General features: G+C 49.9%; 2 protein-coding genes and 1 long non-coding RNA gene across 10 annotated transcripts; 1 reads left to right on the top strand and 2 right to left on the bottom strand.

Annotated features, from left to right (window-relative positions):
- Positions 1-842: 842 nt before the first annotated feature.
- PLD1 (phospholipase D1) lies at positions 843-59,168 on the bottom strand. 8 transcript variants are annotated; one of them, XM_084529978.1, is made up of 28 exons: positions 59,027-59,168; positions 50,903-51,034; positions 38,537-38,722; positions 38,305-38,432; positions 37,930-38,075; positions 37,077-37,185; positions 35,655-35,720; positions 30,910-30,968; positions 30,511-30,603; positions 28,510-28,662; positions 27,689-27,838; positions 27,287-27,370; positions 25,495-25,576; positions 22,662-22,772; positions 21,232-21,438; positions 20,301-20,517; positions 19,212-19,325; positions 17,468-17,596; positions 17,091-17,209; positions 16,838-16,951; positions 12,957-13,067; positions 12,221-12,309; positions 10,540-10,653; positions 10,099-10,148; positions 8,826-8,960; positions 6,844-6,997; positions 6,125-6,239; positions 843-5,728 (listed from the first exon to the last, which is right to left on the bottom strand). In XM_084529978.1, the coding sequence occupies exons 3-28, from the start codon at positions 38,688-38,690 to the stop codon at positions 5,504-5,506; spliced, it is 3,228 nt and encodes a 1,075-aa protein (XP_084386104.1). In that variant the 5' UTR covers positions 38,691-38,722; positions 50,903-51,034; positions 59,027-59,168; the 3' UTR covers positions 843-5,503. The 8 variants fall into 8 exon arrangements, with proteins under 8 accessions (XP_084386104.1, XP_084386105.1, XP_084386106.1 ...); XM_084529979.1 differs by lacking the exon at positions 59,027-59,168 and adding an exon at positions 57,962-58,108; XM_084529980.1 differs by lacking the exon at positions 59,027-59,168 and adding an exon at positions 51,648-52,355.
- Positions 59,169-67,738: 8,570 nt separating this feature from the next.
- TMEM212 (transmembrane protein 212) lies at positions 67,739-73,963 on the top strand. Its single transcript, XM_084529277.1, is given in 3 exon segments — positions 67,739-68,115; positions 68,118-68,282; positions 73,559-73,963. Coding segments are annotated over 3 exon segments (708 nt in total). The 5' UTR covers positions 67,739-67,941; the 3' UTR covers positions 73,928-73,963.
- Positions 73,964-82,598: 8,635 nt separating this feature from the next.
- On the bottom strand, positions 82,599-88,124 carry LOC311441635. Its single transcript, XR_014696103.1, has 4 exons — positions 87,983-88,124; positions 87,680-87,756; positions 83,086-83,159; positions 82,599-82,818 (listed from the first exon to the last, which is right to left on the bottom strand). It is a non-coding gene; the product is annotated as an uncharacterized lncRNA (long non-coding RNA).
- Between the last annotated feature and the right edge of the window lie 29,552 nt (positions 88,125-117,676).

Genomic DNA, 117,676 nt, shown 5'->3' with positions numbered 1-117,676 from the left:
ATGCCCAGTGAAAACATGGCATGCCTGCGTGTGAGAGAGAAAACAGCAAAAGCAGCAGTGGTGCCCAATTTCAGCTCTCCTTCACACCTCTGGGGCCCCAACATCACACTGAATCCTTGCCATAAAGCTGTACAAGGTCCTAAACCCTCTCACTTCAAAGCTACACCTGGTTGTATGCCAACTTCACACTGAGATAAGAACGGAGACAACACGGCTTTTTGGTGGCTACTGCTAGCAGCGACTGCCGGGCCCAGCCCTGTGCCAGGTGCCCTGTGGCATCTGAAGAGGGAGAAGAAACCTAAGAAACAGAGAAGTGAATATGTTTTCAGTTTGCAGGAGAGCTTGGAAATGCCACTGATGCTTTATTCATCTCTTTCCCCCCTGGAGGTCAACAGTAATCTGCTTTTTCCTCTCTCAATGTTGAATTTCCTTTACTGAAAGTTAAAAGGGACAGTGGCAAGTTAATTCTATTTTGGAGACGGACTGTTTCTGTCTGGGCCTTTCATAATGCCTCTGGATTATTAAAACAGGATTATTTATTTACTTATTTCAAGAAGTCCAATTTTATTTCCGTGCTGTTCTACTTCAGCGATTTCTCTCTTCTGGAAAAACCCCATTGACTCTTGCCCAGCCCTCTTTTTATTTTATTTTATTTTATTTTATTTTATTTTATTTTATTTTATTTTATTTTTCTGGGGATGCTGGGCCCTTTTCCCATCAGCTCTTGCTGCTCACCAGAGCTGGGGCAGCGCCGCCAGTGCCAGGCAAGGACAGAACCTGCCCCCCCAGCCAGATGTGGCCGCATTCCCCAAACAAGCAGGAACGAGACTGCAGCCGAGTGCTTTGACACATGATGGTCTGTTGTATTTTCAGTCCGCTGATACACATTCATTTACCAAATACAAACCAAGTGGAAAGGAAAGCAATCATCAGCAGAAACAAGGGTACAAAACTCAATTCCAGCAGCCTTCACAGAAGGGATAGTCAGTGTTCACAACGGCACCATTGGAAGGCAGAGACGCACGGAGACCTGCACTCACACCTGAAGTGGAAGCTCTCATTTTGGTGATTAGTTTTGCTAGAGACACGATTTAGAAAATAAACAACAATCCCAGAACTGTGACTTCTGTCACTGTTTTTCTCTTTTCCCGAGTGTCAGGAAAAAGTCAGGCAAGTTAATTATTTACATCTAGGACATTTTATGAAAACACAATTGGAGACTAAAACCAGAATAATCATAAAGGTTTGAAAATACAACAAGAGAGCAGGCAGGAAAAGAAAAAAAAAAGAAACCCAAAGAGGACAGTTGCATTCAGTGGTCTGATACACAGTTTCAGTGTGTGTTCCACTTGGATTTACCTTAATTCTGCACATTTAACTTGATTCACCACCACGGCATTACACTCCTGGTTTAAACCCCAGTTTTGCAAAGCTCCTGGTTTCAGCAGGATCTCAGCTGTGCAACAGGGATTGCCCACTTGAGCACCCCAAAACGTGTGTGTGCATTCAAGTCCTGCAGCCACCCAAGAGGTGCCAGCCTCGACCACCTGCCTGCTTCGGAGGCTCTTGCTCTCCTCGCCTCGGCCTCCAGCACATCCTGCAGACCACGTCCCTCGCGCTGGGCAGGCAGAGGAGCAGCTCGGCAGCTGGCGGCCTCAAATTTGGGTCCTCCCAGTGGGCAGGAGGAGAAGGCAGAGATGTTCAGCTACAGGCCTGTTTGGACGGCTTTCCATGGTCCGTAAATGCGGCTGCTGTGCACGGATTGCAAACCCAGGGTGTCCTAGCTATGGGTGCACAGAGCAACTGCTACACTGAAATAACAGCAAAACAAGTCAGCGTTTGATTGTGCGTGGCTGTTTCCTTGGAAGGAACAAAGGTACTGGAACTTATCACCGTGAACGAGGCAAAACCCACACTGAGGTCTCCCCCGGGGACAGCACCAGGATTGCAAAATTGTTCGGTGAAACCTGATCAGAAGAACCGAAAACGGAGTGTTTGGGGTTTAATCCAGCAAAGGTGATACCAGGTCGGGTGAACTTGGTGGTGGCTGCCCTGGGTGGGAGGCAGGGTGGCTGAGCAGCACCGGCCGGCTTGGGCTGCTCGTCTTCTGGTTGCGCTGAGCACTTCCACTGGGAACAGTGATGTCCTGCTGTAATGCCACCAGGCACGCCCTGTGCTCGTGCTAGCCAAAACGTAGCTGCTTGGGATAAGAGCTGACAAACGCACTCGCTAGCTTGGGGACTCTGTTAGCACATCAGTCAGCTGCAAATAAGGTCGGGCCACAGACGTCCACGCACATCCAGCAGCAGCACGCCGAGGCTGAGACCAGGAGCTGAAGCACTTGAGTTGCCTGACAAATTATTTTTAGTAAAATTCTTAACATATGATGACGTTTATCCCTCAGTTTTAAACCATGCATCAAGTCCACAGTGAAACATTTATCCAGTCCAACATTTATACAACAGCATCTACATTTTAAAATATGAGAATATTTAAAAACATTAAAAACGAAGGTACGATACCGAGTGTGAGTTCTCAAGTGGCATATATTAAGGAATAAATTAAAAAAAAAAAAGAAGTGTTGTACTCAGGTTCAACTACAAAATAAAGCCGAAGCCTGGGAAAACATCTCTCATTTCGTACAGTTCTAAGGAATAAACGCCTCAAGAAACACGTCGTGTTTCCAGGCTTGCTAGTGCTTGAACCCACATCGCTCCTTACAGTACTGTGTGGCTGCGAGCCACCCTCTGCAGTCGGAAGGTATGAAAAGCAAAACCCCTCTGGCATTAAGGACTGACAAGTAGTGATTGTTCAGGTGCAGAAATCAACTCTCTCAAGGTGTTAAAACTCACAGGCTTCTTAATATAAGAAACAGAGCTCTTCTGGCTCTCCGAGGAGGGCTGCAGAGGACAGACGGGGTGCTGCCAGCTCTGAGCACGAGGACATGGAGCTGAGCATCCACTGGACATGGACGCAGTGCCATCAGCTGCCCAGGGCACGCAGAGCTGCACTCCGGTACCACCACCGGAGTGACGAAGCCCCAGTAGCTTGCTGCCACCTTAAAAGACAATCTAAGTATAATTTAACAATTATAAGGAACTTTGCTGATATGGGGACGGGACAATAAGAGCACTTAGAAGCTGACAGGAGCCTCATACTGCAAGGTTCACGTGTACGGGTGGGGGGGTTGAATGCTTCCTTTTCAACTATGACTACAGACCTGTGTGACTTACGATGCTTCTGACAGGCTATAATTGTTTGAAGTTAGCAGCTTTGTTCAAACTAAACCAGCTAAAAACACATCAAGAGACAAAAGCTCTGAACAAGCGCTGATGTGAAATAACAAGACACCTTTGATCTCCGCTGATTGCAAATGGTCCAGGCACGGCATATTGCTCTGGCTCTGCAGGGCGTAACCCCAGGTTGATTTTTTTTAAGGGAAAAAAAAATCAAGGGAATGTACTTATCTGCTAGCAGCATGCGGGCCAAAAGCATCAGTCCCTCGGATCAAAGATTATCACACAAACTGCTGCCCATGCACTCCCACCAGGCTAACCAGGCCACAGATTCACCAAACAGAAAGGAATCATTCGCAATTGCATCTACAAAACACAAGCATAAAAAAGTGGGAACTGGAGGAAGTGGCTAAAACTTGGGCTGCCTGGAGGAACACTGCTGTTTGTTGCTTACACAGGCAATGCAGCATGCAGAATTACTCGGTGCCTATTTAGGTTTCTGAAGGTAGAAGAGACAATCAGCTAAAATGTGGTGCCAGCTGCTTTTTGAGGACAGCTGGATGACCAGAGTGATTCTTCTCCAGTTAAAAACAGGTGAGACTGATGGCAGAATCAAAATAGAAAAAAAGAAAGTTGATTATGAACTGAACTAAATGGCAGATCAGCTGGGCTTTTGGCTAAGGAGGGCTGGGCACCTGGAGGAACACAGGTCAGACCTCACCCGAGGCCCTCTAGCGAAGGCAGTCCTTGGCTGCACACACAGCAGAGGAGCTCAGCTCCCACTTCTGCAGGTCAGGCTCCCGTTAGGCATTCCTAGCAGCCTGCTCTCGTAGTGTTTGACGTGGTGCCACTGGGGAGCGCCTCTCCCAGCACTGAACATGAAGCTGGGAGGCAGAGCTCACTGTGGGACCCAGGACAGCGCCAAGGCCCAGGGTGGCACCCACCAAGCCACGTCCTGGCCCAAGACTGTAGTGTTTTGCCCGGGGATGCCTAATGAAATTGCTGCTTCGCTACACTGTGAGGTGCAAAAAAGCTTGGAAACCGAGTTCCACCTGTATTGAGAAGACATCCTGCATGACTGGGCTCCAGATCGTGGCTGGGGTAATAACAAAGTAGATCAGAGATGAGGTTTTGCCAAATGCTCCCTTCCCCTTGTGTTCACCAGTCTAGAAGTGATGTGTCAGCTCAGGGTGAGCACAGCTGGCCTGAGGCTTCACCCCTAGCTCCGTGGCCTTTCCCTCCTTGTGAACGGGGAGGGAAAGGAATGGAAAGAAAAGCCTACCTGTGGAATGGCAAACAAATGCATGAGGAAAGGGCCCAGAGCACAGAGCCCAGCACGGCCCGTGCTGGCTTCTGAGTCTCTGTTCCCTACCGCACTCAGCGCCTCGTCCTCCTTCAGCTCCAGAGATCTACAACTTTACTTTAAACCTCGGTTCCCTCCTGAAGAAAGCCTTCAGGCACAGTTTAAACAAACCAACCTGCTGCCTTGCTGTAAAGGCCAGAAAATGCCACTGACTCCCAGCACCTTCAGCTCGCTCCACCGAGGCTGCCCTTTGCCAAGGCCCACACGGTGCCACGCGACGTGTAAGACATGCTGATTGCTCTAGCGGTGCTAAAAAACAGTATTTCCTCCCCACCTGGAGGGGAGGAGAGACCAAAATACTGATTCTGATAAAAGATTGCTCGCGAGTTTCCATCTAAGACGTGAAATGTCTACGCTTGGCAAGCTGAGATGGTCGGACAGCCCACGGCAGCACCAGCAGCACTTGGTGGAGAGCTGCACGAGGGCTCTGGCAGCGCACGAGGCGAGGTGCGGGGCTCCGGCGAGCCGATGCACGGGTACCTGACAGCCTGGGGAAGCAGACGCAGCCCACGACTCCTGCGCAGCCACAGCACGATCACGGGACTTACGCAACCACAGCACACAGCTGGCAGTGGTAACAACAGCAGTTGGGATGGGGTTCCTATCCCAGGAAGTGGCCTGCATCCTTAAGGTGCTCAGAATGTGTCTTAGAAGTAACTCCTACAGACAAGAAACTTCTTTTTTTTTTTTTTTTTGCCATAATTTCCAAGTCCTTCCTCTCCTCTCCTTTGCTAGTGTTGATTTGCTTGCAGTTCCTCCACCAAAATCCTTCAGAAAGGCACAGAGCTTGGTGGAGGTCTTTTTTTGCCGCCCTTCGCAACGAACAGCTTTCAGAAATCACGTATTGTTCATCAGCTTGTCTCTAAAGAACCAGACTCGAAAATGCAAAGCAGTCTGCATCTTCTTAAGTCCACACCTCCATGGGTACCATGGACTCCTTTGTTCCGACGGAGGGCAGCAGGTACTCTTCCTCCAGGAAGCGGAAGGGGAACTGCACCAGAAACCCACGGATCTTCTTCAATTCTTCTGCTGCTTTTGCAGGATCATCACTCGCTAGTTTGGGTTTGTTGATGAAGTCACGCAGCTGGGCTAAATTATTCACCTGGTCACTGGGCAGGCATCGAAACACCTGAGCGAAACAGAAAGAAGGGACAGGTCAGTGCAGGGCACACAGATGAGAGCAACTAAAATAACAGCCTGGAGAGCGAGGAGGGACGAGGTGCCTCTGTGGTACGGCTGCCATCTGTGGCATGGTTGGAGCATGCAGAGAGGAAAGCTCAGGGCTTTCTCTGTTCACTGCAAAAGGTCATTAAAAACCAGCAGTAAAATTTGGTTTTCCTCCTGTTACGCTCTGGCCAGCTAGAAGTAAGGAAGTACAGCTGGGTGATGCAAGGATGCACACAGTCCGGTTTTTTGTTCCCAGCTACAGCATTTCATTTCACCGACCCTGCTTGTTCATTTGACCGACCCCAGGAGCTGGACCTGCTGCCCTGGCCCTCCCGGCCACGAGGGGACAAGGCGTCACCTTATCGAAGATGGTGGCGTTGCGAGCTGCTGTGGAGATCCACACCTCCTTGAAGAATCGCTCACAGACAGGATCCTGGTGGTCTGGATTGAGATCAGAGCCGCCGAGGACAACCCTGAGAAGAGAAGAGGGAGGGACTGATGCCTGCCCAAGCCAAAGCTCCGGGCACTCCCTGTCTTGAGACATGCCCAGAAAGGAAAAGCGTCCTCGGGACTTGCCAAAAGGCAGCCCCGCGTGCTCCTGGCACACCTTCCTGCTGCCACGGCCTCTCAGCCTTAACGCTGCCTGATTTTTCTCCTCTCTTTCTGTGCAGTATCTGTCCAGATGGGAAACAGGGGAAGGGGGGGAGGAGGAAAAGGTCTTAATGAAAAACCGGCCGTGTTGTCAGCCAGATGGTTGCTCCGAGCGAACAAACTTCCATTAGGAGGAGACGCCACCACCCAAAACCGAGGCAGTGTGAAAACAGGATCTGGAGGCAAAACATCACTGTCTTGTTTATGAGCCCTCCCAGAGAAATCCCTGAGCAAAACGATGTGTAAGTCAAACTGCCGAGCCGAGGACAGAACGGCAGGAGAAAGCCCAACTCCAGAACGCAGCAGCAGAACCCCAGGCTAGATCCCAGCCTGGCGAGGCTGCAGCAGAGGCAGCAGCTCCCTTGGCTTTAAAGGCTTCGGCCAGGCGTGAGCCTGAGCACGCCCTGCCTGGTGCTCATGCCCCACCTGAAGCAGCGCAGGCGCAGGGACTGGGCGAACTTCCCGGCGCTGTACTGCTCCCCGTCCATCACCGAGGGCACGGTCTCGGTGTCCTGCACGATGATGGCCATCTCGCTGTCCCGCTTGCCCAGCATGCTGCGGTCGTTGATGTTGGCAGAGCCTGGGGGTGGGGAACAACCGATGGTGACGCCTCAGTGCCGTGTGAGACCCTCCTGCACACTCCCCATCGCCCCCCAGCACCCGCAGCCTTCGTCTCCATGGGGGCACGGCTGTGGCTTCATTAGATACTGCCTAATTGTTAGCTAATTTTTGAGAGCAAAGAAAAGTCAGCACAACTGTTTCATGAGTATCACCTACATCACGCTGCTCAGCGCCACGGTTCAGGCTGCACAGGGCAGGAGCTCTGGCAGTAAGGGACGCCAGAGCTCACCCCGACCCGAGGGTTTCCTTGCTGGAACAGGACGTGGGGAAAGGCAAGACCACATTTTTGCAGGCATCAGGCTTGGAAGAAGGTTAAATCACAGCCAAGACAAAGCCAACGTTTTCAAAAGCTGAGTTTCTCTGTAACTTCCCAGACACTTTTGCTGAAGGATATCACAGCTTGCAAAGGCCTGGGTTTGGATGACAAGCTCACTGATGCACAACGGGCTCTCTGCGTAAGTCCCCTGGTCTTTCGTGATGTAAGGAGGGGAAGTTTCCTATTTGCATTTGGAAGGCAGGAATTTGGGGGGATTTGAGAGCTTACTCACTGACAAGGCAGTAAAGCACCGGCAGTCAGGGGGCTGGAAGCCTCTCTGCCTCTCTAGGCAGGAGCCAGCAGGTCAGTCACCCACGGAAATGACCGAACAACAAAAAATGTCCGGACACGGCCTTGAACTCCGCAAGAGACCCCCAGACACCAGTCAGCCATTTGGCCTTCCCTGTGACTGAGTGTTCTCACGGGGAGTTAACACTGCCAGAAGAAACGCCAGCCAAGCTCCCTCAGTGCTCTAACCTCCCGACAGCCTCTCCTCAGCTTTCTTTCCCTGCACCTCCATCTCTTTTTTAGGTGGAAATGCAGTCGCACTGGCTCCCCATCACCTCACCAGATGGCACAGATATACGTGCGGTAAAAAAATTCAGCCCGCAGGCCTGGAGAACAGAAGAAAGGAGCTGTCTCAGGCCCCTGGGCCATCATACTCACAGCAGCATTGCTCCTGCTCCAGTAATAAACCCACCCGCAGGATGCTGGGCGTACCAGAGGTGTGAGCTGACCCCTGGGAGGGTAACAGAGGAGCAAACCTCACCACGGGGCATCCGAGACAAGGGCTGAGCTGCTGCTTTGAACAAGGGGAGTATCTCAACTCTTTCAAAGTCTGCTGTGGGATTGTTCTCTGGCATGTTCTCAGTGCCGAGATAACAGATCGGAAAGGGTTCTGTTAAAGAAACAGACTCCAATTCTGCCTTTCTACTGCAATGTGCAATTCGGAGCCCAAGGTCTCCTGTCTTTGCTTCATGGTCTCATAATAAATATGGTAACAGAGCCACGAGGCGATAGCTAGTACTTGCTAGAACCTATTTCCCCATTCTTAGGAAAGGGAGCTGATAAATGACACATGTTGTCCAAACCGTCCAAATTTCACGGCACATTCTGTTCTTTAAGGAACAGATGACAAGTCTCACAAGTCCTCCTGCTAGAGCAGGGTTTGATACAAGACAGATGGACAATATTCCCTGCGCTGGGATTCTCTGAACTGCTACGCGGGGATTTAAAGCCAGTCTAGAAAAACAAATTAAACGACAGCTTTCCAAATCCTTTTCTCCCTCCTACCTACCACCCTCCTGATGAATTTATGAGTTTGTTTTTTAACAGTTAGATGTTTCACAAGGAAGAACTCACAACACAGGAAAGCACACGGCATCGCAGCCCACACCGGGCACGTGGCTGAGGGAAAAACCCCAGAGGACAGAGCGGTGCAAGGCCCTCCCGCAGGTGCCCCCCCGCTCACCGATGATGACCGTGTTGTCATCAGCAATAAGCAGCTTGCTGTGAACATAGATGAGCTCGGTGACCAGTTTTCCTTCCAACTCTGCGTATGTTCGGAGTCCACAGAATGAAATGTAGTTGATCCACTTATCTCCAACTGAGAACGAGAGAGAACAACACCAGCGGGACGTGAGGGGGGGAAGGAGAGCAGAAAAAGATCCTCGTGGTGTAAAGCCCTGTTTGAACAGGGCATAGTACTTTTAGCAACTTGTGTTACAAAAGCATGTAAGCAGGTATTGGAAGTATGTTTGTTTAAAAACAGACTTTCAAAAACACCTGTGGGCTCTCTGATCTGCTGCCCACTCCGATACACCCCTTCGGTGAGAAGTAACCCAAGTCTCCCTCGTGCAGTGTGCAAGTTCTCCCAGTTGATACGAGCACCTTCAAATAACTGGACTCTGCGACTGGTTTTCTGCAGGGTCTGCAGGAAGGAGGTTCTAAGCAGGTGTTTTGCCCACGCACAGTATGGAAAACATGTCCTGGTGTAATTGTCTGCAGTGCGGATTTACACAGAGCCCCACAACTAACGAGCATTACGGATGCCTCTTGCATTTGCGATCCCCATTTTTCACGGTGCTGCTTCCCTGCAGAGCACAATCCAGGCGGGTGCCCACGTGGGGAGGAAGCAGCCAGGAAGCAGAGCTGCCATCAGGCAGCTCTGTCCTCAGCAAAACCAGGCCGGGATGTGCTGGGGCAGGGTACAGCTGCGGGCTCACTGCTCCCAGCAGTGTGGCCCAGCTTGGGCCATTTTCCAACTAACAGCATCCTGAGCAGCTGCAACTGCGCCGTGCTCCTCCCTGGGGTCATTCCCTCCTCCGGCTCGGGGCTGCATCCAAATCCAAGGTCTGTAAGCCAGCCAAGGCTCACACGACCTCAGGAACCTCTGCGCTGGGGTGCTGCAGAGGCTGAGACTCACCAGCCCATCACGTGCAGTGCTGCCCACCGGCGCGATGCCTCAACCCAAACCTGACCCCTCGGCTACACCAGCGTGCACCAGGACGAACAACAAGCTGTGCCCGGCCAGGAGCTGCAGCTAGGGCCTCGCTGCCCCATTTATGTTTTGCAGGAGGCAGCGAGGTTTTCAGTGTGCCTCTCCCCGTCACTTGGGGTTGCAGTGCTCCCGGCTGCTGCAGGTTACCCAATTCTGTAACGGGAGGATCTCAGCTACAGGCTCCGGATGCCTCTATCCAACAGCAGCAGCCTGTGAGCACACCAGAGAGGATCACAGCTCTTACCCTCTGCTTTCAGCTGGCCCAGGATCGAGTTTTCTCCTCGGCACATGGTCCTGGAAAGAAGGTAGGCAGCCGTGAGCGCCACTGTGCCTCGAGGCAACGGCATATGCTGAAGCAGAACCCAGGGAGGTAAATTGCAAACACAGATGCTTTTAAAATACCCCATGCAAGCAGAAGAAACATGGTGCTCACAGAGCGCACGCTCCTTCCACACAAATGGTAACGTATCAAGGACTGCTTGCTTCCTAAAGGAGTTGGTACCATCAGCATAGGAACTGGGAAGCATTGCTGCCTTCTGAAGCAGGGCTGCTACAGGTAATGGGTCAGGAATTGGGGTTTTGTGTAGGGGTAGAGGGCAGCCTGCGATGCTGGGATGAGCAACGTGCTGTCCACATCACGGGGAAGGGACAGGGGTGTCCCCGGTGTGCCCGGCAGCGTGTGTACCTGTAGTTGAAGTGCATGATGGCCTGCAGCGCGTTGCCCCCTCCCGTCGAGATGTCGCCTTCAAAGCCAGGCAGCAGCGGGATCACCACGTACACTCGGAAGCGCTTGTTTTCCCTGAAGGGACAGGTTGGGGAAAATATTAGCCTACAACTGGTACCGCCTGGTCTCACTTTCTCTGTGTGGACTGGCTTGGTTTCTGTCCGAGGCCACTGGAGAAGCTGTAAGGGAGCAGGAAGCCAACACCTGACCCAAGGTGCCCGCTCCATGCTGGTGTTTCGGTGCCAGAAACACCGTCAGGTGTCAGGAACACCAGGGGGGTGCCGCTGGGTGCTGGCAGCGGGGCTGCACCCACAGAGGCCCCGTGGAGGCCGCCAGGTGGCGAGCAGGGCCCGCCGGGCGCTCACGCAGCCTCCAGGCCTCCGGCCCGACAACACGAGGGGAATTTTATTGCATTTCCCCAGCACTTCCCCGCAGCTGGGTGTCCCACAGGCAGGGCTTCGTTCGGCGGTGCTCCTGGGCCCAGGCAAGGTGGCTTTCCCCACACAAACGGCTGTGGGACCGTGGCTGTCTGCAGCCTTCCCCACAAAGTCTGTCTAAGCCCGGGGTTTGTTAGAGAAATTAAAGATCCACCCATTAAAAAAAAAAAGAGGAAGCCCAGAAAAGAACGTTATTAATTGCATCATTACAAAATATTTAGTCTAGAAGAGGAAGAAAAGTATAAGCTTGACTAAAAAAATCTTACTGCAGCATTAAACATCTTTTACCCAGGTGGGACTCTCCAAGCACAAGCACCAAAGAGTGCAACCTCTGAGACTCCAGAGAGCAGCTCCGAGAAAGCAGGCCCCACAGAGCCCTGCACAGCTACCACATGGAAAAAATGCTCATTGCACGGCACAGCAGCACGTGAGAGGTAAAAGAAAGGAGTTTAGGCAGCTTTTTGTGCATCAGCCCAGCAAGACCAGGACACAGTTTTAGACTACAACCTAAACATATCTTAAAGACAGGCTCCAGAGGAGCAACCTTAAGCAAGGCTGCCCAGGATCAAAGCGAAGACAAGCTGCTATCTGTGGTATTCACTTCAGCACGGGGTTAGGCATTCTCATGCACCAGGAGTGCCTAACACGCGGCTGGGTTTGGTCCATCCAGGAACAAGCTGCAGTCCCCTTGCAGTGGCTGCAGGTTGTAAATATCCTCCAGCACTTACCAAAAAATAAGGTTCCAACAACAGCTGAACCCTGCAGTAAAACCCTCGACATGTGTTTGCTTCCCCAGTTTAAAAGCAATCCTCTCTACAGATAACTTAAAGAAGTGGCACATCCCACACGTCCCCGTTCAACCTCCTCACCCACTAACTTGCCCTACCATGCAATCCACGGCCGGTTTGCTCTGCAGCAAGGTGTGACCTTTGCAGAGCACGAAGGCCTTGCTTTTCAAACAAGTTACATCGCTCAAAACACATGTATGTGCATCAGGGTAAGGCAAAACCCAAAAGCTTCCTGGTAGCACGGTAGCACAGAAACCACCGAAGAATCTCTCTGCTGCAAAAGCAAGTCAATGTCTGCCCACACGGGTTGTGTGTTGGAAAAATGATCGTAGTGTGGTGTCCATTACGATGTTATTTTGAACCACACTGCAGAAATGCATCCGGCAGGCTTCCACTGTGTTGTTAAGAAGAGGTTACCTGTGTGCTTTAAGAATCCTCTGAGCAATCGCATCGCCAACCTTGTTCCAGACAACTTTGTCATCAGCACAGCTAATAAAGAACTGGTTCTGCAGGAAAAGCAAGCAAAACTACTGTCAGATAATGCCAGTGATGCACAAAATAAATATTTGCATACTTTCAGACAAAGAGCAAGCAAAGATAGCCGTGTGTTGTCTGAACAGATGATATTTTTTTTAATTAGATGATGTGTGTGTCTGTGCTTGCTTGGGGAATGAATTGGTCCTTATTGATCACTCTGTTCAGAGAGTTCATATAAAGAGCAACCTAACGATAGCTTAATAAAAAAATAAGAAAAGAGGACAATCAGTGTCTCTGGTCAGCCAAGGCTGAGAGTCTCTCCAGCACAGGAGGCTTCTGCAGCTGCAGGGATGCAGGAGCAGCCCCATGCGTGGGGGCTTGGGCATGCACAGGGGCCATGGAGGAGGCAGGACGACTGCTGCACAGGCGACAGAAGTTGCTGGCAGCTTTGCGAAGAGGTTTGTGAAGGAGAGGTGTGCTGCCAGGGTACGTATGCATCAGCTTTGTCTGAACTTGGTGGAAACACTCCCCAAAATTCAGAGCACATTCTGTATTACTATCCACAGGGCTCACAATTCAGAGAAGACCAACCCTCAGAAGAAGTACCACCCTCCTGGTGCCTGCAAGCCCTGCTCAGCGCATCAGGCTGCTGCTGCTTTCCCCCCTTTCCACTCACCTCTATGTAGATGTAGTGCTTGCTGTTCTCGATCACGCTGATGTAAGCGTTGTGGATGGACTCCTCGTGGTATTTAATGCCAGCCGACCAGTCAGCAGCAGAGCGGATCACCTGCAAAGCAAGAGACCAACACCTTCGCCTCAGCCCCAGCCAGGACAGGGCAGCATTGCAACTGAATTACATCAGAGGCACTGCTGCCTCTCAGGATCTCACTAAATAAAGCAATACGTGCGACATTGACCATTTTTACTGCATTTGTAATACGTGAAAAGGAAGCTTAAAAATAGAATTAATGCTTAATAATGTTTTGATAGAAACAGAGGTGCCCTGTCATGTTGCTGCTTTACTCCCCTCTCCCAACAAAGCAGCTCTGCATGAATTAGAACTAGCCCAGAAGACCTGCTCCTGCTTTAGGTCTTACAATAAGCTCTTTTTAAAACCATCTGAATTTCCAGGTTTAGGGGTGACATCCACTCGGTGACCTCTCTTCTTCAGCTGGTTTTAAAACTGAGGTCTCCAGCCGGGTCAATGCCTTTTCCTACCATAATAATTCCTAATAATACTGCACACAATTATTCAGCCAGCCTGATCATGCCGACCACATCTTTGTTGTGTGCACCTGAGGCCATTTATTTCTCCTACCAAATTCTTGCAACACTTGGCGACGATACGACTCTGACCACTCATTGTCCAGCTGCCCAAACTCATTTATTTATTCGTGCTGGAAATCCACTTCGAAAGCGGATGCTGCAAGGTCCCAGGGCACGTTCTCCTCCTGCAATAGCACCAACCCAACGTGTGCCAGCTCGCTTGCTCGTGCCCTCAGCCACGTTCAGCCCCTGCCCCACAGCTGCCTCCTGCTCAGCCCGACCAGCAGCAGCGAGGGCATGCCCTGAGCCACGGTCTCCAAGATGAAAGCGTAGTTTTTAATTACATGTCGGTAGTGTTCAGGGAAAATAATTAGTCTTGATTAGCCTCAGTCTTTAAATGTTGTCAAGATAAAAGCATGGGAACAATAGCCTTAAAATACCGTGGAACAGCCATTAGGGCAGCCCAGCAGCTCAGTCATACGCCGGACAAGATCCGAACAGTGAGGACCTGTGAAATGTGTGTCAGTATGTGAACAAACTGTTCTTGTTTGGGGCTCAGCCTCATTTTTTCCTGGAAATCCCTCCAGTGGATTTCTTTTCCTTCCCCATGTCCAGCTCCAGCTTTGGGTTTGCTCTGTTTGACACCTTTGCCTGGAGCCCTGCTGTTACTTTGTGGTCTCCCTCCACCACCACAGGTGTGTTGCTGGCTGGAGCCCAGCTGAAGGTAATTCATTTCCCTAACAGCTGGGGCAGTGACCCAGCGGGGAAGGCTGGGCACGGCAGAGTCAGTGCATCTCTCACTCCTGGAGACCCATCCTTTCCTAAGGGAGAGCTTTAAATGAACTGCTTTAAACCTGCACTGCTTTGCTCAGGAGAAAGCATCGTGAGCTGCTCACAGCCCCGGCACCGAGAGCTCCATTCCCCTTCTCCTCTCACCGACATCTCGCACAGCAGTGCCAAGTGCTGTGCTGGATTTGTCATCTCCAGCTCCTCTAACTGACACAAGAGCAATAAATTTTCAGCTTGCTCTGGGCTAATGCATAAATCCTGGACAGTGCAAGACTTCAAAGAGGTGTGGTGGGCTTTGGTCACGGACAGAGCACTAAATCTGCACTGCATTTACATCACAAGCTGGATATTGCCTCACCAGTCTTTGCAGCGCTATCTTTGGCTGATAACTGCAAGGGCTGGAATGGAAATCGAGAAGGGAACAAACCGGCACTGCCTTTGGCAGCTGGCTTCTTGAGTCTTGCAAAACCCGTGTGCAATCGCGGCGCTATTGTGAGCAAAGCCCCAAAGTTCAGACACGAGGGGATGAGGTGCTCAGCCCCTCTGCCCACACGGGAGCCCTGCCAGCACCGATCCTGCTCGCCCTGCCTTCTGAAAACCCTCCCTAAAATGTCCTTTTCTGCTCCTCTCTGCAAAGGAGAGCAAAGCCAGATGGCACAAGGAGGTCAGAGCCTGTCGATGACAGGTCGGTGGCGCAGCCCAGCAGTACCAGTGCAATCCCCACAGATCCTTTGTGTTCCCTCTGCCTCTGATCTGCCCACAATTGAAGACAGATTTGCAGACAGGCTCAGAAACAAGAAAACCCTCAGCCAGATATTCCACAGACGCCCCACACCCAGGGACACTGCGGGCAGTAACTTCTGGTCTGACACTTGCCTGTACAGCCCCTACCCAGCACCAAGGCAGAGAGAACGTGGGCTTGGCTGGCGTCTGAACAAAGGATTCAATATCAGGACCCTGAGGGGCCTCTAAAAGCTGCAACGGGGCATAAATTAGAAATGAGCAAGGTAGTTTCAAATTAATAATTCACAAGACAAACCCGCTCTCTTTTCTCTATTTGCAGCATCACCGAGAGCAGCCCGTAATTTCCTGGAACTGCCAGTCACTCGCCGTGCCCCAAAACGTCGCGGCGAGGATGTGCAGTGCCAGGCAGCACCCAGGGCAGGCAGCAGTCCCCATGTCAGCACCGGGGGCTCGATGCACGTCTCCTCCTCCTCCACCACGGGCTGATGCACTCAGCCAGCAGCCCTGCGGCACGGGGCCCAAGGAAAGGCAGACCTGGGGCTGTGCTCAGGGTGGGTTCTCCTCTGGGAACTGCTTTGCAATCAGTAGGGCCCAACTTTGGGGCCCATCGTTTAAACGTTGAGGCTTATCTTGAGGTTCAAGTGTGTTCTCTGGGGAAATGAGCCCCCTTGCTTCCATGAGAGCCAAGTTCCCAAAGAAGCTGGTGTCACGGACACAGCCGGGGAGGTACTGCAGCCACATGATGATGCCCGGAGCGAGACCATTTCCCAACAAGCTGCAAACATTGCTTTGGCATCTGATGTAAAACGCTCAAACCCGTTTGCATGAGACAAGGCTGACACACTCCCGTGCTGGCCACCCCTCACACCACGTGGCGAGGCACAGACAATGCCCTGGCAGCCCACAGCCTCGGAAAAATGCGTCTTGTTCCACCAAGCTTCCCCAAGCGCTGCTGTCATCTGGGTGGACCACTCCTTACGAACAGCAGAGGCATGTGTTTTTCCTGGTTTTGGTCTGAGCCGTTTTATTTCATGCAGAGGCACCCCACTGCCTTGCTGCTTCAGTATAACTGTTTTGGCTTTCTGTCCCTCAATGAGTTTCTGTTGGTTAACGCTTGTATTCAATATTTGCACCAAAACACAGCTAATAGCTCTTAAATATAGCTCTTTGCTCCTGACTAAGGAACTGTCAGAAACGAGGCTGGACTGAGTGTGCAGAGGACCCACAGGACTTAGGGGCTACATAACAGAATGCAAATGAAGTTCAACACAGAAAGCAACGGCCATGAGACTCCTCTTAATCCTGGGCTTTAACTGACCACCAGCCACCAGGACAAGGCATTGGGGGCCTGGCAGATATATCTGAGAAAATTTAGGACAAATACTCAGTGGCCAGCCCGACCCACCAGCCCACCCAGAACACAAAACCAAACGTGGCCATTAGAAGAAGAGCAGCAGAAAACAAACCAGAAAACTACACAGCTCTAAAAGTCATGGTGCTTCCAAAACTTGAGTACCACATGCTGTTTGGCCCTCTTATCCCCAAAGACAGAGGCATGAATTAATGCCTCTCTTTTTAAAGAGTCGCGTTATTTTATCATAACTGAGGATGTGACCACCTATGCTGCGAGCTAAATTAAGCAGGAGTTTTTCATTTTATAATTGTAAGTTCGTTTTATAATTTTAAGTGGTGACACCTTCTGGAAAGACGGATAGAGCTCTCCTAGGGGGAGATGAGCAGGAGACCATCAGCACCCACCTGGACGGTGGCATGAACGGCCTCAGGCACCTGGTACTTCAACTCGTTGGCAGTTTGCTGAGTCTTTGGCAACAGGAACGGGTAGGACAGGGATCGGTATTTGGGCTTCATGATCTGCCGGGGGGGGAAAAGAAAAGAAAAACTCCTTGAAGAGATCGAAGCACAGCAGAGTAACGCACAAGACAAAGCAAGCATGCCTGTGGAGGTGGACAAGGCACGTGCCGTGCTGCCAGCAGCGATGCCCCCTCCCCACCTTGGTGAAGTTCCAGCGCTGGATGAAGTGCCGGGCCACGTCGCGCGCCGCTTTGCCGTGCACCACGGAGGAGATGTCGTGCCAGGGCATCCTGGGGGTGGTGTATCTGTCAATGAAGTCTGCGGGACAGGAAAACGCATCGGGATCTCTTCAGACAAAGGGCATGAACAGGGAAAACTGCAGCATCTCCTTCCTCAGACTCAAGCCCTCTGGGATGGGACACCAGGGGCTGTGCAGATTGATCTGGAGGCACCGTGCAGTCACCCACAGGCACGTCCAGGGACCATAAGAGCAGAGCTGGCCCTTTCCATGGGAGCTTTGCTGCTGCTTCCCAGCAGCCAAACCCAAACGGTCTCATCTCTTCCAGAGGCACTTACCAGCAAAAGGTTTGTCAAGCTGAACCCAGTCTTTAAAGACGAAGTTGCAGTAGTCTTTGCCGTGCCAGAACCTGGTTTCCCCAAGCAGCTCGCCAACGCCCGTCTTCAAGCTGCGGATGGATCCTTTATCTGCCACGGGCAAACAAAACAGAAACACACGCTCCAAAGTCATGGCTGTCCCTCGCCCAGCACTGGTGACAGACCCACAGAAAAGCACTGGTGGGACCCAGTCAGCTGAGGCCATTTTCTCCCTAGCCTTTCTGTTGCTTTTAGAGATGCATTTTAGTGTTTCTTCTTCCATTTAAATATTTGTTATACGATCAGGACAGGCTGTATATATCTGAGTTTGCTATGGAACCAAAATGCTGAATTCTCTCTACACTGGACCTAAAAATTACCCCGTAATTATTTGTCTTTCCACCTAAATGTTACCGTGGGGGAGTCCACGCACAGCTGTGACTGACCTTAGTGGCTCTGTGTACAATAATGTCATGAATATCAACTACCTAATCTGTTTTACAATGTTAACTCCAACTTTTCTGCTAGATGGTTTATGAGTTTGACTCCACAGTGGGGTGTAGCCGTCACCTAATGCATCAGACACTGCTGCCACAATTCCACAGTACCATGCCCATCGCAGAAGTCTTCTCCCCACCCACCCCCATCACCAGTAACCACAGCAAACCCCTTTCGGCATGCAGCAAGCCCGGGGTGCACAAAGCGAGCCCTGCCAGCGCTGTCACAACTGCTGGCAAGCCGAGCGGAGCCATGCCAGGAAGGCCATGCAGCAGGCAAGCACCACGGCCGCCGTGGGAAGCATGAGTGCAGTGAGAGTCCAGGTGGAGCTGGGGAATCGCTGCCCCTGCACGCTCCGATGGGATGGATGGGGCATGCTGCCGAGGCAAGGTGTGCTTCACGTCCTGAGCTTCGCTGACTGCTCTTCGACTCGTGAATGAGCATGAGGTGACCGCAGTGGGGACTGCACTCCGCTTCCAGGGGAAGCAAAGGCGTCTGTTCCTTGCTACGTGCCGCTGCCTTGTGATAACCATTTGATAATTGGCAGCTCAGGCCGTACAGGGAGATATTAAGAGGAAAACGTTGAAGAGCTGCTCCTCATTCTGTACTGAAACTCAACAGTGTCTGGATGGGGTACTGCATTTGGAAAGCCCTTTAACAGCACCTTTTGTCATCAGTCCAGAGACCAGAGATCAGAACAGCTCAGTGTTCCTGACTACACAACTCCTTTCTCAACCAAGGATGCTTTCACCGGCTTCAGTAAGAGCCAGAACAGGGGCTCAAGTCTTCTTCATCCAAGCATAGGTCTGGCAGCTGCCACCTTGCTGCTTCCTCTCTCTGGGTTTGCCCTCCTGCATTAGGCTCACGTGGAAATATCCAGTGCAGAAGTTCCCAATTCCAGTAACAAGCCCCTTCCTTTATGGGAAGAGAGCTGATGAAAAAATCATATTCCAGAATCAGAGCTAATTTCTCAGCTGTTCTCTGATATTATTGCAACCTTTAAAAATATTTATTTTAAATTATTTTTTTTTTTGTATTATGCTGCAGGTTTTTAAGCACCTGGAGAAGACGTTTCTGTGAGGATGTCCTTGGAGGGGTGATGAGGACGAGAACATCAAGTAGCACAGCCTGATCCTGGCACCCAACCTAACTCTCACCGTAGCTACAATGCAGAAACATCAGCAGCTAAAGCCTGAAGGGGGCTGCACCTCTGCCTTCCTCCACTTACCCTCCTGAGGCTCAGTGAGCCCCTGTTTGGACTCAGTGTGGTGATGGAACATTCTCAGGTGGGGCTTTAAACTCTGGATTAAATTCGGTTGACTCCTAGGGGGGTTACAGTAACCTGCAGAAAGTCAAGATGCTCTATTTATGGCATAAATGCACATCCACTTCTGCTACACCGCGTCCTGCTCCTGCCTTATGACACCTTGCATGACAGAAGTCCAAATGAGCTGTCAGTTTGCTGAAAGTACAAGTGACAACATGCAAAGAACCAAGTTCAAGACCCAGCTGGTTTTACACCGAACACACAGCAATGACTTTGCTACCTCGGTATACATCCTGAGCAACCAAACAACCCTGTGACCAACCCAAACTGGGCTCCAGCAAAGCCTCCTCCAGCCAGGGGAAGGAGAAAGCACTGCTGGGAGTGACGAAAACTCAGCTGAGTTCCCACCTGGAGCATTTACAGCTTCAAGAGCGAAGGACTTCCAGCAACAGATTTCAGGAAGAACTCCATGAGGGAATGAACGTCACTCTGACCCTTCTCATTTTAGCTTTGAAATGACATCCACTTTTTATGTGGGGAATTAAAAGCTGCATTCAAACATTCAATGGTTGAATAGTCTCTCGTCTCTATCAAGTGGGTAAATTGGGAATAATTTAAGTGAATGATTTAAACCTAAGTAACCCTAGCCAACGAGAGGGGATAATCATACTCAGAAAATCCTTCAGTTTTCAAAATAAATACAAACTGGAAAACAAAAGACTCAGTTCTCCCTTGCAGGGACAAAAATCTTCCAGCATTACAAACGTTAGGTATCACGCACACTGCATCCCGTCACCTGGCAGCTCATGACAACTGCTAGATGCAAATCCACCTAAAACTTTTTTTGTATATTTTGCAGTGACACGAATTTACATATTGACTAAACACAGTTATTATTCTGATAGCTAAAGAATTCACCAGCTTTTCTTCTTAACAAAGCACATATTACCCTAGAAATTATGTGAGTCTGCACGTACGCCCACCCACCCACCTCCGCACACGCTTTATATATGTCGTTTGGGTAAAGCTGAGATGAAAAACAGCACTTACTTGATTCACTGTCTATGCTGCTGACGCTATCAGCGTGGTGCATGCCATGCTTGTGGAGATGCTTGTAAATACTGAACCTTGAAAACTTCTTGGATTTTCCTATCCCTTTCATTCTTGACGAGTCTGGGACATCATCAGCATTCCTCGGGAACAAACGGCTTTCTGGGGACGGGGCTTGGGACTGCAGGGCGATGTGTTCAGACGACTCCGCTGTGGACTTAAAAGACACAGGACGTTGCTGCAGGTGATGCACAAGCACATTCCCTTTAAGTGCAGGTCATCATTCATAGAAATGCTCAGAAACAGCCATCAGCCAAATTTTGCTCTGTGGCAAAATCTGCTGTGGTGGGAGCTATGAATGCCTTTGGAGGAGAGGGTCTGTACAAGGAGCCACCGAGCAGGAAAACCCAGTGATACTGGCAGTGTATTCCTCAATCAATTACCCATAAACTTACTCAGGTTACTACTCCCTTTGTAATTCTCACACACTGAGACCTCTTTATTTATTTATGTTTTTTTTAGGAGAGATCTGGTTACATAAATACCCAGGTCAGCAGAAAAGCTCAACAAGTGAGGCAAATGCTGAGGGCCCCAGCGTCCCAAAGTTCAGAGCACTCTGAGTGCCTACAGTACATTTTTAGCAAGGCTTTACTAAAAGCACAGCCTCCAAATTGTGAGTGCTGCTCCAAGCTCCACAGGAAACCCAGCCCTAGCTGCATTTCCTATCTCCATGCCCTAGCAGGGGCCGGGCAGGACCTACCCCGAGGAGTCATTCGGTGCTCAGACACTCCCTTCTTCCCACAGCTACTCCTCCTTCATCCTCCCCAACCCAGCCGTGCTCTTTGAAGCAGACGCAGCGTGCTCATCCCCACCAGCAGCCCTTTGTCAGGCAGGTGTCAGCACAGCCTCGGGCTGGAGGCAGCTCACTTACTGCCAGGTTGGCCGTCGACACCGACTTCACCGCCCCCATCCTCTTGACGCTGCCCACGTCGGTCAGGCGGTGCTCGTCGTCGTCCCAGCGGCCGTACGCCAGGTCGATGCCACCCACGAATGCCACCGACTGGTCGACGATGACGAGCTTCTCGTGGTGGGCCCAGAGGTACACGGAGGAGGACACGTGGTCCGGGTGTCTCATCACCTGCAGACAGGAGCAGCACCCATGCTCAGCGCCACTGCCCAGCTGCACCTCCTGCCAGAGCACTGCCCTGTGTGTTCGGCTGCTCAGGGCAGCAGGAGAGCACTGGACATTTGAGAGGAGCATCCACACAGGCTGCTGGGAATCCTAAATGGGGTATCCCCCTGCAGCAACGCTTAGTGCTGTTGGGATAGGTCACATTTACAGCAGCATCGCTGCGTTCGTAAAAGCATCGTTGTCAAGAAATGTGTTTCTACAAGTAACAGAATGCTCTTGGCACAGCCGTAAGAGCTGAGCTTCCAAATACAGAACCTGATAGGAAAGAAAACAACATATTGGTGATCTGACTCACTTCTTTGGTTGTTGCTGCTACACAAGAGAAATGAGAAGTCGCTTTTTTTTTTTTTTTTTTTTAAATCAGCACGTTGTTTGACATTTGTTTATGACATTCTTTTGACATTTGTTTATGACAAAGCCACTTCTCTATCTAAGCACGCAGTACGTAGCTTTATTTTTAATGCCAGCAGAGAACCATCGGACTGACATCCTGCGGAAGGTGCTGCGTGGTTCACCTGCCTGCTCCAGGCAGCCAGCACTGCCCTCCCTGCAACATTTTCCTGTTTGGCTGTGAAGATGATGGCGAGTTAAAGCTTTGCTGTGACAACTGACCAAGTGATAATCAATCGATTATTTTAGCAGTTTGTTCATCACCCTTGTGCGTAATATATCTTATTACAACGTATATGTCTCTAATTTAAAGGCACGGGACCCAGCCTTAGCTGCTGGCTCATGTGCCAGTTTGTTTTCTGCTCGGTGGCAGAGCAGCAGCGTGACAGCACATAGCAGGGCAATGATGGGCATTTATGACAGCAGTGTAAACACCCCGTGTTGACTCTCGTCATCTATGCACAAACAGGAGTGCTGATGAGGCAACATTCTCACATCATCATTTTCCATTTGATGTAACCCCATAAACCCGTCCTATGAAATCAGTTTCTCACGAATTACGTGAACAGCTGCCTTGGCACTTGTAAACTAAGCAGTTTTATGTTCAATTATAACCCAAAGAAACGAAGTTGCCATGCTCAGACGTGGTAATCATGGTACGGGTATGTCTTGACAGCCTGTAACAGTGGGAACCTCTGCTCGTCCAATTCACACCCAAACTAGCTGCCAAGCGCAGTCGGACGCTGATGTCCCGCACACAGCGCCGGGCATGCAGTTACCTTGATGTTTGGGTGGAGATGCATGAGTGTCCGCTTGCTGTACTCGCTGTTGATCCCCAGGGCAAGCTCCACCTCCTTGTACAGCATGACAAAAATCTTCACTCCCTGTTGCTGTCGGAAATAAAGAACAAACACTGGCATGCAGATATTTCAGCGGCACAGCCCATTTCCCGGGTGAGGAAAGGCAGAGGCAGTAGGCACGCTGCTCCTGCAGGCAGCAAGGCAGGCCGAGGTCACTCACTGCTGCTTGCATTCCTGCAGATCCACCTCGAGAGCCCACGGCAGGCAGGGGCCTGCACAGCTCAGGAAAGGCGCTCAGCCTCCAGAGGAGGGCTCAGCACTGACTCATGTGCAGGGCTGAGCCACGCCAAAGCCTCCCAATCGCTTTTGCTTACAGCAGCTACTTTTAACCGCCCTTTGAGGCAAAATTTGGCAAACGTGATTCACGCCACGTATTGCAGGTACCCACTGACCTCCAATTTTCCGCTGCTTCGTGTTGCCCTGAGGTTTGCCCGCAGTTAGCAGCACACGCAGGGTGCCAGCAGCAGGGCATCCCACGGACATCACTCTCCCAAGGGAGATGCAGCCGAGGGGATGCCAGTGATTGAGCTCTTTCTGCTGGCAGGGCTGAGCAAGTTCCTGGAATACAGCAAGCAGGACTCAAAGGCTGGTGCTTTTTGTGACTCTGATGGGATCCGCGTGAGGGTTTCTAAGGATGCAGCTATGCTGAAGCACGGGCAGAGCTGCCAAGTACTTCCCAGCCCTCGGCAGATGGTGGTCACACGCTGGGACAACTTCACCTGCGATAAAGCAGGAGAGCTTCAAACCTTGAAGTCTGCCAGTTTGAACTAAGGGTCAAACCTTTCCACAGCCTTTTAAGTTCCTATTCCCACAAAGCTGCTCCTGAGAGCTTGGGCAGTCTCCAAAGTGCGGCTGATATTCTGCTGTCCCAGGGAGCACCACATATGCATAAAAGACAGACAGCCCCATCCCTGCCTAGACAGCAGCCTGCCGACCGCCCTGCTGAATCAAAAGGAGCAGGTAAGCATTTCCAGGAGCTAAGCTTGAGACACTCCTGACTCTTACAAGGTATTTATAGCCACAGGAAAAGCCACGTTGACACGACGAACAAAGCCAAATTCTTCCAGCGAGCATGCCCCGTGGCCACGTTTCATTTGCCAAAAAATAAGTCTACTTCCAAATCAGCTCATGTCAGGCACAAACCCCTCTGTTTTTCTAGGAACAGGGGGTGGGTGAGGCCTGGAAGGATGACTGGGTGGGGAGGGGAGGGAGTCAAGGACTATTTGAGCATGTCCACCTGGACTCCTGCCCTTTTACACAGCAACGTTCAAGAATCTTCCTGGCTCTGCCTCCCTTTCTGACTCACTGCTCTTGTGGGGCAAACTACCAGCTCCAGCAGCAGTCTGACCATGGGCTGGGTGAGCAGCAGAAATGCTGCCTGTGCTCACAGACACCTCACACTGATCTTTTCTGCCTGGCTCATTCGGCTCCATAAAACATGTTCTTTGCAGTCTCCATCCAGATGTGCTCTTTGAAAGCAGAGCACAGCCAACAACAAATAAGAGATGATAATGGGAGTTAAAAAAAATAAAGCAGTAAGCAACCACAGTTAAACCTGGTTTTATTTTTCTCCCCGTGTCTCCAAGTGCTCCACAAAAAAGGGGTGTGAGCACACAGAGCTTTGCACAGCAACCCTTAGAGGGAGTGCCAGGAAAGGCACCAGGTCAGCAGCAGGTCTGAACTGATCTACCCAGGAAGAACAGCAGAGGACAAATAAAAGCAGAGCAACAAAAAAAGAATTATTTGTCTTATCAAGAATTCCAGTTTATACAAGCCTTTGTTTACTGTACACAAGCATGCATTAAGTAGGATAACAGCAGTGCAAATAGCAGGCTCTGAGTCATTTTTATCACCTCCTCCCTTAGAAGCTCAACACCACCGTCCAGCTCTGGGGAGCGTGATGCCATTTGTGTCTGTACACTTCTTTGCAAAACAGCATTCATCCTAATCAAGCCATGCGCTTTGCTGAAGCCCTTTCCTGATGTCCCTTCTCCACAGCAATGCACCAAGACCCTCAGGGCCAGAGCTGCCACATGAGAAGGGGCAGGTAGGGCAGGCACAGCCAATCCTCCTCCTTGTAGCAGCCACAAGAGCGAGGAGAGTATCAAAAGGGGTGGGTAGGAACAAAGAAAAGCAGGAGAGACACTGGTTATATGGCAGCCAGTGTAAGGAAGCAGTGCTTTACTACAGCGAGGAGTGGTGGGAGAACAGTGATTATGTCTGTGCTTCAGTGTTTAGGTGTAGCAAGGACCTATGCAGCATATCAAGTAAGGAAACCAGACGAGAAGGCTGCAGGGAGTTAGCACGAGCTTCTGGACGTTACTGGGTGCCTTTGGCTAATGACACCCTCCTGTTCTTGGAAGGCTGCTGGGATCTCCCAGCTTCAGCTCGGAGAGCAGCAGCACACTCAGTAAATACCCTGTGTTGACACACAGGACCTGCACAGCTCTGCAAGGTGAAAACCACCTACCAAGAACCACCAGGAAGTCCTGAGACCTCCCCGTACCTCCAAGTTACGTGTGCCACAAGGAAAACACCGAGCACCAACAGCTCCAACCCTGCCAGCAGCTGGGGCAGCCGCAATGCAAAGCTGAAGCAACACAAGCTTGAGGGCAGGAAGGAGCAATGAGAGGATTTACCCTCCTGCCTCCGAGCTCTTCCGAACCCAAACAAATGGTGCAAACACTCCAGTCCCAGCAGGACCTTCCCCCAGGGGGGTGCAGGGGCTGAAATGGGGCTGGAGCTCACTTACTGCTTTGCGCTTGAGGATGCAGTCCAGCCGCCAGTGATTCCCTTCAACAACGGGCCGCTTCATGAAGATCTCTGGGCTCAGCCTAAGAAAATACAGGGGTGGAAAAACTCAGCGTGCGTAGTCTGCAAACAAAGGCCTGGCCTAGATGACCAGCTTGGGAAGTAAAGAAATCAGAAAGTTTATCTAAGGGGATGTGAAGGCTCATGTCCCAGAGTGATGCGTTCTCCAATACCAAGCTCTTTGTTTTTTAATAATGGAGCATTACAGGGACAGGGGACATGTCCAGCACATTCATCTTAGTATTCAGTAACCCAGGGGACCAAATTTTGCAGTGATGTGCCAACAGGGAAACTTGCACCCTATCTATGAAAGAAAAACACAAAGAAAAAAAAAAACACAGAAGTGAGATTAGAAATAAATGTCTAGATATAAAAAACAAATAAAAGTGTGATTTCAGCCCTCCTGATAACTTAGGCTATCTGAGTAGCATACATCTGTGCTGAATTTTCCTTTCTGCCTAAAGACAAAGCAATATGGTATTGCAACAAGACATTTTGGTGATTCATAGCTTTGAGGGTTACAAGGAAGAATTCAGCATTCCCGTCTAACTCCTGCAAAGGGAGGCAACAAAATTTCACCACTTCTGTGCGGAGCACAGGAACTTGTGCTTGATTAAAGCACGTTGCTACATCCTAAAAGCATTGCTCTGGCAACAGCATTTTTATCTTAACCTCCAAGTTTCAGGTCAGTTTTGCAGTTCCACGGTACGTTAACAACTGACTGCTGCTGAATAAAATGTTAAGAGACAAAAGGTCTGAAATGCAGTGCTCTTGCCTTGCTACACGGTGTTGCACAGGAGCAAGAGGAGCACTGGGTTTATCTGTGGTCATGTTAGGGAGGTTTAGCCCAGCCAACGCTGTGTTTGGTTTTCTCATGACTGCCACCTCAGAACTAATCCCCCACTTCCCACAGGCAGCAGATGAGAGGCAAGAGGGTCATCTTTCAGCTAGAGGAGGAGCACAGTGAGGTGCTCACGGCTGGGGATGCCCGAGCAGCTCCCCAGGGGCCGGGCTGGATCCCCTGACCCACCACAAAGGCAAGGCACAGGCAGCAGCAACTGGTGCTGGCCAAATGGCCCTACCCCGAGGCTGTGCAAGCACGCTTTTTCTGCCTCAAACAGGAACCAGAGCACTGCATAAACAGCCTGAATCACTAGGGAAGAAGTGGGCAGAGCCAGGTCCTCCAGCAGCCGCACAGCTCGGGGAAGGGACTATCAAGATCCCTCTCCGTTACCTGCCCAGCTAAGAGCAGAGCAAAACTGCACCCAGCCCAGTTGCTCTCACCCCTGGTGCAAAGCTGCCCAAAACAGCAAGGAGCAGAAAGGAGGGTCCTCTGCAGGATAACATGAGAGGAGCACTGCCCTCATCAGGGGTATCTGAGTGTCCGTGTTCCCTTACACCCTGAAAGCCATTCTTGACCCTCAGGTGTACAGCACCGTGCATTCCTGGTGAAGCCACAGGCACCACAACACTTGCACCTGGAGGTGCCTCCATGAAATTTCAGGCCCTTCCTTGCAAAGAGAGAACCAAGCTGTTGATTTCAAGCATGTGCTTTTGCTGCCAACCCTCCTGAAAAGGCCTTTGAATACAACCCGACGAGATGTTTGGGTGTGCTGCCAAACCATCTGGCCGCACGGCTAGCTGCCATACTGTAAGGCCTCCCAGCGCTGCAGCACTGCCGGGAGCGTCCCAAGGGAGACAGCTGGGCAAAATCCAAATATCTAAGTACGCACCACCAATCTGTGATGAAGATCTCTTCTTTAGCAGCTTCCATGGCATTTGCGACATCTTCGAAGTACCACTTGGCATTCACATACCTGTAAAAACATGCAAAGCACGGGGATTTATTTTCCTCTCCACCGTAATCAAACAGAAAGTTCACAGCTGAAGACCAACAGGGTTCTGTGCTAATGCCACTTACGTTCTCTTCCCAAAATCAAACACAAACCTAATATCAGGAATTAAGACAACATGCGGGGGGGAATTTCAGGCTGCTATTAGCTTAACGGAGCAGCACAATAGCAGATTATTAAGTGCCACTTGGTACTTCTGCCAACCACACAATTTTCCTTGGGTTTCACTCAGTGCACAAGCGGGCACCGCGATACGCTCAGCAGCTCGCCCCCACGTCTCACCACTTGGCCAGCGTGTTCTCCTGCACGGCCGCGTACGACCCGAACCGGTGCTCGGTGAGGAAGTCCTTGCCGTGCTTCCGAATGAATTCGTCTATTCCCTGCCTCCACCACTGGGCATGCCGGTAGCTGGTGCACTTCAGAATCAGCGACCTGTAAAACCAACGACATATGGGGCAGGTGCTGCAGCCACAGACATTTAACAGGGCAGCTTCTTGCTGTCCAAGCATGCTGCTAAGCACACCTGTATTGGTCACGTTTTATCAAGCTAAAAGGAGCAGCAAGAGACTTTGCTTTCATGTTTTGTTTGCAAAAAAATACATCGGCACTTATCTGCTCCGAGGGAATATCACAGCATCACGCTGACAATAATAGTAATAATAAAAAAACAGATTTAAATGAATAGCGCCAGCTTAACTTGTAGGGAAGTTGGACATGGCTAATTATGTATTTTTTCCATGATGAATTTATTCTGGATGCTACCATTAAAACATTAAATAGCTCTTTATCCCACCTAGCATATCTTTTGTACAATTCTCTAGCTGGGATATAATGCAATGCGTCTTTGCTTGGAGCATAAAGGAACAGAGGACCTAGAAAATTACCCTAAGTAATTGCTGAAAAACCAGACTGTGCTGCTCCACGTGCACCATGTCCTCAGGCCCGAGCAAAACCCGGGGACAGGCTGTGAAGCTGAGGCACCAATTCCCTCTTTAAGGCATGGAAACGACCAACAGGTACAAACCTTGCCAACCCCAGGAGAGGTGCCACCAACTCTTTGTTAAAACAGCAAAAGCAAAGCAAACAAGATCTGGACTTCTTACCTCGAGAGATTGTCGATCTGCAAGCCGTACTTGGTTTCTGTTTCCTTCTGGCCTATCTTGATGTTGAACTCCTTGTCCACCAGCAGCACGAAGGCAATGGCGCCCGAGTCCGGCTTCATGTAGAGCAGGAAGGAATCCTTCACCACCAGCCACCTGCAGGGCGGAGGGAGGTGAGCTTCTGGTCCCTCCTGCCGGACGTCAGGCACCAGCCACAAAAACCCAATGAAGGGATAAAGTATTTCTGGCCAAACGAGCACAAAGCATTCAGCAGGGAGAGGAAGGCATGTAAGTGAAGGGTAACATCTCTTATCGGGGCTCTGACCTCCTAAGGGAAGCTGTAAAGCCCAGTGCTCACGTTATGAACTCAGGTAACAAGTCTGGCTCCAATAAAGGATTTTTAGTGACTGCACAACTGCTTTGTGCAGAGGCCTTTGAAAACCCACAGCTAACACACCCAACGAGATCTCCCTGCTCACAGGTAGACTTCCCAGCGAGGAGCCCGGCAAGGTGAAAGGAGGGCTCCTTGCTTCCCAAATTCACATTCAGGCTGTAAGTCCCTCAAGGCAATGCAGGAACTATTTGACATTTCCAGTGTTACTTATGAAGCCAGGATCGCTCTCACTCCTATCAGAATACGTGAACGAGGCATTTTGGACAGCTTTTATTGCCAAGCAACAGGCCCCCCGCTAGAAGCATGTGACGGGAGATGACCGGCAGCTTTTACAGAAATACCGTTGCCTGAAGGCAGCTCTGGGAAAAACATATTTTTGTGGTGAGTGGCATTTCTAAATTTTTCTCTTCCTGCCGCGTAGCTGGGGTAACCGGCCCCCTCTGTCCCACACAGGTCTCCACCAGGAGACCCAGTTCTGTGCGCGCTCACAAACAGGCACAGCAACAGCCCCAACTGCAGAACGTGGGAGAGCTCCTACCTTTGAGAAGTCCCAGCTCCTCGGCTAATTCCAGACCCCATTATTTTCCTTTTCTCTCAGTGCCCTGAGTTGTCCCAGCACGACCTCACACCCAGTGCCAAAACGCCCTCCCTCCCTATTCCCTTGTGGCCCATAACTTCACTCCCAAACCCCTGCTGAGCACAGCTTCAGGCATTTCCCTTTCTGTGTTCCCTGGTATTTTTCACTACTTTCCTCCTCCTACCCAACAAAACGTAGAGGATGTATCTGAGGGTGTACTCTCTATTTGAGAAATCAGGAAATTACTTGTAGAAGTCAGACATAAAAGCAAGTTTTTCCTAAAGTTCTTCACTTCAATAACCCTGCCTTGGCAGTGTAACTGTCCCCTGTTTATTTATTGATGCCCCTGCTCTGCCAGCCCCCACAGGCTGCGGGAGAGGATTCGGTGCCCTCTTGTGTTACTCTGCGTACAGCCGAGGGACAGTCCTGCTCCAAACTGCCCTCGTCCCATTTGTAGGCTGTAAAGGAGAAACGAGATTCATGGCAAAATTTAATGTGCTACAGCTCCCCTGAATCGTGATCTCTGTATAACAGAACAAAGAGTTAACTGGAAAGGTTTGGTTTTTTCCCCGTAAAGGAGAGAAAAATGGAGCCAACTTAATGATTTGACCTGGAAGAAGGTCAAATCCTTATCTCCTTGTGAAATCACTACAGATAACTTCTGTAAAACTGCATGAAGAAATACTGGAAATACTGCCAAAAAATAAAAATAAAAAGGACCTTTTCTTCACAAGAATGCAGTAAGGTTTTGTTGGGAAAGATTTGGCGTTGTTTAAGATAAGCTAACCCCAGCCCATTGCGGTTCCACAATGCTGAAACCCAAAGGTAGGTGATGATGTGGGGAAGCTGACAAATCACTAAAAGGTGGGTGTGTACGCTTTGGGTTTTCAAGAAGCAAAGCACAGGAAAAGCTGTAGCTTTTCTAAAATGGCAAGAATCTCTCTCATGGTCTTTTGGTGAGAAAACCCCAGGCGGGTTCGTGTGCCAGAGGAGCACGCGGCACACCGCCCCTCAGGCCCGGCAGCAGCAGTACCTCTTGGACCAGCGGTAGCACATCCTTCCCTGGCCACAGCAGTTCAGGCCCGGTATGCGGTGGCCCCCGGAGCGCTTCATGACCATACCTTCCCTGCAGGGACAGGAGCACAGTCAGGAGGGGTGGCACAGGGGTCAATAGGTTACGGGAGGGCAGGAGAGAATCCCCAGGACCCAGCTGGGGAGCTGCAGCCCCTGCTGTGCGGAGCAGCTTGCTCCCAAGGCTGTTTCCCAAAGTTGTAGCGTTTCCATCAGAGCATTAATACATTTTTATATCCAGATGGTAAAATATTCCCCAGTTATTAGTGAGAAAGGAAAACTATCAGTGTGAAACACTATTTATTTATAAAGCTGTGCTCTTGGTGAACTGTAATTTGGAAAAAAATAGCTCACAACTCACATGCCCTTTGGTCCCAGGTCATGGATGAATGACAGCTGACTTACTCCAATGAACTCCATCTGGGGAAAGAAAAAAAGATTCCTTCATCTTTCGTACTCCAAAATCCACAAACAGTGTGCTTCATCACAGAGCCTTATCGCCAAGAGAGAACACAGGGCAGAGCCCAAGCAGGAGTTACCCTCTGTAACTTAAGCAGCTTCAGGGAGACGAAGAAAATTATTTGCTTGTTGTTTTTTGAATGTGCTTTGGAGAAGGCATTAAAGGCAACCAGGACAAGCAAGATCCCACTTGCCCTAGGGACCCAGTGGTATTTCTGGATGAAAAGAATCGAGTTTGATGCTGTTTGGGGTCTGTGTGAACTTAGCTATCGGCCTGAATCCTCTCCTTCCTCCTGCAAACCACACAGAAAACCACAAAGGGAACATGCACACATCTTGGGGGTGGGAGGCCTATTCCCTTCAAGTCCCATGTCCCACCACCAGGCACCACGGGGGCGTTCACCAGGTTCACCAGCACAACCCCAGATTCGGATTGCCTGTCTGCTCCCGGCTCCTCCTGCCTCAGCAGAGCTTGCAGAGGAACGTAAAGATAAGCAAAGCTGGACAGAAAGCACACCACGATTACATTCAGCTCTAAAAATAGGACACCAGGCGATTTCGGCCGAGCAGGCTTTTCTTGGCAGAGCAGGACATTCCTGTCGGCCTGCCCCTTGTTAGCCCTGGCCCTGCTAAGGGGGGTGGGTCGCCCCCAGGCACCCCACATTTACCGATATCCTCCTCCAATCTGCACGGCGGGGGCCTGCCTGCACCCCTGGGATTTTGTTTAATCCATTACTGTGTAAAATCATCCAAGGGCAGGGCAGGGCGAGGGCAGGAGCTGCTCTCCCCTTTGGCCAGGCGCCAGGCAGCAAGCCCATGGGAACCCTCTAACCGCATTTTTTGGCGACCAGGCCTGCCGGGAGCGAAGCCCAGCACCCGACCCATGGCCCTGACCCCAAGAGGGACGGGAGGTGGCTGCAGGGCAGCTCTGAGCCGTGCCCACCCGTGCCATGCAGCAGCTCAGACACCAACACCTCAGGAAGGGCTCCCCTCCTCTCCCTTCCTCTGCTACCCACCCAATGGTGGCAACCTCAGGGCCCTCGGCCTCAGCACCTGGTTGTGCACAGGAATGACACGGGTGGGCCCACAAGTCCTGGAGGGCTTTGAAAACACTAAGTCTAACAGAGAATATCAGATAATCTGGGATAAAGCCTGTCCTGCAGGCCCAGTCTATCCTGGCTCAGCCTCCCTTCCCTGCACGACCACCGCTGCCCCACGGAAGCAGCAGAAGGACAGAAAATCCCTCTTTCTCCTCATCCTCTGGTGCCCCCGGACCTTCCCATCCTTCCCACCACATCCACACGGGCACGGAGAAGGACCAAGGATCTGCTGTGCTCCTCCAAGCGGCTCAAGGACACCAGGTGATCTCTTCTCAGCAGAGCCAAATTCACACCTCACCCTCTGGTGCTTCAGGCCTGTTTCCAGACGGTGGCTACAAGAAGTCATTCTGTGGCTTCCCCACCAACCTCGCTGTCACCACTCTCCCCACATGTCCTGGGAAAGCACCAGGTGTGACCTGTGCAGGGCTCGTCCCTTTCTGCAGCAACACTCAGGAGAAAGGCAGCGTGTGGAAACACAGCGCATCCCACAGCCTCTTACAAGAGGTCTTAAGCAAAGTTTCAGGCCGGTTCCTTCCCTTGGATCTCATTTCCACTTCTTCAGAAAGCCACTGGCACTCGCCTTGAGACAAATCAGAAAACTGGACACCTCTCTCATACCGGGCACACAGAAACCAAAGCACACAAACATTAAATCCCTTTGAAAACACTGGCGGCGAGCAGAAAGCTGGCAGCAGCCCGAGGAGCACTGAAAGAGCAGCCCTTGCAGGAGCAGAAGAAGAGCCAGGAGGAGAAAGGACTTGCAGAAACAAAAGCACTGCCCCATGAAAAGGGAAGGAAGGTGGGCTGGCGGCACAGAAACCTGCTCTTCAGCCCATGAGACCTTGAAATGGCCATTAGGGGGACACCCTTAGGTGCCACGCTGGGCGAGGAACACCAAGCACCCCCTTCCATGGTCCTCCTGCACAGCCCCCTTCCTCCTGGTGTCCTCTATCCGTGCAGTTACCCGTGCTCCACGGTTATTTCTATGCAGAGCAGTATCAAGCAGGTCAGGCTTGGTTTGAAAAAAAAAAAAATAATCTCATCAGTCACAAGGAAAATTCCTCGGTGCAGTGGAAAATACCTGATGAGATGATTTCTTATGACCGCATCAGCTATTTTTACTGTTAAATTGAGGTGCTCGTAACTGACCGAAGAACCCCGAGGGGAAGGTAGAGCAGCGAGGCGCTCTCACCTCGCACACAGCTCAGTGCCAGCTGCAGCAGGGTATGCGAGGTATGAGGGCCCAAAGAACGCAGCTTCAATGGCATCGCTGCAGTAATACAATAAATAAACAAGTGATCAGCTGCAGAAAGATAGGCTGTGAAAGGTGGAGAGCCAGCTGCAAGGTGCAGCAGCCACAGCGTTCAGCCACCAACGTCAAGCACGTCTGATTTATTTAAGCTAAACTTTCGTGCAAGTGTCTGCTTTTCAGGCAGAATTCAGCAGCTCCAGGCCGTTTTTTTGAAAAATCCCTATGAGCCTGACCCATAGGCCAAAACTCCCCCAGGGTACGGCACATCCTTGGAGAAGCAGTTTATAAAGCAGTGAGGAATGAACCACAAACACAAAATAAAAGAAGCAAGAAGAGAATCAATTAAATTTGTGCATGCTGGATGTAAAAACGTCTCCGAGGAGATGTGATTAACCCAAGCGGGCTCTTTACTTGAGGTACACATCATGCTGCCCACAGCTTGCCATTGCAGCTCCACGTCTGAATTACAAAGAATTTAGGACTTTAAGAAAAGACGAGCTTCCAGGAGTCAAATTGTGCTCCAAGACCAAAACAGTGGCAGCATTTGTCAGCGGCCAGGCAAAAGACTCCTCTGACCACAGGGAGAGCAAAGTGCTCATTTTGTTCTAAGGAGGACAAGCACGGTTCCAAGGAAAATGCCAGAAATCTTCAGTTCAGGGTCGAGGCAGAGAACGGCGGGGTTTGTTCTCTTGGAAAGGAAACATTTTGCTCCCTGAGCTTTCTCCCAGTGCAGGACCCGCTGCTGTTAGCAGCAAAGTTCTCACTGAGCGCTCTGCTGCAGCCAAACCCAACAAAAGCCAACAATAAACGGGGAATTGATGTGCAAAGGGACATCTGGCTCCGGGGTGGGGACAGAAGGGCGATTCAGCACAGGAGAGGGGACGGCCCCGCAGCTGCCCAGGCGAGCACGGCTCATCCTCCCCGCGGCACGCCGCCTCCAGCCCCAGCCGGGGCAGCAGATCCCCCGTGTTTTTACACGAGCAGCCATTCGCAGAAATTCTGCAAAATATCCGTACAAGCGCCGCCTGCCTCATCCGCCAAGACGGCTAAATAGCGTAGAACAACTCTCCCCCGCTCCGCATATGCTGCTGATCCAAATTGCCAAGTTATCCCAACGTTGCCTCGAGAACAAAGGCTGACTATTTGCGGCGTGCGGAGCGAACAGCTCCTGGCTGCTCTGAGCTTAAACCCTGCTGCCTGTCCCCAGAGGAACCCCTCGGGAACCAGCAGCTCCTCTCAGCCCGCAGGCACAGACCTGCCCTGGCTGCACAGAGCACGCGGGATGGTGCTGGGCGAGCTCCTTGCCCCGGGTACCCAACGGTGCTCCGCTCTGCGACAGCAGCCACGCAGTGCTGGGCACAGCTCCCAGCTGCACCAGGTCCTGACACAACTCAAATCCTGCAAAAAAGCTCAAAGAGCAGAATTTCTGCCCAGCAGACACATAGAAATGGGAAGAACTGGTTGCTTCAGGTGTCCTAAATCTCATCTGTATTTCTGTCTTGTTTTACAACCAAGGGTTCTCAGTTTTCACCTCGCTCAGAAATGTCTCAGGCTTTGCTGGTGATGCAAAGGACGAGTGACACAGCCACTGTGCAGCCAAGAAAGGGGAAATAAATGGCCATCCCAGGGCAATGCTACAGCTGCAGCTGACAGGTGAGGACTACTGAAGAAACATTTGAGGACGAGACTTTCAAATGAAGTACTTTTGCTTATAATAGCCCATGAATTGGATCTGATATCTCCCATTTCAGAAAGACGACCATTCTGGGGCCGTAAGCCAGCTGCCATCTCTCTTTGGAAGGCACAAAACACCCGTGGAGGCGCATGAGTATCGCTCAGTACCACAGCATCAGGTCCACTGAAACCACACAGAACAGAAACCAGAGAGAAGCTTGCCCCCAGGGCCACACACACAGCTCAGACTTAAGAAATAACCACCCCTCCAGTTTGGACTTCTATTATTTATTTAAAACTTGAGCTTATCATCTTAAACTCTTCCCAGAATTAAACAGAAACCCTCTATATTTTACACATGCAATCAGCTTTCTGGCCTGAACTGCCTCCTGCCTTCAGGAGGTTTTGCCTGTGCTGTAAGTGACCTCTCAGTCACCTTTTCACTCTTTTCCTCTGGTTTTCATCATATTGCATGCACGTGGCAGAAATCAGCCGAGCCAAAACACTTGCACAATGGCCGTGGAGTGTTTCTGATAAAGCTGCAGGTGTTCTTTCAACCAGCTACATTTGAAAAGAAGGAGAATATTGTGTTGCCATTGAAGGAAACTAATTTCTACTTACTGTTCCGTGGTAGTTCCTGTACATTGGCATTTTCAGGATCTTTGTCAAGTAGTCTTCCAGCTGCTTCTGCAATTCAAACATCGAAGCATTAGGTGGAATGCAGGAATTTTTGAGATAAAAGAATCCAACTGTCTGGCATCAGGAAGCTATCAGGAAATCAGACCCACTTTTCAGCTTGAATAGATAAATAAATGCATTACCGTGTGCTCACTGAAGATCAGGGCTCAGCAGCATAAACAACTTGATTACAGGTTGTTTATTGTTCGCAGACACGGGCTCATACCTTCCACCAGCTGACCTGCTGCTTTGCACAGCAATTTCAGAGGTCAATTTTCTCGACTGAGCCCAAGTTTCAGAGCAATTTTGAACACAAAAACAGTCCCTGGTGTTTCTGGCCCGCAGGGATTAGCTTCATGGGAAAACACAGCCTCGGCTGCAACCGAGAGCACTTATTTAACCAAATGGGATGACGTGGGGGAGAGGAGAAACCATCACAGGAGAGAGACCTCGTGGGAGCTGGACAAAGAAGAGGTTATGCTGCATGGGCCTGGGAAGCCGGGCAGAGTCCTGTGGGGCATGAAACCAACCAGAAGGAAACACCAGTGGGGTTTCCAAGCTTCACAGCACCAGCATCACAGCACGCGACCTTCCCAGGCGTGCCGCAGTGGTGTGCGTGCCCTTGGAGAAAGGGAAAAGCACGATTAAAAATAAAAAATGAAAAAGAAAATCTAGAAAACCTTTTTCTTCCTCTTTTCAACCAGCATTTCTCTCCTAAAACTTCCTGCCCAGCAGCGATGCCAGCACACAAGGAGGGTTATCTGCACCACACAGCCACGAGACAAAACCTCTCGGGGCTGGAGATGGCAGTGGCAGAAAGCCCAGGGGGGAGCCGCCAGCAGGAAGGGGAACGATAAGCACAGGGTGAAGGAACACGTTTCTGCAGGCTCGCCTCTGCAAGCGGTGAAGCTGCAGTGAGGAGGTAGGAAGATATCCACCCTCGTCACAGAGGGGCCCATCTGTTAACATCTGATGGAGTTACACGGAACACGTGTGCCTCGGCTAAAATTACCCATTTCAGCGTCGAGAGCCTGAGCGGCATCTCCTCTTTCAGGGGGGGACGGGACTGAAATCACTCGGATTTTGATGGTGGAGGGGCTGCCTCCATCCATGCAACCCGATTCTATGAGCTGCCTCTTCTATCTTTAAATTGGAGCAGCTGGGAGCAGGGGAACCGGTGCTGTGGGCATCGTGGTGTTCCTCAACTGTGGAGGAGCCTTCACCCATGTTAACCCTGGGAGCATCCTCCTCCTCGTGGCATGGAGGAGGATTTGGGGTCAAAGCTGGGCTTGTCAAGGCCTAAGTTTGTCAAAATAAAGTCTTCAATGGTAATAAAAGTGTTTTTATTGGGCAGTGGGCACTTACCCTGCGGCTGGAGAAGTGCTCCTCGCGCACCGTGCTCTCCGCCGTGTGCGGCAGGCTCGGCATCTGCCTCGGCTCTCCCCGTTTGATGGATTGTCGTCTCACCGTGTGGCTGCAAGGAAGAACAAGCCCCAGTGTTGAGTCCAAGTGCTGCATCTGCACGCACACCACAGTACGCAACCCTTCCCGTGCAAAGCTTTTATTTTTCCCAGGCAACTATCAAAAAAAATGAAGAGATGAGTGGTCAAGAAAGCAAAAAAAGGAAGTGTGGTTTCGCTAAAGGCAGCAGCGTGCTCCAAGTGGCCCACAAATGAAAACCTAACACAGAAAAATCAGAGTTTGATTTTTCAGGGTCCTCTTTTGCCCTGCTTAGTAAAGGGAACCTAAATCCTCTTTTTAGCATGTGGTGTTCCCCCAGCCCACAACCCCTCATAGTTCTCGCTTCCCCTGCCTCCTCTCCCACATTTCCCTGCAGCAGGAGGCTCTTGCTGACCCACACCTCTCCCCACAGCTCTCCTTATACCTCCCTGAGCACCAGGGTTAGCCCATGCAGGGCTGACCACCCCATGCTGGGGGCCCTCCATGCCTGCTGTGTCCATCCCAAGCCAGCAGAAAGCCACATCCTGCCAACACTCTCCACCAGCATTAACATAACCCGTCCTCAATTTCAAGAAAAATTCAGCTCAAAAGCCAACGAGCTGGAGCCCAAGTCATCAAAAGATGCTTGCACCATGAGGTTACGGCTGTTAACCACGAACCTCTGCACTCTCTCCCTCGCAGCAGAGCGAATGGGTCTCATGAAGCCTCACCAATATCCTACTGGGAGAAAGGAAATGGCATTTTCTTTTGCGCTCACCTCCTGGTAGGGATGGGGATGCGCACGAAGGCTTTGTACCGCAGCAGCTCCCTGTGGAACTCCTGGAAGTGCTTGAACTTCCTTTTCACCTGCCATGTGAACTCCCCGTGGGTCAGCTCGATGGTGTACACGTTGGGGCTTGGCACCTGCATGGGCAAATGACACAATGCAGTCCCCCTCCTGCAGCTGCCTGTCTGAAGAGACCTCGTTAAGTTTTAGCTAAGCATCACTGTGTCTCACCACTTGTTAGGTTTTAAAACAGACGGGAAACCTTCCCTCCTGAGCGAGCGCACACAAAAGTTAAGCTACAAACAGCATTTCAGTTCAGCCCCATGGAAATGCCTCATGGAAAAAGACTTTTGGTTAAGTTCTGACCTTCTTCGTGGAGGTGAAGCGCTCCACCTCCAACACGCGCACCCGCACAGGGCATCCCGTCAGGTAGGTCTGCGTGCCCGGCTCCTTGAATCCGCAGGTGTGGTAGATGGCAGAGAAGGGGATGCAGGCTGCAAGGAGCACAGAGCGTTAGCACAGCGCCCCGACGGAGGGCAGCCCACGGCCAGCACCGCGGAGATGCTCCGATACCAAACCCACACAATTGGGAACTCACCAGCACCTTTCGGGTCGTTCAGCACCTCCGAGTCCACCTCCTCCCCCTCGAAGTGGAGCTCCCGGGTGTCCAGGCTCTCGATGATGTTGCTCATGTCTGCGGCGATCCTCTTCAGCGCCGAAGTAGCTGCATGGTTTTCGGGCCTCACGGACATCTCAGAGCGCCACGAGCCGGAGCCACGGGGGGCTGGGGAGGAAGAAGGGGCAGGGCTGTCAGCATCACCCTGATCATGGCACTGCGTCCACCCAAACCCTCCCCGTCCTGTCCACCCGTTGCACACCCCCAGCCCCACAGCCAAAAAGCAAAGGCATCTTTGGGCTACCGACAAATATTTCCTCCAGTGCCACTGACCATGGATACAGACACTTCACTTCTATTTTAAAGCGAAAAATCCATGATATTTCCCGTTCCCACTACAGAAACCTGCAGGGGGTGGTTGGGGGTGACAAGAACTTTCCCATGCTGACTTAAGGCTGAAAGCGAGAAATCTTCAGCACCACCTCCCCTGCGTGTTTCAGCCATCTCTGATAACGATGGCACACAGGGAGAAGCACAAACCACGTTCACGTCTGGCCACATCCCAGGCCCAATTCCCACAACGCTGCGTTTCCAGTTGCACAGAGGGGAAGCTCACTCAGAAAATCACTAAGCGTTTTTGTCAAGTGCTGTCCTCCTGAGATTGAGCTGCTGATACAAACTCCTCGCATTATTCAGATTTCCTCTATCCCTAGGCACCTTACGTGCTTGCCCCTGGCATCTTTGTGGCATCTCGTGCTTTCTGACAGCTTCTTCAGCTCAGGAGGCTCAACAGCCTGCGTGAAGCATGCCCACTAACGCTGGGGCCAGCTTGCAGTGCTTGTGAGTATTTGCAAAGCAGCTTCTTCCTCCTCCTCCTCCTCCTCCTGCAGGCTCTGCAGCCGGCCGTGGAGCTGCAGACCTGGCTGCCGGTCCCTGCACGAGGCCAAGCTCCAGCTCCTGGGCACCCAAGTGACAAAAAGTCCCTTTGGACTTTGCTCTGCTCAGCAATAAATGGCACAGCCTGACAGCGATGCTGAAAATACATGGATGGGACAGAGTGGCAGCGCTTTGCAGAAGCCAGTACGAGGGCAAGGGCACTCGTTTATGCTCAGGAAAGTTCTAGTTGTGTGGAAGAAGCCTGCACACAGGCTCAAACACAGACAGACCGTGCTGCAGGGATTCACCCCACAGGCTGCGGGGCCATGTGTAGCTGTAGGGCGAGGGCAAGTCAGGCAGCGTCTTGCTTCACACCTCTCCCACCTGCACTCACCTTTGGAAATGGAGCATATTTGATATTATTATCACGAAAAGAATTTGCTTTGAGGAAACTTAACGCACGCTCCCGAGGAGGAGAGCATCCCAAGCACTTTGTGGGTGCCGTGCCCACGTGGCCGGGTGCTCCCCCTCCCTCCCCGCTGTGCCAGGCACGGCCGGGCTCCTCTCACCGCATTAATTGACCCACGGAGTTAATGTGTAAACAATTAACCAGCGTGTGAAGTGGCTATTTGCTAAAGACCACAGCAGGGCTGCATAACTTCAGGATTTTTATTATTCCTTTTTTTTTTTTTTTTTTTATTAAGCTGAGGCTGTTTTCGCAGCTGGTCAGATAAGCCCTGGGTTAGAGCAGAGTCCAAGCGCAGTTGGAGCTGAGTCAGCCCCAGCAGCAAGGCTCTCCCGCGGGGATCACAGCCAGGTTACGGGCTCGAGAGGAAAAATGCCACTTGCCTGCAGCCCAGCCTAAAGCCCAGGAGCGGAGGTGGTGGCACAGGGCACCCCTGGGCATGGAGGGCAGCACAGGAAGGGTGCAAAGCTCCGGGTCCTGCAGAGCTGTTCTGGGCTGCAGCAACCAGCGCTGTCCGTCCTGTGCTGCTGATGGGCTGGAGAAACCACATCTAAAATTTGCCAGTCCTGCCAGCTTTGAGGCTGTAATCGTACGAAGGGCAGAGAGGGAACCCAAAGAATAGCAGAAAATTGCAGAAGGGTGGAGAAACAGGATGAGGTGCCCTGGAAACAAGGGCTATGCACGTGTTTGGCTGCTGCTGGCCGGGCTAGAAAACGGGCAGCAGTTTGTTAAGGAAAAAAAAAGAGTAAAAGGAAGCCCAAGGGTGTCAGGGGGTCAGGAACCATCCGTGTGACGCAGCAGCAGAGGGGCATGCCAAGAGGCAGTGCCTGGCAGCCAGCAGGGAGGTACGGTGCCGGGTTAGAGCACTTGACCTGTGCGATGTCGGTGTCAGGATGGGGACTTTACCCAAGAAGGAAAAGACCTTGGAAAAAACACGCCAGCGGGCTGCAAACGTGCAGCAGGCTGCTGCCAGCAGGACAGATGGAGCAGAGGCTGGTACGGAGCAGCTCCGAGGGGAGGCCCTGCAGCATCCCCACGGCCCGAGGCTGCAGCACAAGCTGGGGGAGCGAGGGGGAAAACCCAGAGCAAACAGGGGTAAAGGAAAGCTCTGGGGAGAATGAGCCAACAAGGGAACAACAGGGAGACGGCCCTGGGCTGACGTAGGGCATGGAAATGAGGGAAAAGGACTCGAGCCACACATTTCCTGCCACGAGCCCGGGTGCCATGCGGGCACCCAGAGCCCAGGCTGGATGCCAAGGAAATCCTGCGCACCATGCCCTCAGCAGCTCCTGCCTGGTGGTGAAAGGTTTTCCACGTAAACATTTCCCAATTTCTCGCATTTTAAAGCTAAAATTAGCTCTAATGGTGAAATAGTGCCAGGAGGAGCCAGGCTGGCCGGCAGCCCCAGCACAACCCCAGCGCCGCAGCCCAGCCCCATCCCGCTGGTTCCCTCCCTCCCGTCCCAGTTCCCTGGCAGGTGCCAGGCCCCGGCCTCGGGGTCCCTCCAGCACCAGCCACTGGGCTCACACAGACAAGCCCCGAACAGGAGCTGAGGCACTGCTGGGAAGATCTCCTGGAGCTGCAGAAGGACTCAGCTGGGGATCGGAATCGACAGCAAGCAGCGTGTTTGGGCACGGTCCCAACCCACACCACGTATCTCTGGCTCATTCCTGATAAAACCCCAAATATTTCCAAACACCGCTTCCAAACCAATTCCTCTCGGCAGGCAGAGCCCCTACGTTTACCAGCAGCCCCTCTGCAGGCAGGAGCCAGTCCGCATTTCCCGTTCGATGCCTGCAGCCCAGCCGTCTGCCTGCGAGTTATTGATCTCCGCCGGCCTTCTCCACGAGGGTTTCTGCCAAGTCCCGAGCCTGACAAAGGAACTACAGGGTGACGGAGACCTGCAGGGCTGGCAGCAGGAGGGGGATGTTTGGAGGGCCCATCAGGAGCACGGGCACCTGCATAAATCCCTGCTGCCTGGGCTGAGAGCCCCGAGCTGCCTCCTGCAGCACCCACGGCGCTTGTGCTGGGTGAAAGGCAACAGAAGAGCAGGGGGAGGTCAAGGGCAGTGGTGAGGTAAGGTAGTGGTCATCCCCGGCGTGACTAACCCTCTGCTGCAGTCCCAAACCCCTCTGTGCTGCAGTTTTCCCCACACCCAGGACCAGCCTAAGCGTCCGGCCCTTCCCAAGGACTGGTTTTTATTTGCTTTATTGCACGGCGACATGAAAGAGAGAGGGCAGCGCTCGCAGAGGAGCAGGAGCTGATGAGCTCACGCTGATGCACCACCCCACGTACCCCAACCCCAAACCCGCAGCGAGTTTTGCAACCCCTGGTCTCACCATTGGGGCCACGCTGGGGCTTTCGGTCCCGCTGGGTCAATTTTTGCTGGCGGTGATGGGGACGGGCATCCTGTGCCATGTCCGGGGGCTCCCACCCAGCCCCACCTCAGGCAGTGCCACCTCCGTGGGAAGCCGGCCATGGGATGTGCCCCATCCCATGGGATCTGTCCCTGTCACCCCAAGCCCAGCAGCACAGGGTTGGGGAGAGGGGATCAGTGTGCAGCTCCTTCCCAGGGCGGCCAGGCTGGGAGAAAAGGGGCGAAGATAAAATACCTGCTCCGGAGAGCGGAACCGGGAGGGCAAAGGATGCAGAGCACTGGCTCCTGGCACGAGGACGGGACCAGAACAGCTTTACAAAAATCCTGACACCGAGGCGCTTGCCAGGGCGGCAGCATCACGCAGAGGCCTCTCGGAGTGACAATAAGCAGAGGTGAGGACAGCTGCAGCCAGGCCGCTGAGCATTTCTGCCGCTCCGATATATATAGCCGGGCACGCCACGCGCATGCAGGACATACTCGCATTACCTAAACGTTTACATCCCCGCGGCTGACGTCCCATACAGCCCTCACGGCTATTCTGGTTGCCTCCTTGCCCAGCAACCACCACCTGCCAGAGCGCGTTTCCACGGGGAATTTCGGGGGCTCGGAGCCGGCCCCCCAACCCCGGGCAGGCTCGGGTCACTGCTGATAAATGCGAGCACGCAGAGCCCTTCGCACAGCTCCTCTGCGACGAGCCAAACCCGGGCAGAACGCAGCAGTCTGAGCTTGGGGCTTGGTGCAGTGAAAATTGCACACACAAGTACACAAAGGTGCTTGTTTGGGGAGTTTTTGGGTTTTTTTGACCCTTCCAGTGGCTTGCCCAAAGGAACGAGAGGTTTCCACGGGCAGCACAACACAAGGTACCCCCAGCAGCCGCACAGCTCGTGGGGCATTTTGGAGCAAAGTTTTTGAAGAAGCTGTAGGCACCACGACTGTCATATCCGACAGCAAGCTGAGGCCCCCAGCCTCGGTGACTTTCATTCATTACCCCTGAAGCTACAGAGCTCAGCAGCCTCAGCTCTCACCCAGCACCACGTGCCCAGACACCCCATGAGGCCAGGTGCTGGGGAGGCAGTGATGGAGGCACTCCTGCTCCTGGTTTGCATTTCCCAAGCAGCTGCTTGCCAAAAGCCACAGCCAGCCTCGAGCACCGGCACAGGGGAAACATCAGCGCTCGGCCTCCCTTCCCCAGCCGCACGTCTCCTCCCGTGCATCAACAGCTCCATGTGCAGGCCTGGGCTCACGCTAACGCCTCCCAAGAACGGCATTTCCCCTCGCCCTGGACAGCTAAAACAAATATTTGAGAACTTGGGAGTTCACAAGAAGAAGAAGGTTGGCAGGGAAATCCCGGAGGGAGCCGTAGGAGACAGCGAGCTGAGCCCCGAGGGCAGGGGCAGCAGCCGGACTTTGCAGGGGGCTTCACAAAGCCACCCATCCCTGGGAGACGTCCAGACCCCACACAGGGTGGTACCAGCACGCAGGACACAGGGAACTCGATGTACTTTTGGGCCAGGACCTGTTGAACCAAGATCAGAAACAGGCGAATTCCACAGATTTTAAGGAACAATCTTTTGTTCCTTAAAAGAAGCAACTCGCAGAAACAGAACAGCAGGAGCAGAGCAGCTCTCCTCTGTTTCTTGCTTAAATACAACTAAACATCTGCAAATTTATGCAAAGCAGCTCATTTACACATATTGACAGCCCTGACAGCTTCCTTAGAATGAAATAGGAACAAAAAAATTCCTCCCCCGAGACGGAGCAGCAGCGCTCACTGGGAGATGCTGCTGAGGGCCGAGCTCCCACCCAGCCCCAGCTCCTCCCTGTCCCCTGTCCCCGAGCTGCCCCTGACCTTCATCCCCTCGTGGAGCAGGACAGCGCTGCTCCAACCATCCCGGGGGATGTCAGAGCACCGAGGTTAGGATGCAGGAGCTCAGCCCGAGCCGGGCAGCACAGTGAGCCACGGGTTCGGTGTTATTTTAACTCGGGTTTTTCCTCGCTGCCTCCCAGAGCAGCATTGCTTCAGGAGGTTTCTGCAGGCAGTTGTATTCCTCCTGCACACAAACAGGCTGTTTGGCAGAAAGAAAAGCAATAGTGTGTGTTTTTTTTTTCAGGGGTGAAAAAAACCCAAGCCCAGCAGGACTCAGACAGCAGCTCCTATCTCGCTGGCTCTTTGTGCCAGGGAACAAAATGGCTCGTTTGCCATAACTGCTGCCAAAACCTCGTGGGATCAGGTCTAACCACAGAAATTCAAGAGGCACCGTGACTCATCCGCCGCTCTGCGCTGCTGAGGCTTACAGCTGGGTGGGACCCCTGCAACAAGTCCGTCTGCAGGAAACTTCTGTCATGGAAAAACACACTTCAGAACATCTCATTGGGACTACAGAAATAGGCATTGAGAAAAAGAGGAATGAGACCAAAATATTCTTTCTGCAAAGCCCACGCCATGCCTGCTCTCCAGATCACTTCCGCAGCCCTTCGGCTGCACTGGGGTGCAGGCTGGGCTCGCTGCGAGAGCTGGGCAGCACCCAGGAAATACCAAGCTGCACATCCTGCGTGCCAAAGAGCCAAGCACGTCCTGCGAGCACGTTTCACTTGAATAAAGAGACAGCGCAGACCCCAACTATCCATTTATTTTATTCTTTCTATGCCACGCTCAAAGTTTGTATGAAGAGAACTTAAAAAGATAATGAAAGACAGCAGCCAGGCTGCCAGTTAGCGCGGTGACAACCCACTGCCACGGCCAGCTCGCCCCAAGTTCCCAGCAGTTAGTTAGTGCTGCTGGTTTAATTTTACCATGGGTATCCCTGGAGGCTGCCAGCCAGCATCAGCCCGGCACGCGGTGATGCTGCTGCTGCGAGGGGCCGATGGATGTCTGCAAGAGGGCTTGTCCTGGCTGGGGGAACAATCAGAAGCAAGACTTCCTAATTAAAAAGCAATCTGCCCATTTCGCCAGGCAGAGCTCTGGGAAGCGGCCCCGTGCCAAGTCACTGCTGCGTACCCGTGAGCCACGCAGCCGGAGGCACGGGAAGCCTCGGGACACGCCAGCGGTACGAGAAGCGCCGGAAAGCAAGCTCCTACAGCACGGGGTAGGCAGAAACAACTGGATGTGAATCATCCACTTGCACGGACTTGGACAGAGCACGTCACGGCGCTGATCTGTGGGATATTGTCTGCCTGGTACTGCCTTTTGTGCCTCCGCACCGTGAGGCTCGGCCGCGAGAAGCGCGGTGCCACTGTGCCGGATCCCCCAGGGGCAGCACCGGTCCCAGGGGAGCCCAGGGAAAGCTCCAGCAGCAGCTCGGTCCCATTCCACCCCAAAAAGCCCCCACCTCACTTTGCACTGGTGGAAGTAAAAAGATAAGGCAGGAATCAGGCCCCCTCGCAGCTGGCTCGGGGAAAACGCAGCCAAGGAAATCACAGCTCGGTTTGTGTCCCACCACCAAAGGTGGGAACAGGAAGAGTAGCTCCCTGCTCCGGGAATATTCAGGGCTGTCAGCACCACGCAAACAGGCCTCCACGCCCCAGGAAAAAGCCTCTTTCTGTTGGGTAAACCTGCAGATAGCAAGGAGGTTTTTCATCTTCTCCAGCTCCCCGCTCTGCACCTCCTCTCACAGACGCTTTCCGTACCAACCCGCAGCCTGCTCAGGGTGGCACACGGAGGGGCAGACGCCCTTCTCTTCCGCGAGCTGCCCACCCCAGCTCTGTTCACATCTCCTTTTTGTTGCATGCTTTCTCCCTAGATAGTCAGCTCCTTATGGCTGCGGACAATTTCTTATTTTATCCACACCTCCTCTGCCAAAAAGAAGGGAAGGAGGAGGCGGAAGAGACGCTACCCTTACACAAGGATAACTAAAGCAAACCGGCTACCTTGCTGGCAGATCCTAGCAGAGGAAGGCACAATTTTATTTGCTGGGGCTCGACAGGGTCAGCGCTGTGTTTCTGGGGCACAAAGGGAGAGCTCTGAGGAAGAAAGGCTGCAGGAAGGAGGAGATCAGGAGGAGAGCAGCGAGGTGTGAACGCCGCACGTGCCCGACGTGGCTCCGTGCAGCCGTGGGACGTGCACCTGGGAGGTGCTGCTGGGTCTGTGACCCGCGGTGTTCCCATCCAGCCCCACTCTTTGATACATCTTCTTGGCAACACAGCCAGCGCACAACTCGATAGCCACCCCGAGATAGCAATCTTATCTCGATATTAAACACCTGCACCCCTTTCTGGCAATAAATCCTGGCTGCACGCTGCGTTTTCACGCTGGATGGGCACGGCACGCTTGGTGTCACAGCAGCAGCATGTCCTTGGGTCAATGACTCCCTCTCCTCCCAACCTCTTTTTAGGAAGTTTTGCCTCATCGGCACCAACTCAGACTCGTATGGGCCAGAGCTGGATGTGCACCGCACGCTTTTATCCTTGGAGGTGACGCTCATCTCCCCGCCAGGACCCTAACAATTAGCTTATTATCATGTGGAAACAAAACTCTGGATCCTGAAGGCACAAATATACATATAAAACACGTATGATCTGCAAACCCATGCGTTTCCCTCCTCCTTGCTCCCCTGGGAGGCAGGGGCTGGGCACGTGTGCCCTACCGCAAGGGCATGGGCTGCCTCCCACCACCTGGACACCATGGCTCGAGTGGGTGGGAGACACAGGTGCAGCACGGTGCGTGTTTTGGAGAGACAAGCTGGGAAACGGAGCTTTTTACCCCCACTCCCTCTGCTTTCCAGGGTGCCCGCACGCGGGGAGCGGGTACGGGCATCTGGCAGCCGCCCACGGGGCCCTGGCAGCAAGCAGCAGGGCAGAGGTGCCCAACCACGTAGCAGTTAAAAACAAACGACGCGCAGATATGTAAGATAATTCATAATCAATATATAAGGACGTGATTTCTGTCTGCGTGCATCTCCACCCTGCAGCTCGGCGGGGCCAGCTCGTGCCCCCCGGCAGCTGGGCGCACACAGAGCCGCCGGGCTGCGTGCCAGCCCCTCGCACATCCCACCAACCAGAGGGACAGCACAGCAAACAGCACCTGTACACCCCCCAAAATACCCAAACAGCCTGATTTTCAGCAAAAAGGCCAGGCAAGGTTTGGGGAAGGGAAGGGGAAAAGAATGAAACTGCGGCTGCCATCAGCCCCAGCCGTGACCGCGTCTCTTTCTGTCCCTGCAGGAGTTTTCACAGCTCAGGACAGGCGAGAGCAAGTTGAACACACACCACGGGTTGTCAGACAATAGGAGGAAATGGCGTGAAGGGCTGGCTCCTGCCCTCCTCGCTCTGCAGAAGCCTCGACAAGCAGCAGGTAACCCCTGCCACAAGGCACTCCAGGAAACCAACACCCCGAGAAGCTCAGATTGCTTCCCAGGGACTGATGTAGGTCCCTGGTACAATGCCGGTTCCCACTCTAACCAGTTTTTAAAACCAACCTTTTCTTTTAAATGGCTTGCTTCAGAACAGCTGTGCTGATGAGGAGTTGGAAAGCCACCTGCCTGCAGCCTGCTGGCTGGGCAGAGCTGGAGGAGCCTGACCCAGGAGGCTGCGTGAGCATCAGTGACTGGCATTTTCTCTGCTGTTCCACTTCCCAGGAATACAATTTGTGGCCGTACTGGCAGCGAGTGTATTTCCCCTGGTATTTCTTCCCCTGAAGGTTCGCTGGCTTGCTTTAAATCAATTACCAGAGAAAGAGTAAGTGGAAAAAACCAAGTTCGGTCCACGCTTAGCAAATAAAGGGGCACAACCGCACTTCTTTGCGGAGTTTTTCAAGGCAGACATTTCTCAAATCACGTCCTGAGAACAGACCCACTGTAAAACACCAGATCCTTCCTCTCCTGCAGACACACCTGCAGTCTAAAGAGCACCTCATAAATTACAGGGGATAACAAAGTCAAGTTGACACAAGCCTTTACAATTTGCTGTTTGCAAAAGTAGTAAAAATTTCCAGCTGAGGCATGTGATTTCAGGCCGCTCCACAACAGAGTGATTTCACCAGCAGAGATCACCTACCTCAGCCTTAGGAATTTGTTCTCCATTTATTTATATGTAAAACCGTCTCCTCAGCAGCTTACAGTGGCGGCTCTGAGCCTGGGAAACTCTTCCCCAGCCACGAGAGCTGCCCGTGTCCCCCTGCCCCCGAGGCTGGGCGCTGGGGCTCCTCGCAGCCCCAACAGCACCAGGGGGCCCAGGAGAAGTCCCTGGGGTGGTTTTTTTTTTCCAGACCTGAACCTTGACACCAACTCAATAGCCCTAAAGGAGGATGGCTGCAATTAAACGTGCACAGGGGTGGTTTAGTGAGACCTTTCAGCCCTCCCTACATGAGCTGACCCTGGGCAGAGGGGAAGCGCGCTGCGGGGCGATGGGGAGGCTGCCGGGGAGCTGCCAGCTTTGGGACGGGCTGGACATCCCCGGGGATGAACGACCCGGTCACCTGCGAGCCACCCTCGTGGGCACAAGCTACCAAACGCCTCCGGCTGCACGGGGTGGGGAAAGGGGGATTTTTGAGCCTAAAACCCCTTGAATCGGCGTCCCCCCTGCGGGCTGCCCGGGAGCAGGGCGCGGTGGCTCCCCCGGTGCGGTGGGCGCCAGCCCCGGCCTCGGGCTGCCCGACCGCGGCCGGGACGAGCCCCGACGGCCCCAAAACCCACTCGTGACCGCGGGGTGGGGGCCGTGGCCGGCCTCGGCCGTGTCCCGGGCCCGCTCCGAGGCGTTTCGCGGCTCCAGATGCGCCCCGAGCCGGGGGGGAGCGCGGCGATGCGGGCACGCACCGGAGCTGGAGGCGAGCGCACAGCCACGGTGTCCCCACCCGTGTCCCCACCCGTGTCCCGACTCCTGTCCCGACTCCTGTCCCGATCCCTGTCTCGCCCCGTGTCCCCACCGCCCCCCGCTGCAACCCCCCCCCGGCACCAAGCCCCCTCTAAGCCCCGGGAGCGAAGTTTGCAGCCGCGGGGAGACCCCCACGGGCGGCGCCCCCCGGCTTTACCCCCCCTACCCCTTAACCCCCTTCTCCCTTTACCCCCTTTACCCCTTAACACTCCCTCTAACCCCCCTCGTTGTCCCCCCCCGGTCCCCACCAACCTCGTGCCCCCGGGGGAGCGGTGGCCTCATGGTGCCCAGTCCCGACTCAGGGCCCGTCCCGGAGAGGGGCCGCGCTGCAGCCCCAAAAAAAGCCAAACCCAGCAGCCTCAAAACCCCAAAGCCAGCAGCCCCAAATCCACGGCCGGCTCCCCCCGGGCGGGGCGAGGCGAGCCCCAGCCCCAGCCCCAGCCCCAGCCCCAGCCTATAGCGGCCACTTGCGGGGAAACCACTCCCCGTGCGCCGGGACAGCGCCGGGGGCTGCTGGCACCTCGGGGCGGGGAGACCCCTTGTCATGGGGGGGGATAATTAAAAGGAGAGCTTAATTGGGAAGAGGGGCTGCTTGGGCATTCCCCCCCAGCACGGGGATGCAAAGCTCGCCTTCCTTCTTCCCCTTTCGCAGCCAGTTTGGGCAGGGGAAGGGGGCTCGTCAAGGGGGCCAAGAAAATGGGTTTGGTGTGGGGAGCAAGCAAAAAGTGTGTGCACATTGGGGCTGAATTCCTCACGCTGCTCCCAGCCACAAAGCCCTCTGTAATTACAGAAACACTGATTTTGTAGGAAGAGAGAGCAAATCTCTGTGCTCACAGAAGCACCGAGCTGACACGCGGAGCAGCAGAAACCCTCCGTACGCTGGGCAGCCCCACACGCTGCCCAAATCCTGGCTCCCAGCCCCGCAGCTGCACGGGGGGCATTTTGGGGGCTTCTTCCAGGGAACTCAGCGCTCCCACTTCTGTCCCTACGGCAAGGCTTCAGCACGGTTGTGATGCTTTTCTTCCTTGAAGGATTTGTTTCATTGAAGTAGCAAGGAACTGAGCTGTGCCCCTCGCACCCAGGCGGATGAATAACCCAACTGCAGCTGCAGGCAGTGCCCTGGCAGGGCGATATCGAAGCGTTCCCACGTTCCCCAGCACCATTTCCGAGCCCTCCCACCCCACATCTGCTCCGTCTGCCCAGACAGGGTTTGCTGTGGCTCTTTCTGCAAACAGCGTGCCCTTGGCTACAATCACACTCCGAAATCTGAGCTGGGTGCCCGAGAGCACCGCAGGATGGCTTCTCTGCTGCCAGGGTGCTGAGCCCGGGCAGGGCTGGATGCAGCTCCTGCAGAGAGCTGTGTGTGAGGGCAGCTACCTGCTGCCAGCCCAGAGCCTGCCTGCCCTCCTTTGGGCACCCGGCATGGCTGCAGCTGGCCGGCTGCATGCTGGTCGAGCCTTGCAAATCCATAAACGGCAGCTCAGTTAATGCACATTTAATTTTGATGCTGTTAGGTTTGCTCTGGCAGCCGCTGTGAGCACGGCAGGACCAGCAGCAGACAGCAGCCCCTCTCCGTGCGCCTTTTGGCACCTCCACACCAAAATTCCTCCGTCCCTGGCACCAGCACGCAGCAGCCCCCTGCCCACAGCCACCCCTCGGACAGGAGAGCTGCGCCCGGCAGCGCCTTGCTGCTCTTCCCAGCGCCTTCCCTGAGCCAGGAGCGCATCCTTGGTGGGGGCCCTCTAAAAGACCCCAAAGAAACGAAAGCATCAGGAGACCGCAGAACAGGCGAGGCTGGGGTTTCTTTGGTCTCTGTTCCCACCTGATTTTTGGTCTCCAGAAACTTCCCCGCAGCTCTCTGAGGACGCTGGCTGCCGTCACAGGGGATGCCAGCTTTGCACATCTACCGTGAGCTGCCGGTGCCAGGTCACACAGGGAGCGATGCAGCTGGGTCCTGGAAAACCAAGGTGACAATGTTGGCAACCTTTTCTTTATTTTTTTTTCCTGCATTTTATTCATGTCTCTCCTTCTCTTTAATTTTTTTCCTTGTTGTGCCTAACGAGTTGGCCCGAAGTGGGGATGTGTAAGGCAGAGACATCTGTAGGAAGGCTTTCAAGGACCACTTAGAGCCCACCAAACCCAACCCTCCAGCTGAAAGACTGCCCAGGAACAGGAACGGGGATTATTCCTATTTATTTTTTCAGACAAGGCCCTCATCCCCAGCCTCACTCACTGCTTGGCACCACAACCAACCGTGGTGGCCAACGAGGGGAGGGGAGAGCAGCAGGACAGCAGCGCCAGGCTAGGAAAATGCCAAACACCGGTCCCAGAGCAGGGGGGAGCAAGCTTGCGACAGGAGACAGAAGCCATCCACTTCTTCAAGCCTCCCAGGCCATATTCTTGCACCTGGAAATGCAGTCTCTCCCCTTCACCCTATGGCAAAAAGCAGTTTTGCCCAGGGGCTGGCACACAGGAGGGTGCCCCACTCCTCAGCCATTTCGGAGTAGCCCTGCCTGGGACTGCTGTGACTCGGTGAACACAGACACCTCCCCAATACAGGCATTCACCTGCCTCGTTCTTCTCACCGGGTGCTTTCCCCGAGTGAAATGACCACAGCTATACCAGTACGGTCCCCAGAGCCGGGTTATTTATGGTGTTCCAAAGCCCGGGGTAGCCGAGCGGCCGCGCTTCAGCTGGAGCCGCTCACAGCAGCCGACACTTTCTTGGTTCAGCAAAGTGTCAAAGCCGGCGAAAACACCCAAACAAAGGAAAAAGCCATCAGTCGCTTGAGCCAAGCACTCTTCCGCCCGTCCTTCTTGGCTGCCAACCACCTGGAGGAGCCTTTTTCCTCCCTGCATTTCCTCCGCAGCTGCACAGAGCTCGCAGGCACCAAGCACGGGGGATGCTGGTGCCGGTGCCGGTGCCGTGCCACGGGTGTCTGCCTTCTCGTGGCCCTGAGCTCAGCCGGGCAGGAACTCGGGGCTCAGGGCCATGTGCAGGCCAGGGGCACCCTGCTCCCCTCTGCCAGCTCGCCCAGCGGTCTCTCAGCCTCCTCATGTGTGCTGCAGTCCTTCGGGACACCAGGGTTACTGTGCCTTGCTAGGAGCCGAACCTGGAACTCAAACTGTGTTTTTCAGTGGTCAGTGCACCCAAAGGACAGCAGCGTGTCCCCACGAGGTGCTGCGGGACGGAGCAGAAAACAGCCAAGTCCTTTTTTCTTCTCCTCCCCCATCCTCCAGGGAAAACAGCTCTTATCCTAACTTTTGGAGGAAGAGGCAGGGGAGGAAGTTGGAGCACTCAGCCCTGGCAGCCGGCCTTGCCACGGTGCCTCCTGGGAGTTGTAGTCGCATTTTCTGACACTGCAGTGCTGGCCGTGGCAGGGGACAACCAGGGGACAGCAGGAGCCCTGGGCTTTAGCTGCTCCGAGACGGCTCAGCGGCCGCTCAGCATCCCAACATGATCAGGCTTGGCCGGGATATTTCAGTTTCCTTTCACAGCCTCCCCTTCTCGCAGAATTCCCATGGAAACACAAACAAAGCTGGCGCTGTTTGGGTAATTTTTTTTTTCCTCACCAGGGGGAAGCGTGAATGAAATTGGTAAAGGGAAAAAAAAGAAGTCGGAAACTTGCTGTGGGGGCCCCGGGGTGCACCACGCAGCCACAGGCACGGCGTGGCCGGGCTGGGAAGCAGGAGCCGTGGTGCGCAGCGCTCCCGGTGCGCGCGGGGGAACGCCGGGCACGGCAGCGTGTGCGGCACGGCGTCTGGAGGCAGGAGGGAGTGAAAGCAAGTGCAGATCAGCTCCGTATGGTACGGTGGTGAGCTACGACGCACGCCGCCTTGCTATTTAAAGCCACGCGGCAGCATGAATGACAGGCTCCGGGGAGCTCAACAAGTCCATCCGAAAACAGCCCGGCCGGGCGCAGCTCCTCCTGCTGCCCCGCTCCCACGCAGCACCACGGGACCCACCTTCCTCCCCTACACACACCACAAACCGTGCTGGCAGGAGGCAGTGAGAAAAAGCAGGATGCAGCCCGTGGCCAGGGCTTGGGGGATGCAGGTTTGCCCCTGCCTGCATCCATGGCCTGGTTCCTCGTGGGTCCTGAGCTGCGGCCGGTTACACGGGTGAATTCCCCGCGTTATCATTCACCCACCACAGGTTGTCAAGGAGCTGCAGTATTACTGGCAACGAGAAGGGAACCAGCTCGACTGTTCTTAAAGTGTGTAACGAGCACTTGGGTAAGAGTTAAGTAACGAGTGTTTCTTTAGCGACAAATCCAAGCGGGGTACGCTCCACCCATTTAGCTTCCAGACAAAGGCTTATATAAGCCGGGCGTTACGTAAAGCCCGAAAATAGGGAGAACTCCCCCACCTTTGGAGGAGAGCGCATCCCTGGGGCCACGTTCAGCAGGGTGAGCCTACCCAAGGGGATTGTTGCTGATGGGTAGGAGAGAGTTGGCACACTTAGCGAGCGTGCAAACAGGGCACGATTACGGGGAAGCGTCTCTCCAGTGCTCTCCCTGTCCCCAGGGATTTGCATGCAAGGGGCTTTCCGAGCCCGAAGCTGCTATCGTGGCACTTCCACAGCCCCCAGCAGCTTTTTCCTTCGGTCATTTGCCCATTCAGGCTCTGAGTTCACATGGATTTCTGACTTCTGTGATACCGAGCACCACGAAATGCCCCCATCTATCACACCGTAATTCTCCGCAGACAAAGCGGGCCGTGTTTTGTAAAATCAACTACAAAATATAGCCGTAGGTAAAGGGCAGGTTGTTGGGGTGCAACCTGTGCATCGGGTCCAGCGTGCCTGAGCACCTGGCAAATCAGCTCCAAATGTAAAAAATCCTCGTTCTCCCCAGGCGCCTCACAGAGCCCGATTCCCAGCCGCCGACAATACACCCAGCCCACACCGATGGTTACTTCCAGACACGAAAGCAAAAAAAAAAAAAGACTCGGAGAAGAGGAGAAGAGGATTTGCATTTCCCTTCACAACCCAGCACCCGATCCTCCTCCTGCCGCAGACACAGAGGCAGCTTTGTGAGAAGCCGGGGATCCTTATCTGGGGGGGGAAGGAGGGAGAGACGGCCGGGTTGTTGGCCTGGCAGAGCGAAACGTGTCAGGAGTTACTGTGCTGACTACAAGGCTGCCTTTCACCCCAGCAGCCAGCCTGGCCGTGCTCGCAGGGCCGTGCTGTGGCTCTGCCCGACCCGGCAGTGAGAGCAGCGCAGGGGGGATTTTGATGCAGCCCCCCGGCTTCCAGAGCCTCCCCCCATGGCTGCAGCCTCCAGCCTGCAGGGCGGCTTGTTTTACGGCACAGGCAGGCAGAAGGCAGGCGGGCTGGAGCAGAAAAAGATGAAATGAGATGCAAGCTGTCTAGCCACAAAAAAAAAAAAAAAAAAAAAAAAAAAAAAAAAAAAGGCTTTGGTTTCTATCACATTCGTTATCTTCCTTCACAAGTAAATGCAGACGACAGAGATAAGAGGATAAGAGAGGGGTGACCCCTAGTGCCCTCTCCAGCTGCAGCTTCCCCTGTCATCCCCTTGTCACCCTCTGTATCGATAGCCAAGCTAGGCAAGGCACAGCACCTCTCCGCCTCGTTCTTCACCCACAGAGCCTTGCTCTCTCCTTTTTTCAGCAGCAGGATCCAGTTTCCTCCCCCTGTACGAACTCTCTCGCTGCGAGGCACTCGCTGCAGCATCCCTTTTGTTGCTGCTGCCTGGGAGCAGCACTGGACAGACCTAGCAGTGTACCAGCAGCTGGGATTCCCTCGGCTCTCTGTCGCAGCACACTTACACTCGCTGTACTTGCCGGGATAAAGGCGAGCCTGTTCTGCTGGCCCCGAGCTCGCCAGTGGCTCAGAGCAGCCATTCAACCTCCCGAGAAGAGACCTTTGTCTCGTGGAAAGTGGATCTGCAGCACCAAGCCACAACAGGAGCGAGTCTGCCCTGTGACAGGCAGCGGTATGCGCTTTTGTGGGCTTCTTCTTGCAACGTCAAAACCTCATTCCTGTGACTCAGCCGGCACCACAAGTGCCCCGCTCACAGCATCAGGGTGTCCCCAGAGCTCTTACCTCTTTGCACCCTCAGCACTGAGCCCTGAGGCTGGTTTAAGCCCATCTCAGAGCAGAAGAAACACCCCAAGGCCCTTGCTGGGCTGCCCTTAGCCCCGAGCTCTGTGTAGGGCACAGCACCACTCGCCCACCCCAAAGGGCTCCTCCTTCCCCTTTCACTTCTCGCCAGCCTCTTTCCTCACCAGCAGCAGCTCCCACCTCGCAGCCAGCCCTTCCTCCCCTTTCTCCCTTTCCCACCCGTGCCCTGGCTCTCGTCCTCAACCTTCCTTCCCCTGCAGCCTCTGCACGGGGCAGCTGCACTGCACCCAGCGCTGTGCCCAGCTCGGGGCCAGCCGGGCGTGCTGTAACGGGAATTGCTGCAAGCATTTGGTCCAGTTTTAGTCCCAGTTCTCGGTCTGTTCCACACCTGGCGTCATTATGTGCCAGCTCCACGGGTCGTTTTTCCCTGCTTTGTTAAAACCAACACGTCTCCGGTTGAAGTTCCTGCTTGTTTCTTTTCCTTTCCTGCTAGTTTCTTTCTTTCTTTTTCTTTCCTTTCCCACCAATGTTTTATTTGTAAAGTAGGTTTCAAAGCGGGGTAGGAAGTGTGCTGGTCATTGCGTAATGTAAGTTGGTTTTATCGTGTTAAAATCTCTTTTCTTGCATAGCCACGAGAAAGCCTCCGTGACCCAGCGTGCACACCCCGCGCTGCTCTCCTGCCTCCGGCCCCAGAACTGCTCCAAATTTCCCCAAGTTATTTTCTTTTTTCCTCTGCTTTAATTAATTACATGCAAAATTCTCATCTTCTGAGCCATCATTTGCTTCTTTCCCTAGGTTGCACACTGTTCCTAATGAATTTCTTTTCCTCGTTAACCTCTGGTAAAGGCCATCTTCTCTGTATTGCTGTCCTGCCTGCGTATGGTCCTGCACAGACAAGGCACTCCAAAAATCCCTGTAGCGTATTTATCTTCCTATAAATGCCTGTTTTAATATGGAGAAAAAATGTTTCTCCTTTTGCTTGGTGCTTGCTTTGTGCCTCCCAGTTATGCTCTACATTTAGAAATCCTCCTTTGTCGGGACTACCATATGCCTGTAGCTCCTTGCAGCATTAGTTTAGTGTCTCTGAATATTTTTATTTAAACTCTGGCTTCATTCACACCCAATATTAAGATGCTCCAAATTAGCTCCTCACTTGAATTTTTGATTATCACACAGATCAGGCTTTTTGCATAGTTTCGCAATATGCTGCTTTGCTGCATCCTCAGAGCTTTGCTTATGCTATTGGAGTAATTCTTGTGAAGTGAAAACCTGGTCCTGGACGTCAGATGAGCCCTCTCAGGATGTTGTTAGGACAGGACACGAATGTCAGAGGCCAAAAAAATAAATCCAGCCAGCGGAGCCATTCATCAGAAGCTGAAGGAGAATCACCATGGCTGAAAATACCTCTAGTAAAGGCTGGAGTTTTTCCTCCCGAAGGCTCGAGGAGACTCCAAATCCCATGGCTTGCCTTTCACAGCAGGTCAGACCAGACGACCAGGATGGCGTATCCCAGCATGTGTGCTCGGAAATATCTGGGCAAACTGCAGCCAGATGTGGTGGCGAGGCCAGACAGACGAGGCAGATGTCACTTCCCATCTCCAGCTCTCGGAACCCGTGCTCAGGGCTGCCCCGCCGCTCACTTCTCCCGCAGCACCACGCAAGCTGCTTTTCCCTTGCCCTTTGCTTCCCTTCCTACCCCAGCCCTGTTCTAAAACTTTCCCGTTCAACATTTTCTTGTTGGAAAGCTGCCCTAACGCAGTGAATCACCTCACCTCCACCTTCCTGGGGATGGAGACCCACGGCCAGGGCTATTGTATGGGGTGTCCCCAACAGCCCTGGGGCTCACTCACCCCAATTGTGGTGTGACTCAGTGCAGGGTGCGCTGTAATGGCAGAGGGGAAGAGGTGCTGAGCTGGAGGCAGCTCGCAGACCTTGCTCCTGAGCACACACATTTAGCGAGCACCTCCTGAAAGCCACGCTGGGGCCAGGCAGCTCAGCAGCAAGGCCAGAGCTCTCTTGGCCACAGCGCAACGCAACCCATACACGAGCCCCAAGCCTGGCTGCATCAAGAATTCGGAGCTGGATGGGGGCCATGAGGGTGACCCTAAGCGTGGCCCCAGTGCAGCAGCAAGCCAAGGGCAGTGTCACAGCAGGCCAAGCAGCACAGCCAGCACAGGCAAATGCAGTGGCTCCAGGCTGACCAGAAAACCTCTGAGAGCAGGAGAGGAGCAGGCACGTCCTGGCTCCCGCGCTGCAAAGCACCCGCTGCTCCAAAACCCCAGGGAGCAACACCCAGGCTGGGGCAGATGCCACCCCAACATATGGCACACTGTAAACACACATTATTTTCTCTCAGTTATACTCAATATCTATCAGGAAGCATAAAGCTGGTCACAAAGAAGTTATTTTACTCTTTGGCAAGCACACACGCAAAGAGGCTCAATGCAGTGTGCTGCCATTCCAGAGTTCAATACAAGATAAAGCACACAGCAGCCCCAGCTCGCCAGTGCCCTGCTTCCAGTTTCAGAACCACAGAATCGAGTTTGCTCAAGCAATCCGTTTGCTCAAGCACTCCAGTAAAAACAGTAACATGATTCTCTATTCCTCTTTTCTTTTTGAGAGACAGAAAGTCCCAGTCGTTTTGTACAGCCCAAGTAAAAGAGATCTAAACACAGTCGTTGTCACAGGATGAAAACTGAAAAAGGAAGAACAAGTGCAAAAAGCAATGAAAGGAAAAACCAAAGCCTGCCTGCAACCCCCCAGCAGTGTGCATGCAGGCACTGCTGTTTGTACTCACCCAGCAGGGCAGTCCGAGGGTTGTGTGCTCACCTCCCTTCAGTTCTGCCCATACCTCTGGGAAGACCAGAGCACTGGAAATCAGAGCGTGCTTGGCAAAGATGCCAACAACAAGATACTACAGAACAGAGCGAGCTGTCTTCAGCGAGCTGCTGTCTGTTTCACGGAACTAATGGACACAGGTGTTTACCTGAGCGGTGGGATCAATGTGCTGAACTGCCTGGTATTTGCCTAAGTGTGCAGCAACGCCCATTTACCTAGCTAATTCATCAGGTCCTGTTATAATGTGTGAAATGTTAAAGGAAAAACGTTCAAAATTTTTGCACTTCACCAGATTTTTGCACAGCTGGCAATCAGTGTCCCACTATACATTTTTGAAAACTATGAAACATACATACATATATATATATAAAGAACACTAACAGAGCAGTCAGATGCATACAGCCTTAAAGGTGTCAGTCATTAAATCTTTAAATGAAAGCAGATGCGGAGTGCCAAATTTCCCTGGTTTACCCTCTGCCACCCTTCCTGCAGGAACGCAAAAGCGAAGCAGAGCGGGTTCCTCAGCAGTGAGCACACAGCATGGGCTGATGAACAACGTGAGCACGGTGTTTGGTCGGAGGCAGCTCCTGACATGGAGGCTGTGACTTCCAGCTGAGCACACCGAACATTTGGGAGCTCGTACAAGAAGGGCTGGTACTTGCTTTGAGTCTTGCCATCCGTATTGGTGTCTCCCCAGGCAGATCCTTATGCGAAGGACTAGCACTTACTTCTACTTCGCAACAACATTGACCAAAAAGCTGCTTCAGAAGACACTTGTTCCCAAATCCTTAGGTTCTCCCGGTAGCCAAGCACTGCCAGGCTCGGTGCAGGACTCAGACAGGCAGCTGGGTGAGGCTGCATGTGTGTATGTGCTGTTGATTTTAGAGCTGAGGGCGGCTGCGAGCGACCTGCCCATCCCAAACCCATGCGGTGCCGCCTCGCCCAACCTCCTGACAGCACGGGGCCTCTTCCCTGAAAAAAATCTCACGCCCACCCTACCGGCCCCGTGCCAGCTGGCACTCACCTGGCTCCCGAGCAGCAGCAAGGCCACCATACACCGTGCTCAGGGGCAGTACACGAGCGGCAGATGCGGCCGCTGCTGGAGCTGCTGGCGGGCAGTGGGTGAAGGCGGGCGGCGAGGCGAGATACACCGCCCAGCCACGCGGCATCGCCCGCCGCCGCCGCGGCTCGCAGCACCGCTTCCTGCTGCCGACGTCACTTCGGCACTGCACCGAAACACCAAAATGCGAGCAGCTCATGGCCTTCCTTTTTTTTTTTTTTTTTTTTTTTTTCCCTCCCTCTGGATAACAAGTTCGTTTTTTTCGTGTGCTAAAAGTAGATAGAGGGCACTATCGCAAAGTGGTGAAAACAAAATGTACAATACTGCTGCAGCTAGCTCTATTGCTTGCTCTGGCTCAAAACAGCCCCGTCGCAGCAAGCCCATCCGGTATGAAACCACTCTCCTGTTTCAAATTTGCTAAAAACATTCTGACGGGGTCACTTCAATTTTATTTATTTTTTTTTCCTGCTGCTTCTGGTGCCTGCCTGGTGCCAGGCAAGCCGTGACCATGCAGTCCCAGGAGGCTTTCGAAGAACGAGCTGGGGAGAGGAAGTGGAAGGGCACAGCTAGGTACAGCCTGCTGGCTAATTATTTCATGTACACGCTCAGCATTGCACGTGACGTTCGCTGAAATTGCAGCTTTTCAGGGAAGAGGTACGGAAGGTTTGTGTGGTGTTAGGGGCAACCTCACCACCTAACATTTGCTTCGCTAAAATTCAAACACAATGAGGCTTCCCTGCCAGCAGCAATTAGAAACAAGCATTATCTGATTGCTTTCTACAGTAATTGTGCTTCATTATTTTCCTCCTGTGAGAGACAAAGAAATATCACAAGCGGAGGAGGTGCTGGTACCTTTCACAGATACACTCTTGGCAAGCAGGGTTATTTCTTACAAGCTCTTCAGAAGTGGTTGATGTGAAGTTCTTGAAAAGCTTTCTCTTCTTCATTCTGAATCGCTTTTCCTTTCCACCCTCCAGCTCCTGACAGCGCCTTTTGTCAGGCCGTGGTGGCTCAGGGTGGGCTTCTGCCGCAGACCCGCAGTGCCCCGTCCTCCTGCACATCCATCAGCAGCGGCCTCGGAGGCTGAGGCTTCCCGGGAGAGGTGCAAGGGATGCCCAGCAGAGCCAGAGCACGTCAGAACATCACAGCAGGCTCCTGTCTGCTGTGTTCACGTTAGTCCTTGTACCGGAGCGAGTGCTCGGGTGAAGGTCAGTGCTCACTTCGGTAAGCTGTTCCGTCACTGAACAGCTTAAGCCCCGGCTGCCTTGTTTTGACTGGCCTCAGACAGGGATTTTTCACTTTTGGAACCAAAATCCCCACTGGGGAGAAAACACTGCTCATTACCCAGTTCCTTTGGCTTGCTGGAAACCAGTCCTGAGCTCTCTGCTCTGCAGATGCCAGACCGGGACCTTTCAGCTCACAGACAACATACTCTGGTAGCCGACTTTCAGAGGCTCCTCCTGACTTCAGCCTCAGCCCTGAGCGATCAGCGCTTTGGGAACAGGGCTTTACAAAGATAATTGTGAAAGGCACAGCCTTGACTTCTGATTTCAGTACCAAAGATGACTTCAGGAGATCGCGGCAAACACGCAAATGAGTTTGTTCGGGGCGGTGCCGCTATCCGTGAGGCGGCGCTCACAGCGGGAGGCGGGAGAAGGGCTGCTTTTAATTGGCAGCACAGCCTTGTTAAGGGACGGAGAGCGGTGCTGAGTCACATCACGTGAAATTGCAAGGAGACTGCTTAGAGCCCCGAAGTTACGTCCTTCCTCCTAAAATCCTGCCCAGGACAGTTCCTGAGGAACTGGGGTCGCACCACACGCTGCGGTGTCTGAGTGTCTGAAGGCTGAAGAGGAGGAGGAGCAGTGTGCAGGCCCACACACCGCTGCAAGGCCTCTTCCCTTCTGTCACTCACTGCTGTCTAGCAAGGAGGAAGCCTTTCGAAAGATGTGGCGGAGCCAGCAGGCCTCGTTTCCTGGTCTGGGGAGGATGAGATGTCTTCTGGGAGCTGTAGTTCCCAGGAAAGATGAATTCGCAGCCTTCCTGCCGAGCCATGCCAACAAAGCCAGCGGCCTGGGGAGGCTTCTGCTGCTCTGGTGCCAGGGAAAATAGGTTGAAATGAAAAGAGACATTTGTACAGGCAGCTCTGCTAGCAGGGCCTGGAAAACAGCACACCGCAGTGGGAAAACCTGAACGTGCTTAGGAGCAATAGGACATGAAGGAAGAAACTTTCTGCCTCGATGAGAACAGAAAAGGGGTGGTCGGTTGAGATTCTGCAGCCAAAGGGAAGCCAGCTGTGGGGCTCCTCTGGGGGACCAAAGTCTGCTCGAGGAGAACACACTGACCTCCCACAGAACCAGGCACAACCAAGCCCTGATGGCTTAAGGGAGAAGAAAATAATCTATCAGAATCAAAGCAGCTCCTTTTTCACAAAAGGGAGATGGAGAGCTCAGACCTGAACCTCTGCCTGCCAGGCGGAGAGTTCCTCTGAGTGCTGCTTTGGCATAAGGATGAGGCTTCAGAGCAACGTGTGCCACAGAACTGCCAAACAAACTGCAGATACTGCTAAAGCAAGAGCCTGGTGGTACAAAAGAAGTACTGACAGAAGTGTACAGCACTTGGTTGTGGTTTACAGAAGCCACCGCAGTGTTTGCGAGCTGGTAGACGTGGAGGAAGTGTTTGTAAGGACGACTGCAAAGAACTGAACGTAGTGTGCAATTTGGGGTGATAAACCAAAGAGGGGACACTGAAGCTTCAAACACTGTTCTTGGAAACCAGGCTTGCTTAGAGGGCTCTGTACACACTGAGCTGTTTGAAAAACAGCACTTACCTACCCTGCCCTCCTCATCTGGGGTATAGCATCAGTGGGAGCATCGCACTTACAAACCCTAAATAAGTGGAAGTAATAACTCCTGAAGACAGTTCTGAGCTGAGTGGGGCTTTAGGACAAGAAAGGCTGGTTGATGGTAGCTCGTTCTTAACTATTTGCACATGTTGGCAGTAAAGCTGAGTGCTTGGACATTATTTGCCACTTTTACGAGTTGAATTATTATTATTACTATTATTATTATTATTATATGTATATTGTTTTCCTCAAGCAGCACAGTACTAAGTATTTCCTCTGGAGCTTTTTTTTCTAGTTAAAGTGGAGAGAATTGTAAAGCAAAAAAAAGCATACCTAAATTAAAAACTTATTTTCTACATGAAATGTAGAATGTATTTGCTAACTGATATTGACAAATACTCTGAAAGGAGCAACCTCTATGTTTAATGCTGTAATTCCTATACTTCTAATCCAGAACACTGATGAACTCTTGGAAGATGGACTTAAATCTGAATCCCCACAGGCATCTGGATTGACCAGGTTGACATAAGTCTAGACAGTAACAGTAACATTTACTTTTTCAAGAATAAACTGCTTGGACCTCTGGTCCTCCTTCCCCACAGCCAGCAGTTTCTCTGGGCTCTTGAGTTTTTGGGAGGAAGACATTTTGAGTTGCAGGAGAGAGATGAACAAAACTGCAGGGAAAGAATGAGAAGGAAGAGAACTGTGGTGATAACGATGAGCCCAGAAGCACCCCTAACTGAAACATCCCCTTTCTTCAGAAACCAGAGCTGCCACCAAGTGTTTGGGTGGCAGCAGCAGCCCGGAGAGACTGGGACAGCTCTGGGCACGTGGGCTGAGCTGCTGCCCTAGTCACAGCTTCAGGACAGCCACAGCTGACCCCAGGATGTCCCTAGGTAAGGGACATGCCAAGGCAGGGACAGCAGCGCCCTGCATGGCCATGAGCCCTGATCGGGGTCTGGGGCTGAGCCTAGGAAGCCACCCATTTGTGCTGATACGGGTTCGTGTCAGTATAAAGGTAATCTTCACGCCATGAAAGCAGCCCAGTGTCTGGCTTCTAGAACAAACTTGTGTTTTTGTTGTTGCTGTTAATTGTACTATTCAAATTGAAAATTATGGACCTGATTTAGTGCTGTTAGGAAATTTGCTGACATTATTAGTCATACCAGCACACAAATGACACAACTGAGTAAAGAATCAGCTATTGCACCAGTAATTCTGCCTGCCTTTCCTAGGAAGAATCTGTGTCACGTATCCCATGACACCATCCTGTCATGTAGCTTTGCTGGGGTCCTGGATTTCCCAACCCTGCGCCATCTGCCCCCAATTTAAGGTGAATAAAGTGATGCTGGCTGACCAGTGATTCAGCATATCATCTCAGTGGCAGCATTAAAGTTGGATGGGGTTTCTGCAACCTGATGCAGCAGAGGGTATCCCTACCCATGGCAGGGGTTTGGAACGAGATGGTCTTTAAGGTCCTTTACAACCCAAACCATTTTATGATCCCATGATTAATACTTTCACCATTCAACAGAACTAGTGGTGTAATATTCTAAGTGCAAAATGCACCTGAGCCTTCCTAAATCTTCACTAAATCCTTACCAGGGCTTGGGAAAAACAGCCTGAGCAAGGCTCTCTCCTGCATTGGTCTGCTGGAGGGAAGAGATGTATGAGGAACCCCAGAATCCTTCAACAACCTTCAACCAGCTCCTCTCCAACGCGGTCCTTCTCTGCCGTGTCCTGATGGTGCTGAGCAGGAGGAGCCCAGGGACTGGAGATGCTCCGCAGAAATAATTGGGGCTGATCGGTGTGTGGGGAGCTCAGTGCAGCTCTGATGCTGTGGGTCTAAGGTGAGAGAGGACAAGCGCAGGAGTTCGGGCTGACCTCCCAGACACAGCTCACCTCTTTGTCCCAGCAGCTGGCTTACAGCTCGCCTCGCAGAGCACACCTCATCAGGCTGTGAGGGCTCCAAGTGATAATGGTTCCACCGTCCCTGCTCAGAAACCAGCCCACCCAATTACACTTTCTGCTAGGGTTATTCAGCTTTCAAAGCTGAGTGTTTCTATTTCAGCCTCTACATGCGGGATCTTGTTATGACTTCCTGAGCAATACAGAAACGCGCTTCCACCATCAGATATCTTTTTCATCTGCAGAGGCTTGGAAACCCTGCTCATACCTGCTGCCTGCGCACCAGGCTGCATCGGTTAACCAATTATTAATCTGTAGCATGCTGAGTTTACGGCGCATCATTCAAGGGGGGTGTTTAAACTCAAAGCACTGGTGTGCCCCGTTGGATGGCTGCATGCAGGGTGAGCAGGGCTGAGCTGTGGGACACTTGCCAGTGGCTCGTCCGAGTGGCTCGGGGACAGTGAGCACCCAGGCACAGCAGTTTGTGGTTGTGCCATACAATGAAATTGTCGCCGAAAGGCCCCAGCTCTGCCTTTCTTTGATAAAAAGGCAGCCAGAGAACTGCCCTCTCCCACGAGCCCCAGCGCTCAGCCTATGAGATAATACAGGCTGGCCTTTTCTTTGCAGCTGTATTGTTTTAGTGCTTGGAAAATAGCAGCAGCCTGAGCAATGAGTCATCTGTCACTAGATGGGGTTAAAGTAATTTCCGTTTTCTGTTGCCATGGGGAAATCAACGTCCTAAGATTTGTCCTTTCTCCCACTCAAACATGTGGGAGTAGAAAGCTTGAAACCCAGCCGGGCTAAACAGTTTTTAATTTTTTTTTATTTATTTTCCCCTTATAAACAAACTTCCCTCCATGGCCTTGCAGCTGTCAGTCTGTTCCCGGAATCGTCCAGTTAACAATGTCATTCCCCTCGGATTGCAAAAAATCCAGAAGCAGAGTTTAAGTAAATATTTGACATAAATATAGGAGCTGCTTCGCTTCGCTTATGTCTCTGCTGCTCCTAAAGTTTGTACGTGTACATTCAAGGGGGTTGTAACCTTGATACTGCAGGAATAAAATATTATTATTGTTATTTTTTTAAGTAAATTCAAGTAGCAGATCCCCAACATCGAGAACAGAGTGAGTAACAGAAACAGGAAAGAGGAAATAGCAGTAAATACCGTTCAGAAGCCTTGCTAATGTATAGCTTATATGAGTAGCAGCACAGCAACATCTAGTGTTGGTCAGGGATATAGCTGCAAGTTCTTGGCGTGCTCATTAATGGCACTTGGATGAAATCTGCACCTGGGCAAGCGGCTTTCCTCGGCCCACCGCAGCACCGCGCAGCACAGCCTCGGCTCCACGCCGTCTCCTTCTGCCCCGTGTTTCACACCAAGGCCTTCGTCACACTCCGTGCCCGTCTTTGTCTGCCCTGCAGAAGTATGGTCATCTGGTAATGCTCTCCGTCTGCCCGAAGTGTTAGGAAAATTACTGCGGTTCTATTTAAGAGCCAACGCAGCAGACCTACAGCTTTCAAAGCAGTTCAGTGCAACAACAGTGGCCAAAACTGAAATTTTATGATCTGAACTGAAATTTTAACCCTCGGAACTGGGCTTAAGAGAATAATTCCCACCCGACAGCCGGTCACGTTACTGTATTGTGAAAACTGGGCCCAATTAAACCTCACTGTCAAATGTGTAGAGAAACTAGCATGCAACGCAAGGCTGCAACGCCGAGGCGACGTGTCAGAGTGCTGCATTTTCCCTCCCCTGTATCACCCTGGGAACGCAGGGATCGCTGTTAGGCACAGCTTACCTGTGGGCAAACTGGGTGAGGGTCACGGGGAACCCAGCGCTGTGTTGCATGCAGACACTTCTTTACATTTAAAAGGCACCTGACACTCAAAGTTGAGTTCCTTGATAACTCTTTGTAGATACACATTGTGGAATAGCACTGGTTTTGATTAGTTAAGTTTGGCTAAACTGGGTTTAGCCTCACATTAGTTCAGATTTTTAATTTAATCATTTTTAGTGACTTTGCATTAAACTTCGGTAGTTTTTCCCCATACAAGCAAGCCCTTGTAGGGGAAGGTCACCGATGACTGTAAGTAAAATCATTTGTCTCCTTAGATTACAGCTCTCATTACACGGATTCTGCTTCATCTTCAGGAAAATAACATCCTTTGGGTTTTGTCAAAGAAAACATCCACGAATGGCTGCTTTCCAAATCCAGCTCTGTCTGGCAACACCCTGCAAACAGATTTTTGCCACGTTTAAGTTCATTACATGAGCTAATTAGCATGGCTGTGTAGGTGCGTGGAATGCACTGGGGGAGAGGCAGAGTACAAGACTCCAAAATGCTGTTATATAATTTGTTACGGGGACACACCTAGTGAAGGCAGACCTGGATCGCTCTCAGCATGCTTTTCAGTAGGATTTTGGGAACGAGCAGGGGAAAACAAGGACATTTGAGCAGAGGCAAGGTCGAATGCCACCTTATTTTTGTAACTTAAAAGCACAACTATTTTTTTTTCTATACTCACACCTGTTGCTTATATTTCCAGATAAAACAATTCATGAAAAAGTCGGTGACTCAAAGCAAGGACCGCATACTCGTCAGCTCCACTGTGAAACTCATTCCCTAATGAAGAAAGAAGCACAACTTCTCACTAATAACAAGCAAATAGGGATTGTTAGCCACTCTGACCATGAGAAAGGCATTAGGGTGTCTATTGGAAACACTCAGGCAGAACAGGGATCAGAGCTCTGCTTCATGTTATTAAGACGTTCACACCGCCCGAACCAAATTAAATGGAGAGCTAAGTCCCATAAAGCTATTAGGCTCTCTTTCTTCCTTCTGCATGCATGAAATTACATTTTAAAGCTACGTGTGATCTTTCAGAGCCTCCGAAGGGGTCAGGCACTAGGCACATCTGGCACGCCGATATTTTCATTCAGGAACATGAAGTCATCCTCCAAGCTGCATTCCTGAGTCAGTAACGTGTAATTTTCCACATGTCACTTAACCGACTTGCACATTGAACAGAGATTAATATTAATTCAGTAGAAGCTTGCGCATATTTAACAGAATTGAGAGCTCTGCTAATTGTGCTTTAATTAAACTAGAAGGGGAATAATGTTTGATAGAGAGGGTCAGCGTTACTTGACTAAACACACTCCCCACAGGCGGCCACGCTATGCCATAAATCAGTTCACCAGCAGGGTGAATTAGGTATTGTGGGATCCTGAGGGGCATAAATTCAACGGTAAAGTCACCATTTGCTAAAATTGCCACTCTCTGCCCCTGCTGTCCGGAGGGGACACCAACACCCAGCAGCCTGGGGAGCCATCAGTGTGCCCGCAGGGTGCCAGCTGGCTTACCCCAGATATGAGCAGCTCATCCCAGTCCCTTGTAGCTCCCTGGGGAGAAGCTGGGACGTGTCCCAGGGCACACGGTGGTACCCTGTGCCACCCCACCTGGTGGTAGCCCTCCAGAGGGGCCACAGGTCAGGAAGGAGTGTGCAGAGTGCCTTGGGGACTGCGTGTGATACAGTACACACCACGATTGCTCTGGCTCTTGCAATCAAAACATTTGCTATTGCAGGTAGGGAGAAACAGGATTCCTGCATGATGAGCACGGGGAGGCACCCGCTGCTAATCCCTCTGACATAAAGGCCTTCCTGCCACCAGGAGCAGATCTGAGGCCTCCATACGTCCCTGCTACAAACACTTTAACTCCAAAATAACTCCCCCTGGGAAGAAGGCGGTCCTGCTCAGGACATAGCCACGTCCTACTGATGCTGCTGGCACTGAGGGTGCTGGTTTCACGCTGGCTGTGGGCAGGTTCAGGGCTGGTCATCATCACCCTGGCTGCTGGCAGCAGGTTTCTGCCTCTCCGTGCTGCGAGGTGGTCTGTCGCCCTGTGAAGGCAGGTGAAGGACGAACTCAGAAACCCCAGAATGGGCTTTCTGCAGCCGAAAGCGAAGGGCAATAACTGAGATTAAATAAAATAATAATAATAATAAAATCACATATTCCTGGGGGGGAAGGGGCCTTCTTTAATACACTGCAATACCGCCTGTTTCTGTAGGAACATCTGAAGATAAACAGCACAGTGCTTTCTGGTGCCAGGTAAACAGCTCTCACATGCCATGGCTACAGTCTCTAAGGAGCTTCTGTTTATTAGGAAACGTCCTTGCCTTGGCTTCAGCTGCAAACCCTCGCTGTGAATCCGGCAGGCAGAGGCTCACAATGACAGTGAAGAGCCTGTATGAAGTTACCAGAGGGATACTTATTACCTTTGGGACTATAAGTGTTTTTTTTTTAATGGAATTTTTGCTTTTTTTCCTGTTTTTTCTTATAAGCCTCTGTTTGTTGGACAGAGTGTTTGCCTCGCCAGTCCCATCTGGAAAGGAGCTTTGGTAGGCAGAACAAAAGCTTTATCAAAGATGTCAGTGATGCTACAGAGACTTAAAAAAATCAACTATGTCTGAATTATTTATTTCTTAGCTCCTGCAAACTGTTTTTAAAGAGAGAAGTGCACAGAATTACCTGAAACTAAAGCGAGAGGCTCCTGGAGGCTCTTGTTAAGATGTAAAGCTGCAGCAAATATCGGCGTATTGATTATTACCATGGCCTGGTGATGTTCAGTTTCCATTTACAGAAGCAGTCTGAACTTCCTTATTCTGACCCAAATTCAGATTGTTAAGACTGTCTAAATGTAAATCAACATCTCCAGGGCTATGCTGGTATAACTGAGATCGCTGTTTAGCTCTTTGCTTTGGTTCATTCCCCAAACTTTGGCGTTTCCCAAGTTGTTCTGAGCAACACGACAAGACAAGCACAAGGCTTACGGAGCAGAAGCTGAGGTAGCCACAGGGCTGTGAAATCCTCCAAGCTGCCTCCTCGTGGGAGCCCTCTGCAAGGTGCCCAAACGGATCAGGTTTTTGTGATGAGGTCCTGGGGCCCCCATGTCAGTGGGTGAAGCTGGCTCAAAAAGGGGGGTCAAAAGTGATTTAGCCACAGGGTTTTATAGTCATTTATTCCTGCCACACAGCTGGTAAACCACGTACCAGTTTGTTATTTTCTTTTTAACCCAAAAGAAGAAAGCAAAGGCAGTGCTTTCATAGCACTTTCCCTTCTGACATCCCTGATGTGCTCGTATCAAGGATTTGACTACAGCACTTTACGGCCTGCCTACCCTTCCATCAACCTTGGGATGTTTATTTGGCTTCAGACATCGCTGTCTGCAGCATGCTAACAAGAACTGCAGGTCTTTTAGCGCTGCTATTTGTTTACTGAAGACATCAAAGCCTTTTCTTTCCACAAGCAAAAGCCTTCTTTGAGCCGGCGCAATCTGCAAACAGCCACGCAGCACCAAGGTGTGCTTTGTGCAGAGCAAAATAAAACCACGGAGCACTGGAGATATTTCCCCATCTGAGGCTCTAAATTTAGCTCTGCTTCGTTTCTCATTCCTCAGCTCCTCAGCCTGTTTCCTCCTCACCAAGAGCCCTGCAGTCTCAGCAAATCTCCCCACTGCCAGCCTCACGTTGGGCAGCAGAACACAGCTGTGAGCGCGGTCCGTGGCAGATAGCAGCTAATCTAAAACAAATATTTTGTAACATCTATGAGCAAATTCATTTCCCTGTTTCACTTTGCCAGTCAGGATGCTGTGCCACGCTAATAGAAGGCAATTTGTTGCATCAGGTTGTGCTGAGCACAGCAAGCAGCACACCTCCAGCTCCCTGCTCGGACACAGGCTGCAGAAGTGACAGATGTTGGCAGCAAATCAAATAAAATCTGCTGAAAATAATGCCTTAAGAAATACCAGGGCATGCATTTTATGGCTTTCCTAGATGTGCTGAGGCTATTTTAAGGGCAAATGAACTCCCACTCCTTTGTGTGGTTAGGATTACTCCTTGTATGGAGCACCAGGCACTGCAAACATCGCCTCTTGTGTACCGCTGGTATTTGCACTCATACTCCAAGCACTGACTAGCCCCAGATGGGTATCCACCACCAGAGCCTCATGGCAGCTTCCAGAGAGCATTAAGCATTGGCAGCGAGCCACAGGAACCATATTCATGGAGAACAACCTGGAATTTCCCCCTGGAGAAGGACCTGCCAGAGGGTGCCACCAGCCCAGCTCCCTCAGCAGCTATTCCACCAGGCAGACTCCGGCTCGCAGAAGATGAGGGCACCAGGAAAGGAGGCCAGGAGGACTGATGAGGAAGGTTTTCAGCCCACGAGGAAGCTACTCAACACAAGCTGTGCTGGCGGAAGGTTGCAGAGCAGGCAAACGCCCAAGGCTTTCCAGGAATCAGGAACGGCAGCGTGCAGTGTCAGAGATGGTCGGTGATGCAGATCTACGTGGACAAAGTCTATTTAATGAGAAACACTGATCTGCATCTGCTGGGGAGGGAGGTTACTTTGCAATCACCTGGCTGTGGCTGTCAGTACATGTGGTCGCAGCAGAGCAAACACCTTGCACAGCCTGCTCCTCGTGGCAGCTTCGGGCAGGCTTGAGACCTGCTGCACAATGCGTGGAGGAGAGCAGAGACAGAGCAGAAAGGTGGCAAGAATATTGATTTCCAACAGCTCTTAACCCTGAAAGCACCAGGAGAAGATGCAAGGGGCAAACACCACACAATCTGCACTAGCTTTAAGCCCAGCGAGCAGTGCTGGTACAACAGGGTGCAGCTGAAGAGGAACACAGCTGTTGAGACCACCTCGCTTGACCTCGGGTGCTGCCAAGCTTGGGTTTGACATCTGGCTTGGCAGGGCTGGGCTCACAGCCTCCCAGGGGTGAGGGAGGCAAGGAGCAGCTGTTCTCCAGGCCTGAGGTCCTCTTGGGTTGGGATCAGGGACACGGCTCCCTCGGTGACACTGCCAGGCTGTGCCTCCAGTCCCAGCACTCAGGTGACCCCTGCAGAGCGCTTTTAAAGTCCTGCCTTAAGAAATCAAACAAAATGGCAGAGCCGTAAAAAAATAAAATAAAATAGTTTCAGGCACATCCAAGTTTGGGATTGAGAGTAAAATTTCTTGCCAGAGAATTTAAAACAAACTGGAAACTGATCATCTACTCATTTAAATGATGTGCCTGGAGCTAAACCAGCAAGGCTGAATAATCTCTGTGTTGCTTTCATCCTTCTTCAATTTTTTCTTTGTTCCATCAGCCACATGTGCGTTAAGTGTAAATTGAAGGGCTCTTAGCTGGAAAAGCAGATTGTGAAAAGGGCTTGGCCCTTGTCTTATAATTCAGCTTCAGTATTACAATTACTCTTAATAGCACTCTTATTTTGTTGTATTATTTATTCTGGCTAGAACCCTCTAGGATCCCTTGAAGGCTTTTTTTTTTTTTCCTGGTGAATTTAGCCAACATCCACTCATGAATCCAGATGTTTCTGCTTTTATCCACGGGAATTTTATGGTATGGATATGCCAAGATTATAACTTTAGGCTCAGCCTCAAGACAAGTATTCTTCAAATTCCCTAAATCATAAATGGAAAGTGCCATGAAAAAAAACCTGGGCCCTGATGCATTTAGAGTGCCAGCATGGAACTCAAACCACAGGACAACGTTGCTCAAGGTCCTGGATCCGCGCTGATACTCTGCGGCATCGCCCCAGAACTTCCAGCCCCGAGCGTGCCGTTCTCCCTGTCCTCGTACCCGGGCTCTTGCTTTTAGCACATCTTCACTTCTTTCCATTCACCCTCCTGAAATTAGGAGCTAGGATACATGTGGGTCCAAGATGCTTCCACTGGAAAAAAGATTACTCCCTGGAAGCCAGAGCGACTGCTGGTGTATTTAAATGAATGAAAGGCTGCCTGCTTGTGTCAGCCCACCCTAAGAAACGCAGATCCTCGCCCCAGTCAAAACTGGTTCTGAAAGAAGGGCAGGGAAGAAACATGCCCTGCCCCAACGGAGACCTGGTAAGCAACCAAGTCTCTGCCTTTGACAGCACTTTGGGTGATTAACTGAACCCAAATACATTCCTCCTGCAGAGTGTTGACAGCAGCGTGAAGCAAACCTTAAAATAATGCCGATAACATTCCTTGCTGCGCTGCATTGCATAGGGTTTCTTCAGGCACTCCCGTCTGTGGTGTCCAGGCTCCTTCCCTGCTCCATGTTTTTTTTGGGGGGGGTGAGAGCCCTGACCGCAGGCACAGTGGTGGTGTCAGTGCCAGCATGGCGGCTCGGCTCCCCAAGGTAGCTCAGGAGCACAGGAATTGCAAACAGAGCTGCACAAAACACTTCTCGTTGGCTTTTTGGCAGCAAATAGCAAACCTCACCTGCCTGTGGCCATGCTGTACACAGAAGCACGTCGCAGTATGCCTGTGACCACAAAATGATGAATTTTAGGTTCTTCTCCAAGGAAGCTCCCAACTGGTCTTGAACGCACACGGCCATGGCCCTGGTCCTGCCGCTGCTGTGCCTGCACCAAACACTGAGCAAGCCAAGGGAGCTTTCTGTCCCGCTGGTTGGAGGGGTGGTGAGCAGGGGGTGATGCAGAAGGAACACCTCCAGGGGCACCAGGGAGACGCCAGATGGAAGAAGAGAGCTCCCCTCCCAGGAGCAACCAGTCGGTGCTTGCTCTAAGAACATTACTTCTGTACCTGCACAGCCGCGGGATCAAAGGAAATTCAAATTATTCCTAAAAGCTCTTCTAAGGCTTCCCCAGCACGGAAAAGCCTCTCGGCTGGCACAGAGGATGGAGCTGGCTCCACAGCAAACCCCTCCAGGGCAGGGACGCGCCAGGACAAGAAGGAGCCACGAGAGGCAGGGTGCCGAGGGCTCAGCACCCGGCCAAGCTCCCTGTGCGGAGCGGTGGCACGGCTGCACCGAGCCTTGCAGGGAGGTTGTGAGCAGCCGAGCAGCAAAGCTTTTCCACCTCCTAACTCCATACGTGACCTCAGCCATGCCCAAACCCTGCTGGGCAGAGCTGCTCAGGTAGGTGGGAAGTTCAGCACGAGGTGCCAACAGCGGGTGCTCCACATCCAGGAGGTGGCAAGGACCCAGTGCTCACCGATGGGTGATGCTCCAACATCAGTCCCTGCGTGTAACCACACATTTCCCCCCTCCACACACTGTTCTTGCCGGTATCCTCATCCTTTTAGCTGACAGAGAGCAGATGTGGAGATGCCTGGTACTTTTATGCTGCTATTCTATATGGTGTCACATGCAGGAGGCAGCAAGGGAACGGCAGAGTTAACGTAGGAAATCCATTCAAAGGGAAATGTACTTTTCCTGCTAATATTTTGGATCAAATGTGCTGTGCAGGGCTTCCAGAGGGTGCACATTAAATATCCCAGCAGCACAGTAGTTCTGCCAGTTTCTATCACATTTTCTGTTTTATAATGAGGAGCTTTATTAGTAGTCAAGCATGCAGCTTAAACTTTAAAGGCCACCCACTGTACTTATGTTATATGACAACTAAGTATACCTGTTCCAATTTATTCTCCTAATATTTTAGTAAAATGTTGTCTCACTGGCTTTACCCTCCCTGTAAAAATCCACATTTTTCATTAATAAGTTCATGACTTTCAAGCTACTAAGTTTTCCTTACCATCACATCAATTTTTGGACACAAAAGAAAGGAATATAAAAAAATATAAAACCCAGATTTTTTTTTTTCCAAGCTGGAAATGAAGAAATACAAATATATTAAGCTCTACTTGAGAAGTTTCAGTGTCTTTTTTTTTTTTTTTTTTTAATTCTCTCAGCAGGTCACAAAGCGATAAAGTGCTTTTGTCTCCATTTCAGTGGGAGGCCACAGTTTTGCCTTGGGCACACGAAGCACCATGGGCTCCTCAGTGCAATTTGCTGTTGCCATCCCATCTCTTCTCCCTGGCCCGTGCTGATACTACTTGCTTGCTGGAATCACTGGGACCAACCACCTGGGCAGTCCTGGTCCCATTCCCCTACATGTCCTTCCCAAACCTCTGCAAAGACCCAGCACAGTCAGAGCAGTACCACCTGGCCCTGCAGGTCCTGGACTTGTGCTCAAGTCTGGCTTTATTCTGCGCTGCTTCTGCTGTTGAGATCAAGCTCACGATGAGACTGCTCCAACTGGGACACTTAAATGTGAGCTGTGATGGGAAAGGGGGATTGATTGTTCCCATAAAGCTGTAACAGCCAGGAGGGTGACGAAGATGTACAAGGACAAATCCTGAATGCATTTGTACCACATTTGCACTTCAACACCTGCCCTGAAACTATGTGTACCAGTCCAGGTTTAAATAGGTTTATGAAATAGCAATCTGTCCTATTTTACCCCTTACATCCCAGCATCATTCCAAATAAAGGGACACGACTGTAGCACACCTAGCTAGGACTTCTGATTTTAAGGGCTGATCAAAGCTTCATGGAAGCAAGTTTGCTTTTGACATTAAGGGAATCAGACCCTGAAGATTTGCCTTTCTGCTCTTCCTACGAGCTGAGAGCACAGCACTGGCGTTAACACACAGAGCAGACAGAGCCAGCACCTATGTGGCAGACGAGGTGCCCAAGCCTGTCACTGCTCAGCACACATCAAGCCGCAGGCAGCAGCATCCTGACAGCCACGGTGGGAGGATAGGAGGTGACAGGAGGAACAGAACCAGGAGGGACAGGAGTTTGGGTGACCCTGAGGAGAGCCAGGACCCACCACCACACTCCTGCCATGAGGCAGCATCAATCTCCTCTGCCCCACGCAGCTGGAGGACTCGCTGCCGGTTCAGACCTTGACAAGTGCTTCTCTGCTAAGGAAGATCTCACCTTTCACACCTCCAGTCCCTTTTTTTTTTTTTCCCCTTTAACCTTTGTTGGGAGCCAGTCTCGAGTCCACTAAAATACCGGTGTTTCCATGCCAACAGCCCAGAAGTGGGCTCCTCTGGGGCACTCGAAGAGGCTGCTGTCAGAATACAGCCAGCGCTTCTTCCCGCTCCAGCTTCATGCCCCACAGCCTCTTCCCATCCGTGCCACAAACCATGGGGCACAGCTGTGTTGTCTGTAGGTGCCAACCTTAACATTGAGAGGTGCTGCTGGCACCCGTCGAGCAGTCAGTGCCACAGCAATGCCCAAGCCAGGCACACAGCAGCCGGGACACCAGTCTGTGGGCAGCAGAGAGGCCGGAGTGTCTGTCTGAAGGACTGGACAGCTGCTGGATTTTGTAATGCCCTCAGATTTATTAATAATATTCATAATTTTCATGCCCTCCCTGGTATTTTACAGAGAGCATGAAGCGATCCTTTGTTATTAACACAGGCACTGCTTTGCTCCCAATCCACAGCATTTCTCCGCCCGCCCTCCCCACATTTCCACCACCCCTGCACCCCGCTGGCAAAGCCCTGCGACTGCTGAACTCTCTGGTCCCAGCCTGGCAAAACCCTAAAGCCTTGGCCTCACCCAGCCCAGGAGCACCCTCAGCACCCCTCCTGGAGCAGGATATTTGCCATATTGGCCCTTTGCAGGCCAGGCCCAGCACGGCTGGTACCTTGCCCCGAGACTGCCTCCAGCCGAGTGCCCCATTGATCCGCCGCTCTTGAGGCCCTTCCAAAACCCCATCCCTCCCCTGCAGCACTTTTGTCTGCCCTCAGACAGAAGATTTATGAGGGTTACCCACAGATGTGGCTGCAGAAGCAGTCCAAAAGGGTTTGTTGCAGTGCCACAGGCAGCGCTCCTCCAGGCCTGGTCCTCGCTAAGTCGCTCCAAGCGGGACACCACCGCAGAGCGAGCTCCAAAGCGAGACCTGGGGAGGCAGCGTGGATGTCTGCCAACCTGACAATGGGGTTTCATTTAACGAGCACGGATTTAAGTGTGGAAATCAAATATGAAACAGTCGTAGCCAGCATTGTCTGCATTCTTGGAGTGGCACTGAACGAGCAGTGAGAAAAGAAGCGAGACGCTGGCCCAGACATGCTCCAGCTGTCTGAGCCTACCTCTGCCCTCCTCCACTGAATGCAGCCATTCAGCTTGTTTTCATTTCATTATTGGATGTTATTTTTGCAACCTGGGAAAAGAATAGAAAAAGGAAAAAGGTCCTTAAAACGCTTTGGGGGTTATTTTTTAAGAACTAGCCCCTTTCTTTCCTTTTTATCAGAGCTAAATAGCACCGACTTCACGAAATCCGTGAGGCCAGTGGCATTATCAGCTCTGCACTTGTTTCTCAAACACGGCCCTTTATCTCAGGGGCAGCAGCATTTGCGTTGCTGGGGTTATTCACGTCAGTTGTGCTCACTTAGAGCTGAGCAACGTGCAATTAAATAGCCATATAAAACACCCACTGTACAACCAACAGCTGCCCACAGGTAACCTGAAATTTCACGCACACGCCTGCCAAATGTTGCGGCTCTACCCCCGTAAATCCCCCTCTGCACGTGGGAGCAGAGCAGGCCCTTTCCCATCGCTGTGGCTGGGTGAACGGCAGGCACTCCTTCCCCAGCATGGCTCAAGTCAAGATTTTAATGACTTGGTTAAAAGCCTGACACTGCAGATCGCTGCTAGCGGGAGTGCTGCTCCACCAACCCCCGGGGCAGATGTTTCCCCCCTTCTCTTCCCTCCCCTGCCTTTCTCAGTAGCAGAGCCTACTCATTTTTAGTGTTCAGGAATTCACATCCAAGATCCGGTAATTTACTTTCCTCCTTTACATCATCCTTTACAGGTAGATGCCAGCATGTACCTCCTGTGCCCCCCAGCTGGGGACACTGCACCCTACAAAAAGCCAAACCCCTGCCAAAGGAAGGGCAGGATTATATCCCTCCCCCAGAGCAGGGTGGGAGTTCTGTCAGTTTGTGCTGAACTTCCCTAAAAAAATAAATAAGATAGTGCTGATACTGCTTCAGCACAGCAGCAAGTTCTCACTGGTCCTTCACGTCCCTTCCTGAAAAGGGAGAACATCGTGCTTTAACACCTCACCCATCTTTCTTCTGGGGACAACATCACAAGTGCCAAACCAGAACCTGGTTTAGGTCTTGCACATTTGTGGATTATTACTGGCAAGAGGAGGTCAGATGTGCTTTAATATGAATTCTCTCCCCAAGCATCACGTTGTGACAACATTCAGAACAGGGCTGTCATTTGAAATTTGGATCCTTTAAGCTCCAGCATGATCGAGGTGCACATACAATAACCACTCACTACACCCAGACCATTGCTTCCCAGCGAGCGATGTTGCTCTACGTATTTGACTAGACAAGTTCATACCCTGCTTTCACCTTACCCCAGCCCATCCAACAAGGGAAGAGCCCCTCCTGCACCAGCCAGACCCGAGCAGGACCCTCACCCCAGGACCTGCAGATCCCACGTGCACCGAGCCAGCCTGCCAGGCAAGCTGGAGCCCTGAGTGCTTTCAAGTGGGTTGGGAGATCAGAGAGGAATTTGGGAATTTTTCTGGAAGTTATGAATGCCATTTTATGGCATTCAAATTAGGTCATTTCCTCTTTCATCCTGGCTTTCACCTTTTTGTAATTTAAAAAATTTTGTTTAATGAAAATCTGTCCCCCTATTAGAATTGAATTTCCGTTCATTAAGGATAAGAGGATGATTTCAAGCGGTGAGTTTCATAAGTTCTTCCAAAGCCAGAAACCTTAAGGATATGCTCAACACCAAGCCTACTAGCAATCCCATTTACCTTAATAGGAGTGCTTATCTCTAAGCATGTGCATAAGTGGTTTGCTGGCAAAAGCTAGTGCTTATTCCCTTCCAGATGACCCTATTTAATATTTACCAGTATTAATCTGCTCAATAACTATAAACACCAGAAAAAAGCATTGAATTAGCTTGACAAAGAGCTTTTCCAAATAAGACTTTGGCTTCTCCAGGAGGGTCAAACTGTTCCATGCCTGAGCAGCCTGAAAGGGACCGGGGCTGACCCAAAGCCACAGGAACCAGTGAAAGGGTGCTGCCTGCTTCTACCAGCCCGGGGATGGGATCCTGCATGAACAAACACCTTTCTGGTTTTGGCACAGCGACTAGTAGGGATAACAAGGGCTGTATGCTGACATTAAGAGAGTTTGTTTTATTTATTGACATCCTGTTAACCTCCAGCCTCCAGTGCACTTAAAGGAAGCCGTTAATTTAATGGTTGCATCAGAAAGATATGACAAAACATGTACTGCTGAGCAGCGGGGGAAATCTCCAGGCCTAACATCAGCCTTACCACCTGCACAAGGCAGCGGCTGCAGGGAGCTCTGCACAGAGCATGAGGTTAAAGAATTCACCCTTGAAAAGGAAAGTTTGCAAATCGAATTGGTAACACAGACCCTAGAAACAGCCTCTGGTAGAGGCCTCCACTGCAAAAGCTGTCCTCCAGCAGCAAAGCACCTCTAGGTCCCTGTTCCCTTCCAGGGGGATTGATGCAGTATGGCTGGATTAATCCGCTCCCACTGCTTGGGGTTCAAGCTGCACACAGGGCTGTGAAGTGTTCTCAGCAGCCCTCGAGAACCAGGAAAGGTTATTCTGCTATGAAGCCCGGGCACAAGCTGATCTCACAGCAAGGCCATTTGAGTATAGGTGGTGTCTACTTCACCGAGACAAACTTCTATCCTGCATATAAGCCAAGGGAAAAGGAAAGCAATGGGAAGACTGAATTCAGCAGCTCATTTAGGCAGTAAACTGTAGAAAGATAAAGGCTGTAATTCAACACAGTATCTCAGCACATACCTGGCAGACACAAGGATGACAACAGCACTTGTCAGGCTGAGTTCAGTAACTACTTACTTACTACTTCAGTAACTACTGTGCTCATGGCAATCAGGATTCCCTACAAGTTGGATGGGGCGTGAATTACAGCCATGTTGTAAACCTGTGTTTCATTCCTGGACTGTTTTCCCCTCAGCTCCAGTCATCAGCCCACGTGTTGAAGTACCGCTGAACTTAACCATAGGAGCCAGATCTCAAGATAATACACTTAAAACCGTAGATGAAAAGCTTCAAGAGTTTTGAAGTGATGAAGCCATAAGTCTTTCCATTCCCTGCTCAGTCATATTTATACCCCAGAAGGTATTGCCACTTATAAAAGCAAAGCAGGAAGATTTTATTACCTGCATGTCTGTGGCTCAGGCCAGCACTCACACTCAGGTTTAGTCCCTGCTCCCTGACCCACACCTGATGTTTCTACAAACCTGGGCACTGACCTTGCAGGCACAAGGCTGGGCTTGTGTCAAAGTTCTTTAGGATACTCCTGCAACTCCCAGCAGTGCTACAAACACAGTCTGATTGTTGGTTGGGCTCAGCCCTGCCTCTCCTATAAAACAGCCCAGCACCTGCAGCCAGCCAGCATCCCCAGGTCTCCTGAGCAGCTGCTGCTGTCCTTTCCCTGAGCCTACTCCCTCACTCTTCGGCCCGTGGCTCAGGGTCAGCATCATCCCTCATTCCCTTATCCCACTGCTCATTTTCCATCCACTAGCTCCTACCAAGAAATGGAAAGTTCCTTACAGCTTCAGCCAACCCAACCTCCTGAAGTCTTTCTGCCCAGAGAGACAATAACCATGGCCCAAGCCAAGATACTATCTCTTCCAGACGAGGGAAGTCTGGCAACCCTGATAGCTAATGGCCTACGTAAGCCCGTTACAATTTCACTTTTCATAATTCAACTAGTTTCTGAACTGCATGGAAATGCTATATGGTATTTATGGAAAGTTCAGTGTTACTCAATGTTACTACATTTTTGGAAGCAGCAGTGCTGTTTTTAGTGGTGTTGGTTAACCACAGTCTTGAACTATCACATCCACTTGATAAAGCACGGACACACTTGTGGAGATTTCTACCCAAGTAGACTGGAAAAAATTGTGAGCCACTCCAGAAAATGAAGTCACTTCTGCACACAGGTTCCTCCCCTCACCTGGCTGCACTCAGCACAGGCATCCAGATGCACACAGACAGAATTAAAGCCTGATCCTGTAATCATTAGGCAAAATTACAGCAGGTGATGGTCTGCCCACCTGAATCAGGTGAATGCCTGACAGCAGGTTCCAGGACAGGAGCATGCCAATTACCTTTTTAATCTCTTGGTTTTCTAGTCAGCAGCTCCGTGTGGGCAGCAAGCACATAAAAGGTATTTTTGCTGCAAGTGTTATAGTTTCTATTTCAGTTCAGCAGACTTCCTTATTGAACCGTCATTGCTTACAAATGAGTTTTCCAATTAATACGGCAGCAGATCTAATGAAGGTGCTGTGTGAGATTGCACTACAGCACCTCCAGGAGACCAGGCTGCCACCCTTTTCCAGCTCTTCAGAAACCACGAGGCCACTTTACCAGGACAAATCAGGATCTAAGCTGAACCACCAAGGCACAGGTTACTTTCCTTGTTTAAAATAATGCCCACAGCACTAGATGCGTCATTCTAGACAATAAAATCCTGTTCATTGAGTTAGGAGCAGCAGCACCCCAGCTTTCTACGGGTCACCTTTACATCTCTGGGCTGTTTGCTTCAGGCTCACTGTTCTCTGGAGGCACCTCCTCACCACCAGCTCTGCCCCGCTGCCGGCAGCAGCCAGGAAAGCAGAGGGAGCAGCTGCCAGCTCCTGCTGCAGCCATGGCCAAGGAGACCCAGCAGCAGACTAGAACTGCCCTCTGGCTGTCACGGCGGAGCAGGATGGGCTTAGCAGGACAAGGCTTTGTGAGGAGGGCTGGGTCCGACTGCGGTGGCACGTGTTCAGTGCACAGGACTGATCCAAGAGCTCCTCACCCAGATGGAGCATGGATCTTTATACAGGAGAAATGCTTAGGATGCTGCAACTACCAAACATGGTGCCTACAGATTTTATAGAAGACTTGGAAACATGGGCTCAAACTGGCAGTTAGGTGGCATATTTAAGCATATGAAGCACAGCTTGCTTCTCAGTGCAAAGGCAGGCTGTGCAAGCTCACATTGCCCTTTATGAACACACTGCAGTGCCAGGGACATGTACATTTCACCTACACTCCACTGCCTGCCTCAACCATTTGGCTTTGAGCAACTCCTGACACTCCTACCCAAGTTCAAGCTTTTAAGTCTGTCTCACTTTAGGAAACACTGGGCATTAAACCTTCCCTGCAGGTACTAATAACCAAGAAGAAAGCATCATTGAAGTCCCCTTGGCCATTCCCTCCCCAGGCCACCTGGGGAAGATTTATCACTGACACACTCCTTCCTGCTTTAACATCCCACTGCACCAGCAGGCCGGTCAGCAGCTGGGATCAGTTCACCTCCTCATCTTCTGCCTTCGGGGCAGTTAGGGCGAAGGCAAACCACATGAAAGGAGACTGTGTCTGCCTGCTTTTGCAGCTACACAAAAATCGCCATCTGATATGATCAAAATGCATTTTACCGGCCCTGATAGTTAATGGAAACTAATCCAGGAACAAATAAGCAAGTGGGACACTGTGGAAGACTACAGAAAAGTACAGAAAGATTTTACTGGCAAAGATCAAAGGAAAGGCACTAGTTAATAGCCACGTTTTCTTGAAACAAGCCCTTCCTTTGAAGGCAACAGCTGATGAATAGGAACCTGATGAAGCTGATCCTCACCAAGTGCCTTTGAAACAAGGTGTATGCACCCTGAAAGAAGTAATTTTCACACTGGCAGTATCACACATCCTCTGACAATTCTTTTAGTTACAGTAACTTGTGTGGATGGCCTGCAAGGAGAAAAAACATGCACCTGCTCCATAGATTAAACAACCCAACTGCAAAACTGGAAGAACATTTATTTCCTTGCCAGTTACAAGTAACATCCCAGTCCCACTGGGATCTCTTGCTTTGACTTGAGCTAACGCTCTGTGGATTTATGGAAGCTCTGCAACGCCCACATGGCTACTGGGTGCTTACCCTGCCTCCCAGGGGCCGTTCCCAACCTCACCACTGAGGTTTGGTTACTGGAGCTGCCACGCAGGGAGGAAGCCTGCAGCTCTCACAATGCCCAGGGCCCCAGACATTGAGCTAGGCAAAAGAAAGCAGCGAGAACAAAGGAGGAAAAGTGGGCCGGGGAAGGAAAAGTTTGAAACCTTGGGTCCCTCCAAGGCCTGAGGACATGGACTGGAGCTTCAGGGTAGTACTGGCTAGAAGGTAAAGCCAAGAAACTGAGAAGCACCCCTCAGGTCCTAGTACAGGGAGAGCAGCTGCTAAATGCTGTTGGTACAGGAGGGAGGAAAGGCCATTTTGGAGCACAAGTGCCTCTAGCCTTATCCAAAACCTCACCTAATGATTGCCTTCACCACAAAAGTGGTTCAAGGTGAGATTCTTCCACCCTTGAGGTGGCATTGTTCTTATCACAGGATGTCTCATAACAAGCAGGAGTAAGCTGTAAGTAAAATTAAGTCCAACATGGAAGGACTACCTCAAGGCCTGGCTCAGATGGCTTAAATAGATCTTCCCAGGATTGCTTCAAAATGGGAGTGGGCCTGCAGAAGCTTTTCCACAGTGACAACACCAGCTATTGCCTTGCTGTTAGCCTCCCACATCTGGGCTGCAGCTCTGCCCTGGGGAACCCACCCAATGTGTGCTGCTTTCCTTTGCACAGCCCAGACTGACCAAATAAACCCTCAGGAATCCCCTTCATACCCAAAATGAAGGGACCCACCTCAAAGATGACCAAGGATCCCGGACACCTGGCCTCATGGATTTCCAGAGGAACTCCCCTTAGACTGGGAGGTCTGCACTTGCTAAACTTCACTTACCTTCAGTAGACACCCCAGCTGCCTTTTGCAGCCAGATACTGTTACACAGAGCGATTTCTTCAATGCAGAGCTGTTTTTCTGCCACAGCCTTCTGAGTAGGTAGCACTGGAACAGAAATGCTCCACTCTGAGAAAATCCTCAGGGAAAATAAGCCACCAAACAAGGGTGGAGGGTAGCAGAGTTTATTTACCTCACCGGTAACTACTAGTTATAGTAATAACATCAGACTACCTCACTGGTCAGGTTTTACAGTAAAATTCCCAACACAACAGCATGATGGAATGGCAAAAACATCCAGAGAGCTGAAGGATGTGCAGGGACAGGCAGCTGGATAAAGCATTGGGTTGTCCTCCAATGGCTTCCTGACAAGGCTGCTGGCCTGGAGACTAAAGGGACCCAAGTCACATCGACAGCTGTGTCATGCATGGCACAAGTATTCCCACTGACCCCCTGCAGCCTGCCCAGCCGATCCCTGGGTGAGGTGATTCAGCTCCCAGCCTAACCCAGCACCTTCGTGGGGCTCCCTCCCTGCCCACACCGCTGCACAGAGGTACCAGACATGTGGACAGTGGACCAGCTCCAAGACAAACTTGGCTAGCACAAGGAGTGTAATGAACTAGACAAACAATAGGTACCCAAACACATTTTCCTACCCTCATGGGATTAAAATTGCTCCCCCACGTCTAGTCCTCTGCTCTGAAGCTTATTCCTCTCTGTTGATAGATGTCTGCAGAACAGAGCGCTGCTGTGAGAGCATTCCTCCCTCACCTACCTGCTTTCTCTTGAAGACACCACATTCCCCCAAATCCTGCGCAGAACCCTATTTCATTTTACAGTCAGCTTCCAAACCCCACTGGCAGTGAGCTCGTGGTGCTGCCTGGCATACACAGACCTCAGGCAGCCTCCAGCACTTTGTCTCTGGGTATTCTCCAGGCAGATCACCAAGGTTTAGTGATGCTTCTTGTTACTCCCATGCCAGGTGCAAATAGTTTTCTTCCATTTACATCTCAGGGAATGGCAAAGACAAGAAAAGAGCCCCAGACCCCAAAGGGAATTTGAGCTTTACACAGCCACCCCTGCCACTGACCTCTGCCAGGTGGGAGTTTCCAAATTATCACAGCTTGTTTCCCAGGAGGAGGCCCATAGCAAAGCACCTACCCTGCAGTTGGTTTTATTTTACAGCATGCCATTGTCACTTCCCCCCAGGTGGAAGCTTATTTTTACTGGGAGCACATTAAATCTCATTGTTACTGCACAGCTTTCCCTTCCTCTCCTCTATAAGAGCAGGAAGTAGATTTAGCACAGCCTAACAGCCAGGTGATAAATATTATGGACTGGGTGCAGTCAGCTATAGAGGACTAGAAAAGCTTCAGATAAACCTCCAGTGTCAAACATCTGCACCCAATGAGGGCCATTGAGCAATACAGGCTTGGGAAAAAGTGGGTAAAAGAAGTTAAATTTTATTAATCTATACATACAAAGACTCCAAAAGAGTCAACTTCTTGTATCTATCTAAAAGCAGACATACAGAAATTAAAGGAATACCTTACAAAATACCAGCAATGAAATGGCTGTGTGGATACACCAAGCTCATATCATTAAGCAAGTGCTGTGAAGCTACCAGTAAAACCATTCCCTCATTTAACTCTCAAGATGGAGAGGTCTTTCCAATTTTCAGAAACCTTGGTCTCTTGGGGACAGTCAGATACAATAACTCAGAATTAACACTGACATTTCTGAATTATGCTAGGCTCCAATTGACAGCAGTGATAAAGAACCACAGATGACATTTATCTATGTTGTTTCTGTTGTCTAGTCATAGTTTTAGGGGAGGCAACATTCAGATTTCAAGAGATGCCAGACAATTCAGAGGTTTCTGTAACTGGACTCTGGGGTAATATTTATAGTACACCTGGGAGCAGCCTAAACACGAATTTCAGCTTCAAACTGCATTCCCATTCTTCCTGCCCACCTCAGCGCTCTCCAGATCATAGCTAAACCATCAGTTTAGATAAAAAAACTCAGAGAAAGTCCTTTCTTCATTTCCCCCCCAGGAACATCAAACACCAGAGCTGACTTTGTTCCATTGTCTCACCACCAAACCTTCCCTGGGTGATTCAGTCTGATGACAAATGGGTGACAGGGCAGCTGGCATGGTGCTGGCTACACCAAGAGCACACTGCCAGCAGCTGAGCCAACAGCACAGCTCACTGAATCCAAGGCAGAAGTTTCATTTCCCCCTCTGAATCTACAAAACCACACCTGGTTTGAGATACGGGGCACAACTTGTGACTGCTCTCTGCTGCACAATCCCTGCTCGCTCCAGCTCTTTGCCTAAGTACACTGAAACTTAAGAAATTAGTGAAATTAGCAGTGCTGAAAGAAATTCAAGATCCTGGCTGAATAACTGAGATACCTAGATTCCTTTGACAATTAAAAAGCCTCAGCACAGAGCAAGCACCAGGAGCTGCTAGCTGAGTGTTCAGCTTCTCTGCTCCCACTCTGGGCAGATAAGGAAGCTGAACTACTGAGGGCCATGGTATCATGCAGACCCTTAGCAATTATACTGGTGCTCACATCAGAAATTCAGCTCAGCTCACAGCAATCGGTATTATGACTGCAGAACATCTGAAAGCTGCAGCAATATACTTATCAGAGCTTCAGACAGTAATAAGCTCATTCCAGTCTGTGGCCTCACTCACACCATACCATGATGGGTCCTTCACCACTCACAGCTCTGATTTAATGGGATCTGTCCCCACCCAGAGCAGAGCAGCTCCAGCACAGAGGAGCTCAGCACCTGGCAAGCTGGGCCCGACCACCACCCTGTGGAAGTCTCATCCAGGCTGTGAAATTGAGGCACACAAAGGTGCTTGCCTGCACAGCAGTCTCTGGACACAGTTAAAGTGCGAGCTGTGTTTTGCTGGAGATTACCGTGTTGTTACTGGTTCCCTTGATACCATCAGCTCCAAAGTGTAGATACAGCCAGGGGAATGCTTAAAGAATCCAGATGCACTCCTCAGCCTTAATGTGTTTTCCTTTCCCCCAAATATTGCTATACATTTTCTGCAGTGACAGCCGTGACTCAGATACTTCACTAGAGAAGAGGAGGATCAGTTTCTTTGGTGCATGCTTATGTGTTTCAGCTGAATACCTAAGAACACAAATAGAGCACTCTGCCTTTGAGTCTAATATATCATTTTATGGAAATTACAGAACATGCTACACAGTGGCCTCCTTTCATCAAGATGTAGGCTTCTTAATGTCATAGCAAGGAATATGAAATGGAACAATCTGCATCTTGCCCTGTTAAAGGACTTTACCAAAGACCATAAAACAATTTTCTGAGATGTGACTGGCCTGGTTCAGATCTCTTCCTCAGTACACCTCTCCTTTAAGGACCAGAAATGAGCTTCCACATGAACAAGAGGAGGTTTAGGAAAAATAAACAGACTGGGAGGCATTTATATGAAAAGCACTTAAATAATCTAATCTCTGTAGCTAATTTAAGAACTCCTAGGGAAAGGAAAAGTAGAGATAAGGAATCTTAATGAGGTCAGGCCAAAAATCAACACATGATCAGCAATCAAATGCTTCCTGACTGCCTGTTCATTATATGTGATGAGTCTGACAGTTTCTCAAGAGGAGAGACCATTACAAAAAATAGTAAAACATTCCACTAAAAACCCACTGAGCCAGCATTAAAGTCTTAGTAAATAGTAAAAGCCTAGTAAAGCATTGCTAGTCACTGCTAAAGCATTGCTAAGCAACCCTTTATCCTCCTTAGGACTGGATTAGCTTCATCACAGCAATAACTAACAGTCCTTCATCCTCACTTGCAGTGCTGAGTTTGAAGTGCTATGTAATTTTCTTTGAAATGCCAGTGAGAGCTGCCACTCCAATTCCCAGCCCCTGCTGAGGCAGGGAGAGGCTGTGCTGAGGGAAGCTTGTCTGTAGCCACCAGCAGTCAGAAGCCAGGCTACAGCACATCAACTAATTTACCTTAAAAGGCTTGCAATATTTATTCACCCTCGCACTTTAATTCTCTGTGATGGATAATCAGCAGCTGGTATCCCTCTCTAGTACCAGTCTAGAGACACCAAGCATTGCTCTTGCCCGAAGCTCGACTAGCTGCAGTCGGAATTTCTGCTAAAGCACTATTTAACTGCAGAAAAGCCTGAAACCAGGGAACTCCTGGGTGTAGACCTCACTGGACTATTACTGAGGCAGCAGTTTGCTGCTAGGCATTGCCACCATCTTCCACCTCTAATCAGTATTCCAGTTATATTTGTACCACCTTCGCAGGCCCTCTAAAGTGCTCTTTCCCTGCATGTTAGTGATAAATCACCTACCAGGGTGTAAAACCAGGCTGATGGTGAGCCAGCCTAGTCTAACCTACAAGCAAGCTCCAAAGACAAGAGGTAAGGGAGTCAACCAACATCAACCCAATCTGAAACCCAGAGTGATGACAGGTTATTTGGAGACCAGTGCCAATAACTTGATGTTTCAAAAAAAAAAAACGTGGAGCCTAAGAGAAGCAAGTTAGGAGACTCTTGTGCCTTCTCCCCTGTGGGAAGAGGTGTTTGGGAAGCAGCATCCAGGGATCTGTTTACTTCCCAGGCTATAGCAGAAAGTGGTAAACTCCCAACCACTTCCCCAACATTTCTTTTATCTCTACCTGAATTTCATTTTTATATCAGCATAGATAGTGAGAACAGCACTCCCCTGCCTACACACAGCTTTAACAAAGGTGCACCCATTGTCATCTTCAGTCTGACAGATGTGGACTGTCACCAGCTGGACTTACAGTGCAGATTTAATGAACACCTAGGATTTACTCACATAGCTATCTACTTTAGTTGATAAGACAAATAAGCTAGTAATTTGCTGTAATCAAGAATTATTCACTCCAAAAGTTACTGCCTGTGCCTACATAAGGTAGTTGCTAACAATAGTTTTTGTAATAGAAGAAAATCAGTTAAGATAGGACTCTTGTTACTTTCAAGTGCAAACAGGGGAACAGCTACAAAAATACGTAGTCTGCTATTATGCCTGTATCAGAATGAGCATTTTACAGCAGAGAAGAGGTAACATGCAAGTCAGAGCCCCTTATTTGTTATCTCTGGTTTATGAAGAACTCAAAAAAACCACAATACCCATTCTCAGGTTCTGAGACAAACAAGGTCAGCTCTGCTACTCACACAGGTGAATAGATGCTCTTCCAGAAGCAGAAGGGCTAGCACCAACCTGGCAGTCTGAGGAACTCCTCCTTGATCCAAGCAATTCATCCTCCAACTCCTGAGGAAAAGGCACCATTTGCTTTCCTGAAAGACAGTACCCAAACAACCTGAGTAGGTTTCATCACATGCTGGCACAGAGCAAACATGGTACCAGCTGCTCTGTAGAGGAAAGAATCAAGGGCAAGCCCAGCACAGACACTGCCTCCATCCCACAGAGCCTGGGCACAGCAGGCAGAGCCACCACCAGCCCCAGACAAGCAGACCCTGGGCCACCCCTCTCAGGAACAGAAGGGAGCAAGGCCACACATACAAGGGGCCCTCCAGAATAGATCCAACTCCAGCACAAGCCCAAGGAGGCAGCAGCAAGGCTGAAGACCAACAGCCCAGGAGCTCAAACAGAAATGGGGATCCTGGGCTGAGCTTAAATAGGGCCCAGAGACCATGGGCAGGGCATTGTGAGGCCTCAGGTGAGGTTGCTCAGGGCCATTAAGTGCAGGCAGAGCCCTGATGCATGCACCTGCTGAAGATGTTCACTTTATATAGGGTGTATGAAGCTGTACTGGTCTATTCCTGTGTGAGACCAGAAGCAGACATTGCTCACACAGCAGACCCTCTCCCCAAAGCGCCCTGTGATGAAGCTGGTGGCTCACAGCCTGCTGCCGGCTTAGGCCTCACCCAGGCTGATGAAAGCACTGGGCTGGCAGCATGCTACGGTCACGTTTAAGCTAATTTTTGTCGGAGCTCCCGAATTTCCCAGGTTAATGTCACCTCAGCAAAGGCACATCACTCCTTTTAAAAACCGAGTCCCCTTCACTTGGTTTGACTTCTTCGCACACCAGCACCCCTAGGGCAGAACTCAGAGAGACAAAAATGCCTAGCCTTAAGCAGTTGGATTTGAATAAGCGTACAACAAATTTATTTTCCCTAAGATCCATCATGTAGAGGCAGTGTTGCCCACCCTTCCTTCCACATCTTCCCTGTCTGGGGCCGACTCTTCTTCCTTATCTCCGGCGAGCGGTCCTGACATTCTCCAGACACACACATGAGGTCACGCAGAGACTTTCTGGCCAAGTACACTGCTTATCCACGCCGCTTACCCGCACAGAAGGCTGGGGACATCTCCCCAGATCTGAGCTGGAGGGACAACTTTATCTCTGCAGGAGTCCCACAGACACAATACGGCTGTTTGCCCCAGGCCGTGCCTCTGCCTCACAAGGCCCTCACAGTTTTCAAGGGAACAGATTACGGGGCCGTGCCAAAACTGGCAGCTTCCTGGAGAATTTGCTGTAGGGAACTTTAAACAGGTTGAAGGTAAAGAGGACATCCAGTAACCCATGGGTTGTGGAGTAATGGAGAAAAAAAACAGGAGGAAGAGAGGACTGGGAAAAAACGAGTGCTAAAGAAATGGTTTCTTCCGCAAAGCCAGGCCAGAGCTTTGTGAAAATAGCCCTGGTTGCTAATTAAACTGCTCCTACTCTTTATGTTCCCTTTCCTCAAACTTACTTCTCTCTGGTATAAAGACAATGAAGAACTTTCATTTTTGACTAAAGCTGATGTGCCAAATTGTGAGCTCAGTTAAACTGGTGGAAACGCACACAAAACATTCCCTTAGGGGAATGGGAATCGAGGGGTTCGGAAAGGAGCCCCGGTCGCACAAGTGGAGTTTCATTATTTGGTATGTGAGTTCATTATAAGTGGGCTCAATTATATTTCATCAGCGAGGACATAATAGCCTTTTCATTCAATGTATCTAGTTGAGTTGAATGCTAAGCACATCTGATGCAGCTTTTGGAAAAAAAACAAAACACGAACAGTAGCCATGTGAAAAAACAAACAAAATGACTAAGGCATCTCGGTGCCTCAGCAAGCTCTCTTTTCTCACGGAGCCATCGGATAAAGAAGTGAATGAAGTACAGTAGCTTAACATGCACTGCATGAGGGGGTGTGGTGCCACATTCGCTGATTTACTAACTCGTTTTGTTTGAGGGGCACTTGAAAGGCTTTGACATTTACAGCTCTGTAGTCAAATGTGAAAGGAAAGAATAGATTCTGTATCTCCGAGCTCCCAGCTGCTGGTAAATGTCTACTGAAAGCGCCAGCAAGCCCCATGAGATCAGGAGGCACTGTTAGCCGCAGAGCTTTCCAGGTTTGTCTGCGAACGCTATTAGAGCAAATACGCCAACAGTCAGGAGGGTTAAAAATGTAAATGTACCTCTCGGAGAGATGTGAAGCCTCTCAATGGAGAGCTGCAATGCCTTTACCACGTTTGCTATTCAAACACCGTGCGAGCTGGATTCAGACGGCAGCCTAGAGCCTGTGGTCAGCAGCCATGCATCAGTTCCTGAGCACACACTGGGTAACCTAAGATACTGAAGTCAAAAGGGTTTAGGATGTTTTCCTGGGCTTTAATTGCAAGAACAGTTTTGTTTCTGTGTGAGTCACACACTATACAAATGTTTGCTCTACTGTAGGTCTCCTACTTCACAAGGGCCTCACAGTTTTCAAGGATATAACACACACAAACAGCACCAGGAGCGCAACGAGCAATCTGCTGAAGTTTCCAGTTCTGCAGTAAACCATGCTGTTCTCCCCGACACAAATGTTACATCTGATTTGTCAAGCCTGAAAGCCTTTTGTCTTGCAAGTCAGTCAAGGGAACCCGCTTTTGACAGCGTGGGTGTTTCCAAGCTCTGTAGTTCAGGGTGAGCGGTGTTGGTGTCGGAGCCTTGGGCCCAGCAGCATTTTTTGACTGCCGTGCAGTGCAGCTTTTGTTTGCCTGCTGCTTGCTGACAGGCAACACTGGAAGTCCACAGCTGTCTGTACGTGCAGTTATCCTGCCCGTCCTTCCCACCTGTTTGGAGGACTCTGCCTATGCTGTTAGGATTTTTTGCCTACAGGAGGAACAGCATGGTAAAAACTGAGGGGAGCAAGGGAAGGAGGAGGGTGGAGCAGGAGATGGAGGAGAGGAAAAGCCAAGATAGCAATGGAGTGGGAAAGCAGCACAGAGATACAAGGGGAATACAAGGATTAAGACCAGCAGGGAAGTGATAACAACTGTTTTCACAAGAGGGATGGGGCGGTGCTGATCATATGTAGACTGGACAGGACGGGAAGCATTGCTGGGCCTGGAGTTTAGACATGGCCTGCTTTAAATATGCTCAGGGTGGACAAGAAATGGGAGGCAGCCCTACGCTGCCAAACTACCTGGGAGCACTGATCTGAAAGAAGTTCGAAAGCCGGTTCCAGAGATCACTGACAATATCCATTCTTGCAGTTACACATTGTCGTCTCCATCATCCCAGAGACTCATCTGGAAAATAAAATCCTTGTTGAAAGCGTATGTGAATTTGCACTCCTCTTCCTCCAGGATGAGCCCAGCTAAACTGCTCAGCTACAAAACACATTGACCCTTCCCTGGACTAGGCATTATTAAGACCTGTTACTTTCTCTTGTGCTCACATCCCCAGTGCCTGGATCAATGCTGGGGGGATGCCACAGGGCAGATGGATAAATGCCTGTTTTCCTTTGCCACATCCTGTGAAGAGGAGTCACTGCATATTGAAACAGCAGAACCCTGATTTTTCTTTTTCAGCGTTGTATTTTGGTTGCCAGTCCCTGCCCATCCTGTGTGCAGTGGCTCTGCAGAAGGAAATTCCACTTTCCCAGCTTTTGGGGAGGCGGCATCAATGGGAAATCCATTCCCTTCCTCAAGGGTGCCAGAACAGCACCTCCTGTTTCCCATCCTCCTGCAGCAAGAGGAGGCAAGGGGTGTCCTCACGGAGGTACATGGCTCCTGCAGTGATAAACGCAGCACTGGTGACTTGTTACAGTGAGCAGAAGAGTGGGGTATTCCATTCATGTTTCTATCTAAATGGCATTGTGTAATAAATATGGACAAATTCCCCAGAACTGTCTGCTGAAACACAAATCACACACAGTTCGGATTTCACTTAGAATAATAGATTTGCTTCTCCTTTCAGAGGTTCCTATTTATCACATCTCATGCTCAAAACTTTTTAATTAAGAAACAATGCTGTCAGCATAGACTTTTGTGAACTAAAACAATGCAGTGGAAGAAAGGCTGCTTTGCTCATTTTCTATTGCACATGAATGACTAACAACGCTCTGTGAGAATGCCTTTTGAAGCGCACAGTTGACCACCGCCACCCACCATGCCCAGCTCGGTTCCGATTCCCCCCATGCATAGATCAATTCCTTAGGCTTTATGTTTCTTGAAAATGTGTAGGACATCTTTAGATTGGAGATAAGGTCAGCGCTGTGTTCCTTGCCTCAGCTGATGAGTTTCCAGGCTTGATTCATGTTGACTTCTACCAGGAGAGAATATAAAATCGAATTGTAACTAGCATGTGAGAAAAAATAAATTAACTAAAACAAATCATTCTTTTCATCTGCTGTGATGCTGGCAATAAACATCACTGTAGCTGTGAAATGCAAATGAGTGGGGGCTTTCACTGCCTGACAGCAGCCATCACATCACCGGAGAGATGGCCTTGAGCTCCCTGCCAGTGGCAGGCACAAGCCATCCCTATGGCAACTGAAGCAGTGGCTTGCATGGAAGAGTAAGACTGGGAAAATGCTTACTTAATATGCTCTAGCAGCTGAAAATAAGTCAGCACCACAGAGGCAGCCTGGTTTCTGCAGATCACATTCCCCTGCTGGCAGCAGGGACTGCCACCAGGTGCGACTCGGCTGAGCTGTGGGGACGTACCACTGGATGTCCCTGGGTCCTGGTCCCTGCTTATTCTGACCCAATCTGACCATACTTCACAGTGACCCTCATCTGGCACACACACACAGCTTTCCTCCCCATAAAAATGGGAGTACAGAGGAAGGAGTGGAACTTGGGCACCGAGCAGACAACACACCCAGCTGAGGAGCTGTCTGAGCACTGCAAAACCCACGTTCCTCTGGCCAGACACAGCCAGGGGACTAAAACTGCTTCCAGCACATCCTTTTATAGCCTGCTTTCCACACTGTCGATGGAGGCCTTTGGAGAACAGTGCTAAAAGGCTGAAATGCTCCAGAATCTCAGCAGTGCTTACTGAGCAGGAAGACAGCAGGTGTGGGGGCAAGCAGAGCAACTCAAATCCATCCTGGCCTTCATGTTGACACTAGAGCTTGCTGCCAACAGAACTAGAAGAGTATTGCCACCATATGATGCCACGACTCAAAGGGAACAAAGGTTTGTCTCATACCTTTGAGCTCTTACAGCCAGTCATTTTTCCATGGATTGCTTTTCTCATGTTGGACAACCGGCACCGACAAGGACCCTTTGTTTTTTCAACACCTACCTCTCCTTCTTCTATCTTTTTTTTTTATTAGCAATGATTATAGAGAAAGGAATCATCATTAAAAGTAGGGGTGAGATACCAAAATTTACCTGCTAGAGGCAAAAACAATAGACAAGAATTAATTAAGCACCAATAGGAAAACTGGTTTGTTCTAATTCTAAATAGATATTTGAATAAGGCAGGAGCTTTAATTTTCAATCATGTTTCCATATAGCTTTCAGTAAATTATAACTGGGAATCCACTAAATAGGGGTAAGACAAGTTTAGTTAGAAGAGAGAAAGGTCTTATTAAAAGAAAAAAAAATAATCAAGCTGAAGGATTTGTAACAATTTCAAATCAAGTGATGAGATGAAAACGTGCCCATTACCGCTCCTCCCCTGCACTCACAGCCGAGCTGCAGCCCCAGCCTGGAAGCAAGCAGCACGAAATCCCTGAGAAATCCTGACCGGCCAGTCATGGGCGGCTGAGAAGAAAGTACTGAGTTAGGTAAGAAGCCCAGACACATCGCAAAAGGAAGCAGAGAAGTAGCGTAAGTAACCTTCTGTGAATCACCAAGCAGAACAATCATGGAAAAAGAGTTTATTATCTGATAGTTACAAGTGTTGGGGAGGGACTGGATCACCAGAGGACATCTGCACAGTGTTTTCATCAGCCTAATTGTGCCAACATTAACATTAGCCAACAGGAACTGAGCTCAGTGTATTAAACAAACTTGCCAGTGTTAACCTGTTAAAACTCTGAGCACTCCACGGAACCAAGTCCTACTTCGGTCCACCTGGAGCATGGCACTGCCAACCAGAGCCGTGTCTGTAATCCACACTGTGGCAATCTGTAACGAGATGCAGGGGTTTCTACTGCTCCCAGTTCAGCCCTCACCAGGAGTGGTTTCCAGTCCCCGCTGCCTAACGGGAGGCTTTTCTGAAGCTCTTCCAGTCACTGCTGTGACTTCATTTCCTCGCAGACTTGTGATCGCCACCACGGTTGGCAAACCGGGCGGCAACGGTAGCGGAGCCTCTGCGGCCGGATGCGCCTCCGAAAGGGAGCAGGTGCAAGGGTGAAGTCTCCAGGTCAGTCCTGCAGTCCTGCAGTGATGCAGAAAGTCACTCTGCTGCTGTCTGTGCCATCCCCGTGCTTTTATACCACTACTCCTCGGAGCATGGGCACTGCACTTCTTGGAGCATTGCATTTGGAGGAATTTATCAAAGACAGAGACCATCCGCAGGCTATGCAGCTTTTGGTACTCATCAGAATTATACAGAATTATACAAATGCACACAAGCAGTTTGTGAGTGCCCTTTTTTTACCATACTGTGATAGCACAGCACTGGCACTTACATCCTGTTCTGCATAGCCAGAGCCTCACTGAATTCAGGTTGCTAACTATTCCTGTCTGTCCCACCAGCAGCAGGGCACCAGCAGCTGAACCTCCAGAGACGTTTTGCAGTGCTAGGTCCTTGTAGACTCATTTCTAGCAGGATAGCCAGGAATCTCTGTGTTTTTTGTTACATTTACCTAAGGGTGCAGCCTTTGGCTTGTGCCTGAAGCCTCTTGCTTCAGTGAGCAGCTCAGAGACAGCAGGGAACTGAACTCAATTTTCCTGATTTTTCCCTTGTCTAATTGTTATTATTGTCCGTAATGAACTTAACAGGGGTATTTCTCCTAAGGCAGGCAGAAGATCTCTGCTGTGAGGTGAGGTAGAGGAAGAAAACAGGGCTTCCCTGGAGCAGAGTGAGTATTTTCCCATGCCACGTGTACCTGTTAAAACCTAGTCCGGCTCCAGGCCTGAACAGCAGTTTGGACAAAAGCAGTTGTCTGAGATGCTTGGTAGAGAAGCAAGTCGACCAGCAGGAGAAGCAAATATTGAATCCAGCTCCAGTGTCCTCTCCCAGGGAAACAGCTTTCTCCTCTGTGACCAGGACTGGCACAGGCAGCTTCCTCCCTCGGCCTTGGTTTTCTTGGCACGTTGTTGATTTTATTGCGTAATTTTTCTCCCGATGGGTCCAATCCCTGACTTTTTTCAAAAGTATTTGGCAACCTCTTTCTCATTCCCATTTTGGTCGCCTCTGTGTTCTGGGGCTGCTCAGGGGGTGATGCATTGCTGCTGGGTGACATTTGCAGACACGTTACTGACAGGAACAGAGAGCCACAATGATTTCCTGAGGTGAAACTTCCCGCTAATCTGTGTGTGTCTGTGTTTATGAATGTGTTGTTTCTTATTTTTCCTTGGCTTTCGTGTGATGTCCCAGCTGTACAAATTACATCACCATCACCCTGATATAAATTCCAGTTATTCACGCTCCGGACAGCCCTGCTGCTCGTGTCTCAGGGCTGGGGCTGAGCAGTTTCTCATGGTCTCTTCCCAGATTTCGGACGCTCGATCCAGGCCCATCGAGCCTGGAAATCAAGGGTTATCTTTACAGACCGCTACCAAGTACTGTGGAGGCTCCACACAGATTATTTAGAGTGCTGCAGCAGTCAGAAAATAGACTTGGTTGATGGGCTTTGGGACCTGTATTCCACAATGTACAGGAAACCTCCAGCTTTACAAATTGGGAGAACTCAGCTTGAGATTTAGGAAGGGAAAAAAAGCTAAGAAGTGATCTGCCTCCTTCCTCAGTGATACCAAACACTTTGATGTTAGTTCACTTGCCATTTGTAAGAACAAATGACGCAGAAGCAGCCGAGCTGACAACGCATTTGCAGGTGACAAGTTTTGGTGCTAATGTAATCACTATAAGTAGGCTTTCAAGATACAGTGTTCACTTTCCTTGAAAAATGCTCCTGAAAGGATGTGTTTCATTCCTGACTCCATCAGGGCTCTGGTGAAACTAGAATGGGATTACAGGAGACTGAGAACAAGGGGCTAAAGCGAAATACTTTACATTGCCTGGTGCTCAGGGCAATGGGGTGAGCACAGAGAGCAGATGTCGGGGGAGCAGTGCTGCTGAGCTGCCAAGCTCTCCTGGAGACACCCTCCCCTAGCAGCTAGCCCACACCAAGGCACTGAACTGGACAAAAGTCTCAGTTCTCAGCAGGAAAAGGAGGCCTCTTTCTGTACCCAATTCACTGGATGGGACTATGACTGATAAATCAAGCCATTAGTATTTTATATTTATATAAACCATGTATTATATGTCTTCATTTTATACGATATCTAATATGGGGGGGGGGGGAGGGAGGAATATAAAAAATGCTATTTTTTTATATTTCTAACACAGTAACATTTAACATAATAAACCCCAGTTTCCAATCCTCTGCCCCTTTGCTCCCAAACTCTTCCCATCAAACCCACTAACCCAAACCAGCCCGTGTGGGGGTTTCCCTCCCCACACCCCCTAGTGCTCCCAGCTTGCCCAAGTCTCCTCTTGCCCAACTCTCTGCTGAGCCTTAAGGACATTGCGTTGGTGGACTGCAAGTGGTGGAGGAAAATGGCAAAGAAGCAGAAGCAGCACATTGCCAAGGAATATAAAACTATTGCCATAGAAAGATTTGATTGAATAAATACTAAAAAGTATTGATGAACAGAAAGAGCAAGCTTGATCACAAAGTAAGATTCAATACGATGTGCATGGGAAGTTATCTTTAGTCTTAACATCACTAACTGCACAGCTAGCACGCTGCAGCACCCTCCTGTGCAAAGCAGTCTCAAAGTACTGTGTCATTAACAGAAATGACCGTAGGAATAATAAAGCTATTAATACACAACAATAGCTTAAAATAATACAAGGGATTTTTTTCATGTGCTGACAATCTGCTGTGGAATTAGGAAAGTAAGCTGAGACGTCCAAGCCTAGCACAGTGGCTGGTGGCAACAAGCTGGGAGCTAAAAGCGCCCTGGATAAGAGTCCTACGTGCGCCGTGCTGCATTCCACCAGGAGCCCAGGCAGGCTGGGGAGGAGGCAAGAAGGCAGTGTGCAAGCCAACAAGAAGCTGTTGAACCAGAGCTGTTCCGTGACCGTGCTCATTTATAACTGCACTTTCATGGGTTTTGCTGTCTGTAGAGGGACAGTTTTTTTCTATGGAAATAGAACATGCGAGTGGAACCAAAAGCAGGGAGAGCAGCAAATCACACCAAAGTAGTGGGACTGGCTCTTTCAGGATACCAACCACATTTCTGCTTTGGCTGCAGATCAAATTGTGGGTAGAAGCTCTCTCTCTGTCCAGATGAGGCTTCCATTTCCAGCTAGCTGCTCTCCTCGCCATTTCCATCTAACACTTGCTAATACAGCAATGTCCTGTACTGTATTTTAGTCTCCCTGTCATTACTGCCCCTGCAGTTTGTCACTTGCAGTCCATTGCTCCCTTTCCCATTCTAACTGAGAGATTCCTCGTAACAGAGATGAAGTGCTGGATTTGATGGGCCAAATCCTTTTTCTTACAGACAGCTTGTCATGGTCAGATACACAGTGTCACGATCGTCATCCGTTTCTGCTGAGTGTTACAGAAACCCGGGCGTTTCCTCAGCCCCTTCTATGCACTTTGTTTACCCAACCTAAAAACACAACAAGAGTCTCAACACCCTGGGCTGTCATTATGGCAACTGCCCTTTTAATTACCAACAGAGTTCTGTACTGCATGGGCAGGAAAAAAGAAAAAGATTTGTTTTCTTAGTTTGATATGTGGTGTGGGACACCGACCTGTGAATTTAGGCCAATAAACTTTCCTTTTTTGCACGTTGAACTTTCATTATTTCATTTGCTGGTTATAATTCTTAAAAAATGGAAATATCATAAAGGTAATATTCAAAACAAAAACGCTACCAAAAAAAAGCATAAAGTATAGATTTTTTTAATGCTCTTAATTAGAGTCATAAAATTTCAGAGTAGAAAATTTCCATTTGAATGACTCACGTTATTAAGTAGAGGACTGTATGTTCCCATGGCTCAGCAACCTCAGTAAATATATCATTAGTGGTCCACAGAGAGAGAAGGGATAGTTTGGTGTTGGTGTTCTTATCTTCAGCAGCTTAACAAATTAATGATATAACTGTCATTAGTTTTCCATAAATGTTATCATTACCACTGCCAGAGTGTGATTGGAGATGCGAGGGGAAGTGATTCACATGACAGCCCATGATTCACATTGACTGACTTTCCATAGTCTGTCAAAATCCAATCCACATCATGAAAGGCTGAAAATTATTAATGTATTACATATGCTGTAAGAGCCATCTCAAACAGCCTCCCTGCCATGCTACAATTCCTTGATATTTCCTGCCTTTTTAATGCAACATGCAACCTATCAATGGGAAGAAAAGTAAAAGGTGTTGGGTCTCCTGGAGCTTCCTCTGTTCAGGAGGAGGATAACATTGCACAGCAGTACTTAAGTCATGGTATTAGCCTTGTGCTGGGTCTCAGAAGCATGACTGTGTGGAGCTGTGCAGTGCCACTTCGTGCCTATGCCTGTCTGCAGGTGCTGTGATGCAGTCTGTTGATCTGAGGCCTCATCCTCAGGGCCTGATCCTCATCTACTTGAACATCAACAGTTCAGCTCCTCCAGCCGAGTAGCTGGGGAGGTTACTGCCCCACATTACTGGTAAGCTGTGGCTGTATAAGCTCAAGTATGGATTTATATGACATAGGAAAATGCCACACGGGACAAGACCTGAGAACCCTCTTCCTCCCCCCATCATCCCTCAGCTACTTTGCCATTTATTTGGGGACCATACTGGTCCAGATTATGGCCTGCGGTCCCACCTTGCCCTCAGTCCTGGCTTGTTACCAGGGTCCCAGCTGGTATTTGCTGGACCTGATCCTAACCCTTCCGTGTGGACTGACTTCTTGGCCTTGGCTTTGCCCCACTGCCATAATGTGGCATTCTGCTCTGGGCTCTTGGCCGAAGCTGGCTATGATCTGTGGGCCTGTCCTGCTCACCTCCTTCAGATACTAGGGGACTGGGCCCTAGTTTAATGACATAACAGACAATGTGAAGAACAACATTTGCTAGCTGCTAACTTCATATGACACCCATTAATTCCTGAAGTGACGTACAATGAGCAATCAGCTCTTGTGCACCTTCTGCATGTCACCTGACACTGTAGGCTTCTGCCACACGATTTCTTCAGTCTCCTTTTCTTGGGCTGAAGAGTCATGGTTTACTTATTCCACATATGCATACAGGTATGGAGGCACAAGAACACACACTCACTTCCCCCTGTTTATTAGTACTGAGCTTAACTAAGAGATGAGAGATGCTCAAGAGCTTGTGCCTTTGTAGCTTAGGTGATTTCGTATCTGCAGGTGTATCTTTGTTGGGCTGGCTTTAAACCCTTGCAGGCTCTGTTATTTAAATCAGACAAAAAAAGTGCAACAACATGACTTATTTAGTGATGTCTTGGCAGACCTGCTGGGCAGCATTTAGGGAAGCACTTGTTTCTGCCTGGTCAATAGGGCTCTCTGTTATGAGATGCTTTGTTCCTTTCTCCTTCTACTATGTAAGTGGTAATAACTTAGAGAAGAAATAGTGCAAAGTCCTCAACATTAATAATTGATCTGTACAATGCAGAATCACTATTTTTCCCAGTAACTGGTTTTGGGTCTCTACAAAGTCTTCTAAATGAAGAACAGATGAGTTATGCAATTAAAACTAAAAAGGGCGTAGATTATATCTGACAAATCAAGCTCAAGTACTATCCCATTATGCTCCAATATGTACATCAAGGACAGTTTTTGGAGAACAGAGCACAGCCCAGGCTTTCAAGTTGGATACAGAACCAGTTGCAAAAGGAAGTTACTGCACTGGGAACTGCTGAATGCTGAGCTCTTGTTGGAGCTTGTCCTTCGAGGATGCCTGTGTGATCTGTGTGGCACACACTGTTCCACCTGAACGTATGCACTGGGAAGGACGTGACGGGAGGGGGGTCAGCATCCACCACTGTGTTCCTCAGGGGGACAGAGAAGGGAGCAGGGAGAGGCAGCACTGAGCTCTCAGCCTGCGCAGCTTGTGTTTTGTACTGAACATCCACTAACGTTCCCATTCCAATAATAAAGAAAAGAAAAAAAATAAAAATAAATAAAAAAAGACTCTCTGGTTTAGCAAAGAACTTACTGGCAGCTGTAAATGTGGCTTCATGACTGAGCAGTGTCACAACAGCTCAGCAGATGTCAGAACTTGAAGCTGCTGAGAGGTTTTTCTCCGGCCAGCTTATAACGATGTTAGTTAAAGGAACTGCTTCCTACCGCTGCCTCTGCCGTGACCCGCTGCTTCTGACTGGGGTGGGACCTCTCGCCTCCCCCTGCTTTGTGAGCTGCTCCCCTGGTGACTGTGCCTGCTGTTACCACGCTGAGATTAATAGGCTGTCCTGACTAACGGGACACTTCACAGAAAGGAGAAGGAGACCAGCAACTGCTAGCGTGAAAACTGCGCTGGGAAAACAACTGCTTCCTCACCCTGGGAGCGCAGCTGGTGGTGAGATGCTCTGAAGCGAGCCTTGTGGATGTGGCAGAGCTGTTGCTCGCCTGGTCGTGCTGTCTGCAGCATCTGACCAACATCTGTCAGCTCTGTGAGCTCGGTGCCCTGCTGCCACTGCTCGCGGTACCGCATGGCCGAGGGGGGTCAGGGTATGACGCTGGTAGCGAGCTCCTGCTTCTTCCAGCTAGTTGTAGATCTCCCTCGTTATTAGCTACCGGTATAAACACAAAACAGCCTCCATGGCAACCCAGCCTTTTACTTTTCAACTTCTCAAAATAGGAATAATTTAACATTTTTCCCCCCCCTGTTTTATATATTAGAAGCTTACCCAGGCAAATGCGGGCATGCTGTGGCAATTAACAATCAGCTGAGTCAGAGGTCTTCGAGGGAGCTTGTAATAGAGCACCAGGAAGGATCTTCCTCTTTCATATTTAAGTTCTTGTATCCGGAATGAAATCTGCATTGCTCAGCACAGCAGCTTTGCCTTTTTGGGATATATCAAACAGATCCGTGTGATAGTTTCAAATGAGATGCTTTTCCTGTTGCCTTTGACAGTTAAAAATGAGCTCCCTCGGTTTTTACTAGCAGGAGTGTGAGTTGTGCAAGTCTGAACCGGTGATCCCTGCCCCCAGGGAGTGTTCCTCCAGCCTGCCTCTGTGAGCCCTACAGCTACACCAGCCCAATAAATTTCTGTTTCAGAGTAACTAACAAGCAGAAAGAGCAATTGGGTTATGTTGGGAATAGGAGGTGAATACGTCCTGATGGGTCACCCCAGTTCTCCAAACCCTGTTCTCCTTTCTCAGTCCGTAGGTGGGCGCCTTGGCTGCAAACCAGATCCCTCCAGCAGGAAAATTCAGGCAGAGACATGTCGGGGAAGACTTCTTTGCCAAGGCTCTGCCTCTGCTGCACAGTACCAGGAAAATAAGATTGTGTGACTCGTCCAAATGCAGGACTTGTTCCTATAGACCTTTGTCCATGGCCCTAAATACCCACTTGCAAATGCACGAGTGGAATGGCTGAATGTGATGCAAAAACTGTCACAGTATTAGCACGAGCACCTACACACCCATATTTCATTATTTTTCAGGGTAAAGTACTTGACCTGAAGTCATGATGTGGGGAAAAGGATTCTGAAAACACACAGGCTAAATCTAGGCTCAGGACTTGAGTTGGGCCACTTCACTGGCATGAGTCAGGTGAAGGATAGTATGAGCAAGGGCATCGCTTAGCTCAGTAAGCTGACACAGTTCCTTGCAGGCGTTATCATCCCGGCCTCCTTATCTGGTGCCATCTGCTCGATTCCCGTGATATTTTTAGCGTGCATTCATTCACTGTACAGTTTTTCCAGTCTGGCTGCCTGACCCTTCGGTCTCTTAACAATGCAGCTGCAGTGGAAGTGGTGCACAAGCAAAGGCTGTCAGTGAAGTGGGATTTCTTCCAGATCCCAGAATAAGCCCCAAATTTGACCAATCCCGTCCCCTTGGAGCTGTATTCTAATGACTCAAGCTGGGAGGCTTTTTCTGTAAGGTTCTATTAACCTATAAATGGCTGCAGCTCAGCTTTGAAGTTAACACTTCATTAAGATTAATTGGGGAAGTTCACACCTCTGCTGGGAGTTTGTCTAGCAGACTCAGCGAGACAGAAGTGCGCTGATTTACACACTGATGCCTGGCTCTGTAGCCACAAAGGCGAGGGTAGTGACTGGCTAAGGAACCGTGCAAGAGCTGAAAAATGGCCCAGCTTCCCTAGGCTTGGCTCCTCCTGAACCTCATAAAGCCAGTGGAAGCTGATGGCAGCGGCCCTGCACTTGCAGCACAGTTTCAGGTGCTGGTCCCAGGACATTACATGACCAGAGATGCAGATTAAACCTTTCTACTGGTGGCGGATAAACAAAGAGGTAAAATTTTCCATTCTGCTGCTGCTGCCCAGTAGGAGCTGGAGATTATTTGCTGCGAGGAGAAGGGAAGCAGGGCTGGAGCCTGCTGACACAGGCGGTGTCCGGTGCACTGTGTCCATGGGAGAGCTCCCAGGAGGGTGAGGGAGGAGGAAGGCTGTGTAATTCTGTCTCTTCCCCTTGTGTCAGGCCATGTGACGGGAAGGATGAACCCTGCGATGCGTCAAGTCCATCGAGGACTAGGAAAGCCAATGCCCTTCTAGCCTCGGGTGTATCTGGGAGCATGACTGTTGCCTTCAAACCGGTGGTGCTTGCAACAAGCAGAAATCAAAACTGAAAACAAATCAAGTAGGCTTTAAATTTCTTGTTTGGGAGGAAGTTTTTGAAAAGATTTACCTGTCAAAGTCATTTTTATTTTTTAATGGAGATAAGTGTGTGTCAGCATCCTCACAAAGAAGTACAAAACCACTCAACAGCCCCAATGTAACACTTGCAAAGGGAAGAGGCTGAAATCTCCAGCTGCTCTGCTGTCCTCCCTGGCTCTGCTGCTGCCAACTGCCCCCTGCCAGAATCCTGCTGCTCCAGCTCAGTGCAACATCTCTGCAAATTACAGAGAGTTTTGGTTAATGTGCCCGACCTTAAACTGTGGTTCAGGCAGGTGTGCTGCCCGCTCTGCTCGAGGCTGTAGCCTTCAGCAGCACAAGTCCCTGCAGTTTCCTCAATTTGTCTTTCTCCACGTGATGGTTCTTCCAGCCCAGTAAATCAGCAGTGGCTATTTGAGGTCAGATGGTCATTTCTGTAGGATTTCTACACGATGAGCGTTCAGAGTGTCCCAAGTAAAAGCAACTCTCAAACAAATGGACACTTAACCCATACACCTAGTTGTGAGCAGTTACTGGTTTACGTCTGGGATACACCTGATTCACTGCGGTGTGTTTGTCCTGCTGAGGACAAAACAGCTGTGATCAGTAGTATCTTAAAATTGCAGTTTTCTGATGGATCCCTACACTGGAAAAACAGAGGTAATGAGGGTTACGACAGCACTCGGGACAGGCTGCATGGTGAAGCCCTTCTCTCTTGCCAAAGCATGGAGAACTGGAGTATCAAAGCTACGATGGTGTCATGCACAGCATAGTAAATAAGTCAGATCCGAGACTACGTCAAAGTTCACGTGCAGAACAGATCTTGGCTGTAATCAGCTCCCATTCTGAAGAGCCGACGAGCTGTGAAGCCCCACACACCGCTGCACCTAAACCACAGCTGAAGAGGTTTAAGTGACCTCTCCAGTCCAGCAGTGACTACATTCCCCAGCACGGACAGTGTGGTGCTTTCCATACTACTGGGTCAGCATTTTGGAAGGGTTATGATTAGCTGTGAGATGACAAAATAAACAATGGTGCGTAGTGTTTGCACAACGGCTTTCATACTTACTGCTTTGTGCAAGATAAGCTGGTGGCCTGAAGCTAGGAGAAACATCCCTTGTAGCACAGTCAGCTTCTTTGATACTTCTTTATCTTTTTACTGTGTTTATTGCTGGCAGAAAACAAGAGTAAATGTATAGATAAACTTCAGGGTCTTATCATCTTGGCTAAGGGGATAATCCTGGCTCCATTCATGTAAACAGCTACATTCCTTCTGATTCCATTTGGACCAGGGTTTCATCTCCTTGGGTACTTTTTTTTCTCCCCTCTATTTGCAGTCCTTGAAGTAATTACAGACTGCTGCCTACCACCTGCATTCCACCGGGTGCAGGGATTGCAGCTGAATGCTCAGCAGAGCTCAAAGAGAAATGTCCCCGTCTTAGCTGTTCAGATCTGTAAGTGTTTCTGCGGTGGGGGACCCGTGAACAAGGACAAAAACCCATCTCACAGGAGGGAGCTGCGGGGGGAAAGGGCAGCTCTGGCTGCAAACCTGTCCTCTGATGTGGCTGCTAAAATAGGCCTGGTTCCCTGCGCTACCAGCGGAGCACGGAGCCTAATATCTGATGTCAGACAGACAGAAATGAGCATTACATCTTAAAGTTTTAGTATCTCTTTTTGTCTATGGTACTGGAACCTTATTTAAAAAAAAATAGATGAAGTTAGCAAGCAGGGATCCACTGCCCTACTTCTGTATATAAACCCTCTGCACGTTGTGCTATCATGGCTTCACAACTTGTGCAGGTATTTCCAGTTCCATTAAATGATCTTTGGTCTCCAGGGCTCACACAGGTGGAAATTCAACATATGCATTTATAATGTGTATTTTTTTCAAAACGTTTCCTATTTTTCTGGACAAATATTTGTAGAAATGAAGGTTAAGACACTGGCTCTACAAAAGCTTGGAATTCCCTACTTGTTTACAGGTCAGATACAGTTCAAGCACCCACAGCACAAACCACCCTGCCACTGACCTCAGCTGGCTGGTGCTCCCAGCCATGATCAATGTAAGGGGACTGGGCTATGTGCAGAAGTTGTCTGTAGGAGTCTGGGCTCTTTTGGTGTAATGAGAGCTCCTGCTCCACCTCCACAGCAACCCAGAGCTCCACGGTAGTTCTAGTTTCTACCTCCTGTGTTATTAACACCTGGAAGGCCAGATTTTAGCTACCTGAGTCTGACTTGAGAGAGCTATATGGTTCTTGAAGGTCACTCGTAGTGACTTGCAGGTCAGCCTGTAAAGGATTCACTAGCTCAGGCTGGGCTAACCAAATAAGATCCCTTCTGACCAGAAGACTTCATGCGTAAGGAAGAAATGTCCTGTGTGACATGATCCTCCAGTAAGACAGCACTTCCCCAGACATAATGCCCTTGGTAGCATCTCAGGGGAGCTTTACTTGGACGCTGTGGTGATAACGGCCTGCAGCATTGGTTAGAGGTGCTCCTACCAGGGCAAGAACAGGTGCATTTCTGCTTTCCTTAGTTGCAAAAGGTCTCTTCCTGCTCCTTCTGTCCAGTGGGAAGCAGCGCAAGTCCCTTCAAAAAGCTCTGTCAATTTGTGGGTTGACAGCAGAACTCAAATACTGCAGCTGAGTTGATTGCCCCCTCTGGAAAACCGGGAAGTGACCCATGGGATGCAGACAAGGGGGAAAAGCACTGCTTAACTGATGTGATGGGTTGTCCCAGCTGAGTCTTTATACTAAGATAGTTTTAACATTTCCTAATATAAAACCCTCAAACAGTGGTGAAAGACTGGTTTTGTTTGTTTGTTGTTTGTATTTTTTGGGGGGGGAGATTGGGCATGGGGCAGAATTTATCTAGATCACCCAACCTGAAAATGTACGTCTGTGAAATCAGTCAGGAAAGTAGCCGAATTCCTTGCTACAGCTCTTGGAAATCGTTACAGAAGGAAAGCCAGATTATTTCTATAGAGGCTGTGTTATCATCAGAAATGGTCTGGAAAGAGCATGTTAAGATCTGTGTTTGATTTATTCTAGGACCTGGGGTTCAAGTTCAAATCCAAATCAGGATTAAAGGGGATTAGAGTATTCAGCAGGAGATCTTGGCTTCAAATGACAGAAACAGCGAGAGATCTAGCTGGCTTTGGTGATAGGCCAGGTTCTTAAATCACCTTGATTTTGCACACCTCTTCTTACAGGTAATTGAAGCCATATTGTGTTACATATATGTGGCATAAATTTCTATTGATAACATGTGTTTACCTTGAGAAATTATGTTTGTGCCCTGTAACGGAGACAAAGAAGCTCCTTTTCTGAGTCCGTGATATCCTCCTTCCAGCTCCTGTCAAACAGTAGAGGCCTAATTTGGATTCCAGTGATGAGGAATAACCTGAGATTTTGCTTACGTTAGGGAATGAAAGGCTAATTCTATACATCAGCTCCACGCTGCATGCTGGTTTGTTGAAGGCATTTTACCACACAGATGGCGAGGGATTTTCAAAAGTACAAGGGAGGCCTGTATATTATTTGTTTTAACTTTTTCTTTCAACTTTTTTTCATGAAGTTCCCAGATGACTGCACACTTCTGAATGCAGCAATCTGTTTAATCGAGTTTTAGCCTTCCTTTTCCTGTTTTGCTGTGTACTTTGTATTCCATGCCAGTAGCTATTGAGGCAACACTGTGGATGCATTATCTGTTTCAGGCCTCTTGGAATATATGTGTTGGCTTTGCTCTGTGTGCATGCATGAGAGAGATGGAATAAACATACATGTGGCCAATTAGTACACTTAAATTAATGAAGAGCAATCTATGAAACTCCTTTTCCTGAGAATTTGGAAATACCGAGAATGTTTGCCACGTAGCCTTCAAAAACTTCAAAAGCAGCTATAAGGTCACAGTCTAATACTCCCTTCTGTATACTTACGCCTTTTCTAAAAATATTTCCCAACTTAATCTTCAGTATATGGAACAGGAGGGCAGAGGGGGGACTGCAGTGTTTACGACCAAAGTGCAAAGACGAGGAGGAAAATTAAACCCACAAAAAGCAAATCTTTTGATCTCTGCCTCATTTTCCTCATTATAAACTTAACAGTACCAGCAGTTATGGTTTAACTAAACACTGAGTTTATGGACCCATGACTCTGTCTATAGATAACGGAAGGTCAAGAGGAACTCTATTTCTGCCTTTGCTTTTGCAGCTTTTCCTTGAATTGGGACACCCAAACAAGTCAGTGGGAGCCTAAACAACACCGCTGGTTCGGATGGCTCGCTCCTTGCACTAGGTAGGACACGATCAAAGATGTCTGCTCTGGAAATATGCAATCCTGATAGGAAAGTCTCGGTAGTGCCCAAGCAGTGCCCAATGGACTCCCTGAAGGATTGTTTCAAAATGCCAGCCTCTCACATCGCATCCTCCACGTGCAATGTCTGAAGTCTTCAGGAAGCTCAAGCGTACCAAGAGAGTGGTTTAGGTATGCACTGAGGAGGTCAAAGAAAGATCAGAGCCTCCATAGAAAAAATAAAATATGATCTAGCCTGCAACAGGTATTGGCACCATCCAAAACAAAACAAAGTCTTCTCTGTGCTTTTTCACACAGCACAGAAAAATAATGTAGATTCTCCCTGAAACCCCTCTGAGACATATAAATAATTATGAGCTCAGCACTGGACATCAAGGAGGACTTGTGTTAGGGCAATGCACAGAGGACAACAGCTCGGAGGAGCGTGTCTACTGCAGAAGCAGGCATGTCCCTTATCACTGCCAGTCATTTATAATTTAGGGTCTATGTTCACAACTAGTTCTGAACTGGTTCCAAAAATAAAAGGAAAAGAAAAATAACAGTTCCCGAGAAGTCAGTGTTCTGGCTCTGACTGACGTTGGCTACAAACACGCCTGGGTGAACAGCACGGAGCTGAATCTGGAGTTTAAGCACAGACAGGTCATTTCTGAGAGTCCTGCAGTTAAGCAACACTTTTCACCCTTGGGAAGTCTCCCTTCCAAGCACTTCCATCATTCCACATGGGCTCCTTTCAAAGTAAGCTGTTGGCTGTTGTCAGTGACTTTTTTCTTCATTTTTACTCCTTTTGAAGGTTTGGGGATGTCTGGGGAAGCTGCTGCATTCATTTTCCCAGGCGTTTCAAGTTCACAAATGCTTTCACCTGAAAAGGTTTTATCCTGATGGAGAATTAATTCCAGCTTTATTTGTGGAAGAAAGCGAACTGTACACAAAGTGAAGGATGACCGGCTTCTTTTCGAAAGCAGCAATTCAGAACTGAGATCTGTTTGGGCATTCTGGATATCTGCATGTCAGCGTGCAGAAAAAGCAAGCAAATGTAAATGAGTGTTCCTGAAAACAGCACTAGAAGGAAAATATTTTGTACACACCCTAAAAAGGCCTGCTTAAAAGGCTTGTGATAGCAAAAGCCCAGTACCAACCCAGATAGAGAGAAATACTGAACTTCCACAGCAGGAGGTGAGAACTCGCTGGGTTTGGCACCCTTCCCTCCTGGGTCACAGCCGGGCCGGGCACCGTGCTGTCACCTGCTGGTTGTGCCATCAGCACCAGAGGCAGCGTGGTTCACAAATACACAGTCAGAGCTAACACAGAGGAGATGTAATGCTGACTATCAGGAGAGATTTGTAATTAGACTGACCCTTCGGCTATGAGGGAGAGTCTGGGGGCAGGGGGAAGGATGGATGGATGGAGAGTTTGCCAAGGATCAGGACAAAGACGTTGAGCAGAGGGCTAACAGGCAGCAGAGGAACTAGCAGAGTTGTCAAGGAAATATAAATAATGGAGAGATGCCACAAAGACAGAAATACACAGCTTTTGCTGTCTAGAGGCAACAACTATTTACACTAACCATGTGCCTACAAGCTAGACCATCACGACCAGACTCTTCTTGCTTAGATTCCACCAAGATGCCTAGCTCAGTGTTTTGTTCTGGCTGCACCTCAGCATCCAGAAGCACTTCAGCTTTAGAAAACTCCTTCAGGTGAAATCAAGGCTGCATAAATCCGAGCTGAAACGCAGGCAGCCTTCCTGAACCCCACGCCGTGTGGTTTGCGCACACATGCATGTGAGCGCACGCATGTGCTCGTCAGGGAAACAAAAAGGAGGAACTGAGGCAGCAGACACATGACTCAGGGTGTGGGTGAGATTGGAAACATAACCCCGGGATTGCGGGATTATCAGCAACCTCAGATCTGCGTGCTGCAGCAGCTGGGCCACCTCCCAGCACAAAATGCTGCAGGCAGCGTTTGTGCTCCGGAGCCGGTTATCTATGGGAGCAGGTAGGGGATTAGTGACCTGCTAGGGTTTCGCGTCTGTCAACAGGGTGAACACTGCAGCTACTCAGAAATATTTAATGAGAGGAAATAATGCAGCTTTTTCTGTTCCACACCGCCAGTCCCTGGTATCTGAACTGAAGGGGAATTGTTTCCCTTTGACAGCACGCAGCGTGTGCTGTGCCTGCAGGAGATGTGGCCCTACCTCGTTACCGCATGTGTCGGGCACCTCGGTGCTGCGTGCTGGCTGAACCTCCGGCCTCCATCCCCCTCCTGCCTCCCAACTGCAGCACACCACAACTTGTGCCACTCAGTCTTGTGCCACGTGAAACCAGTTGGAGCTATCTGGCTGGAGGGAAGAAAAAAAAAACCAGCACATTCTCAGGAATGCTGCTCCTCAGCCAGATCAATTTCCTGACCTGACTCACGGCGCTGATGTGAAAAACAGCAGGGCTGGCACAGCCGGGAGGGCAGCACACAGGGGTAGGAACCAGCAGAGAGGAGCAGCTGTGTCTTAACTCCGAATTGCTGCCGAAGACTTTGCACCATGAAGCTACAGCGGAGCTGCAGTCTGGGGATAAGGCTCAGCCCAACCAAAGGTGTGCTCTGGGCGATGCAGAGATCCCGCAGCTCTTTTTTTCCATCTGTCTTTGAAGTGAGGGGCATGAACTTAGGCTTGCATTTTTCACCCAGCGAGATCTTATTATCCCACTGAACAGCTTATTTCCACCAATGTAAGTAATCAGGAGATGGCAAACGCTCACTTTGTTGCATCCCAGGTTTAAAATCCTATTCATCTCCCCGGCCTGTGGAGGCTCTCCCCACACGGCGTGTTATGGGCACGCATGTGCTGGGGCTTAGTAAAAGTAACTGATTATTAAAAGTAACTTTTTATAAGTTTTGGATGCATAATTTACAGATTGCAAGAGTTTTCTCTTTTAAATTCAAGTAATTATATTAAAATACTCAGGTGCCATTTTTTATCACTAAAACGGAGTCGCAAATCAATGAGTGGAAGTGAGCAGTTTTCAGGATCAAGTTCAAGCTTGTAAAGAGATGAGCTATGACAACCTTTATAAAATGTTATCTGTAGCTTAAATCTTTCCCCAACAAGAATAGCTGTGGCTCACTCTCTCCTTTCAATTGTACTGTTATACAAGAAATACAAAGTAAAATATGGGAATATCTTGAGTATTTGTTGAAATTAACATCATTTTTCATTGGAGTTTTCTCTGTGCCAGACAGAACTATACTTTTTCCAAACAATTGTGTCTTGGCCCCTGATCCTACATGTGCTTACCTGGTTATTCTGAATGCTCCAGTGTGCTCTCGTAACTGTCTCACAGAACGAGCAGCCTCGTCTACTTTGAATATTGATCTCCGGGTAAAGTCAAATACACATACACGTACCCCCAGCCCTCTGCAAGACTGATGTGTTTTAGGGTTATGAGGATTTTAGTGCCAGTCAGGAGGAATGATCAATGTATTTTCAGTACTGCTCCCAAGGAGCTGCACGGTTTCAGGGGGTATTTGTGTGAATCCCACTACAGAACTGCTGCAATCCCTATTTTACAGTTACAGGAGAACTGAACCGCCAAAGGACTAAGGGGCTGGTGTGATGACAGTAAAAGTGTCTTTTGGACAGGGATTAAACGTGCTGCCATATGAGACCAAGTATTTACTTGGTCTGAAGTCTCTCTGCCAGTTCCAGTTTATTTAAAAAATTCTGATGGATTAACTCTGGACAGCCAGGCTTCGTGCCAGATCAGGCGCTGTCTGTCACTGCTGTCCCAACTATATCTTTAGTCCCAGAGCAGATGCAGGGGTAGCATGGAGGTGTCAAGTTGACATGAAGTGTATCATGGGCTCCAACACCCTCAGCAGACATGCCTGCTCCAGGATAAATATGGAGAAGAAATCTCCAGCGTTACTGCTCTTGTAACCGGGGCTTTACAGCCTTGTCTGAGATGGAGCCTGCAGTAAAGGAGGCGGTGGCTCTTGGAGCTTCTTCTCCCTTTCCTGTTCTCAGTCAGCAGCAAGTAGAGCTGGGGGGAACCACAGAGTTTGGTCGGACAGGATGATGTTTAAGGTGCCTTCCAGCCCATTCTATGATCGATTCTGTAAGTTATAAATGAGAAGAACCACAGACTGCGAGGCACTGAGGATGCTCTGAAGTCGGAGCTCCTCACTGAGGGACAGTATAAAGGAGCAGAGGCCCTGAAGGCAGCTAGGGAAAAGACTCGTTAAATGGTTCTCTTTGGAGCATGTCCAAGTGTCTCAGTGTAAAACCCGTCAGAAGCTCAGGCACTTTCACGGTGCCAGGCAGCAACGAGGCCGAGATCTCGGCTGGGGGCTCACAGTCGTGAGGGCTGCGAAACTCCATCACACGGGATGTGTGCCTGTCACGGAGAGACGGGGTTATCCATGCACACCCAATTATCTGCCACCTGTTAGTGTTCATATTCAAAGCTATTTTTGATAGAGGCATTTAACAGCCTTGTGTAGGGGGAGGTATAAAGGGTATAAACTTCACTGGGGACTTCCTAAGCCCCTTCTGCTTTGATGTATGGGACAGCACCATGTTGAGACAACTGACAGGAGAAGTCCTAGGCACATCTACTGCCAGGGAAACGATGAGTCTTCCTCCACGAGAGGCTTTTCATTCATTCTGAAGCGTCTGTTACATGTATTTACTCTTTACTGCATATGGCAGAAGTTTTATAACAGTAGTAATTGGCATTTTATCGCATCTTTGCTCCCTAACAACTCTTTTGTAGATCACAAAGCATTTTTTTAACTAACAATCAGTGAAGCCTCACATAACCATTGTGTGGGTAGTGAAAGATATTGTTTGCTTTTCTGTCACTTCAAGATTTGTTTAAACCATTTGAATCTTCAAGGTTTAAAAGAAAAATGAAAGCAGAAACTTGTGAAGAATCCATTTGCAGTATTTGAACATCCTGCAATCACACCTCCAGCTCTGTGGTTGGCTTTCAAGTGAAACCTAAGTTCATCTTTGACCTATCAGCCATCAAATGACTCAGGACCTACTCATATAAGAGACAATTTCACTTCCATCGCACATCACAGCTGTGGTCTGCAGGATGCATGCAAGAAGACAGGAGCTCGCTGCCTACACTGGCTTGTTCAAAGTGGTTGCTCTTCTCTTAACCAAAACTAATTTGAGGTTGTGTTGATCTGTAGGGCATGCTGCAAGATCTTTATTTTGTTAAAAAACAAAAACAAATAAATAAAGGTGGGTAGAATTTGGGCGTGATTGTGTGAAAGAACATGACCGAGAGTTTAAGCCTGGCTATTTATTGTAGATAAAATAAGTAATGGCAATGTAAAATAAGCATTTTTTTTCAATCATTCTAGCCTAAGGCACAGTTAGCTGAAGGGATTTTTCCAAGGCCATACCAGAACATTTGTATTCCAGACTCCATTATTTATCAACATGAAACAGACACATTATCTCAGGCATCACGTTTTAAGTCTGGAAAAGTTAGCAACTTGGTAAATCATTTTTAAAACTTGACTGCTTTTCAAAGTAACATTTTATGCATTTTCATGCAGCTTTGGGGAAGCTCTAGGAAAAAAAGTCATTGACTGAGAGGAAGCTAAAAACTGTCTTACATCATCCCATAAGTTCTTTGAGATCACATATTGAAACTCGGTGATCTATTTTTCATAAGTGCCTCACACCTGGCATAAAGGAATGCATTTTCTTGCAAATACATAAAGATTTGGAGGAGCTCTGTCTCCCTTTGGAAATCACACATTTCCAGGTGGCTTTGCGTGTTTGCGTGGATGGGCACCTCCATTCAAAAGCAGTAAGTCCTCTGCCCCCCCACTAATAAACATCTCTTCTGTCACCCAGGGAACTGGAGATGCTCACTGCTGGGTAGGAAAAAAAAAAAAAAAAAAAAAAAAAAAAAAAACAGTAAAAAACACCTTGTCTAGGTGTATTTTTGCTGCACTTGTGACTAAAAATACATTTGGTGAAATCCAGAAAGCAACAGGGAACCTGCAGCTGAAGCACAAGTGCACAGCAAAGTGAGAGGCTCCTCTGGATCTGAAAGTGCTGTGAGGAGGCTGCAGTGAGTTGGGGCTGCTCTGCAATGTCTCGCTGTGATTTATGTTGATCCTGTGATCTGGGGTCTGAGCTGCCATTCCAGCACCAGAGAGTTTTATGACTCCTCTGTTGTTTTAAAGTTACTTGTGCGTTTACTGTACGCTGCTGTGCTGTATTTTTATCTTTGAAAAGCCAAGCTTCTGAGCCACCAGTGCAGCTTGCTAATCATAGGTTTGGAAACTCCTGAACTGTAACTAGCAGTGTTATCTAAGTATTCCTCTTTTTGTTTTTCCCAGGTGCTTTTTAAAATTACTTTTGGGAAAAATCAGTAATAACCTTTGTTTTAAAAGCCTGTATGTGATGTTTTGCTGTTCCAGAGCCAATCTGCTGAGTCACTGATAATAGTTTAATTCAGAACTGGCAACGTTTCTTGTCGATTGCTCTATAGACAAAAATCTCCACGTTGCATATGCATGTAATTAACAGTAGATAAGGCTGCTCTATTTAAAGGCTGTAAAAAGAAGAAAAATCCTTCAAGTTGTACCCCGATTGATTCTAAATGAATATGAATTTTTGACAAAGCACCGTCTGTAAAATGCAGTATAGAGGGAAAGGCTTTCATGATACCACTAGAGAAGTCAGAATAAAAAGCAGAAACTACTTAGGAATTAATTAGAAACCTTAGAGGGAGCTGGGAATAAACCCCCCTGTATAGTGCTTCTACTCGGCAAGAAAAATAAATGTTTACTTACGAAAGCGTTTATTTCTAAATTATCAGGTGTGGCTGCCTTCACAGGAAAGCGTGTGCATAACTGGCAAGGAAAAAGAAAAAAAAAATTAACAAGCAAAATAAATTCTGTGAGTAGGAAGGATATACAGCACAGAGGAAAAATACTGTGATAGAAAAGGGCAATGGACCAGCTTTAAGTTTGCTGGTACGTACAGAAATGACAACATCTGAATTTTTTACAGAGGGGAGAAACTATTAAGCATATTTTACGTTACTCCTCCTTGTCTTTTCTCTCCCCTCCCTTTTTCCTTTGTAGTTTTTCTTTTCTTCTTCTTCTTTTTTTTTTTTTTTTTTTTTTTTTTTTTTTTTTTTTTTTAATGACAAGAAAGAAGATAAATTGCTAGTTGTAAAGAGTGCTGCAGGGGAAACACTGGGGATATAACCACCTAATTATGAATTTCCTGAATGTGCAACATGACCAGGAGCAACTGGACAGGATTAGCATTGTATGTTTCATCTCCAGCTGTTTCATGAATACCAATCTACAAGATCTTCCAAGAAGAACAATTTTTCTGTGGCCCTGCTTTTGGCTTTAACAATGCAAGCAACACTGCTTTGTTTTCTTTAGACACCAAACTGAAACAAGAGCTTTCAACAAACAAAACCAAACCAAACCTAAGGAGCCAAAGAGCTGCACAGTGTTAAGGAGATTGAGCTGAAATATTTGCAGAGTATCAAAGGAGCACCCTTCTCATTGGCAAAAGTGGAGCTAGCACTGCCGAGATGCATGATTACGAGACAATAAACCAGCCTATTTTCTTCTGGTGCAGTGGTCAGAAGTCATTGTTTTGAATGAGCACAACTGGTGTGTAATCTTCGTGGCAAGCTTCTTGAATTGGTTCAACGCCAATGGTCTTTGGAAGCACTTGGCAGATGGGAACTTATTTAAACTTATAAAACCAACGTAGATGAAAACATGTTTAAAATGTCCTGTGTAAATCCTCAGCTTACAAGCAGACGAATTATGAACACAATGGTGCTTCTTATGGAAGGGGGGGCAACAGGAACATTTTCTTTCCATCATGCCTTTGTAAAGCTTAAGAAACAATTAATAGAATAATATCCCTGACAAACAACTTATTTTGTGGTGTCAGAATCAGTTCTGTAGAACAATGGTGCTGGTACACAGAGGGCCTCTTCTAGCTCCCGCTGAAGTCACTGGGACTTCGGGGACCTCTTGTAGAGCTCGATTGGGTGTATTTATTGCAGAGCAGTAGTCTGGGAGATTCAAACACCAAACTAAGGACTTTGCCTGTTAAATGGGATAAAAGGACATCCGGTAGACGACTGGTTTTACCACAGACTGATGTGCAGTGCAAACTTACCATGCACCCCAATAAAAAGGGCAGATAATTTTTATTTCAGAATCTTACGGCAATTTGATCTTATCCCAATAATTTTGGATCCTTGATCTTATTCCAATAACAACATTTTGTGATTTAATTTCTGCATGTGTTACTGAGCACAAGAAATACTGACTTGTGTCCTAAAAAGGGGAAAAAACCTGCCAATTAATACCACGAACACAAACTCCTCACCAAACTCAGTACCTGAACGCAGAAGCATGACTATACGCTCAGTGAATAACTGGCATTCATTTCCTCTAAATAGAGAGGTACAGATAGAAATCCTGGTTCGTGCTAGTGTTTACATGCCCTAGTTATTTTAAAAAGTGTCCTGCAGAATTTTGGATTCCCCACAGTTAAAGCAACCATCCCGACCTATGCACTGTGCTTCCCCCGCATCTGGTTCGGGCCATTCTCTACCAGCACTACCTTGACACAAAACATTGTAAAGCCTGAAGGAACTCAACACGTTGTAATCTGTATGATTACCCCAGGAAAGGGGTGCAGGCTGCTCAGGGAGCCTGCTATGGGGTCAGGCAAATTGTTTCTTGCTGGCTGTGCCCCTTTTCCATCCAAGCTTATGCTGGCCCTGAGTGAGAGGACCTGAACCCAGAGTTCTCACCCTGTGAATGCCCCACGTTGGGCACCACGTCCTGAGCCAGCCCAGAGCCTCCATGACACGGCTGGGCAGAAAACTCACCCACGGCACACGCCTGTGCTGCGCGGTGTTGCAAATGCCTGCGGGCAGTACACCCCAGGTAAAAAAAAACAGTGCTCAGCAAATAAATCAATCAAAGCGTTCTCTGTGCGCTGTTGAATAGCACTGGTGCCAAGATCTCAGCCTGCTTGCCCTCCAGAATACAGAGCATACAGCTCGCTGGAACTGTAGGAGTTTAACTCAGATCCCATTAGAAACCTGAGGGAAAGTGTCTTGTGAGAATAAAGGCCATCTTCACAGCCTTTACAATGATGTCTGACCTCAGATGCCACGTTCTGGTCATATGGACAGAGTTTCCACAGGCTCCTCTCTGGAATTTTTCACCAAATAGGAGGGGATGGCCGAGGGGGATGACAGCAGAATACAGAATATGGAATTGGTTTGGGTCCAGCCCTGGCCAACAGTGCTGAAATTGTTAATGTGATGGGTAAACACTCCCTGCCTGAAAGGAGTTTGGGGTGTCAGCCTGGTGCCGGTCGAGATTTGTCTAGGGAACGGCTGTCCTGGAGCAGTGTTGCCACCCCTCCTTCCTGCCCCTCTGCGCAGGCACCCGTGGGATGGCGGAAGGGACGCGCTATTGCTCTTCTGGCTCTGCTTGCTTTCTGAGTAAACAGAAAGATCTCACCACGAGAAAAGAAAAATATGCATATTATTGAAAGCATGGACTCAGAAAAACACAGACTCATCAGAATAGGAAAGCTAAGTTCATGTTTTTTTCTGTATTTGTTTGGATGATCGTTTAGGTCAGTCATTTTCTCCAGTGTGTTTTATCCATCCCTGCTGTGTCACCACATAACCTAGCTCTTTTCCTTTTTCAGTGGCAAAAGACATTTCCTCCTGGTCTGATTAATGCTCTTCCTTGATCAGCTGGCTCAGGGAGTATGTCATTAAAGAAACAGCTTAATTTCTTATTTATGTAGGAATTTTCTGAGGAAGAGCAGTCCCTGCTCCCCTCCCGTCCTCTTCCTTGTTTTTTGACACATGTCCAGTTTCTGTTGAACCATTTTACAGTTGCTGTTAACTGGAGCTGGTCGTTGAGTTCATTCGGATGAAGAGGCTGAATAAAAAGTGCTCTGAAGAAAAGGTACGCGTTTGTTCCAGGTGCTGCTAAATTTGCTGTCTTTTTTGTGTCTGACCAATTCTGTGGTTCCCAGAGAGCCTGGAAACCATGTGAAAATCAAGCAACTGGGCACATTTTTTTCCTCAAGTATGTCCAATGTGGTTACTGCAGATGACTTTCTCTTTGACTTCTGCTCCAATGGTGAAACCAAAGTGAAGTAAGTGTGAACTATAAACGCTTTACGAAACTGCAGGGAAATGTAAACCGCCCTGCTCTTAATGATGGCAGAGGACATCGCTCTGCTTCTGCCGGGGAAGTGACAACTCACCAAATGTCCCTACACTCCGAGCCTGTTTTGATTCTCCAAATGTGAATGTGCTTGGACCTAACCCTCCTCTGACAAAAAAGCTAAAAATCAGCCCTGAGGTTTCGTTTCCTTCCTCTCCTGTACTTATTTTCATTTCCCTATCTTTACGTTTGATTTTGTTTACTCTTCAATTTAATCTTTTTGTACGTTTCTAACTCAGGCCAGGGATTTTGTCCTTTCTAAACCAACACGTTCCCTCTTGCCTGCACCACCTCTTTCCCTTTTCTCTATCTTTTCCCTCACAAAACAGCCTGCAGGACCAAGTAAAGGCTTTACCACCCTAGTGAATAATTAATCTCATCTGACCCTGTAACTCAATCCAGGATCATCAAAAAGTCTGCATGTTTTGGGTCACTAATAAAACAAAA

The sequence above is a fragment of the Aythya ferina genome (genome assembly GCF_964211825.1).
Source record: "Aythya ferina genome assembly, chromosome: 9".
Taxonomy (NCBI): Eukaryota; Metazoa; Chordata; class Aves; order Anseriformes; family Anatidae; genus Aythya; species Aythya ferina.
The sequence above is the reverse complement of the archived record's forward strand: the minus strand, read 5'-3'. Positions and strand labels throughout refer to the sequence as shown.

Bases quoted from the DNA above. Each gene is read 5' to 3' on its own strand.
- PLD1 (XM_084529978.1), bottom strand. From the start codon at position 38,690: ATGTCCGTGAGGCCCGAAAACCATGCAGCTACTTCGGCGCTGAAGAGG. The intron at 22,773-25,494 runs GTAAGTGAGCTC...TATTTCCGACAG, and splicing joins GCATCCTCAAGCGCAAAGCA to CAACAGGGAGTGAAGATTTT. The intron at 17,597-19,211 runs GTAAGTGGAGGA...TGCCCGTGGCAG, and splicing joins GCTCACTGAGCCTCAGGAGG to ATAAAGGATCCATCCGCAGC.